The sequence below is a fragment of the Chlorocebus sabaeus genome, chromosome 10 (assembly GCF_047675955.1).
Source record: "Chlorocebus sabaeus isolate Y175 chromosome 10, mChlSab1.0.hap1, whole genome shotgun sequence".
Taxonomy (NCBI): Eukaryota; Metazoa; Chordata; class Mammalia; order Primates; family Cercopithecidae; genus Chlorocebus; species Chlorocebus sabaeus.
In genome coordinates this window covers 127,452,195-127,594,995 of record NC_132913.1, presented here as the reverse complement: position 1 = coordinate 127,594,995, position 142,801 = coordinate 127,452,195, and the positions used below count along the sequence as shown (strand labels likewise).

The window sequence follows — 142,801 nt, the reverse complement described above, 5'->3', positions numbered from 1 at the left end:
TTTTGTTTTTCACCATGATTTCTTTTACCTGTCTTTATCTTTCTTGAGAACATTTATTTTTCTGGAACACACCATGTACAACTGTCTCATTGTTTATTTGATAAAGGGGATGGACCAGAATCTTGTCTTGTGACATCTTTGCCACCCATCTGGGGATATACCTCTCTCCGCCTCCAGTTCCTGCAAAGCATCACTCTTCAAACCTGTGGACAGGCACCTTCCCATATGCTATTGGAAAACTGGGGAGGAGCTGGCTGATCTAGACTGGTCCAAAAGTAGCGCCCAAGAGCATCACCTGGTGGATGGCCCGGAGTCTCTTCCTGTGTCCTGCATCTGTTCATACAGCCCAGCCATGCCTATCCCTTAGCAATCTTCTGTATATGTTTGGGGCTTTGTACTGTATTACTTATTCCAGAGATTTTTTTTTCTTTCTGAAGAATTCTTCAAAGTGCCTTCTTGCTGATTACATTCTTTCTTGATTTTCCAAATTATTATGGATTTATTACATTCAGAAACTATCTTTTGTATTATCTACTGGGATCTGGTGTGGGAGAGAGAAAAGAAAATATGCATATTCAGCCATCTTGATACAATACAGCATTAATTTGTATAATGACATAATCAATGACACTATGTCAGCCAATGTCAGTCAAGTATTTTGATTTTTATTATGAATTTTTTATTACCTTTCAAATTAATTAAAGCTGTCCTTTGCTATCTGGTCTCTATTCTAGCCCTATCAGAAGTGAGTCAGCCATCACTTTGAACTGTTTACTAAGAATCCCAGAACTTATTTGTTGCAACCCGAAAGTAACATACTCCCCCGGGGTTCTACCTTCAAACTAACTCTGCTGCTAACAGGCTTGAAACTCTTGCCTCATTAAAGAGTTTCTAATGAGCTAATCAAACATGGATAGAGTTTGGCCAAAGAAAGGCCCTTGGAGAATCTGGATTCTGAGACAGAAAGGAGAGGGAAGTAAACCCTGGAGACCTCAGCCTAGACAACATGAGGATCCTAATAAGCTGGGCCTGGCTGGCAGCCAGTTCAGTGAGTACCTGCAGTCAGACAGCAGATCGTAATGAGCCTGGACTTTTGGCCCTAGCCTCTAGTGAACTAGCTTGGGACCAGCTGCATCTTCTAAGGGATTCAAGTTGCCAAACCACCCACATCTGCAAAGGCAGTTTTCACCATCCATAGGCCCAGATGAGCAACCCATCCCCACGCAAAGCTCCTCCTTTGTCTAAACCATCAAAACACTGGGGTCCACATAGCTCAATATCTCATGGGACTAGAATCAGAGAACCTGGAAATATTCAAAAGTTCACTTATTCCAATCCTGTCATAAAATGAAGCCTAGACAAACCAAAATTTTACAAGCTGTGTGCATTTTACAAGCCACATAAATTCCAATGTTAATCATAAACAGAAAAGGTGTAAAAATGGCAAAAGTTAGAAAAAGAACAATGAGGTGGGATTTTTTTTTCAACCAGATGTTGACATTTATTTTAAAAGCAGTGATTTCTGGCACTGTTGGCTGCCTAGAAAGTCAACCATTTCGTCTGTTATCAAGTAATTAGCATCACCACCCTTCCATGACAGAGACCAGACATGCTGATGCTAACACTCCATCCCCCTTGCAGCTGGAGTACCCATATTTGATGCAGTTGTGATTCATCATTTGGAAATCATCTGGGAAATACTTTCCTCGTGACTGAAAGAGACCGTAGGGCAAGATAGACTCTGTAGAAGAGATTAATGGCTGTCCTTTAACACTGATTTCCTTGTGTGCTGTTGTAATAGAATCCTTGTTGATAGCTGTTCCATATTCACCCAGAATAAAGACAGGAGCTTTCATCCTCCTGCAAAACACTGTGGACGTGTAACCAAGTTGTGGTTAAAGTAGTATAGCCAAAGTGTCACACAACAGTGTCCCAGAACCTTCCTAAGACACAGCGTGATATGTCTGCTGCCCTCTCATTTTTCTCTTCCTTTATCCTGCTATTTATTAGGCAGATGTCACCATGTCATTAAGTTTAACATTGGTGGAGCAAAAAGGCAGAAGGAATGTGAGTTACCATCATGCACCAGTGCTGCACCACCTGCCAGGAACTTCACATAAAAATAAACGACCCAGGCCGGGCGTGTTGGCTCACATCTGTAATCGCAGCACTTTGGGAAGCTGAGGCGGGCGGATCATGAGGTCAAGAGATTGAGACAATTCTGGCCAACATGATGAAACCCTGTCTCTACTAAAAATACAAAAATTAGCTGGGTGTGGTGTCACATCCCAGCTACTCGGGAGGCTGAGGCGAGAGAATCACTTGAACCCGGGAGATGGAGGTTGCAGTGAGCCGAGATTGCGCCACTGCACTCTAGCCTGGGCAACAGATTGAGAATCCATCTCAAAAAAAAAAAGAAAAAAGAAAATGACCCTTTCTTTTATTTAAGCCACAGTTGTTTGGGTTTTCCATCACTCACAGCTACTTGAACTGTAAGTAACAGGACTTTTCTCCATGTGCCCTTCCTTTCTGTCTGTGGCTATGTGGGAGTGAAGTATAATGTCCGGAGCTACAGTAGCCATCTTCTGCCATGAGTCAACCACCCTAAGCGTGAAAGTCAACACTCTGAGGGGCGGCGAGGAGGAGGAAGGAAGAAACCTGCACCTCTGAGCACTTGAAGCAACCTTCAGACCAACTAGTCCTGGGCTTGTTATGCATGGTAATAACACTATTAATTTTAAACTACTTTTAGTCAAATATTGGTTACTTTAAGCCAAAAACATCCTAAATGAGTCAGATATGTTAATTGAAACTGAATTGTTAGTGGAGAAATAGACAAACAGACCAGTAGAATAACCTCTAGAGTCCAAAACAGATGTTTATAAACATGGTATTTCAAACCAGTGGAGTTTGGGGCAATAGGCTTTTTACTTGTGGGGAAAAGTTAGAATCCTACCTCACATAATACAAAGATTAAACTCCAGAGGGATAGAAATCAAAATATAAAAGTAATATAAATAAATAGAAGAATATTTTTATGGTCTTGGAATAGAGAAGTTTTTTTTATAAAATTACAAATCTTAAAGGCAATAAAAAAAAATTTAAGCTTCTCTATAGTGAAGGACACCAGAGATGAAGTTGGTAGATAAATAGAAAACCTGGAAACAATATCCAAAACATGCCAGGCAAGTGAAGAATAATTATTGGGATATATCGAGAGTTCCTACACATCAATAAGAAAAAGGTTTTTAAAAAACTAACTGGAAGCTGGGCACAGTGGCTCACACCTGTAATCCCATCACTTTGGGAGGCCGAGCAGGGTGGATTATGTCAGGAGATCGAGACCATCCTGGCCAACATGGTGAAACTCCATCTCTACTAAAATACCAAAAATTAGCTGGGTGTAGTGGTGGGCAACTGTAGTCCCATATACTTGGGAGGCTGAGGCAGGAGAATTGCTTGAACCCAGGAGGCAGAGGTTGCAGTGAGCCGAGATCGCACTACTGCACTCCAGCCTAGTGACAGAGTGACTCCATCTCAAAACAAAACCAAAAGCAAAACTAAACTAACTAGAGAAACGCACAAATACAAGAGAGAAAATACAAATGAATGATCAACATGAAAAGATTGTAAGTCTCAATGATAAACGTCAATTATCTGGGAACAAACTATGAGGTTAAATATGCTTAACCTCAATGAAGAGACGTTAAATTCCAATGATTGAGGAAAATAAAACCCGAAATAGTTACGTTTGGTTCATAAGTTTGTTAAACATTAAAAGGATCCCTGGCACCTGGTTTTTGATAAGAATGTCATCTTCACTTGGCTATCTCAGAGATCTCTCAAAATGGACCTATCCAAAAAATCCTCTATTAATCTTTTCTTCTCAATCTCTTATTTCATTTCTGGATCTTCCATTCATCACTCAAGCCAAAAACCTGAAATTCTTAAAAATTTATTTTTCTTTCTCTTATGATATCTAACTTATTTCTAGTCTTAACCTGCATCATTAAGACATTTAAAGGTGGAAACAAAGCCCAGCACAGTAGCTCCTGCCTGTAATCTCAGCACTTTGGGAGGCCGAGGTGGGTGGATTGCTTGAGCTTAGGAGTTCGAGACCAGCCTGGGCAACATGGCAAAACCCCACCTCTACAAAAAAATACAAAAATTAGCTGGGCATGGTGGTGCACATCTGTGGTGCACATCTTGGGAGATTGAGGTGGGAGGATCGCTTGAGCCCAGGAGGTTGAGGCTGCAGTGAACTGTGATCATGCCACTGCACTTTGGCCTGGGCAGCAGAGTGAGACCCTAACTCAAAAAAGAAAAGAAAAGAAAAGTGGAAACAATAACACAAGTTTTAACATCTGTAGGATAACTTCATTCATGTTAGAAACATTCAATACATACCCATGTGAAAATCAATGTATATAAATGCAAAGGGAAAGAACTGGGTGATGTAAGTCTATTTACAGCACTTACCTCTGACAAGCATAATGGGGAAGGAGAAGGTAGATTGGAAAGTAAGAGGGTGCTTCAGTGTCTCATTTCTTATTCTTATATATTTATAGACTTCTTTCCACGTGACTGTGTTCCCAAGAAATAAGATAGCTGAATCAATAAACTTATTATTTTAAAAAATATGAACTACACAGAAGGCTATAGCTATTATGACAATTCCCCATAAATACCCAAACCCATTTTCCATTTTTACTTATCTGTTCTAAACACTTTGTTGCATATTCTTCCAGATTTTTATATTTCTGGGTGCCTATCTCTGTGTCTGTGTGTTATTTTCTCCCACTCTTTTTCTGATAGATTCACAGTTTTTCTCTGTATGGGTGGACTACAGTTTATATGCTTTATTTAACCAATGTCCTATTGAAAGATTTTTTTTTTTTTTTTTTGGCAGGGTCTCACTCTGTCACCCAGACTGGAGTGCAGTGGCCTGATCTTGATTCATTGCAACCTCTGCCTCCCGGGTTCAAGTGATTCTCCTGCATCAGCCTCCCGAGTAGCTGGGGTTATAGGTGCATATCCCTATGCCTGGCTAATTTTTGTATTTTTAGTAGACATGGGGTTTCACCATGCTGGCCAAGCTGGTCTCAAACTCCTGACCTCAGGTGATCTGCCTGCCTCAGCCTCCCGAAGTGCTGGGATTCCAGGCGTGAGCCTCCATGCCCGGCCCCTATTGAAAGATTTATAAGTTGTTTCTTATATACTTATAATTTGTTTCTTTATTTCCATTGTTTCCTAAGGGACTGTAACAAAACTCTGTCTGCACCAGAACAATGATTTTTGGAAGTGAGAGTCATAATAATAGATGAAAAGTGTCAGAAGATAGGTTCCTTTTTCATGGACTGATAAATTATCCTCCAAACATGAGTGCTAATTAACACTTCAAAGTGCTGAGTTGGCCTATTTCCCCTATGATTTCCTATGATTAAATTTAATTTGTATTTTTGAATTTCAGCTACTCTGACAGGCCCGAAGAAAAAATGATACTTCAGTGTTATTTGTCAAACCATATTCACTTTTGAGTGATGTCAATCATATTTTCTTGCATTTCTTGGCCACTGATAATTCTTTTTTTGAAGTTTTAATTCATATTCAGTGTTTATCTTGGAACACAGACGCTGTTGGAAAGTTTACCTCTCATAAATCCATTTTTTTTAATTACTAGAAATTTGACCAAATGAAGCTTGACTTGGGATAAAACATCCATTTAAGGAAAATAAATGTTCAAGAAACACAGCAGTGAATAATGAATTCAGAGGCAGAACTTCCAAAATAGTGGCATGAGGGTTTCTATGAATCTGATCCTCCAGGCCGGGCGCGGTGGCTCACGCCTGTAACCCCAGCATTCGGGGGGCCGAGGCCGGCGGATCACTTGAGGTCAGGAGTCTGGCCTGGCCAACGTGGTGAAACCCCCATCTCTACAAAATATACAAAAAATTAGCTGGGCGTGGTGACAAACGCCTGTAATTCCAGCTACTTGGGAGGCTGAGGCAGGAGAATTGCTTGAATCCAGGAGGTAGAGGTTTCAGTGAGCCGAGATTGTGCCATTATACTCCAGCCTGGGGGACAGAGACAGACTCTGTCTCCAAAAAAAAAAAAAAAAAAAAAACCCAAAACAAACTTCCATTAAAATAACCAGAATACTGGCAAAATTATCAAAGTCAACTTTTTCAAAATTCCAGAAGTTAGCCAAAGTTTATGATACTCTGAAAAGTGTTTACTAAAGAAAAAAATGACTGAAACTTGGTTAGAATAGCAAGGGCTATGGCGTTTTAACTTGATATCTCTCATCTCATCTTTCCTACCACCATGATGTGGTAGCCTTGAAAACCAGCAGCCTTACAGCCACCAAAAGGGGAAGGTTGGTTTTGAAACTTCTCAAGAATCCTCAACCCTAGAGCATTGCCACTGTGACCTACAGTTCCCTGAGAAATCCATATTTATGTCATGGCTATTGGATCTGACCCAGAGAGCTAAGCTGTACCCACAGGACATTGTTGATGAGTCAGTAGCAATTGTTTACCTCTGCAATTGCCTAATGCTGCAATATCATTATCTCTAGGGCAAAAAATTTAAAGGAAAGATATGGGGTGTAAGATATCCAGAGACTTTGAAAAGCTCCTATGTATTCCTGGGGATCTCTAAGACTGCATACAAGCATATGTCTGCATACCTGCCCAGGAAAGACTAGAGCAGCCCCGTCAGTCACCTCTGACTGACCTTGAGGCCCTGTATAAGCAGAAAGTAAAGGTTAAGACAGATTTGAAGGAGTGACCCCAAACACACACAGATATCCTTAGGAAAGGGTGGAAGACCTACTGGCTGATGGCATTTAAGAAAATCTAAATGAACGTTGACTGACAAATAAGTCAAGGTGAGTCAAGGGTGACTCTTAGAAAGCCAAGCTTAAAAATAAAAACCAGAATTCAAAAAATATCCAGAGGTTTCAGTGGCCATAAACTGTAGAGAAAACAGACTCTATAGAATAATCTGAGGAAGGTCATCAAAAAAACAAACAGCAACAAAACCACCTACAACAAACCAAGAGTGGGCTTATTCCAGAGTTGTCACATTATATTATCTAAAATGTCAATGTATCAATGAAAAATGATGAGACACAAAGAAACAGGATAGTATGTCTCACACAGAAAAATAAAGCAGTCAGTTAAAACTGTTCTTAATGGGACCTAGACGGTGGTTTGTCTAAAACTTACTAGACAAACACATGAAATCAGCCATTGCAAACATGTTCAAAGAACTGAGGAAATTCATGTTTAAAGAATTAAAGGAAAGTATGTACAATGATGTCTTATCAAGTAGAAAATACCAATACAGAGATAGAAATTACACATCATATTATTATATATAATACACATTATATATAAAGATATATATGTATATGTACATTCACAAATATAAATTTTGGGGACAAAAAGTACAATAACTGAAATAAAATAATTTACTAGAGATGCTCAACTATAGAAAAAAGAATCAGCAGACTTGAAGATAGGTCAACAGAGATTATTCAGATTAAGAAACAGAAAGACTAGAGAATGATTCAAAATAATCAGAGCTTCAGAGACTTATAGGACACCATCAAGTGTACCAACCCATGCATACTAGGAGACCCAGAAGGAGAGGCGCAAATTAAGCATAAAAAAGATTTGAAGAAATAATGGTGGAAAACATCCCAAACTTGATGAAAAACATTAATCTATAAATAGAAGAAGCTGAATGAATTTCAATTACAATAAATCCAAAGAGATCCACTCCTAAACATATCATAGTCAAACTTTCAAAAATAAGAGAAAGCAGCAAGACAAAAAATGACTTCATATATCTAATACTCAATCAGATTAATGTCTAACATCATCAGAAATGATGAAACCAGAAGGTAGTGGAATAACATATTCAAGCTACTGAAAGAAAAAATATATAATGCTGGAATAACCTAATCTAACACTGGAATAACATGAAAAATGGCATCTGACTTTTCCTTGTACACAATGGAGGTTAGAAAACAATGGAACAACATTTTTAAGGTATTGAAAGGAAAACACTGTCAACATAGAATTCTATGCCCAGCAAAAATGTTCTTCAAAATGAATGCTAAATGAAGACATTATTAGGCACAGAGAAGCTGAGATCATTTGGAACCTTCAGACCTGCACTAAGAGAAATTCTAGAGGAAGATCTCCCAGCATAAAGAAAATGATATTAATTGGAGCCCTGAATCTTCAAAGGAGGAATAAAGAGAGACTTGAAAGGGTAAGAGTGAACATATGAACAAAGATAAAAGAATTTTTTTAGAAAGCATAAGACAAAAAAAGCAAAAAGTTCAGGAGGGGAGTAAATGAAATTATAGAAATGTAACATTTCCATATAGTTCATCTTATAGCATAATACTAATTGGAGATAGACTGTAATATGGTAAAGGTGCATATTTCAACTTCTGGAATAACCCCTGAAACTAACTGTATTAACTTCCTATTGCTGCTATAACAAACTCTATTATCTTACAATTCTAGAGGTCATAAAGTCTAAAACAGGTCTTATGGAGCTAAAATCAAGGTGTGAAAAGAGCTGTATTTCTTCTGGAGTCAATTCAGAAGAGTCTGGGTTTTCCTGCATCGAGAGGCTGCCCACATACCTTGGCTCTTGGTTGCATCACACTGGCTTGGGTTTCCACCATTACATCTCCTTCTGTGATTCTTGCCTCCCCCTTCCATATTTTAAGGGTCCCATGATCACATTGAACCCACCAAGGTAATCCAGGGTAATTTTCCTATCTAAGGATCCTTGTCTTAGTCACATCTGCAAAGTCTTTTTGCCATGTAGGGTAACTTTAGCAGATTCTGGAGATTAAAATGTGGACATCATAATCTGGAGATTAAAAAGTGAACATCATTAGGGGATTATTATTCTGTCTACCACACTAACAAAATAAATGTAGCTAAAATATCAATATGGAATATAAAGCAGAACATTTTTAAAGTGCATAATTTATCCAAAAGAGGAGAGTAAAAGAGAAACAAAGAAACAATGAACAAAGGAAATAGAAAGACATTAAAATGGGAAACTTAAAACATGTCATTTATTATATTAAGTATAAATTGAGTAAATACTTTAAACAAAAGAGTTAACTTTATTATTAAAAGCATTTTATAATTTTAAAATACGTAACTTTGCTTTGAAGAAGCAAATTGTTTTGAAACAATGAAGTTGAGTGCTGTTGACTAAACTTCTCTGCTGAATTCAAAGAGGCCTGTCTCATTTCCTTAGTGGTTTCCTGAGTTCTAATAGGAACAAGCATCTTTCTCCTCAAATATCCATTGCAAAGGCTGAAGAGTATTAAATTAGCATTTTCCCTTTCCCAGGAAGAATGGGGGATGTAGGCCAAGCAAAGCAGAGGAATTTTCCAGAAATGCTTGACTGTTGACAGGTTGACCAGTCAAAATAATTTTCATCCTATAATTAGCTCTAAAACTCAAAGACTAAACAGACAAACTAAAGTAATCCTTATGGTTAATATTGGTATTGTATTGCTTAGAAGGAAAGTTGTTCCAATAGAATTCTCTCTTTTTCTGAGAGCAGGAACCTCACAGAGATCCAAGGAATATTTAAATTTAGCAAAAGATTATTTCAGAAAGGTAGCAGAAAGGATAGTGGAAAACAAATCACCTCAGACATTTTGTGGTGCTTATCCATATATTTGCCAGCATGGAATGTCTTACCTTTCTGAAAAATGCCTTCCTGCAACACTATGTGGTTTGGATGGATGCTGCCATCTTCTGACACGTTTGGAATCTTTGTCACTTGTGTTTTGCCAGAAGAAGGTACCTAACAGCAAGTGGGACCTAGAGGACTTCCTTGAAATTTTTTGAAGCTGATAACCAGACGAGCAACCCACAACCCCCTGAGGAGGTGAAGCAGGATAAACAAAGTATGGAAACCGTTGGCAACTTTTTTGCTGTGTAGAGAAAGACCTCTGGGACAAAAAAGGCCAACTGATTAACAGACTGTATGAAATTCGAGCATCCCTTGAGCCTTGTACCCAGGTACCCTTGAGGCCAGCTGATCACCTGCTCTGCCTGCCCTTCCAGAAACCTTCCAGCAAATTCCTATTCTTCAATGTCTTAGTTGCAGTTGGAATCCCTTCCTTTCCAAGGTAGAATATATGATATTTTTCTCATGAGCGACTCTTCCCCAAGACAGCAAATATTTCTGTCCACCTCAGAGGTGACTCTTTTCCAAGTAGTTAGTAGTCATTCCAATTAGAGCTGAAGACCTCATATTATGATTTGCCTTTCTGATCTGATGTTTACTTTCTAGCTTCTGAGCTCGTAATTGACAATCACATTACTTTTATTTGCAGCAGGATTTCTCAATGCTGCAAAAATCATTAATGAGTTTCTTTGATTTAGGCAGTTATAAAAAGTGAAAAAAATTAAAATGGCCTTTTTTTTGTCTGTGTCAAGGGCAACCAATATTGAAGATGACTGGAATTGTAATAATAGTATGCCAATAAATTCAAGAACTTATTATTTTTAAAATAGAGCCAGTGTCTCCATCACCTAGGCTGCAGTGACACAATCATTACTCGCTGCCACTTTGAACTCCTGGGCTCAAGCAATCCTCCTGCCTCAGCCTCCTGAGTAGCTGGGACTACAGGCACGTGCCACCAGGCCCAACCGAAATTCAAAAACTTCAGTGAAAAGTGCAAATATCTAATCAAAACTGAAACAAGCACAATAGAAAACCTGAAAAAGCCATGCATCTATTAAATAAATGGAATTTGTAAACAAAACCTTCTTACCAAGAAAATGCCAGGACCATGTGGTTTCACTGAAATCGTTAGCAAAAAAATTAATGAGAAATAACATGAATCTTTCAGAAACCGTTTCGGAAAATAAACGAGGTGCTGTTTGCCAACTCGTGGTTGAAGCTAGTAAAACCCTGCTATCGAAACATAAAGAAGACGCTACAAGAGAAGACTTCAGACCAAGCCTTCATTCACATAGGCATAGACACAAGAGTCTCTAAAAATATTAGCAAACAAATCCAGCAATCCAAAACAGGGCATCTCATCATGACCAAGTAGGGTTTCTCCATGAATTCACCATTCAAATACCCATAACTTACCGTGTCAACAGAATACAAGAGAAACACCGTATGATCATCTCAATAAATTCAGAAGAAAAAAGACCTTTGGCAAAAATTCAACACACGTTCGAAGTAAATATTTCAGAAAATAGGAACAGAAAAATTGAATAAAACTGTCTCAAGCCCGAAAAAGAGTATTGGCAAAAACTTAAAGCTGACATCATGCATGATGTTGAAAAACTGAATGTTTTTCCCCTAAGATCAGCAATAAGGCAAAGATATCTGCTTTTACTACTTGTAGTTAACATTCTGCTGAAGGTTTCAGCAAATGCATAAGGCAAGGGGAAAAAACCACCTAGAGACTGGACCAAAAAAAAGAATTATATGTTGTTTATTCACAAATAACACAATTTTCTACATATAAAATACTCAAGAATCTATAATTCAACTATTAAATCTAATAAATAAATTTAGTAAGGCCACAGGACATGATTATACAAAAATGAACCCTTTTTCTGTCTATTAGCAACAAACAAATAGGAAAAATAAAAATTTTAAAAGGTATGGAAGATGCCTACACTAAGAATGCAAAACTTTGGTAAGAGAAATTAAAGAAGTCCTAAATAGAGAAATGTATAATGTTTATATTATCTAAATGTGAATTCCCCCTAGTGATCCCAGATGGAACCATCAAAATATAAATAATAAAGAGTAATTGAAGTATTAATAAGTAGGTAAACAATTATCAGTTGTTTGAACAATAAGAGTAAGGATACATATTTTAAGATTTATGTAGAATTTTGCAAAAGTTGAGAAAGATGAAATGAAATTTAACTAATTTAAAATATCTAACATTATCTTAGTGGTTATAAATGTAATCATTCTTAATAGATTGTAATAAGAGAATAATGCATGTTGTCTTTTATAGGATAGCCAGAAAATAATAAAGAATATATAAAAATTTAATAAAGGAAAAATGGAAATACAGAAAAAGTTAATTCAATTGAAAGTAGATAAAAGTAAAAATGGGGGTATAAAAGAGAGGTCAATTTTTTTAAAATATGCAAAAGATGCCAAGAAAATTATGTCAGCATTTACATTAAATTATTTAAATATTCTGCTTAAAAGACTGAGATTATCAGGTTGGCTAAGACATACCTTAAATATAAGGACACAGAAAAGATGGAAGCAGAAGTAAGGGGAAAATCTATGTCATAAAGTTAACCAAAAGAAATCTTGGACAGGTATACCAATATCAGATGATTCTACCTTAAAGCGAGAAGCCATTCAAGAAATCAAGAGAAATGTTACAATGATAGAGGTGGGTTTGTATGTTGTGCAACCTAGGCAGGTTGTCTTACAGCCCTTTATGAGCTCAGAATTTCTTGGCAGTGATGGAAACTCACCTGGTGCAGTATCCACTTGAACCACTTAACATTATCCTTGTGGCACCTGGGAATAGGTAAGGGGAAATGATGCAAGCGTGAAGTTTATACTTTCTCCCATGTCATGAGTAGTAAACTCTGTTGTCTCTACGTTCTGTCGGCATCCATGAAAGTGTGGCAGACTTAATTGGTAGCTCATAATTAGGTAAAATTTCAAATTCTTCACAATTCCTGACATATATGGATGGCCAATAAACCCATGAAAACACACTCAACGTTGTTAGTAGAGAAAAGGAAATTAAAATCACAATAAAAGACCTGGCACATTCACTTGAAGAGCTAAAGAATGGCATTACTAAATCTAGATTAGGATGCAGAGCAACTATAACTCTCATATATTGTTGAGAATGTAAAATGGTACAGCCCATGAAAATTTGTAAGTTTCTTATATAGCTCAAAATACAATTTCTACATAACCCAGAAATTGCATGCCTTATTTATCCAACAGAAATAAATCTCTGTACACACAGATATATAAACAAATATTCATAACAACTTTATTCATAATAGCCAAAATATAGAAACAACTCAAATATCAATCAACAGGTAAGGAGATTAAAGTATATTCGTATGCTGGGGATACTGTTCAACAATAAAAAAGGAACAAATTATCCACCCAACAATATGGATGAACCTCAGAAACATATTGAGTAAATGAAGCCATACTGTATGATTCCACTTACACAAAGTTCTAGAAAAGGCAAACATAACCTATAGTGACCAAAAGCAGATCGATAGTTCCTTGAGACAGTAGGCAGAGATCATTTGCTGCAAATAGACATAAATGAACTTGTTTGGGATGACTGAATGTTCTATCTTGATTGTGGTAGTATTACACAATTGTATACATTTGACAAAATTCATAAAACTTTACAGTTAAAATAGAGTATTTTAATACACTATAGCTCATAAAGTTGTATCAAAAGGAACATTCCAATAAGAAAAATCTACAGCAATTCGATACTTGGTCAAATATTATAAGTTCCCCTACCACACACACACATACACACACCCCACACACAAAAACATTCAGGTTAATTTATTCTTATATCCATTGTTTCAAGATAATTTGTTGAAGAGGCTATCTTTCCCCGTCAAACTATCTTAGTACTTTTACCAAAAATCAATTTACCATTTATATGTGGTCAATTTCTGAATCACAGCATATTCTATACCACTGGACTACATATCTGTCATCATGCCAACCTCACACTGACTTAATGACTGTAACTTTATACGAGGTGTTGAAATCAGGCAGTAGATATCCTCCAATGTTTTTCTTTTTTTCAAAATGGTTTGAATTCTTCAAAGTCCTTTCCTTTCTATACAAATCTAGAGTCAGATTTTCAATTTGTAAAGCCTGCTAGTATTTTTATTGGGAGTGCATTAATCTATGGACCATTTGGGAAGAATTAATATCTTAACAATATTGAAATTTTTAATCGATGAACATGGTATATCTTAGTTTAGTATGGTATATTTTATTTTAGGCCTTTGTCATTTTCTTTCGACAGTTTGTTTTAGTTTTTGGTGTTTTGCTTATCAATATTTTGCAGTACTCAGGCTGAGAATTGACAAATCAGTAGGGTCTTCTGGTTCAACAACTGGTTGGAGACCCAAAGTCATATGTACATGTGTGGGTAAAACGGCTGAAAGGTGAGACTAATTTTTCTGGGACCCCTTGGCACAGGAGTCCAATGCACTGTGGCTTCAAACCTGTTGGTAAAGTCCAAAGGGGAGCTACAGTTAGATTGAGTATATTGGACACACTAAATGAGACTCCATAGAATTGCCTGAACTCATAGAGGTTATTAATTTGAAACAATATAGAACACCTGGTAGACTAAAAGAGATTACCATTTTAATTGACAACAGAAGCTGGAATGGTTATAAACAGATTGTTCGTTCTATAGCTTTGTGGGGCCTGTGAAAATGTAGACGGATCATGGACACTATCAGTAGATAATCAACCCTTAAATAAAGTGGTGAAGCCAATAACTTCATCAGTTCTTAATATGGTTCCAATAATGCAAAAAAATACAACAAGCAAAAGGAGATTGTGCTCAGTGACTTGTCTTGGAGGTGCTTTTTTTCTCAATCTCAATCTCAGAAAAGAGCCAACTGCTTTATCTTTCATGTAGAAAGGATCTCAATTTACATTTATTGTACTGCTACAGGTTGTTTGAATTTACCAGCTTACTGTTACAATTTAGTTAAAAGAGATTTCAAATTGATGCAGGTGTTGAGTGTAACAAAACATACAAAAATTGATATCGCAGTAATATCAGAAACTGAAAAGCAAGCTAGAACTGACCTAAGGAGGATGCTGATACAGATGACTAACAGAGGCTGGTTGATAAATCCAGCAACAATAGAAGGGCCTGTCCAAAGGGTGAAATTCTTAGGAATAACATGGACAGAAGTCACCCTTGACACTCCACAGGCAACTAAAAATTTGCTGTCATTGCCTACACAGTGCATGATTGGGGCATTTGGATTTTCAAGGATGCATATTCCGCAGCTAGGAATATTGGTAGCTCCAATCCATGAGACTGCCTGAAGGAGGCCACATTTGAAAAGGGACCTGAACAAAAAGCAGTAGCTCTATCAATGTTCTTGAGCCCTAATGAGACACACTCAGACATAATTCTGGAAATATCTGCCACTCACACTGCATGCAGGCAGGAGCTTATGGCTAAAGCCTAGGAGTGCCACCCAGTGGCAAACACAGGGATTTTGAACCAGAATATTTCCAGATGTATCAATATGACATAGACCATCTGAGAGATAGTAACTAGTTTGCTATTGGGCATTCATTGACATTGCCTCTGTGATTGAATGACAGGAAACAATCTTGAAACCTGAAATGCCCTTGATGTCTTGGTCATCAGGAGAGCAACTCCCAGAAGAGTTCCAGAATAAAATGGAAATGGTTTACACAAGAGCATGCTACAAGGGGATGCCTGGAATGTACTCGTTGTATTCACAAAACAGCAGCCTCTTTTCGTCCGTGGCTGACTTTAGGACCACCTGAGGGACTGCTAGATCCCACTGCCACATGGGAGGTGCCCTATGAGCAGCTCTGAATTGGCCAAGGATAAGCTGCTTGGTTTAGGGACAGTGGTTCCCAGGAGGATGGGCAGCATCCTGTTTGGAAAGCTGCCACCCTATGACCAACTGATGGAAAAACTACTTGAAGAAGTTAAGAATAAACCAGCTCAGTGGGCGGAAGTGCATGCTGTTTTCCTTGTGGTATTGGAAGAATTGAACTACAATAAGAGCCCTTGTGTTCGGGTGTTTACCGACTCATGGGTGGTGGCCAATGACCCGGGTATGTGGGCAGGCAGGTGGGCCATGGAAACTGCACTATTAAAGAATTGGGTAATTCTTTAAAACTGGGAATTTCAGGGGATGCATTGAAGGACATATCAATGTCTGTCAGAAGAACCCCCTTCCAGGATCGGAACGTGATTGGAACCAGCAAATGGAAAACCTGGTGCACTCACTTGAGGTGGCTACCAGGGTCCATGGAATGAGTGGACGTGGGGGCTGGAGCTGTGCAAGGAGGGAGTGCACCTGGATATGTGCCCCCTGCACCCTCTGAGGCACAAGATGCCAGCAACAACTGTCCTGTCTTCAAATAAGAGGGACGGAGACTGCATACAGTGTGAAGCGGACTCCCTGGGTGGGCAGGGGAAGGCCCCACACATAGCCAAGCAGTAGACTGTCACAGCACTACAGGTCACTCCAGGACATTATACATTAAATTGGCCATGCAGGAAGAGACACTTGCTCTGGACTGGGCATTGCATACCCAGTGATAAATGCAAATGCTCAAAATACGATGAAAGGATTGGAACAGAAGATGCTACACTAGTTTTCTCCATGGAGTTACATTTCCTTAAGCAAAAGCCTAGGAGAGCCAGAGTGACATCATTTTAAAATCTACTCCATCTTAAAACTAGCAAGGAACACTCCTTGCCAGTCACAACCCAGTCCTAAGATGTTCACAGCTAAGGAGGCAGCTTGGTACTACCTGCAAAAGCACACTCCTCCAACAACAGAAAGTCCAGACGTGCCAAAGCCCATAACAATATAGGCTTTCTAGATAATTCTAGCTATGCTTTGATGGATTCACACATGAAAATGTCAAGGACAGTTTTCTTTAAATCAATAGAATAATGCATTTTGTCATGCTGTCAGCTCACCCGCACACAGACACAGCTTATCTTAGTCATTGCATAGACGAGACCCTCATATAAGAAAAATTTAAAACAAAGCTGAGGTGCTCCCCATCTTTTTTTTTTTTTTTTTTTTTTTTTTTTTTTTTTTTTTTTTTTTTTGAGACAAGAGTCTTGCTCTGTCAACCAGGCTGCAGTGTAGTGGTGCAATCTTGGCTCACTGCAACCTCCACCTCCCGGGTTCAAGCAATTCTCCTGCCTCAGCTTCCTGAGTAGCTGGCACTACAGGTGCACACCACCACACCCAACTGATTTTTGTATTTTTAGTAGAGATAGGGTTTCACCATGTTGGTCAGGCTGTTCTCGAACTCCTGACCTCAGGTGATCCACCCACCTCTGCCTCCCAAAATGTTGGGATTACAGGTGTGAGCCACTGTGTCCAGCCTCCGTCTTGCATTCTGAGGATACCCTGCTCTGTAACAGAGCAGCTTTCAATGAACTCTGTTCTCACTGCACTCTGTGACTGACCTTGAATTCCTTCCTGCGTGAGACCCAAGTCCTCTCATGGGGTCCGGATCAGGACCCCTTTTTCTTCCAGTAACAGACACAACTAAAACCAGGTGAAAAGCTTGAGCAGGCACATCAGGGAAGGAACCAACTGGCCAAGCAGCACGTGAGCAGGTGCCAGTGTTATTAGCAATGAGGGGAATGCACACTGGAAACACAGGCAGGTGCCCAGATGGACAATAAAGATAGAAAATGTGAGATGGTCCATGTTGTGTGGATCGATATTCATTTGTTCTGATTGCAAAACAGGACCCCAGCATACAGATGCCCTCCGATGTGCTTATCCATTGACCTGCCGCAGGGCAGCAGGACCATTGCCAGCTTTGGGAGATGATGGATGGGGCTGCTATAAACATTCGTGTGCAGGCTTTTGTGTGAATATACGTTTAATTCAGTAACTGTGTGAGAAGCTGTGAGACCATTTTCCAGAGCAGCAGTAACGTTCTCTGCATCCACACCAGCAGCGTGCGAGGCCCCAGCTTCCCTGCCTTCCAGACAGGACGTAGTGCTGTCCCTGTGTTTTACTTCAGCCACTCTAATGGGTATGCAGTGGTGTCTCATGATGGCTTTGATTTGCATTTCCCTCGTGGCTAATGGTGATACACATCTTATAAATCCTCTTTGATGAAGTGTCTGTTCCAGTCGTCTGCCCATTTCTTTTATTCTTTCTTTTTTTTCTTGAGACAGAGTCTCGCTCTGTCGCCCAGGCTGGAGTGCAGTGGCTGGATCTCAGCTCACTGCAAGCTCCGCCTCCCGGGTTTATGCCATTCTCCTGCCTCAGCCTCCCGAGTAGCTGGAACTACAGGTGCCCGCCACCTCGCCTGGCTACTTTCTTGTTTTTTTAGTAGAGACAGGGTTTCACCGTGTTAGCCAAGGTGGTCTCCATCTCCTGACCTCGTGATCCGCCCGTCTCGGCCTCCCAAAGTGCTGGGATTACAGGCTTGAGCCACCGCGCCCGGCCGGCTTCTATTTCTTAATTGAGCCCTCCTTTGCTCTGTCTACTAGCCTTCCTGAGAGGCAGAAAGACTTTGGCAAGTTGGAGTATTTCTTTACAGGAATGCCAACCCTCCCCCACTGCATTCTCCTCTCTTGGGTTGGGCTTCTCTCCAAACAATGTAGCTCCCAGACTTCCTGGGCAGGGACAGGCCTCTGGGTGCTCCCATTTCTTCTGCCACCAGAAAACTCTCTTTCGGAAATATTTGTAAGGCAGGCCTGTTTGGGTTAAGACTGATACAATGGTGTCTATGTTGGTTGTCTATTTGAGAAAAGAAATTATTATCTTATGTCAGCAACTCAAATTTCCCTGTCCCCTTGAGAGTGACAACATTCCTGGATTCTGGAATAGAGTAGGGTCCCTCCCAGTCCATGTTCCCTGGACCAGGCCATGGCCACTGAGTCTAGAAAACGCCTCTGTCCCCAAGCAGAAGTCACAGTCCTCTCTGACCCCAAAGAGAGAGGGTAGCAGAAGTCGTGGTGGAGACAGGGCTGTATGGGTGGACTCTGAATGGACAGGGGAGGAAGGTTGGTCAAAAGGCCTGAATGTCTGGACAGGGCACCAAGGATGGTCCGCAGTAAATGGAGTGAGTTTCTTCCATCCAGGGTTGGGGCTGCTCCTCAGCCAGGCACCACCCCACACATGAGATTCCAAGCTAATTGGCAGTGTGGGGCAGTGACTTCTCCATGGCAGGATAATTGGACCCTGGAGTCCCCACATCTGTGCACAACGGGGAAGGAAGACACATCCCCTTCTTCCCTGGTGCCATCTACAAACCAACTGGCTCTCAGGACTGGCCGGGCTGCATCAGAGGCCAATGGGTCCGGGGTGCCAGTGGGCAGGACAGAGGGAAGTGCTGGGCTGCGTCAGGCTGAGGACAACCACCGTGACTCCGACAGCTCTCCAGGGTAGGTTCCTTCTGCCAGCGAAGTGACTGGTCTGTGGGTCAGCCCTGGGATCTTGTCCCTCAAGGGCAGTGGTCGGGGTTGGGATCCTGCCCCATGACTGGCTGGGATGTGACTACACAATGTGGGACTCCCCCTCACAGGGCCCCACCTCCCACCCCAGCTTCCTCTCCCTCTGCAGCCTGGAATCTTCACCCAGGGGCACAGGCACGATTCCTATTCCCATGTGCCCCCCCCCGGTTTGCCTGCCTGACCCCCAATGTAGAAAGATGGGAGAAGTCACTGCAGGTCTGCTCACCCTGCATCTGTGCCAAGCGTGGCATGTGGGTGGCACCTGCTCTGCCCTCATGCCCGTCCTGCCTGTCCACTGCACACCGCCTCTCCCTCCCTCCCTCCTGCATGCTGAAAGGACGCTGGCAGGCACATTTCCGAAAGGCCACATTGGCTGGGTCTCATGCCAGTGACTAGTTCCCTGCCGGCTGCAGGCCCTGAGCAGCCAGGGCTGTGCTGGGGGGCGGGCATGGGAGGTGGGGGGCTAGAGCTGCTGCCAGAACACCCACCTGTGCCTGTGCCCTCCCCTTGGGACACGGAGGGACCAGAACTCAGGGGATCAGGACCACCTCTCGCCTGCTCCACCTCCTCTTCTCTACTCTTCCTGCTCATTCTCTGTCTTCTTCTCTCCTCTTCTGCCTCCCTCATTCGAACTTCCTCTTACCCCATCTTTGATGAGGCTGAATATGAAAGGAGGTTTTCCTTGCAATTGTGAGGTTTGAGGACTGCGAGAAAAGCAAACAGACTCAAAAAAGCCCTGGGCATCGCTTCCCACAAACAAGCTGCTCCAGCTGAGTGGATCAAGGTGCCAGGGAGGTGTCCGTTTCCCGGACCCTGATCCAGCCACGGGTCTGACCAGTCCCCCTGCCTGACTCCCACAGGGAAGGATGGTCCTGAACCATCACACGAGGCCCCAAACTCAAACCTGTATCCAATCCCAGGCTCACCCCAAACTCCATCGCCAACTAGCAGCTGGGGGGCTCCCCTCATCCTCTCACAATGGGCCTGGGCCAGACTTCACCGTCTTGGTGATCTTGGGGACAGGCGTGATAAGGGATGGGCAGGAAGACATAGGTTTCTAAGCCCCTCCAACCCCCAGACCTTGCTGCTGCAACCCCTCCAGCCAGCACACTCATCTCCACTGCAGCTCAGAAGCATGCGCTCCAGGCATCGTCCCTGGGGACGGATCTTCCCCAAAAACATTCTGGAGGACTCTTGTTCGGTGTTTATACTTTCCATTGTGATATTAACTCCACAGAACTGGATTCAGAAAAGCGTTCAAGTAAAATACCTACTTACACTTCAAGATACCAGAAGTAAAAGGATGAAATGTTTTGGGAAATGGTAAATTGCAAAAGTACACTAAATTGTATCATTGTTTTCCTTCATCCTGAGAGGCGTCTGTTCCTGCTAGCTCTGTGCCACTTCCTTTCCAATTCTGCCTGCCCCGTTAACATTGAGCTTCTGCTCCCAAACCCTCCCTGATACATTTTCCCTCTGCGGTTACCAATGGCCTCCTACCTGCCAATCAGGCTTCTGCCTCTTGGAGGAGCCCGCGTGTCCTGGCTTGGGCCACACGTCCCCGAGTGTCGCCCCACCTCTCCCACCACCTTCACCAGCTCCTCTTCCTCCTCCTCTTCCTGCTTCTAGAGGGGGAGGCTTCCCAACCTTTATTCTTTGCCCTCTTCGTCTTCACACTTTCCTTGGTCAATCTCATCCACATTCCCGCAGTCAACACAGATTGACTTGCTGGTGTCACTTTGATTCTCAGGGACCCAACCGGGAAGCCTTGTTGAGGCTGCCTTCAGGACACACCAGAGAGGTTTGCTTTTACCACGCCTCCTGCCCTGGCCTGCGCTCCTGCAGCCTCTTGCCTTGATGACCTCAGGGTCTCTGCACGGGCTCCCCCTCCTTACCTGACCCCTCCAGCCTGATCTCAATGCAGTGATCAGAGTCAGCCATTTACAGTGTGGGTGGTGTCATGCCACTGCCGTCAGAGTGAAAGCCAACGTCCTCACCATGGCCAGGAGGCTCTGAGTGGGCTCCTCCCGCTCTTGGTTGACACTGTCTCCATCCACTCCCTATCACCCTGCTGCAGCCAGCCTTGCTCCAGCCCCGTAACCCCTTTCTTGCACTCCCCAGCCTTCAGCCTTTGCAGCTCGTCTTCTTTCCACCTAGGTGTGTTCAACAGACAGACACAGGCTAACTCACATCTTCTTCAAGACTCTGCCCTGGTATCACCTCTTCTCTGGCATGTTCCCCCATCCCCCGGCCGCCCAGTCATGCCCACCCTGACCTCTTCCCATCTGCTCACCACCTCTCACACTCTAAATAATTTCCTTACATGTCATGGGTATTATTTATTTTTCGGACCTTTCCTGGCTTCACTAGAATTTACATTTCATGCAGGCAAGAGTTTGGGACTGTTTTTTTCCTCCTGATTTATCTCAATTGCCTGAAACAATGACTGGCACATATTAGACACTTACTACACCTTGGACAGAACACCCCTCCCGCCCCCGATCTTGACATCTGACCTCAGTCTCTGGTGGGCGTTCTGGGTGTCAGGGATACTCCTGCAGCTCTCTACAGGGTTTTCCGTGGGCGCTGCAAACCCAGCATGCCCCAAACTAAGCGCCTCATCTTCCTCTCTCTCCACAAATGCACTTTTCCCCTCTACAGGGAAACCCTAATGCAAGCAGAAGCCTGGAGGCCCTGAAATTCCCCATGTCTGGGAGCATCTAACAGTAGCATCGGGAGCTCAGGTGAGCCTATCGGGAGGAAGCGACGCCTGGGGCAAGTCCTGAAGGGCAGCTGGCAGCAGTGGGGACGGAATCTCATGGCACTGAAGAGGGGCCTCCTGCAGCAGCCAGGGGTTCCAGGAGGGGCAGGAGCAAGACAGGCAGTGAGGCCACAGAGAGGCTGACTCGGGAGCAAGGGGTTTATGCTAAGAACATGTGATGGGCGTGGCCAGGAGACAGGGCTGCATGTCATTCCCTGTCACTCAGATGATGGATCAGACAGTCAGGAGAGACTGGAGGAAGACCAGTGAGAGAGCGGTGACAATAATCCAGCCTGGGAGGGACGGAACTGAACAAGGACAGGGTGGACGGCAGCCCGTGAGCGTGAAGACAGCAGACCTGATTCTGGAGGCATTTAAGATGTGGGGGAGAAGGACTCAGCGCCTGCTCAGGTGTGGAGGAAGGAGAGGGGAGGATGATGGAGCTCAGTGGGGCATCCGGGCAGAGTGGAGGCCGCACCACTCCCTGAGAGGAAGAGCACGGGAGTAGGGGCTGGACACAGGAGTTGGTTCTGCAGAGGGGTCAGCTGGAGGTGACCACAGGAACCACAGGGTGGGTACATTGCTCTGAGTATAGACAGTGGGGACGGAAGGCTGGGGCCACAGCGCCAGACACTGAAGGAAAAGGGAGCAGAACAAGAGCCAAAATGTGGGCCCAGAAATGACCAAAACATCACTGGCATCTGGGGACAGCCAGTCCCTGAGGTACGCGGTGACAGAAGCCGCATGGCAGTGGGAGGAGGGAGTATGACTGCCAGTAGTCTTCATGTATAGGAGGAAGCGGGGCACGTCAGAGGCATTCATGGGAATGTGCACCCCAAGAAGACAGGAGACATGGGGACCCAGGGGTATCTGAGCAGGAGCAGAGACACATCATTGCCTGACTCGTGCCCTGCTCTGCAGCTGCAATCAGGTAACTGGTGCGCAGACGGGGCAGGTGCTCCCAGAGAGATGGGCCATGCTGGGAGCAGGGTGCATCGTGCACTGTCCACAGGACCGTGAACAGGGTTGCCTCAGATCTCCCAACTTTTCAAAAGAAGCCAGATGTCGGTGCCTCTGTGTGAAATGTTCTGATTTTCAAAAACAAAGGTCAAAGTGAAAGTTTTAGTGAATTGTCCTGAAACGTGCAGAATAAATGACATCCCAATATACCCAATATACAGGCATGTGAGGAATGGGCTTGAAGGGTGCTCAGAAGCCACTGGAATTCTCGCTGTGCCCCCATAAAATCTGTCTCCCTATTTATGTTTAAGAAGTGGTTGCTCATGCCCGTAATCCCAGCACTTTGGGAGGCTGAGGTGGGTGGATCCCCTGAAGTCAGGAGTTCGAGACCAGCTGGCCAACATGGTGAAATTCTGTCTCTACTAAAACAAATACAAAAATTAGCTGGGCGCCTTTAATCCCAGCTACTCGGGAGGCTGAGGCGGGAGAATCACTTGAATCCGGCAGACAGAGGTTGCAGTGAGCCGAGATCATGCCACTGCACTCCAGCCTGGACAGAGTGAGGCTCTGTCTCAAAAAAAAAAAAAAAAAAAAAAAAGTCACAAATAATCTTTAATTGGATTATTCTTTAAAAATCAGTGCTGAAAGGAAACCAACGAGCAGGCTATGCGTGTCAGGCCCACAGGCTTCCAGCTGGGGCTCTACCCTGTCTCGTCCACAGAACAGCAGCTTAGGAGAGGCTGGGGGACCTGCAGGCATAAAATAAATATCTTTAATATTTATTTTATTAAGTTATTATCTTTATTTTCATTGTAGTTTTTCTATCCAAAATAGAAACTCCTCTTCATTAATCTGCTTCTCTTTTCTTCTTCCTGAATTATTTTAGCTGTTCTCATCTGTTTATATTTCCAGATGATTTCAAGAACTATTTCATCCTGTTTCAAGAAAAATAAAATTTGGTGAGATTTCAAATAGAATTAAATTAAATTTCAAAATTGATTTGGAGATGTTGACATTGTTACAATATACTGTTTTTAACCTAAGAATATTCTAATTAGTAATTGTTGGTATATGGGAAGACTACATTTTAAATATTCATTTTGAAATCCTTTAATTCTAATAGTGCAGCAGATTTTTCGGGTTAAAAATCCTGTCATCTGGAAACAATGATAATTTTGTGTACTTCTCTGTTGTGTTCTGGGGTAGCCAGTGCAGTGGCACATTGTCACATAGCAGTAGTTACAACCAAGAGCCCTGTCTTCATCTGACCTTGGCGGAGCGGGAATGATCCCGGTATTTAGCTGTGGGGATGCTGCAGGCTGTTGCTTGAGGCTAGTATTATTTATCATATGAGGAAAAATCACTTATTTGGGGATGACAAATGCATGAAAGCCTGGGGAGAGTTTTTAATCAAAGCCTTTTAGCATCAGCTAGACTTGAAATGTGATTCTTTCAGCAGATTTGCTGACCTCGAAGTCTCTTTGCACTGCTGAAATAATCATGCCAGTGCGACATGAGCTCTTTTAATATGCTGCTGGGTCCTGACTGCTGACATTTTATTTGAGTTTTGTAACGATAGTTAAAAAAAAAAATCATTGATGCATAGTTTTTCTTCCCTGCAATCTTCATCAGCCTTTTGTATCAGGAGTTTGCTATTTTGTAAAATGAATGGAGACTTTTCCATGCTCTCTAAGGGTTTACCTAAGGTAGGAAAGATCTACTCCTGGCATAGCTAGAAGCTGGGCACAGGTAAAGTATCTGGGCCTGTCGGTTTTCTTTGAAGCAATTTTAACATCATGATGCTGTTGAGCTGTCTTCACTTCACTCTGTTTTCTCAAAAATAGACCTTTTTCTTGACTTTAACATTCACTCTTACATGATTGCTTTTTTTTTTTTTTTTTTTTTTTTTTTTTTTTTTTTTGAGGCGGAGTTTCGCTCTGTCGCCCAGGCTGGAGTGCAGTGGCTGGATCTCAGCTCACTGCAAGCTCCGCCTCCCGGGTTCCCACCATTCTCCTGCCTCAGCCTCCGGAGTAGCTGGGACTACAGGCGCCCGCCACCTCGCCCGGCTAGTTTTTTGTACTTTTTAGTAGAGACGGGGTTTCACCGTGTTAGCCAGGATGGTCTCGATCTCCTGACCTCGTGATCCGCCCGTCTCGGCCTCCCAAAGTGCTGGGATTACAGGCTTGAGCCACCGCGCCCGGCCACATGATTGCTTTTAATAATCGTCTAAGCCCCCAGTCTTTCTTGTCATCTGTAAACTGAAGCTGTAAGAGGACCACTGAATAGAACACATATGAGGTGCTTAGTAAATAGCGCCAACCCTTCCCGTCATTTGGTGCACCTCCATCTGCAGTTTACTTTTTATAGTCTCTGAAATTGGGTTGCATGCTCATATTCTCCTGCTCGTTAAACTAGCTAGAGTTCCATCATCTTACTGTCCTCAACTCAGCCTACTTCAGAACAAGTTTTTGCTGCTATCAATCAATTCTATAATTTTTTCTAATTCATGAAAAATGATTTTTATGCCATTGTTTTTAGGAAAATGTGTTATCTGTGATTCTGCTTTAGAGAGAGATTGAACATTTTTTGATGCTATTGCAGATGATTTCTCCACGTTTTCTAAACAAAGGTGTATGTTTTCTCAGGGCTGTGAGTTTATTATCCCTCAAATCAACATTTCAAAAATTATATTATTCTAATTCTAATACTTGGCATTCTAATTTGCTTTTACCTTTGAGATCTGTCAAGTAGTGAGAGGCATGTACTAGAGTCTGCTGCTGCTACTTTATTTCTGTCTATTTCTTCTTCTTCTTCTTCTTCTTTTTTTTTTGGTCTCTTTCAGATGGAGTCTTGCTCTGTCACCCAGCCTAGAGTGCAGTGGTGCAGTCTCCGTCCACTGCAACCTCCGTCTCCAGGGTTCAAGTGATTCTCATACCTCAGCCTTTGGAGTAGCTGGAATTACAGGTGCCCACCATGACGCCAGGCTAAGTTTTGTATTTTTAGTAGAGATGGATTTCACCATGTTGGCCAGGCTAGTCTCGAACTACTGACCTCAAGTGATCTGCCTGCCTCGGCCTCCCAAAGTGCTGGGGATTATAGGCGTGAGCCACTGCGCCCAGCCCTATTTCTTCTGACACTAAAGTCAGGTTTTTGCTGACTCTGTGTTGAGGATGTATTATTCACTAAAAGGTTTATAAATAAAACAGACCATTTGGGGTCTGAAATTTTACTTGATCAAATGTTAATTCTGCAATCATGCTTTCTTTTTGTTTGATTATACATCTGAATCTATGGTTGTCATTTCAACCCGAGTTGAAGTTTTTTGTTGTGTATCTTGGCATATTACCACAACTACGTTTGCACCAACCTAATAAAATAGATTCTTTTTCTATGACTTGGGCGTTTTTTCCTTTTACTAGGTGAGTTTATCCTACTTACATTTATTGTCACAACTGATTTTTTTCTTACTCCAGTCATTGTTGTAGTTAGTTTTAGGTGCTTTCTTATGATTTCCTTTATTTCTATATTTTTTTGTTCTTTCAAGATTTATAGGATCTATATCCTTAAGGACTCATATTACTCTAACAATAAACTCCAGGAATAAAACATAGCCTTTTGATTATCTCATCTGAAAATGAAGCAAAACACACTTTTTTTTCTTATTACAATCTTATCCTCTCCCAAGTTTTTCCTCATGGAAAAACAATTAGATAATCAGTAATTGTTTGGAAAAAGAAGAGAAACTGGTTTAAATATAGTTACTGGCTTTAACTGTATTTAAGTCCGTTTCTCTTTTTTTTTTCCCCCAAACAATTACTATTTTTCATTATATATTATCTCAATAAACAGGGACAGACCTTTGCATTTTGTTTTGTAGCTATCTGGACACATTTGCTGGAATTGCATACGCTGTGTCTGAATGTGTTTTTCTTCAGACGCTGTGTTTGAATGTGTTTTTCTTCACTGCCCGTGTTTTTATGCCGTGAAAGTCTTGGTCAAGGATTGTTATTATGTCTCAAGTTAATACCTGTGACATTTTGAGTTTCATATTGAGGAAGAGTTTAAAACTCCTACGTTCAAATCAGGTGCTTGTGCAGGCTGCCTCTCTGTTACCCTCAGGCATGAATACTTCCAGGTCTGGACACAATATTCGAGTTTCGTACCCTCCAGCCCTCTCTAGAGGTTTCTCTGCTGTTTTCTGGACTCTTAAGTTTTTGATGAAAACTAAAGCTAACTCAACGGATATTCTATTTTATATACAAAATTATATATATTTTATTCTGGCTGGATGCCTTTAGGGTTCTTTTTCCTTGAAGTTCCAAAACTAGCCATGATCTCCCTGGTACCTGCTGATAATGCTGCTATCCTTACTCTGTTTACAGCCACCAAGCTGCCCAGCCAGTTGCCTCCGCCCTTCTTAAATTTTGCTGGTTTGGAGCCACAAAAGGACTTCCAAATACAACTTCCATCAGCCATACACCCCACTCACACCCAGGCCTCAGCCCTCCTCCCCGCTGACCCAGAGAACTGTGAGATCCGGACTCCCACCATCCATGTCCCCTGGGCCACAGAGCTCTCTGGGCACCCTGATGAGGCTTTCTGGACGCCACCTTCCCTCCCATGGGCAGGAGGGTGGTGACATCCTCAAAGACTCTTGGCTCTGGGCCGGCTTTCTTCACTAGCTTTTGTGTCATGAGGATAGCCCTCTAGTTTTACATTTTATATGGAATTTCTCTTTTTCTTTAAAGATCTGGGATTTGAAGACTAAGAGGAGAGAGAAGGGGGGCAGGTGGTTGTGGTGGTGAAAATAAACACGTGCCACCACCCACTCTGCCAGCTTTTGCTGTACCATGTTAGTTTGGGCAGACCCTTGTCACTCCTTTAACCTTCCCATCGACATTCATTCCTCTACGGCTTGTGGAGTTTCTACTGCGTGGTGGGAAGTGCTCTTGGTGCCTTGGTCCATGGTGAGAGAGGCATAGCTCCCGTCCTCCGAAGCATGCAGCCCAGTGGGTGGGCAGCAAGAGGCACTTCATGAGCACCTTCCAAACAGAGAGTTTCCATGAGTCGTACAGCCCGGTTGCACCCAACCCACATCCCTCCTCCCTCATGAACACAGCAAGTGCAATCAGGAGAGACAGGGCAGAGAGGGGGGTAGGTGTGGGGTGATGGGAGCCCAGAGGACGGCCACAGCAGAAGCAGCCAGAGCGGGGACGGGGCTGGGGGGCATTCCAGGTGCAAGAAAGGATGTCAGCAAAGGGCCAGGGACTCCACTTCATGCAGTTCTACGACACACACTACTGTGGTTTAAGTTCATTTTGTGTTTAATCGGTATATTTAAAAGAAAGCTGTTTTATTAGATTTCATTCATATAACTTCTATGCACAATCTTGCTACCATTTATGGAATGACTACTGCATGCCAACATGAATCAGGCGTTTTAGCAACTCCCTACATTTCCTATGTGTTTTCTTTAAGGATCTGTTAAATTCATATTACTTATTTATATTCTTAATAATTTACCTACTTATTCATGCTCTAATAGATGCCATCAATATAGTTCTACTTCATCTTTATTTTCAGTTTTCTTTTCTGTATTTCAATTTCTGTACTATTTGGGGAAGAAAATTGCTGTTGATATTATTCTGCAGTTTCTGATCCATCCTCTATTTTCATTACTCTGTGCAATATCATAACTGAAACCATTGTCATTTTAAAGGCACATGATATACTGCACAATACACTTTATGCTCATTCAGCCATTTAATCTACGTATATTTTTCAGTATAGATTCAGAACTATGGTCTGGGAAAGTGTTGACTTAGTGAATTGCTAATCCAGTGTGTAACCTTTTCTTTTTAAAGGAGAATGTAGTATTTGCAAATAAGTAATGGTTCACTATTTTGAATAAATAATACACTCACGTGAAGCAAAATTCGAAAGACAGAAAAAGGGTTGCCATAAAAACATTTCCCTGCCATCTGTGTTCCCGTATCCTGCTCTCCCCCTCAGGGACGGTAAGTGTCCCCACCGCCTTGTGTGACCGTCACAGGTCTTCTGCCCTATTTACATACTTTTACTTGTATGAGCAGAGGCATACGATCCGTGCTGTTTCGAACATTTAAAACTGTAACTACAGACCTTGGAAACCATTCCATATCGACAGACAAACCTGCCCCTTCTTCAATGACCACATAGTGTTCATAATATGGATGTGACAAAACTTACTTAGCCCACCTCCTATTCATGAAAAATATGGTTGCTTCCAAGTCTTTTGCTTATTAATTCAAATATTGACTTTAGGTTCGTTAAACCAACCTATGCCCTATATCCCCGTATTTCCTTCTGAAGGGGTCTTCTCTGCCTTTTTTTCTGAATAAAACTATTTGTTTTGTGACTTTTTGTTTTCATTGCCTGTTAGTGTCACAGGGCAACCAACAACTGTATCTACACATCTTTATAATTCAAGTGTTCTAACCCACATCCACATGAGTTCACTGCTTCTGTTGTGGAAACCACATTGAAAGGGCAGTGGCCCTGGTGTTAGAAGATTCCAGTCTGTGTCCTGGTGCTGCTCCGACCCTGGGTAAGTCCATGAACCTTTCTTTTTGAGTCTTAGACTTTCCATCTCAACATAGAGATGTAAGCCTTGTTTTTCCCACGACTGTAGTGAGGATTAACAGTTGTGATTTATGTTAAAATACACACTCAGGTGTGGGTGGACAGCTCCTCCCTCAGCGACAGGCCCCTTGAAAATGTTCTAGACTTCCTCCTCTCTGCTGCTATCTGTTTTCTCTCTTCTGGGATTGCGTTGCAATCTCTCCCTCGCTGATATTCCCCTCAGATCTACGGGGATAAGGATGTGGCCACTTTCCCTTCTTGGCCTGGGAGGCTCCGGCTGCCGCTGTGGGTGTGCCTGGGTCTGGGGTCTGGCTAACTTGGACCTGGGCCTTACCCCTGCTATGGTGTCTCTTCCTCCTGTAAAATCAACCCTAAAACCAGGTGACAGGTCATACATATATCTAACAATTTAGAAAGAACACATCAGACTCAAACAATACACTCAGAAGCCTGGGGCAGTCTGGGCTCATCACCTGGAGGACACCAGACACCCTGTGGACCCCCTTCATGGTTATTAGGTCCCTTGCAGAAGTCCAGATGGTGAAAAATAGGACACAGTTTTGAGACGGATGAGGGAGACTGGTGGTGGCAGACTCAGGATGGTATTCCAGACCCAGTGTTAGAGGTTCTGAGACCTAGAATCTATACCATCAGAGGTTAATGCTTAACACACATCAGGGTGGGGAGCTGCTTTTGTTCCCCACTGGTGCTCTGGGGAGCCGTGTGGTCTCTCTTTGCACCCAAACTCCCCATCCAAGTCCAGCTCCATTCTCTCTGTGCCCCAGCTGCCCTGCAGCCCTTTCCTCTTGCTCGTTGATGTTTTGCAGGCCCACAGCTCCCAAGCACAGAGGCATGAGCGGGGAGAATGTCACCAAGGTCAGCACCTTCATCCTGGTGGGCTTCCCCACGGCCCTGGGGCTGCAGTACCTGCTCTTCCTCCTCTTCCTGCTCACTTACCTCTTTGTCCTGGTGGAGAACCTGGCCATCGTCCTGACTGTCTGGAGCAGCGCCTCCCTCCACAGGCCCATGTACTACTTTCTGAGCTCCATGTCTTTCCTGGAGATCTGGTACGTGTCTGACATCACCCCCAAGATGCTGGAGGGTTTCCTCCTCCAGCGGACACGCATCTCTTTCGTGGGGTGCATGACGCAGCTCTACTTCTTCAGCTCCCTGGTGTGCACCGAGTGTGTGCTTCTGGCCTCCATGGCCTACGACCGCTACGTGGCCATCTGCCACCCGCTGCGCTACCACGTCCTCGTGACCCCGGGGCTGTGCCTCCAGCTGGTGGGCTTCTCCTTCGTGAGCGGCTTCACCATCTCCATGATCAAGGTCTATTTTATCTCCAACGTCACGTTCTGTGGCTCCAACGTCTTGAACCACTTCGTTTGTGACATTTCCCCTATCCTCAAGCTGGCCTGCACGGACTTCTCCACTGCGGAGCTGGTGGATTTCATCCTGGCCTTCATCATCCTGGTGTTTCCGCTCCTGGCCACCGTGCTGTCATATGGGCACATCACCCTGGCTGTCCTGCGCATCCCCTTGGCCACTGGCCGCTGGAGAGCCTTCTCCACCTGCGCCTCTCACCTCACCGTGGTCACCATCTTCTACACAGCCTTGCTTTTCATGTATGTCCGGCCCCAGGCCATTGACTCCCGGAGCTCCAACAAGCTCATCTCTGTTTTGTACACAGTTGTCACCCCCATCTTGAACCCCTTGATATACTGCCTGAGGAATAAGGAATTTAAGAATGCCTTGAAAAAAGCCTCCGGCTTGGCTTGAGCTGTGCCATAGAGGGCAGGCTTTCTGCCTTTCTGGAACTTCATCTCGGAATACACAGCCAGCCTCTCTGTGGAGGCCATTTGACTGTCTGCATTATTGTAGTACCGCATTCATTTAAAAATTACTTCCACATCCATTTTTCTCTTTCCAGAAAAAAACTGAGGTTGAGGTTAATATCATAGGTATTGTTGTTGGTGTTGTAATACCAGTGCTTTCTTCTTTTTATAGATGCGCATATAAGCCGTACTTAGTAAAGCTTAATAAATTTTCCTCGCCTTTAAAATGACCATGCACATTTCAGAAAGCAGCAAAACATGCCAGGTCATCTGAGATCGTAAAGTCCCCAATAAATTGCAGTGTGTTAAAGCACTGAAATGTTTAACCATGTGGCAAAATGAGCTCCACATGTCCTCAAAGCAAAATGTGTCTGGGAAGAGTAAGGACACATAGCCTTCTGTTTTATACCCAAGGAATGTTCTCTGATTGTCCTGGATGGACGCCCCCTCTGCCTTTTTCCTACATAAACCCCTACTCCGTGCCCAGTCAGCTGCTGAGAAAATAAAAAGTGTTTTATTATTGCATGAGTTGATTCTGATTGAACCTAAATACACGCAGATGCCCAGGCAGGCAGGGCCACCTCTGTCCTGTTCGCTGTTGGACCTGGCAGCCCAGCACAGCGTCTAGTGCCCAATGGGCATGCAGGAGACAGAGGCTGGGTATGGGCTGGGTGGACGTGTAGGGGATCCACAGTGCAAGGAGAGATAAAGCAAACCCAAATGGGGGCTGCAGGGAGGGGTAGAAGAGGGTCACCTGGATGGCATGATATTTACACCTTAAAACAAGAATAGAGGTTATCCAATTTAAAGGGTGGAAAAGAGGAAGGGTGTTCAATTTCGATGATAGCAAAGCCTCAGAGGCAGGAAGCAGCATGGAGCTGTGCAGAGCTCAAAGATGCAGCATCACGGGAGCCTGGTGTTCACCAAGGGGGAGACCTGAGACGAGAAGAGGACAGAGCCCCAAGAGCTCACACATATGGTGGGTAGCATCAGAGCCCTGAGAGCTCCCAGGTGTGGCGGGCAGATCAGGACCCGAGAGCTCACAAGTGTGGCGGGCAGATCAGGACCCTGAGAGCTCCCAGGTGTGGCAGGCAGATCAGGACCCGAGAGCTCACAAGTGTGGCGGCCGGATCAGGACCCCGAGAGCTCCCAGGTGTGGCAGGCAGATCAGGACCCGAGAGCTCACAAGTGTGGCGGGCGGATCAGGACCCCGAGAGCTCCCAGGTGTGGCAGGCAGATCAGGACCCGAGAGCTCACAAGTGTGGCGGGCGGATCAGGACCCTGAGAGCTCCCAGGTGTGGCAGGCAGATCAGGACCCCGAGAGCTCCCCGCGTGTCAGGCAGATCAAAGCCCCAAGAGCTCCCAGGCGTGGCGGGCAGATCAGGACACAAGAGCTCCCAGGTGTGGCGGGCAGATCAGAACCCCGAGAGCTCCCAGGCATGGCGGGCTGATCAGGACCCTGAGAGCTCCCGGGTGTGGCAGGCAGCATGGACTCGTCTGGCAATTAAGGTGGGGGCAGAGGTACGTTCAGTTTCCTGCCTTGGACAGGCTACTTGGCAGGTGTGTGAGAGATGTAGAGGGGACCCCGTGGGAGGCAAGGAGGCTGTGGAGGAGGCTGCCGGGATTGTCCACGTGAGGGATGAGCACTACCCTGAGTTGAGCAATGGATGCAGGAGCTGGATGCAGTGGCCAGGCCCATTTGAGAACCATGTAAGTGTTCAAATCAGCATTTGGGGTTAGAGCGGGAACACAAGGAACTGAGGAGTGCATCCAGATATCTGCTGGGGACCCAGTGGATGCCAGAGCTGAAGGAGGACGTGCAGACGAGCGAAGGCTGTTGGGGGCTGAGGGAGCGGGTTTGGGCTGTAACTGCCACAGAGGGCCTCAGGGAGTCAGAACTGGTCGCACCTGATCTTACAGTAGGCAAACGGGTAATTCCTATCAAATGGGTAGAAATCAGATCCAGGTGAAGACTTGTTCCAAGGCCAAGGGAGATGTAGGATTTCATGGGAGGGCAGGATGGGGTAGCAGAGGGCTTCATGGGGTCTGATTTAAGGGATCAGGCTGACTTGGGGTCAGGAATTTAGAGCCTGCCTCTCAGCGGGTGTGAGCAGGAGAGGGCGTCGGGCTTGGGTTTTGCTTGCTCCCAGTGAAGGCTGGTGGTGCCTTGGCCACATGCACACCTGTTCATCCACGGCTCTTCATCCACAGCCCTTCATCCATGGCTTTTCGTTCATAACTTTTCATCAACAGCTCTTCACCCATGGCTCATCCACGGCTCTTCATCCACAGTCCTTCATCCATGGCTTTTCGTTCATAACTTTTCATCAACAGCTCTTCACCCATGGCTCATCCACAGCTCTTCATCCACAGTCCTTCATCCATGGCTTTTCATTCATAACTTTTCATCTTCACCCACGGCCCCTCATCCACAGTTCTTCACCTATGGCCCTTCATCCATGTCTCTTAATCCACGGCTCTCATCCACAGCCCTTCATCCACGGCTTTTTGTTCATAACTTTTCATCAACAGCTCTTCACCCATGGCTCATCCACGGCTCTTCACCCACGGCCCCTCATCCACAGCTCTTCACCTATGGCCCTTCATCCATCTCTCTTAATCCACGGCTCTTTGTCCACGTTCCTTCATCCACATCTCTTCATCCACGGTCCTTTATCCACGCCTCTTCATCCACGGCCCTTCATCCACGTCTCTCCATCCACGGCCCTTCATCCATGCCTCTTCATCCACGTCTCTTCATCCATGCTTCTTCAGCCACAGCTCTTGCCTGGTGGGCTGCTCACAGCAGGGCGATGTCTTCCTACCATCCCTCTCCTTGCTGCTGTCTGCCAGGGCCACCTTCAACACCTGTCTTCTTGTTTCAAACACGTACTTTCTAATAAGCTCTTACTAAATCTATCTTAATCAACTCTGGCATCCATCCAGTCCTCTGCACATTTTTGAGCCAGAGACAACCAAGAAAACCTTCTTCAGCTCATACTGTAAGTTTCATCCCACTCTAGAATTGACCTTGTGAGTCTGGTTTTAATACAGAAACTGTTTCACAGTTGATCGCAGCATCCTCAGACTGCACAGAACCCTGAAGCCCATCCTCGTCTGTACCAGCCAGTTCCCTGCCGGCTCCCAGGTGGCCAGGTTTGTTCTTATCCTCTGGGAGGAGGGCCACTCAGACCCCTGGGAACCCAGCTGGCTTGGAGCAGCTGTCTGGGCAGGAAGGTTGCACAGTGGTGCTTCAACCACCACTGTACGTCCACCACCGGGAAATGATGAAGGTCTAAAATCTGCCTGTATCTGTATCTGAGTTATGGAAAAGTTGCTTTTCCTCCTCTGTACTCATTCTGACTGAGTTTGGATCTGTTTGCAGAGCTCGTGTCCACCCCATTAAAACCCATTTGTCACTTTCACATCTGCCAACCCCATGCTTGACACCCATGTTGTTGTACAGAAGCACCACTGTCCACTGACTGTCTACCTCCAGCTCATGTCCTTTCCAGAGTCCACTGTCCTTCTCTGGCCCCCTCTAAGTTGGTACAGAGTGAGTGCCGAGACTTCCTGCCACCCACAGTCAGGACCTCCCTCCTGGGCCTCCTGGGTGTCATGACCTTGAGTTTGCCTCCTTTGTGTGCAATTGATCATCTGGGTCTCCACCCCTACTTGGCCGGCTGGGTCACAGCCCATGTCCCTGCCTTGTTTGGAGGAAGGGCACTAGGCTGGGTAGCCAGCCAAACAGGCTCAGAGCGATGCTACTGGTGCCGTTCTCGGGGCTGTGGAGAGCCGATTTTCCATCCCAGGCAGCTGGGTCAGGACATGGTTTGTCTCCAGTTAAATTACTCCATATCCTCTGTCCACACCCTTCTCTGGTCACAACTAACTGAGTCATTCATTCATTTACTCATTTATTCATCCAAGCACCTACTATGTGCCAGACACTCAAGGTAAACGATGAACAACATTGACAAAAATCTCAGCCCTCATACACTTTACATTCTATTAGATGACAGAGAAATACACAAAATAAATAGGTAAAATACTCGAATGGTATTCAGGGATACATGCTAAGGAAAAAAAAAATACATCAGCTCTAGTCAGCTGAAAAATGGCCCCAAAATATAGGTCTATGTCAAATCTCTGGAACCTGTGAATATAACTTTATTTGGAAAAAGGGTCTTTGCAGATGTAACTAAATTAAGGATCTGGAGATAGGGAGATCAGTGTGGATTAACCAGGTGGGCCCTGAATGCAGTGACAAGTGTCCTCATAAGAGCCTGCGTGACAGGCAGATCAGAGCCCCAGGAGCTCCCAGGCATGGCAGGCGGATCAGGACCCAAGAGTTCCCAGGCATGGCAGGCATACCACCTGACTTCCAATTATACTACAAAGCTACAGTAACCAAACCAGCATGTTACTAGCATAGAAACAGACACATAGACCAATGGAACAGGACAGAGAACCCAGATATAATCCACACATTTACAGTGAACTCATTTTCAACAAAGGTGCCAAGGACATATGATGAGGAAAGGATAGATTCGTCAATAAATGGTGCTGGGAAAACTGGATATCCATGTGCAGAAGAATGAAACTAGACCCCCATCTCTCACCACATAAGAAAATTCAATCCAAATGGATTAAATACTTAAATATAAGACTCAAAACTATAAAATCACTAGAAGAAAACATTGCAGAAACACTCCAGGACATTGATCTGGGCAAAGAATGATTTTGTGTAAGACCTCAAAAGAACAGGCAACCAAAGCAAAAACAGACAAACAGGATTACATCAAACTAAAAAGTTTCTACACAACAAAGGAAACAAGCAACAGAGTGAAAAGGCAACCCACAGAAAATAATTACAAACTACCTATCTGACAAGGGATTAATAACCAGAATATATAAGGAACTCAAATAACTCAATGGCAAAAAAAAAAAAAAAAAAAAAGCAAAAAACCCAAATGATCTCATTTAAAAATGGGTAAAATATCTGAATAGATATTTCTCAAAAGCATACATACAAATGGCAAACAGGTATGTAAAAAAAATGCTCAACATCACTAATAATCACAGAAATGTGAATCAAAACCACAGTGAGATGCCATCTCATCCCATTTAAAATGGCTTTTATTTTTTAAAAAGACAGGGAATAATAGTTTTTGGTGAGAATGTAGAGAAAGGAGAACCCTCATTCATTGTTGATGAGAATGTAAATTAGTACAGCCATTGTAGGCAACAGTATGGAGGTTTCTCAACAAACTAAAAACAGAACTACCATATAATCCAACATTTCCACTACTGTACATATATCCAAAAGAAAGGAAATCAATACACTGAAGAAATATCTGCACTCCCATGTTTACTGCAGCACTATTCACAATAACCAAAATATGGAATCAACCTAAGTGTCCATCTGAATGAATGAATGGATAAAAAGTGGTACTATATGTAGTGGAATATTATTCAGCCATAAAAAAGAATGAAATCTTGTTAGTTGCAGGAACTGGATGTCATTATGTTAAGTGACATAAGCCAGGCACAAAGACACATATCGCATGTTCTCACTCATATGTGGGAGCTTAAAAAGTGGATCTCATGGAAATAGTAGATCGGTAGTTATGAGAGGCTAGGAAGGGTACGGGGGACTGGGGTGAAGCGAGGTTGATTAATGGATGCAGATATATAGTTTGATAGAAGAAATAAGACTGAGGTTAGAGATCAGTAAGGCGACTATAGTTTTCAGTAATCTATTGCATATATCAAAATAGCCATAATTTGAATGTTTCTGGTATAAAGAAAAGACAAATATTTAAGGTGATGAATAGCCCATTTATACTGATTTGATATTTACAAATTATAATTGCATTCAATCGTATGTACTCCAAAAATATGCATCTATTATGCATAAATTTGAAAATAAACACACACACTCAAGGAGACACACAGAAGAGATCTGACACACAGACCATGGGGAGGTGACATGACCTGAGATGCAGAGATCGAAGTGTTGGTGCCACAGACCCTGAAGCCAGGAGCCCCCAGAAGCTGGGAGAGGCCGGCAGGGTTTCTCCCCTGGCAGCCCAAGCTGACTCATCTGGCAGGAGAGGAAAAAGGAATGTCCTGGCTGGGTGTGGGATCGTAGGAAGTGAGGCAGGGGGCGGGCTGATGCAGAGGGAGAATATTCCAGAGGGCACAGTAAGTCCCAAAGCCCCAAGTGGGGTGGCAGGAGCCAGCCTACTTGAGGAGCGCCTGGGGCCATGGAATTAGAGTGGAGAGAACAGGGGAGGTCAGAAGAACTGGACCAGAGAAGAAACAGAAGTCAGGTGGGACAAATCCTTCTCTCAGAGGGTGCAGGCTGCACAGGAACAAGGGTGACCCATGGACAGCAGCGCCTTCAGTAGGGAGTGTGGGAGATAGCCACTGGGAGGGTGAAGGGCCCAAACGGGGGCCAGGAGCAGCTCAACAGCCTCTGCTTGGATGCCCTCAGTCAAGCAGGGCCAGCCTGGCCCCAGAGGCACCGGCTCACCTAATTGGCAGTGTGGGCCTTTCCATCAGCAGGGGGATAATTGGACCCTGGAGTCCCTGTGCTCATCAGAAAAAGCCACAGTGGTGTCTCCCCAGTGCCTCAGGCAGCCCACTTCTCAAGAGCACGTTCAAGGCTTGTCTGGTCACTGTGGCCAGCCTGGGAGTTGCTGGACACAGGCAGAAGCCACTCTTCACTCCTGCAGGCAGCTGCAGCCATTTGCGGTAAGGCTTCCCGACAGGCCAGGTAGGATCCAGCAGTTTCCAAGTTGCTGATGGGCTCATTTTGCTGTGATTTTAGGGTACGATGTATTCCTTGCTTGGGGAGAGAGCTCTTCGTTTTTGTGTGTGATTGACACTCCCCACTCCACATGCCCCCCACATACAATCTGGGGCAGGGACTCTCCTCTGCAGTCTCATGGCCAGCACCAAGAAGGATGGCTCATGGATGCTCCATAAGTGGCCCTTGCATTTTTGAGTACTGTGCTGAGCACATATTCATAGGCATCGGGTTATGCCCTGATGTCTAACATCTCACCCAGAATTAGCCAGCAGCCTCAGGTGGCTGAATGGGGCAGAGAGCATCTGCTCACTCATCGTTGATGAGGATTGGTTCTAGGTGGCTCTGCCAGGCATCAGGGAAGGCATCAGAGTAAATGGCTGCAGGCTGATGGTAGGTGCAGCCGGGAGGAGCTACCGCAGTACCTGTCTCATGGACCACCCCAAAATACGTCTGCTCTGTGGCATGGATAGCTTCACTTTCCTCTCTCAGATTGGAGACCTAGGTTTGAATTTGTGACTGGGCAAAAACAGTCTTTGTAACACATTGGAGAACTTTGTTTACGATGAGAGGATGCCAGCCTCCCTCAGCAGCATCCGCTTGGCCTTTCAGTCTGTCTACAGAAACCAGGGAGGCACAGCCAAGTTAAAAAGGCAGCCATGCCCGTAGCCATGGGGGACCCTGGAACAGAAATGGGCATTTGAGGAAAAAAAGATGAACGCCAAAGTCTGGAGTTCAGTCCACTGTAATATCAATGTCAATCCCTTACTTTGATGAACAAACCCTCCTCATGTAGGAGGAAGCCGAATGCAGGGGCTCCCGGGGCTCTCTGCACTCTCTTTGTAACTTTTCTGAAAATCTGAAATGATTCCAAAATAAAAAGTTTATTTAAAACCAAATGCAGCCATTGTCTAAAATTCAGGGGATGGAGAGAGTGTGTTGTAAAGGGCCCTGAATTTGTCAAGTAACACAGTTTCGATTTAACGAATCAATCTGGTATTAACTAGCCAACCCATTAAAGATCAGTTACCACTATCCAAATCAAGAGAAATCTATAGGGGCCTCCACTGTCCTGGGTTAAAAGCATAAGAACCAAAGCTCGCTACCCCCACCGCCAGCTCTCCCCAGCAAACCCATTTGACAGGTGGGGGCCGCTGGCCTTCCAAGGAGCTTCTGTGGCCCCCAACTTTCCTCCTTGTGGACTTTAAAGCCCTCTGTGGCCACTTAGCTGGGAAAAGCACACAGTCACCACCCTGGATGGGGTCTAAAGAGGCAGCATTCAGACTCATATCTGGAGATCCCTTTAACAGCAGGGGTTCTTATTGCTTTTGTTTTGGGGAGATAGTAGGCAGTGACTGGAGTGAGTAGCAAATGCTTGTGAAATTGATCCTAAACTCTGGACTGCATGCTGGCATTTTAAGGCAGGGAATGGCCATGACGCCCCAGTGGGTGATCTTGGGTTCCCATAGAATGCTCACCCTAGACAGCAGGAGTACGGGCGCGTTTCCGAGTATAAACCTGTCCCTGGGCAATTCCTTTCTAGAATTTCGTTTTTCAGCCTGGAACTCATCCATGAACTCCAGACTCGTATAGCCAACCCCCTACATGTCACCGTGAGGCTCTCCAGGAAGTGCTGCGCACCACACTTCCCCAGCACAGCCTCCCGATTATTCGGTACCCACCTGGCCCTCTCCTAGTCTTCTTATCAATTTTCAGCATTCTGGGCCAGAAACCTGGGGTCACTCTCCCCAGCTGTGAGCTGGTGGAAGTCTGCCATTCAACTACCTAGACTGCCAGTGAAGCAACCACCAGGTGCCCTGTGGGGCAAGGGGCTGCGGCTACCCTCTCTCTCCCTCGCCTGTGGACCAGGTCCCCGAGAGCCAGGCAGCCCTCTCCTGGGAGCCCTCCCTGCATTCCTCTGGCTGGTTAGCCCAGTTTGGGGTCCTGCCCTGGTAGGCTGATAGCCCCTCACCTCGGTCCAAGGTTGCTGCTGTGACTTGCAGGAACCCTCAGGTGAAGGACCCTAAGGAGGGTCAGCTCTGTGTCCATGCCCACTTGGATTCTGAGAGCTGTCCCGAGCATGTGTGGACTGGTAGTGCCCCTAGACGCAGAGGTTTGGGTTTCACCCACCCAGGAGCTGCCCGGCTCTGTTCCTCAGCATATTCTCTTCCTCATTCCTACTTCATGGTTATATCTAAATGCAAGCACACAGAAGTTTTCTACTTTAAAACTCAGAGGCTCAGCAGATCACTGCTCTCCCCTGGTGTTCTCAGGAACCGTGTGGCCTCTCTTTGTACCCAAACTCCCCATCCAAGTCCAGCTCCATTCTCTCTGTGCCCCAGCTGCCCTGCAGCCCTTTCCTCTTGCTCTTTGCTGTTTTGCAGGCCCACAGCTCCCAAGCACAGAGGCATGAGCGGGGAGAATGTCACCAAGGTCAGCACCTTCATCCTGGTGGGCTTCCCCACGGCCCTGGGGCTGCAGTACCTGCTCTTCCTCCTCTTCCTGCTCACTTACCTCTTTGTCCTGGTGGAGAACCTGGCCATCGTCCTGACTGTCTGGAGCAGCGCCTCCCTCCACAGGCCCATGTACTACTTTCTGAGCTCCATGTCTTTCCTGGAGATCTGGTACGTGTCTGACATCACCCCCAAGATGCTGGAGGGTTTCCTCCTCCAGCGGACACGCATCTCTTTCGTGGGGTGCATGACGCAGCTCTACTTCTTCAGCTCCCTGGTGTGCACCGAGTGTGTGCTTCTGGCCTCCATGGCCTATGACCGCTACGTGGCCATCTGCCACCCGCTGCACTACCACGTCCTCGTGACCCCGGGGCTGTGCCTCCAGCTGGTGGGCTTCTCCTTCGTGAGCGGCTTCACCATCTCCATGATCAAGGTCTATTTTATCTCCAGCGTCACGTTCTGTGGCTCCAACATCTTGAACCACTTCTTTTGTGACATTTCCCCTATCCTCAAGCTGGCCTGCACGGACTTCTCCACTGCGGAGCTGGTGGATTTCATCCTGGCCTTCATCATCCTGGTGTTTCCGCTCCTGGCCACCGTGCTGTCATATGGGCACATCACCCTGGCTGTCCTGCGCATCACCTCGGCCACCGGCCGCTGGAGAGCCTTCTCCACCTGCGCCTCTCACCTCACCGTGGTCACCATCTTCTACATGGCTATGATTTTCACGTATGTCCGGCCCCAAGCCATTGATTCCCGGAGCTCCAACAAGCTCATCTCTGCCGTGTACACTGTTGTCACGCCAATAATTAACCCGTTGATCTACTGCCTGAGGAACAAGGAATTTAAGGACGAATTGAAAAAGGCCTTGGGCTTGGGTCAAACTTCATACTAAGACAACTAAATGTCCTAGGGTAAAAATCTGTACTGATGAAACAACATTGTATACGGCACTTTGTGCTCTTTGAATTAATTTTTAAGTGAAATTTAACAAACCTACAGAACTGTGCACAAGTAATAAGCCTTCGTCTACATATGTTATCACAAAAGGACCGTGCTCATGGAACCAGCTCCCAGATCAAGAATTAGATCAAGAACTAGAAGCTGCCTTCATGCCCTCTCCCAGTCATTATCCCTCCTCCACGAGAAGCACTATCCTGACTTCCAAAACCGGATGCTAGCATTGGTGTTTTTGAAGGGTTTATGCATAAAGTATGCACCCTGTTATGTTCAGCTTCTTTCATTCACTGTGCTGCCTGCCCGAATCCTTGATGTTTTTGCATGTAACAGTAATTCATGCATTCTCATGGCTGTCCAATATTCATAATTCACAATACATTTATACTGCATAGTACATAAAGCATAATACATTTATACTGGATCATACATATACTGGAATAATGCATATACTGTATTATGTATTATGTATACATAATACATTATGCTGGGAGAAACCCTGTCCTGCCTTTCCCAGCAAGCATGCGCCACTGTGCTTGGCCACAATTTATGTATCTAAATATAGAAAAGGTAAGTAAAAATATAGTATCATAATCTTATGGGACCACCATCTTATATGCTGTTGGGTTCATCATTCACCAAATGTCGTTATGTGGTGCGCTACTGTGTCAGTTGAGAATATTTGTGCTGGCTTATTTCTGGATCCTCTGTTCTGTTAAATTGATCTCTGTATCTATCAATGTCACACCCTCCGTCCACACTACACAGTCTTGATTGATATGATTATGTAGTAAATCTTAACACTGGAAGAATGACTCCTTCCACTTTGTTACTCTGTTTCAAAATTCTTGTGACAATTGTAGGGCCTTTACATTTTTATATAAATTTTATAGTAAGCCAGTCTATGTCTACAAGAAAACCTTGCTGAGATTTTGCTAGAAATTCCATTAAACCTAAAAATCAATTTGGGAAGAACTGACTTCATGACTCTGTTGAGTCTTTCAATCCGTGAACATCGTAAGCCCCTCCAATCACTGAGGTCTTCTTCATTGTTTTAATCCGTGTTTTGTACTTTTTAGTATGCAGATTCTGTGTATGTGTTGCTGGATTTAGACCTAAATATTATATTTTCTTTGAAGCAACTGCAAATGGTATTCCATCTTTTATTTCAGTTTCCGTCTGTTCGTTCTTAGTATATAGGATGCAGTTGATTTTCACATGTTGACGTTTCAGTCTGCAAACTTGCTGCGCTCACTCGTTAGTTCTAGGAATTGTTTGTAGATTCCTTTGGGTTTTCTATGTGAACAGTCATGTCAACTAAAAGTAGAGTTTTATTTCTTCCTTTCTGATCTGTATGAATTTTATTTCTTGCCTTATTGCATGGCCTATTACCAGAACTTCCAGTGCTCTGTTGAATAAGAGTGGGCAGAGCAGAAATCCTTGCCTTGTTTCCTACTTAGAAGGCAAGCACTCAGTCTTTCATGATTACGTACAATGATGCAGTTTTCGTGCATGTGCTTATCAAGCTGAAGCAGTTTGCTGAGAGCAGTTTTTGTTTTTACCACAAATGAGTATTTAGTTTTGTCCTTATTTGCTGACGGCAGTTTTATTTGCTGAGAGCAGTTTTTGTTTTTACCATAAATATTTAGTTTTGTCCTTATTTGCTGAGAGCAGTTTTATTTGCTGAGAGCAGTTTTTGTTTTTACCATAAATGAGTATTTAGTTTCGTCAAGTGATGCAAAAAACTGCATCAGGCAATCTGGTCATAGATTTTTTCTTTCACCTGATGATAAGGTGTATTACATTGATTGATTTTCAAATACCAGATTAGCCTTGCATCTTTTGAATAAATCACCTTGGGTTGTGGTGTATTATTCATTTCATATAGTGTTAGATTCAATTTGCTAACATTTTGTTAACGATTTTTGTGTCTATGTTTGTGAGAGATAGTAGTCTATTGGGGTTTGAAGTTATTTTTATCCTGTCTTTGTATGGTTTTGGTATCATAAAACAAGTTGAAAAGCCTCTTCTGTTTTCTGGAGAAGATTGTATAAAGTTGTTTAAACATTTGCTACAATTCTCCAGTGAGATTATCTGGAACCGGGAATCTTCTCTGGCGGGGGGTGGGAAGTGGGTTGTGTGTTAAAATTACAGATTCAGCTTCTTTAATGGGTACAGGACTGTTCAGGTTATCAAATAATTAACAGATTAGGGCTCATGTCTGCTGTGTTTTGTCTTGTTTCCTTTGCCTTTTTTTTTTTTTTTTAACCTTCCAATGAATACAGTACATTTTTTTAGAATTCAATCTTGATTTACTGATAATGTCTTGGGAAATATCATTAGGTATAGTTTTTGTAGTGGTTGCTCTAGGTATCACAGCACGCAGATGTAACTTCTCACAACCTATTTGCGTGGATGTTTTACTGCTTCAAGGGGAGTATCACAGAATTCTTTCATGTAGGTGCTTTTACCCTCCCCATTTTTTATATAGTGATGGTCGTATTTCCTGTATGTGCAGTAAGCACTACATCGACGATGTTATGATTTTTGTTTTAACCACCAAATATAATTTTAAAAACTCAGTGAGGGATCGTTTACTATATTTTTCTGTTTTACCTATTCTGTTGTTCTTCTTTTCTTCTGAAGGCCCCAGCGTTCTTGTGTTATTTTCTGTTTGAAAGCTTCCTTTAGCCAAACTTTAAAGGGGGGAAGAGTTCACTGGAAACAAAGTCTCTTAGATTTTTCATCACCTGAGAATGCCTTCGTTTCTCTCATCCCCCTACCCACCAAAGAATGGTTTTGCTGGGTGTAGGATTTGCTGCCCAGCGGGGCTCCTTGTTCCTCTGGATTGACGAGCCCTCCACCACCACCAGGTGAGTCAGGCACCATCAATCAGAAGCCCCGCCTCCATGGATTTTATCTCCTTCAGTCCTGAGGCCCTGGAATCCAGCTCCCGATGAGTATGTCCAGCGAGAAGGCAGTGTGAGAAGTGCCTGACACGGGGAGACAATTTCCAAAATATAATGGTAGGTAATAAATAATACCAAATGTTCAAAAGAAGCTTTAGGACAGCGACGTCCGGTAATTATTTACTTTTATATTGTTTCCTATGGTGATCTCTCTCCTTTTCTTATACCATCAGTAAAAGGTGAAACACTAGAATCTTGCCTTAGAAAATAAGATAAAGGCGTGTCTTCACCTGGGGTAAAGCTGGGAAAGACAACTGGACCACCGGAGGCGAGATGTGGCTAGGACGGACAATGATCGAGATGAGAAAAATCTGAAAACGCCCCCCCATCCCCCATTCATTTCCCAGAATTCTCAGAAACACCGAAAAAGATGCTGGGCTTTCTAGAGATATGGAGATGTGGAGGGAGGCCTTGAGTCCTTCTATTTGAAGATTATAAGCTGTGACTCAGTGGGGCTGGAGGATTCAGGGCTGTCTGGTTACACCCTTCAGTTGTATGTGTGTTCATACAACTTTCTTTGTGGCATATGTGATGTGTCAGGAGCTTTGCATGGGGCTGGGGGCACAGCGAAGGATGTGGACGTCGTCCCTGCTCACGGAAAACATAGTCTAGACCAGTATTTCTCTCATGTGGACTATTTGCATCAGAATTAGTTGGAAGATTGTTAAATGGATTTCAGGGTCCCTCCAGGATCTGAAAACCAGGCCCCCCTGCATTGGGGACGGGGAATCCGTATTTCTGACAAAAAGCAATTCTTCAATTATGGAAACATCCATGGAACCGGTCTTAGTTTACACAGCCGCATTCCCACTGTTTTACAATCGCATGATCATTTCTGAAAAGTTGAAAACAAAGTTAAAGAATATTTAAGGGGTTAAGAACAAAAAGTCCGAGGAACACAAAAGATCATAAAAACCCTTCCAAACAGGAGGCGTACTTGGAAGGAAACCTCACACGCAAGGTTCCTACGTGGAGCCCAGAGCCCAGGTCCTGACGGGAGCACAGGTTTAAGAGATGGACTTGGAGCGTGTGCTTTTCCGTTTGTTTTCTACTCTATTCAATGTGTTCACAGCGGGTCCCCTGGATGAGACCACTTAGCCTTCAGCTCCAGAGGCGACCCAGGCCGTCCTTGCCAGGTCCCCGTCCCGGACTGGCGCCCCGCGGCAGAGGTTCCACCCCGTCCCTCCGCTCCTCGACCCCCTTTCCCCTTTTCCCTCCGCAGCTAGAACGTTCTGAGGGCTAGGAACGTTCTCTAGGAGGTCGCTTTGACGTCCACACCGCGCCTGGAGGATTCTGGGACGCGGGGAGCACAGGACCCTGGGACGAGACGCAGAGGTCGCTCCACGCCCGGGGCTGCCTCAGCTCTCCCGACACTGCAGCAACTCAGAACCTAGGCAGGGGCCGGGCAGCGAGCTTGCTGCCCCCACCCTCACCTCCAACCCCCGCCTCTCAGCTCTCAGCCCAACCCGCAGCACCCTGGCAGCGCGCTGGCGATCTCCGCGGAAGCCCCCGAGGGCCTCGGCGCAGCACCGCCCCGACGCGCCGCTAGAAGGTTCCCGACAGGCGCCGCGGGCACCCCAGCCGTGACGTCACGGCAGCGCGCCTGCCGCGGGAAAGGGCCCCGTCGCGACCGCGTCCCCTTGGGTCCTTGAGCCTGAGCTGACGGGGTAGCCATGGCCTTCCGGCTCCTGAAACTGGCCCCGACGTCCGCGTCCGCCCGGGTCCTGGCGGCGGGCGCCCAGCGCGTGGTGAGCGGGCGGCGGCCGGCGGGGTGGAGGAGGGGGGCAGTTCCACATCTCACCCGGCCTCTGGCGGCGGCTCCCAGGGTCGCTCTCGGGGTGGGTTTGGGGGACCCCTCCGGCCTCCGGAATTGTTTGGTCTTTGGTCGTGGACAGACCTCAGGGGAGCCACGAGCTTCTGCAGGCCATTTTATCTCAGCTTTAAGCAAAACGCTGGAGCGCGGAGGTGATCCGCCCGGAGGCTGCCCTGATGCGGGAGGCCAGTGTGCAGGTGGCAGGCCGGGGGCACGCGCGCTTGTCATTCGATAATTCACGTAGCAGCCCTGTCAAGAGCCATTTAAAGGTCGGGCCCTGCTAGGTGCTGGGGTGATGCGATGTTGAGCAGAAACGGAGTCCAGTGCTTGTGTTCTCTTCCTTCTGCCTTCACTCTTACTGACTACTCATTGCTTAGCACTTTGCCCCCGCCTTCTTCAGTGAAATTGTTTCATACATTTGTAACACAGTTGGATTGCTTTGTCGTATTCTGCTTTACATCCTGGGATTCTTCTACCTAATGAGTTTTCAAAAATGTGCATACATTGCATACATTCTTTGTGCTATAAGGTTCTATGGATTTTTTCTTTGTGCTGTAAGGTTCTATGGGTTGTGACAAGTGTATGATGGCTTGTCTCCACCGTTATAGGTTCATACAGAGTAGCTTCCCTGCCTTAAAACATTCGCCTCTGCTTTACCTGTTAAACCCTTCTTTTCCTCGAACCCCTGACAACCACAGATACCATTACCATTTCCATAGTTGCCTTTTGTGGAATGTCATATAATTAGAATTATACAATATATTGCCTTTTCAGACGCCTTGTATACTTGGAAGTATCTGTGTAAGATTCACTTACATCCTCGTGGCTTGATAACTCATTTCTTTTTAATCACTGAATAATATCTCATGGCATGGATGTACTTCAGTTAATCCATTCCACAATTGAAGGGCATCTTGGTTGCTTCAAGTTTTTGGCAATTATGAATAAAGCTGCTGTAATCATGTATGTGCAGATTGTTTTTGGAAATAGATTTGTATATCAGTTGGGTAATACCTGGAAGAGTGATTACCGGATCATGTAGCAAGATGAGTTTTCTAAGCAGGTGCCAAGCCATCTTCCAGTGTGACTGTGCCATTTGACTCCCACCAGCAGTGAAGGCTCTCCTTGTTGCTCTGCATGCTCGCCAGCATGCAGGGCCGTCGGTTACTTTGGATTGCTATCCATTCTGATAGATGCGTAGTGGTATCTTGTTTTAACTTTGGAGTATCTCATGACATACAGTGTTCAGCATCTTTTCATATGCTAGTTTGCTATCTGAGTTAATTTCATTTGCGAGAGGTGTTCACATCTTTTGCCCATTTTTAAATTGGGTTGTCTGCTCTGCGTTGTTTTGTAACTTGTTTCTTCCTTACTCTTCAGTTATCAGATAAATCAAGATCGAAAAATATCTTGATATTTTATATTCTCCTGTTTTATTTAAATTTCACAAAGAAGTATTTTAATATTTTTATATTTTCTTGAGTACTTAGTATTCCATAATATGGATATGCCTTAAATTTTTTTAACTATTCCTCCGTTGTCGGACATTTAAGGGTTTCTATTTGCATTTTTGATGTTCCATATCATACTTCATTGAGCATCCTTATAGGTCAGTCTTATGTATATAGCCTTTTAATGGATTCCTAATGCTGTAGACCCAGTGTCCTCTAGGTTTCATTACCATTAGCAGTTTAGGATGGTACTCATTGTCTTGTCCTAACTCTGTAATCATTTTAAAAATTATTTCTCATTTTGATACATGAAAAACTAATGTCTCTTGTTGATAGTCTTTTGTTTTTTCTGTAGCAAGATTGACCACTTTTTCATGTGGTTTTTAGCTGTATTTTGTAATTTTAAAATAAGCTATGTGTTTTTATTCTTTGTTTTGCTTATTGTGCCGTACAATCTCTGTATATAGTAAGGCTATTATCCCATCATACATGTTGAACTCTTTCAGTTTGTTTGACTTTTGGTTATGTTTCTTTTCTTTTTTTGGAAGGATTGTTTTGGCTTTAGCGTGGAGAATAAATTGGGATGCTGGAGACAGGAGTTGAAGCAGGCCTTTGCCTTATAGATGAGAGGTGTGAGGATGTCTACAGAGTCAGCACATAGCATAGGGAGGTGATACAGTGTCCAGAGAGTTTGAAGAGTTAGGATTATGTGTGTAATTCTGCAGTTGAAGGAAGGAGAAAGGTGTCGCTCAAATTTGTTCTCTTTTGCTTGTTAGGTAGTGGGTATTCCCTGCTGTGAGGGAAAGCAGATTTGGGGGCTTTTCACCTTAGCTCTGTTACCTTCAGGTGCCTTCAGGACATCTAGGTGGAGCTGTTTAATAGGCAGTGGGGTAACTAGGTCAGGAGCTGGGGACAGAAGTTTGTATTAGAGAAATGTTTTTTATTCCCTTCCCTTCATTCCCGAGCTCCCCTCCATCCCTGTCTTTCTTCCTTCCATCCGTCTGTCCGTCTGTCTGTCCATCCATCCACGCATCCATCCATCCACCCTTCCCTCCCTCCCTCCAATTTTTATTGAACATAGTAAACATATTTAATAAAAATTTCAGACACTGTTCCAGGGCCTGAGGATTTAGCAGTGAACAAACAGACAATATATCTGCCCTTAATGAAACTTGCATGTACAGAGTGGTGGGGGATAGACAGCTAATTAAACAAATTAATAGGCAATAAAGATGTAGATGTTGGCATTTTTATCACCAAGAGATTTCTCAGTATTTTTACCTAATAATTGCTAATGCCTACAGGAACCAGAGTGGTCACAACGTGCTGCTGTGTGATTTTGTGTTTTTCAGAGAGGAATTCATAGCAGTGTGCAGTGCAAGCTGCGCTATGGAATGTGGCATTTCCTATTTGGGGTGAAAACAAGCCCAAGACTGACAGAGCACAGCAGGGTGATAACTGTAGATGGCAATATATGTAGCGGAAAAGGCAGACTTGCGAAAGAAGTAGCAGAGAAACTAGGTATGATTTTATGTTATACGGAATGATACGTTTTTCTCAGATATATGGTTGCTTATTTCACTGGTGTTTCTTCAATAATAATATTAAATAATATTAAATGTTTAATAATTGGACCTAAGATGGGTATTTCACATTTTTGTTTATTAAAAAAGCTGTTTTATAAAACCAAACAAGAAAAAGCTGTTTTTAATCTTTTGTGTTTGGAAAATTTGTAAAAATCCATGCTGGTTGTCAGTTTGAATTGGAATTTTATGTGGACAGTATAAGCAGGGCACTTCCACGTAAACTGTTGTGTTTGAACTTTGCGACAGCCTCTGAAATAGAGCTGAGGATGGTACTCACTCACAAATGGGTATACTCCTAAGTGAGCGGCTACCACATAGCTGGGTCCCACAGCCAAGGTTAGAGCCCCTTCCCGACTCCTGGTGCAGCTGTGTGTCCCTTGTACCTTTCTGTAGCACCTGCATGACAGCAGCTGCCCGCTAGAGGGGGCTCCTGTGGTTACAGGGAGCAGTGCTTTCAGGAGGAACCTGGATAAGGGCATGGTGCAAGCTCCTTTGCTCACATGCTTGCTCGTATATGTTGTGTGTTCCCTTCATACATGATGAAACTCAGGCATGAAGGTGACTTTCTCTAGGTCTTTGGCGCCATCCCTGGTGGTGATAATCGGGCGGGCTGTGTGTTTTGGCTAGGCCACACTCCTCCCTTCGGGAAGTGAGTGATGTACATGAGACTGCATCGATTGTTTCTCTTTTCAGGCTTCAAGCACTTTCCTGAAGCGGGGATTCATTATGCAGACAGTACCACAGGAGATGGGAAGCCCCTCGCCTTAGACTATAGTGGCAATCTTAGTTTGGAGAAATTTTATGATGATCCGAGAAGCAATGATGGCCACAGTTACCGCCTGCAGTCCTGGTTGTACAGCAGTCGCCTCCTGCAGTACTCGGATGCCTTGGAGCACTTGCTGACCACAGGTGCAGTATTTCTGGACAGTTAGACTTGTTCTGTACTTGAATGCTATTCTAGAATTCAGCCACGTTAAATTGCCACTGAGTCGAGCTTTCCTTTAAGGGTGTTTGATGAGGTAAGCTCTGTCTTTCCAACAAGATCATGAATTTCTTGAGATTGTGTTATTTTTGCTTCAGAATTAATTTAATGCTATTTCACTGTGGATACTGGAGTGAGATTTATGGATTGTATAGAATTCTCAAGGCACTGCTTTAAGCTTCTATACTTACATATTCATTTATATATGAAATGTGTCAAAACAAAGGGGAAAAGAGAGCATAGAAGTGTCCAGGAGGAAATGGGATCACACTTATGAAGATTGTGTATGTGCCATACACACAGAGATGTGGATGCCAACAAAATAGGGTTGTTCTGGAGGGCCCAGAGATAGGCTGGAATTCACCATGAAGCCACAAGGTAGACGTTAACCTTGATAAGATGACGGGGGTAGGGAGAACACGCAGAGTCCCATAGGCCAGTGCAGGAGGAGAGGTTGCTTCCCTTGAAGATGTCCAAACAGGAAGGAAGTGGGCAGGAGCTGTGTACTGGGGAGCCTGGGAGATGGAGACGGGGATCAGAAAGTAGAGCTGTGTACTGGGGAGCCGGGGAGATGGAGACAGGGACCAGAAAGTGGAGCTGTGTACTGGGCAGTTGGGGAGATGGAGAACAGGGATCAGAAAGTATAGTTAGGAGAGGAAGGGAATGTGGATGAAAGGGCAGGAACATGGACTACTTGTGTGCAGAACAAGGTTAGGGTCCAGCCAGGGGCGATTGTAATCATCCTGGGAAACAGCAGTGCATGCTAGACATTCTGAGAACTGGACCACAGATGCGCTGCCGAGTTGTGGTCAAAGCTACCATGCCACGGCAGTCCTGAATTCACAGGTGGCAGCAAAGGGCACATCTGTGTGCAGAGAGAGGGAGCTGGGTGGGTTCTTGGGGCCTGTGTGTCTGTTTTATATTGCAGTGCTTGCCACGCTCATCGATTGGCAGTGCCTCTGATGAGCTTCTCACACACAAGCTCAGCTCCCACTAGGGTTGGCTTCATGGGGTCTGAGCTGTGAGAACAAGAATGTGGTTTTCACCAAGAGTGGCCGGCTGACAGGGCTCCTTCCCGGAGCTGTGCTCAGGAGCCGCTGCCTGTGCTCCTTCAGGTCTCCACGGATGCAGTGTGTGTCCATGACACGTATCTACACAGTTGTACAGTGGTGGGGTTATTGTCTTGCTTTTTCAAGATTTTATTAGTGATTCTTTTTTTCTTATATGAACGTAAGCCCTGATCTTAGTTAGTGTTACTCCTAAGAAAACAATGTGGTCTGCTGTTTCTGTTTTGAGGTGCTTTACCAGGAGCCAATCCAGAAGCTGATGTCGTAGTGTGGACTTATACTGACATCCAGGCTTACTCCACCTTCTTTTTGGAGCATTCTTCAACCCTGTCTTCTGACTATTCATTTCTTAAAATGAAAAAGAAACATTTTACTTGTTAAATAAAACCTTGCTTTTTTGTGTGCTATAGTAACCTATTTCCCGTTTAGAAAAAAAAGGTGCAGCTTGCTCCCATCTCAGTGTTCTTGGGGCACATTGGCACTGGGTTAATGTATTCATTAAATATTTAGTGCATGACTGCTGTGTGCCAGACACATTCTGGGAGCTAAGGGTGCCACAGGGAGGGAAGCCTGTGTTTTAGTAGGGGGATCAAGACTCGATGTGGAAACAAGAATGTCTTGTCCCAAGTGAGCGGTGGGTGCTCTGAGGAAGGAGGCCACGGGGAGAGGCTGGGTAGGAAGATTAGGGGAAGCCTCTGCCCAGACCCAGCAGGGTTGACCACAGGGAGGCTGGCTGGGAACCGGGGACTAGTGCTCTGAGCTGCGCCAGCGTCCGACGGGGCTGCTGTGATAGTAACACAGCCAGTGAGGCTGGGAGTGGACGGAGGTTAGGTTGAGAATTAGCCCAGCATTGGTAGACCTGACTGGAATGGTGGGGGCAGGAGCAGGATGGGGGTGGACACTGTAGGATGGAATATATTATTTAAAAAGAAAGCACTTTTTGTATTAACTGAATGCTTTCTGTTATAGCTGACTGAATGAAACAATGTTATATTGCTCAAAACTGAAAAGACAATTTCAGTTTTTAAAAATGACTTTCCGCTTTTAAATATGTATATGTTCTTTTCAGTATTTTGGTGTGGAAATGGAATTGTAAATGACTGTTATTTTCTTTTTTCTGAAATGCAGTGATCAGTTGACAGTGCTATGCTCTGTGTCTGATTTTCAGTTTCTGTTTGCTTGTTTTTAAACAGGACAAGGTGTTGTATTGGAGCGCTCCATCTTCAGTGACTTTGTGTTCCTGGAGGCGATGTACAACCAGGGATTCATCCGAAAGCAGTGTGAGTCAGGGTTGCAGACAGGCTTCTGGGTGTGTGGTGTGACTTTGCAAAGGCTGTAATAGACTCACCTTGCACTTACTGTGTTTATGAATGTCTGTTGATGAATAAATGCTATTACTTAATAGGTCTCCACTGGAAAAAGGGACTTCCTAAGGTGTCTTCCACCTTTTCTCCCTCCTAAAATAGGTGTCTTTTGTGCTATCATGTCTCCCTGTGAAAGCAGATTGGAGCCCTGGACCTCAAACACACACAGCTTAAACTGCAGTCCCCACAGCCTCCCGTTAGAACCTGCCCTGCTCTCAGCCTGCCCTGGCAATACCTAGGCTGTAGCTCTAATTGTAATAAACGCTCCAGTTTCTAGTGTATGATTTTGATGAATTGGGATATTGGCCCTGCCAGTTGCCAGCATCATCACAGTCCTTCCCTCTGACACGTTGCCATTTTTCAGGACAGTAGCTTTGTGTTGCTGTATTGGGGAAGGTCTGACAAGTGGCAAATGGAAAGGAACAAAGACCACGTGGTTTGAAGCAGGCTGACCTTGAGGAGTCAGGGTGGGGTTGGGGTGTCTGTGACTAGGACTCTGTTGGGTGGTGTGTTGAACAGGCCTCGTGGACAGTCTGACTGATGGCGCTTTCATCTGTAGACTGAGGTGGCTGGAGCTGGTGGAAGCTGGAATCTGGGAGCTCAGAGGAAGTACTATTGGTTAGTGAGTGAAAGTGGAGGCCAAAGCAAGCCAGGTGGCGATTCTGCGGAGGAGACGCCTGCTCCTGGCTGCTCGTGTGTCCTGGTGTTGCGGGTACTCCACCTGTGAGCTTGCCACCCACAAGAGCACTGCAAGCCCTTGCATCTGATGGGGCTGATCCTCCCTGGGTATGCTGAGCAGCAGGTCAGGTCACCAGCAGGTGTTTCTGGAGAGCCTGTGGTGGGCCAGGCTCTCTTAGGTGCTCGGGATATGAATACGAAGAAACGTAAGACAAGGCTCCCACAGGCCCGGGGTTGGGGGCTGTTGAACCAGCGGAAATGGTTAATTGCAATCAGGTGTACTTAGCAGCTCCTGAGCATTACTCCTGGCTGCTCTGGGGACACGTAGGAGAAATGTGTAACCAGCTGGGAGATGGGATAGTGTCAGGGACAGCTGTTTTGACGAACGGCCTGTCATCTGTAGCGCAGCAGGAGTGAGGGAGGTGTGGGGATGGTGGAGAAGCCTGCGTGTGCCGCAGGCTGGTGGTGGTGTCCTGTAGTGAGGGCTGGGTGCTGGGGGAGAATGATGCTGGCTGAGGCTGCACGAGGAAGGAGCTGTGCCTTGGCGAGGATGCTGGCTTCTGTCCTGAAACTAGTGAGGGACCACTGGAGGGTCTTTAGCATAGCAGAGGTGGTTAGATGTGAGTTTAAAATGGTTGCAGGCCTTCGTCTGAAGGATGCATTTGGTGAGGAGAGACGGAAGTGGAAGGAGCCTATCTGGGAGGAAATTGGGGTGGGACGGGCATGCCCAGCAGGGAGACTGTGCTGGGCAATGGGAGTTGCTGCTCAGGAGGGACACTGGGCAGGCCTGGGTGGGTGGCTTCCTGCGTGCACAGTGGGGAGTGGCGTGGACCTGCCCTGGCTGGTGGGCCGCTAGGGGGGAAGGACACACAGGGGCAGTGGACCCAGGTGGCTTCATGTTTGGGTAGGTCGGATTCCTGAGTGTGAGGTTCCCATGGCAAGGTGGCAGGAGATACCTGTTGGCATCTGCTGAGTGTCTGCTGAAGTCTGAGGACTGCCCTGGGCTAGAGGTAGTCTGCAGGCATTGGGGGTCCAGCACTGACCATGGGCATGCTTATGTTGGGAAAGCCCAAGTAGTGATGGGGGAGGGCTGAGACCAGATCCTTGGGGGATCGTTTCTGGGGAGATGAGACCCCCCCTGACGGATTGAAGCTGAATGATCAGAGGTGCACAGGAGGAAGCAGAGGGGATGTGGGGAGGGTTGGTTGTCGGTGTCACATGTGCTGTAACTGATGAGAACTGAGAAGTGACTGTCACGTTTCACCTTGTGGGGGCTGGTGACGTTAGCCAGAGTCGTTTCAGTGCTGGGCTGGGGGAAAGCAGATCATGTTGGCTAAAGGATAAGTGGCATAGAGCAAGGTGGGAACCACCTGAGAAGTGAGTGTATCAACAGGAGTAAGGGTGAGGGCGGGAAGGAAGGTGAGACCAGAGACTCGATGAAGGAAGGTTTCGCCTCAGCAGCAGGAGAGCCCAGCCTGCTACCGGCCCAGCAGTCAGGGAGCAGCCTTGAGGCCCCGTGTGCTCTGCCTGGCTGTGGGTTTGTGTTTCTGTGCTCAGGTGAACGGTACTCCCCTGGCAGCCTCCGTCCTTCGCTTTGTCACACCTCCTCCTGGGTGGTCTTTTTCTTTAGCTCAAGCCGTCCCTGACCATGAGCCAAGGCCCATCCCGTGATCACCTCTAGAGTAGGTTATTAGGAATACTCACTGGAACTTTTTTTTAAATTTAATTTTAATTTAACTTTTTAAATTTTTATTTATTTATTTTGAGACTAGGTTAGGAGACTGGCTAATGTTTGCATTTTTGGTAGAGATGGGATTTCACCATGCTGCTCAGGCTGGTCCTGAACTCCTGGGCTCCCGCGATCTGTGCCCACCTCGGCCTCCCAAAGTGCCAGGATGACAGGCGTGAGCCACTGTGCCCAGCCCATTTCCTCAAAATAACTGTCTTTCTGTGGACCCTAGCGTGGCTGTCTGTCACTTCTGGAAGGTTCCACACGTGAAAAGCTGCAGAGGGGATGGCTTCTCACCATGGCCTCTCCACATGCACTGGTGTGCTCTCTCTGCTGGCTTCCTCTGCTGGGAGGTCAGGTGTGCGCGAGCACATGCGGGTGTAGAGTGTTCTGAGGAGCGGCAGGGTTCCCTTGGGTGGCAGGGGCCCTGCGGGTGCCGTCTGGATTATGCATTCTGGGTAGTGATCACTTTAGGAAAATTATTCCTCAGCCTTAGCTGCTTTCAATTTCATTTTGTCACTAAATCAGACTCAGTAGATACTTCTGTGCGACTGATTATGCTCACTGAACCGGGATAAATGTAGCTTGGTTTTCAGCTGAGTTATCTGAAAAACAAAGTGTTTAAAGCTGTTTTTTACTCTCTAGAGAAGACCAGACTCTTGTATTTATTGTCACTATGAAGAAACATGTAGCAGGTGTGCACTGCAGGTGTATGGAGTATGTTTCAGTTCAGAGATCACTGAACTGTGACCTCCATCTTGCGTGAACTAAAAGTGACCCCTTAAATGTGGCTAAGATGTGCTAAAGATCTGTCTTTTAGGATGATTAAGGTCACAGTTTAAAGACTGATATTTTACTTGTGTAAGTAGCTTAATTTCTCTGGTCCTCAGACCTTTGGTTTGTAAATACAGTAGAGGCGAGAAACCCTGTTTGCAGGGTTGTGGGCACCACAGCTGCTGTCTGCACATGCCCTGTGGCACCGGGAGCACAGTCACATGCCGTGTGTGGTCAGTGCTTAGAACTGTGACCGAGCTAGGGTCTGTAGATTGCTGCTTTCTCTGAGAATTGCACGTATGGTTGCCCTTTTATTCGGCGGGGAGCGTGTTTTAGAAACCTGTGTGGGGACTGGTAGGTGACGGCGCCCGTTTCTCTTGTGTGCCAGGTGTGGACCACTACAACGAGGTGAAGAAGGTCACCGCCTGCGAGTACCCGCCCCCACACCTGGTGATCTACATCGACGTGCCCGTTCCAGAGGCCCAGAGCAGGATTCAGAAGAAAGGAGATGTAATGCAGTTTGAAACCAAAGGCCAGGCGTCTCCGTTTTTCATGTCGATCAGCACTGAAAGCCCTGTGTTAATAGCACACTAATTCCCACCAGTCCTCACTAGGAGGGGCGACACACACCCTGGTCCCACCCGAGAGAGGGCATCTGCAGGGGTGGAGGGGAGACCCCAGGGCTTGGCCTGGTGCCACCGCCTGAGGACCTGCTGCCCACCAGTGCTCTGCGGTCCCACTGTGGTCCCCGAGTCCCCTCAGCTGTTTAAACTTTGGAGACTGGGGAGGGCCTCCTGGCAGAGCATCCTCCATCCCTCTGTCACGTGCCTTTCTGTTCTGTGATGAGGTTTTTGTGTCCTATCGTTTTCTTTCACATTGAAAGCAATTTCTAATATCCCTCATCACTTCAATCTATTTAACACAAATCGTGCCTCTCCCCCTTTTTCTTACTGATTCCAGAACAGTAGAGCGGTGATCTCCACACACATCCATTTACTCTTTGTAGTTTTCGTTGGATCTTAATTAGGTGGCCTGGAAACAGTGCCTTTCGAAGTGACCCTGAGGCTGTGGGTAGCTCTGTTGGCGGCTTGATGGAGGATCCAGAGATGAAACAAGGACTGTCTTTGCCCTGTGGCGAGTTCTTGTTTAATACTGTGTTATTTTTTCCTGGTGGAGAATATGGTCTCCTTTTTGATACTGTGATGAAAATGCAGGACTTCCTGCCTGTTCCTCGCTCTGGTGCCCATCCTGACTGCCGGAATTCTTGTAGGTGCTCAGGAAATACCTTTCTGGATGGTGTAAGGGCAACAGTAAAGCTCTGGGTATTTTTTGCTGCTCCTGAAAGATCCATGAGACTAACTTTCCTTCTCTCTGTTGCAACAGTAGAAACAGCAAGACATCTGTGTATGTCTTTCTATTGCCGCTCTGGACCTGTTATTGTTTAAGCATATGCTTTTAAGTATGTTGTATAGTTAGACTTCCAAGAACCTTCCATCAAGTGGCAAAAGGAGGGAACTGCAAGTTCAAAATGTTTGTTTCTCAATGGAATAACTGGACACCTTTGCTTATTATGCTGATATTTATTGAGAAAAACAAAGTCATATATTTAACATTCTCTAGGTAATTATTTTGTTATCTGGGAAAACAGTATTTCAGAAATAAATCTGAGGTCTAAAGTAGAGCTGTCAACTTTTTAATTTTTCCAAGTAAAGTCTTTAATACTGTCACCAGCTAAAATTACCCCATTTTATAAAAGACGTCACATTATCAGTAAGTCTGTGTTCTTATTTTGATTTTTATTTCAATGCAGTCTGTGTCTCAGTATTGCAGCTTTTGGGAATAACTGATGGGAATATCCGAAAACCATTTCTAGATTCTAAGAAAACAGTCAAACTGATCAATAACTACGTGTTTTATCAATTAACTTCAGGTCAGATTTCTGAGATGGTTGTGTTATGTTACATGTTATGGGCTTGTATTACACTAGAATTTCTTTTATAATCAGTAAACATTTAATCTTATTCTACTTGGAACATAGCTAATGATAGAGATTTAGAATCATATCACTTCTTTTATACTTTTGTTAATTTCACTCACTCCTCTAATACAGAGCACCTCCTTCCTATATGCAAGGCACCTGTGCCAGGCACCTTGGAGGCTGCAAAGGTGAACAAAGATGGTCTCTGCTCAGACACCAAGTTCTTATTGGAAAACAGAACTCCCAATTACAGTCTTTCCCCCTTTTGACAGAGCAATGAAGTTCAACATTGCCTTTATCATCCTTTCCCTGTACCCCGTCTCATTACTGGAATTAATTACGTGTTCAGTAAATATTCTTTGAATGATGGTGTTTTTCTTACTTTGAACAGCTTTAGTAAGGTATAATTCATGCTTCATAAAATTCACCCATTTTAAGGGTACGATGGAATGATTTTTGGTAAATTTACCAAGTTGTTGCCACTCTTGCCATAATCCAGTTTTAGAATGTTTTCATCATTTTGTAAGTTGAAACAGCAGGCTTGTTCATTTCTTCCTTCCTCTCTCCTGTAAATGTTGATTGAGCATCCACTCTGTACCGGACCCTGGTGGTGCTGGGGACATATCAGTGAGCAGGGTGGGTGAGGTCCTCCCCGTGAGCTCGTGTGCTGGTGGGGAGACCTACAGCAAACAAGGAGATACATTATTATATGTCAAATAGAGGAAAATGACGTGAAGAAAATGAAACAGGCTGAGAAAATAGTGTGAAACTGTAAGGAGTTTTACATTTTAAAACTTGCTACTTGTAATTGGATTTTCAGGTTTCTGAAACTGGCATAGCGCATTTCAGATGATGAGGGAGGTGAGAGCTGTAGAAAGTGGGAGGAGTGGTTGCGGGGAGATGGGTGAGCGATGAAGGTGGAGAGCAAGTTGGAGAGATGCAGGGAGAGTCAGGGGACAAGAAGAGGGTGTGCCGAGGACAGGTGGCGGACAGACAGGCCGCTGCCCCCAGTTTTTGGTGCTCTTTCTTTGCTACACTCAGGCATGAGGCAGACAGGAAAGACAGGCAGTGCTGCTTGATAACAGGCTTCTTTCTTGCCCTAAATACACATCTTAGAATGTGTGGAGAAAGTCACGCTGTGGGAGCACATGGGCAGGCTCAGGTGTTCACTCTTGTAGATGGAGAATGATTCTAGCTGACGTTGGGGCCCTTTGCTGTCACCCCACAGTCCCCACAGTGCCCGACGTGAGTGGTGAGAAAATAGTGCTCAGTGATTTGCATTTTATATATGCACAGGTCAAAGAAAATGAACTCTAAATGTTCCCATTTGATTTTTCTGCTTTTGTTTAGCCACATGAAATGAAGATCACCTCTGCCTATCTGCAGGACATTGAGAATGCCTATAAGAAAACCTTCCTCCCTGAGATGAGGTGAGCCAAACGCACGACCGATTTACGGGACTAAAACTTCTTCGCCAGTCGTTTCTCAGGCTCCAGCAGCCCGGGCAGTGTTCTGTCTTACTGCAGTGGATATCGTCTGAGATGTTTAATCTGATGTTTATAAATAAGAAAAACAGGAGACATTTCAGTTTGATTTTTGTGGGGTTTATTGGTTTGTTTTGGTTTTCTTATCAATACTTTTGCTCTGCTATATTTCCGAAGTTTTTTGATGCTAGAAGTAAACCGAGCTCTATTCCGTGACAGGTTTTACCATAGAGAACTTACGTATTTTTCCTTCAGGTGTCAACTAAACATTCGTGTTTACCTAGAAGGATTGATTGGGAGTGTATTCATGGAGAAAATTCGTGAAAGATAACATTTTCTCTAGACATTCTTCATTGATGTCCTTGAGAGGTGTTTGGATTAGATGAAGGAAACACCACCAGACTGTCTTTCTTCCTTTTCCCCCTTCCTTTCTTTGTTGAAAGCACACGGAAAATGTGGTTTCGCTCGTCCTATGGCTTGTCATTCTGTGCTTCTGGGGTATATTCGTGTGTAAGGAGTGTCTGCCACACTCATTCAAGTCCAGTTAAACTCAGATTGTTTGAATAATGCTTGAATTGAAGACTTTTATACGATTTCTCATACATTTTAAAAACCTAAGCCTCTTTTGGTGCCTAAAAATCTCATGTTCTTGTTGTTTAAATTTCAAAGTAACTGTGAAATTGGAAATAAAGAAAGATACAGTAATTTTAGAAAAAAGTTTTATTTTTAAATTTATTTTAGTTAAATACTGAATATTTACAATGAACAACCTCAGAAGATAATATTGTTAGACCGTAGGTAATTAATAAACAATAAAAAGTGAGTAAGAGAAATGTTTTATTTAGCAAGTTTTTTCTGTACCATAAGTATTAACGTTTATGTTATCTCTGCTTGTTTGTGGTGAGCGTTTCTTTCTTAGGTGGTAAGAAGACAGGGTGGCCTCTGGCTTCCTTTTAACCTGTTGTACTACCCTATTTCCAAGGCCACAATACCAAGGGAAGTATCTAGCATACTAGATACTTGAATAACAGCATAAACAGAGATAGTTGAATAAACAGCATAAACAGAGATAGTTGACCCTAGAGTTTCAGGCTCAAAAATTACTCTTGGAGATTTTCTGGCTTCAAAAACATCACTGAGAATGAGCTTTCTCATAAGTTCATAATTCAAATGGAATTTCTAGCTACAGCATCAGCAAAATAATGGCTGGTTTCAGCCTGCACACGGGGCGAGAGTTTCTTTTGCTTTGCCACCCTCATAGACTCGTTAAGCCTCAGGCGTTTATTTCTTACCACTTGGGCTTGCTGTGCTTTTTAGCTCTTGTTTTAGGAACAGATATAGTCTCTGTTCATTGTTAAAGTAGATCTTACCTGACAGCTCAAGCCTACGGATTGATGGGAGCCAGTGGATGTAGGGGTCGTTTGTCACACATTGAAGAATGAGTACCAGATGTCCTCTGTGCAGTGTGCATTGTTTTAAGTGTTGAATTGTAGACCAAGATCAAACTGCAGCTTTGGGATGGACTTGGATCTTAGAAGTTTTGTCTTAGAAATTCACCATGAAATTTGGCTGAAACTATTTTATGTAAAATTTCAAGAAACCTATAACGAGTTATATTTTAAAATTTATTGGCCATTAGTGTTTTAGAATTCAGGAGTTTCCCGACAGAAACAATATTAGGTTTCCTGGGCTTGTATATTTAAACCATTGTTTAAACACTGAATATTTTTATTGTTAGATCTTAGGTTAGACCTTAGAAGACAATATTGTTAGATCATAGGTAATTAATGAACAGCAAAATCAGAACTAAATAAGAGAACTGTTTTGTTTAGTTTTAATACTAGTGTTTGAAATAAAGCAGATCAACCTGACAAGATGATGGCTCCGTTGAAGTTCTGTGTCTCCTGTCTTCCTCTGAGCAGTTCTTCCTGTGTTAGCTCTTCTCTCTGTCACATGCTGATACATGGTGATGCTTCGCTGTTTTTGTATGTGTTGCTTATGAATGCCTAAAGAGCATTGCAGCCTTTCCAAAATATTTGTATTGTGGGATTTTAAGAGGCACAGTGAGCTAACTCTCATAGGAATGTGTGTTTTCTGCCTGTGTCAATATTTATGACCCAGATCTTAGGCGTATATGTCTTTATCCTCATTACCTTAATTATGAATGTGTTAATGAGTATGAGTATCACTTAGTTTCACAAACATTTGGCCATTCCCTTGTTCAACATGTGTTTATTTACTCAGCTCCAACATTGCTAGCTCCCAATGCCAGTGTTAGCTGAGACACAGAGGTACTCAAGACAGGGTAGGGAAGGCCTTTCTGAAAAAGAATCATCTCCTCTGAGATTTCAGAGACAAGAAGAGAAGCACTGAATGGCCAGCCTGACATGTAACGAGTTTTGTAACTGTCCGTTGTTTCAGATTGTTCTAAGGTGGGTGAGGAGCTGGGGAGGCTCTGGAAGTGTTGAAGTAACTTGCGGGTTCAGGAATACAGCTTATGGCTCTCCTCAGCCCTGAGCGACCTGTAGGAATAACCACCATTGAGGTGGCACGTGAACTGCCGGCCCAGTCCTTTGTGGGATTTCCTCCAGATCCCTGACTCTGCTCTTGATGTCTTCTTATTTTAGGCCGCCTTTCACGAGGCAGTGGGAATGAGAAGCAGGTGTGACTGGACAGAGGCGGTTTTATTTGTCTGTTGCCGAGATTGTCAGCATGCTGAATCGAGGCACGCAGAAGATAGAAAATGGGCTCTCTAGGTTGCTCTCAGCAGGTAGTTTGGGGTCTGGAGTTCATTGAGGGCAGGAGCCCTGTCTTCCCCACCTTCTGTACCTCACACAGCACCTAGCTCCCGGTGGGGCTTCAGCTAATGTCTGTTCAGTTGTGTGTGTGTAATGTACCTGTCACATCATCCTGTTCTCTCATGTCCACTCTCGTGCAAGTATGTCAAATAGTTTGTGACCTTGCATACTGCTGTGTGAGAACAAATAATGTTTCTGTACCAGCCCTGTTCATCAGGGATGCTTAAGACCTCTGTCTCCTGTACGCTTCAGTTGAATATTCTCTTAGGTGACTTGCAGAGGGAATTACTCTCCTTTGTCACTTCGTGCCTTTCTCTTCGTAATAACAATGAGTAGCTGTAGACGGTTCAGGAAGCAATACAGCAAGTCCTGTATTTAACGTGACCTTTTCCTTGCCAGCCCTAATGGCAAATGCAGTAAGTTACTTTCCTCACTATGGATTTATGGTTCACTCTGCTTACAGCTTCTGACCATTTATGTTGATCTTAAGAGCGCTGTGAGGGATGCAGTGATCTTGTTGCAGTAAGAATCTGTTATCCAGTTGTATGACTCTATGAATTGTGTGTTACAGACTTGTGTGGAACAGATGTGTTACTGAGTGATTGTAGAGCCTGAAGACTTTTTTCTTTTTCCTACACTTTGGAAGTGATATGAGTCAGTAACGATGAGACTTAATAAGATACAAGCTCTTTACCTATACCATGGAATGTGACTCACCAGTGGTCTGTTGAAGATGATCAGCGGGGTAGGTGAAGTTTGGTTGGTACCATTGTAGGGGTCAGATGCTGATTTCAGTATGAGAATAAATAGCTTGTACATTCTTGGGAGTATTTATTTACCCTGTATGTTTACATCCTAAATGTGTGGAGGGTACTCCAATATGAGGATGCCCTCTGCCTGTGCTCGGTTAGGCCCTGGGCTTTGTTGTCCTTTCCTGCAACCGGCACCTAAATGAGATGTCCCTTGTTTATACTGGGCAGATGATGCGTGGGACACAGTAGCCCCTTGACATTATGCTGGAAGGGGCTTCCAGCGTTTCTGCCGTGGTCCGCACTCCATTGAGCCTCCTGTTCCGGCCTGTCGGCTGGCCTCTCTGGCCGGGATTGGGACTGCATAGGCTCCCTCTGGGTGGCCTGGAGATGATGGCAGGGGCAGCTTCTTCATTTGGTGAGGTATGGACATGCTAACCTGCTGCTTTTCAGTCACCCCCGGGCTGGACAGCCAGGTCTCTGAATGGTCTGTGTAGGCATGGGGGAAGCAGGCTTGGTGAACTGCTGCTCCCTTCCTTCTGGGACCTGGTGCTAAATTCTCAGTGGCCGGACTAAAGACCAAGGATGAAGATAACTGAGTTGCTGCTACCCTGTTGTATAGTTTGGCTGAAACAGATTACTTTGAGGGTTTCGTTTGTCTCGTAAATTCTAAATCCTAGTAGCTCAATTAACCTGTGTCTCACTTTGCCAGTTTTGTGCCCTCTGTGCCTGTCCTCGGTTAGGCCCTGGGCTTCGTTGTCCTTCCCTGCAGCGGGCACTGCATTTGGCGATGGTATTTGGAGCTGCTGACGTGGCTCATGTACCTTGTTCCTGTGGACAGTGGTGGCTGTGGTCTGTCATGCCCTTGGCGTGGGGCAGTGTAGTCAGGAGAAGGGAAACGAGGAAACGGACCTGCTGTTGTCACTGTCAAGCCAGCCATGAGAACATTCTGGCTTCTTTCAACATGTCCTCCTGAACCAGTCAAGCTCTGATGCGCCCTCACATGCCCAGCGTGGTGCCCAGTGCAGAGAATGTGAGGTTTTAAATTCGAGCAGGAGACTTGAGCGGTTTGTATTCATTAGCACATTCAACTTCAGCTTGGAAAAGTCTACATTGAATTTCATCTTGTTTTTTCTTACAGTGAAAAATGTGAGATTCTACAGTATTCTGCAAGGGAAGCTGAAGATACAACAAGGGTAAGAAAATGGTTGAAAAGTTGAAAGTTATTCCTACATTTGATTCATGTGTAAGGTTCTTGCAAATCAGATCGTCAGTTAGATTCCCAGTGGTCTTAACAAACATCAGTATTTTATCACCTCAAAGCAGTGCCAGTCAAATCCGTCACCATAGTCCCCTGGCCATGAGGTTTTGATATTCTTTTAAGTAATTCAGTCTCTATGATCTGAAGATTATAGAGGCCACGGAATCGTGGGCCATCCACTCCACCATTTTTATTAAAGAGCTGGAGAATTGAAGGTTGGATTAGTTAATGGGAAAGGTTTACATGTAAAGATAACAGTTTTCCCTAAATTAGTGTATTTTGTGAAAGTCTAGTAAATCTTGGTGTAGTTTTCAGGGAACTTTTTGAATAATAGCCAGACAAACATTAAAACATCTGAAGAAGAGTTTCATCTTAACGAAAGAACATTTGCCCTCTCACGTACAAAAACAAACTATATGATTATAGTAAGGAGAGCATTGTGGTGTTAATGCAAGAATTAATAAAGCGCCTAATGGAACAAAACAAGAGTCCAGAAACACGTATGCACCTGTGTGTATCTTCAGTTTGGCAAAGTTCCTTAAAGGATAATTACAAAAATGGAAGTAGAGGAAAATTGTTTCTTAAATGGTACTGAGGCAATTGAACATCCATTTGTTAAAAAACAAGTTTTTTATTTTGTGTTTTATATATTAAGCATAAATTACTAAAAACAAAACAAGGTATAACAATTCTAGAAGAAAATACACATTTTAGGATCTGGTCTTGAAGTGTGAGTGGTGTCCGTGTAACAGAGAAGCTTTGCATAGTTGGCTGCTGGGATGACAAGCACGCTTCATTTGCCTCTCAGCATTGGGAGGATGAAAAGAGGGAGGTTAACTGCTTTTCTGCACAGAGAGGAGCATTCTCCTTGCAGAGGGAAGCCCTGCATTCTCGCCCAGGCTCTCCTACTACCAGTTGTAAAGTTCTTTTGAGACCTTGGTTTATTCTACTCAGACTGATTAAATTACATTTCATTTTCTCCTCGGCCTTCTGTTTCTGTTTTTAGAGTATTTATATACCTTTGAGAGACTGTTTAGGTGGCATGTATCTTATCAGAAGAATAGTACATTTTGTCTCTTACACTATATTATTTGAGTTTGTTTTTGAATCTACTCAAATTCTCGAAACTGAAGAGGGTTCCTGAGTTTGGCCTGTTTTGAGGAAAGAATGCTTATGGAAGGATTACTCCTCTGGAAGGTCAGACTGTGCAGCCAGCCAGCCTTGGGGCCGGGCACCTGGATCATTAGGTCTCTCTAGGAAATGGGTTTATATCTTATTCTTTTGTCATTTTGAGAGGCTGGGTTTTACCTTTTAGAATGAACTTACTTGGGAAGAAATGAGTAGCCTGTCCTGAAGGCTGATCTTTCTCCCTAGTCCTGATTGTTCTCGCCTGTCCTTTTTCTCCCAGCCTGCAGGGTAGTGTCTGCACTACTTCCTGATCCCTGAGTGTTAGCTAGGCAAAGCCATGTTGCCATGCAACACTCAACCCCACCATCTCATTAAAGGTCAGCCAGCTCACTTCCATTCTGACTGTTACGGTGTGATTCTTCCTGCTAGATATTCATAGCTTACAGTGTATTAAAATGTTACCTCTTGGCCAGGCATGGTGGCTCATGTCTGTAATCCCAGCACTTTGGGAGGCTGAGGCAGGAGGATTGCTTGAGCCCAGGAGTTAGAGACCAACCTGGGCAACATGGCGAGACCCCATCTCTACTAAGAATACAAACATTAGCCAGGTGTGGTGGCGGGCGCCTGTAGTCCCAGCAACTCGGGGGGTGGAGGTGCTCAGGTGGGAGGATTGCTTGAGCCCAGGAGTTAGAGACCAACCTGGGCAACATGGCGAGACCCCATCTCTACTAAGAATACAAACATTAGCCAGGTGTGGTGGCGGGTGCCTGTAGTCCCAGCGACTCGGGGGGTGGAGGTGCTCAGGTGGGAGGATTGCTTGAGCCCAGGAGTTAGAGACCAACCTGGGCAACATGGCGAGACCCCATCTCTACTAAGAATACAAACATTAGCCAGGTGTGGTGGCGGGTGCCTGTAGTCCCAGCGACTCGGGAGGCGGAGGTGCTCAGGTGGGAGGCTTGCTTGAGCCCAGGAGGCCAAGGCTGCAGTCCATTGCTTTCCAGCCTGGATGACAGAGCCAGACCCTGTCTCAAAAACAAGCCACTTCATTTACATCTCTAAAATGGGGTTATCTGTTTAACCTGAATTTTTCCTGTCTTAGGTGGTAGATGACATTGAATACCTTAAGTTCGAGAAAGGGCCGTGGCCCCAGCAGGACGATCGCTCTTTACACCACCTGCGATTACTGTAAGTGCGTCTGTGTGGGGGCTGCACGTGTGGGGTCTAACTGCATAATGGGGAAACTTAGGGAAGTTTGAAATAATTACGTTTCAAGTTAGGTGTTAGCACGACCAACCAATACTTAGATGCATTTTCTCTTCCAAACAGCTCCTGAACCCCCTGGTCTGATACTTAATTTATTGAGTGCCATTATGAATTTAACAGGCATTTTGCTTCCACTATGTGCAATACCGTTCCAGATTTAAGTGTCAGATAAAATTCTTGATGTCTTTGAAAATGTGTTTTAGTGGGGGAGACAGAGTAAACAAATAAATGAAACTGTCAGGTCACAAAGGCCAGGGAGAGAAGTAACCCGGAGTAACAGGGTGGTGAGTAGCTAGGGGTGACAAAGGGCCCCTCTCGGGACAAGGCCTAAGTGAGGCCAGGATTGGGTCCTGTGGGCTGTGGGGTGAGCAAAGGGCAGGGGCTCGGCAGGTGCAGAGGGTCTGAGGCAGGAGTGTAGTGGGAAGGTGCACCCAGCAGCCAAGCCAGTGTGGCTGGAACAAGTTGGGGGAGGGGAGGCCACGGCAGAAGGCGGGTAGGTCATGGTGCATTTGGTGGGTTTTTATCTGATGAGATGAGATGCCATTTGGGGGTTTGAAGCAGAGGAGTAACACGGTGTGACTTATATCCATTCAGCTATTGTGTGGATTCTTTGGTATCTATTAAATGAAAAACAAAAACCGTACCAATTCGGTAAGTTGAAAAAAAAGCTGTCTTCATCTACATCACTCTATCGAAACTGCTCCTGCCAAGAAGACGGCCTCGCAGTTCCAGATGCAGCAGACCCTTGTCTGTCTTCATGCTGCTCCCTGGCCCTGGAAGCAGCGCTGCTGCCCCTCTTCTCCAGTCCCTTCTCCTGGTTCCATGCCCCCCCGACTCCCCCAGTCAGTCAGTCCTCCACCAGCCACTGCCCTCTGGGGCCGGGCTCTCCTTTTGCGGTTCCTTCTGCCTGCCACTGGGCTCTGGCAGGCACAGTGACCCGGGCAGGGTCTTGTCCGTTGACTTTGATTTCTTGAGGACGTACCTAGTAACACAGCTGTGGATAGCATGGATACCACCGTAGGTCCTAGCCCAGACCTTTCCCCTGCACACCCCGCAAATGTCCCCCGGGTGCCTCTTGCAGTGTCTCTGTGCGCTGGCCTTCCCACCAGTGATCCCCAGCTCTGCCTTTTCTGTCCTGGCTGGTGCTGGCTGCCTGGGAATCTCACCCTGCTTAGGTCTCTCCTCTACCACCCGCCCCAGCTGCTGCTCATCACTGCAATGCCCAGTGCCTGGCACAGGCCTCATATCCAGCGTGCACTCAGGAGATGCATCTGGAACGAGTGACTTTGATTTCTGTGTTATTGGCCCTATGAAGCTGGTGTTCTTAGGCCACTGGTGCTTACCTTCTTTTTCTGCCTGATGGGATGTGAGTGATACAGTAGTCTCCTAGGATGACCAGAGGGATAGCTGGCTCATTGTACATGTCACTAAAAGTTCACTGATCAAAATGTAAACAGAATGTGTAATAAGTCTACTTCTGGCCAGGCAGGGTTCACGTCTGTAAATCCAGCACGTTGGGAAGCTCAAGCGGGAAGATTGCTAGAGCCCTGGAGTTCGAGACCAGCCCAGGCAATATAGCGAGACCCCATTTCTACAAACAATTTAAAAATTACCTGGGTATGGTGGCGCATACCTGTGGTCCCAACTACTTGGGAGGCTAAGGTGGGAGGGTCACTTGAACCGGGGAGGTTGAGGCTGTGATGAGCTGTGTTCACGCCACTGTGCTCCAGCCTGGGCGACAGAGACCTTGTCTCTCAAAAGAAGTTTACTTCTGTTTGATGTTTTTAGTACAGCATTAATAAGCAAAAAATGGATTTACATTAAAAAAAACACTAGTCATTCTACTTAGTTTGTTAATTCCTGCCACACTGTTAAAATAGTATTTGCAAAATCAGTTTTCTAGTTAGTGGAATGGATACTGAAGGGTGAGTGAAGTAGGCATACTGTGGGGTCCTCATGTCAGACTGAGGAGACAGGAAGGGTCAGGTCAGCCCTTAACTGGCTGTGTGACTTGGGACAAGTTACTTTATCTGCCTGTGCCTCCATATGTAAGATTATGGCAGTGAACTAGAGTGCTAGGCTGTATGTATTGAAGGAAAAAACAAATATAAATTTCATATATGATATTCCATATATTCACTACTGTATAAAATGGTATTAATCTAAAAGTAGCTTACTGAAATGATTGGCTCTAGAAAGTCTTTTTAAAGGAATCTAGCAAATCTTCCATTAGAAAGTAAAACAACAAAACCTGCTTTCTTTGTCTTTCTTTTTTTTTGAGTTGGAGTTTTGCTCTTGTTGTCCAGACTGGAGTGCGGTGGTGCAATCTCAGCTCACTGCAACCTCTGCCTCCTGGGTTCAAGCGATTCTTCTGCCTCAGCCTCCTGAATAGATGGGATTATAGGCATGTGCCACCACACCTGGCTAATTTTTTAGTAGAGACGGGGTTTCGCCATGTTGGGCAGACTGGTCTCAAACTCTTGACCTCAGGTGATCCGCCCACCTTGGCCTCCGAAAGTGCTGGGGTTACAGGCGTGAGCCACTGCACCGGCCTTCCTTGTCTTTCTGAGCCATTACTAGGAGACGGAATTAAAGCACAAAGCACTGCTTTTGGCCTCTGAATCAATATTCTGCCTCCTGGAGACAATGGCCAGAGGTTACAGTGCCTGCTCCACATGGACAACACATCTCAGCCTGAGGGCCGTGAGTCCGCTGATTGATGGGGCGACTGACCAGAAATGAGAGGGGTCCTCTGAGATGTCTGAATGTAGAAGTTTCTCCGAGTCATTAAAGTCAGCTGATCATTCCCTGTGCAGTCATTTTTGTTGCAAAGTCAGTGTGTGCTTTGCTGTGAACTGTGGCAAGGGCCATCAAACATTGGTTCATTCCGAGTAATTTTAACTTTAGGACAGAGTTACGTAGGTGATGGAGACCAAGAGGGGAAAATAAAAGTATATTTCTGAAAAGAAAATGATTGTTGTAATACCAGAGACTCACCATTTCATAACCAGGTCAGACGGATCCCTTGAGAGGGACTCAGCCAGTCACCTGTCGCTGTGCCCCTGGGCAAGGGGCCTGACCTCTCTGAGCCTCTGTCTGCTTCTTGTAAAGCGGGGAGAAAATAGAAGCTACCTCATAGGACTGTTGTGGGGATTCAATGTGCGAATAATTTGAAAGGCTCAGAGCAGTGTATGTCATAAGCACTAAAGTTGTAGAGACTATGTTATACTGTTTGTGGTATATTACACTCTGATTGTAGATTCATTATGTGCTTACATTTCTCCGTTAATATTTTTGTTCTTTAATCCTCAACTTTTTTTTTTTTTTAAACTTTTTAAGTAGTGTTTTTCTGATCTCAGAAATAGTTTATATTATCCTCAATTCACATATTATGGAAATCTACAGTGAAGTTGAAACCATATGCTAAGAACAACCGTGATGAAGATGCTATTCGTATTTTTTTCTGTGCATGCGCCAGTGCAGTTTACTGTCTTATTGTTGTAATCCAGATTCCCAGTGCGCCCTGCCCCTTGGTGGGAGAGCAGACCTGAGTGATGTGCCCCCCAACCTTGCAGGGTTGAGCGCCACGGGGCTTAGCACTGCCTTGTATATGTAGTTCTGTGTTGCTTAACAACAGGGATATGTTCTAAGAAAGGCGTCGTTAGGCGATTTCATCGTTGTGAAAACATTGTAGTGTGTACTTACACAAGCCTAGGTGCTGTAGCCTGCACACCTAGGTGGTATGGTGGAGCTTGTTACTCCTAGACTACAAACCTGTGCAGCATGGTACCGTACTGAACACCGTCACCAGTTGTGACACAGTGGTAAGTGTTTGTGTATCTAAACATAAAAAATAAAATAGTATAAAAAATAAAAATGGTCCACCTGCCTAGGGCAGGCACCGTGAGTGGAGCTGGCGGGACTGGCAGTTGCTCTGGGTGAGTCAGTGAATGAGTGGTGGGTGAATGTGAAGGTCTAGGACATGACCGTACACTACGGTAGACTTTGTAAACGATGTACAATTAGGCTACATTAAATTTATATAAAAAGTGTTTTTCTTCAGTAAGAGATTAACCTTCGCTTACTATAACTTTCTTTATAAACTTAAATTTTTTTTCTTTCTTTCTATCCTTATTCTAGAAGTATTTTCTGAGTTTTAAAATTACTTATTTTTACTTTTTAAACTTTTGTTGTTGTTGTTGTTGTTTATTAAGATACAAACACAGTGGCCTAGGCCTGCACGGGGTTGGGAGCATCCACACCTGTCTCACTGGAAGGCCTTCACGGGCAGTAACACACATGGAGCTGTCACCTCCTGTGACAATGATGCCTTCTTCTGGATGCCTCCTGAAGGACCTGCCTGAGGCTGTTTTACAGTTACTTTTTTAAATAAGTAAGATGAGTACTTTAAAAATCACGATAAAATGTCTAGTATAGTAAATAACCTAAACCAGTAACGTGGTCACTGATGAGAATATCAGGTATTCTGTACTCTGCATAATTGTGTGTGCTGAATTCTTCCACGACTGGCGGTGCAGCAGGTTTGTTTATAACACATCACTGCAAATATGGGAGTCACACGTTGAGCCATGGCACTGTGACAGCTGCTGTGATAGGAAGTGTTCAGCTCCGTTAGAGTCTTGTAGGACCACGTTGTGTATGTGACCTGTCGTGTACTGAAACGCCATGCTGTGCGTGACTGGAAACCGGCAGGAACCTGCCGCACTGTACAAACAACGTGGGTTTCACAGGAAAGCCACAGGAGGGCTCTGTCGTTCACTGTCCGTCGTATGACTTTGTGAATTTGCCATCACGTTTCCATTTTCCCAATATTCAGCTTTAGCTGCAGCTGTCAGGTTCCTCGTAGGAAACAGAAGGCACATTTGACCAGAGAACAGAAGAGGGTTTAGTAAAGGAGCCATTGATGAAGAGCAGGGCAGGGTTGAGGGAAGCCGGGATGGTGAGACACCCCGGCCATCCACAGTGGGAAACTGGCGGGTGAGGGCAAGGGCACTGGGCTTTGGAGTCCAGAGCTGCTGGGGCTGCTGTGGAAGAGGCTGTCCAGCATCAGATGGAGCCCGAGGGGAATGGGGAACCCACATGCAGGGAACCAGCAGAACAGTCATCCACCCAACTGTACTTCATTGAAGTCAGAGGGCAGTAGAGCCCCTCTGATGCAAGGAGCCAGCCTCTGGGCACAGAGCACCTTGGAGGAAGGGTGGAGAGGAGATCTGAAGGGTTAGATGGACAACAGCCCCAGACTGTCCACCCAGGGAATGCAGAAGATGGTCAGCATTCACTGTTGTCCTCTGGCCAGAATGAAAATGTGCGTCCCTATGTGGGACAGGGGCAGCCACCATGTCATTGTGCAGTGATGACCATTCATAGTCTTGAGTTGGTCACCGTGGGTGTTTTTCATATAGAGGGAGAGAGAAACAACCTGCCACAGTCCCCACTTCTGTGGCAAATTTGGAGACCCGAGTTCACTTTGGTGGCTTCCTTGGTTCCCACAGCCTCCTTCCCTCTGCAGGCAGCTCAGCTCCATGTGGGCCTTACCTGGTGCAGCATCCTGATCCTGTGTGCTGTGGGTTGGAGCCTTGGGGGCTGCCCTCTGTGGTAGCTGCCTGTCTCCTCTGTTCAGAATAAGATTCATCACTGTGAATGAGGACAGGTACACAGATCAGTACAAAAAAAGACTTGTTGGACTCGGGAGAAATCCATGCATAGGCTCCTCAGGCTCTCTTCCTCTTGTGAGGGATACAGAGACTGACACATGGATAGAGCTACTTTCTCTAGCAGCGAAAAATACAGTAACATATGGGCAGTATTTCTGCCTGGAAAGCCCTTTAGCTACTAAGTGCCCATAATTTTTATTGGGGGCTGGTCATGTAGGAATCCTCCGCTTCACAACTATTCAGGTTCCAGACTCCCAGAAAGAAGGCAGGTCTTCTCTGTAACTCCTGTCGTACCCTGGTAGGGCTGAGGTTGCTGCCTAGCCTCACCATCGTAGGGCACTTTTTAGAAGCTGAGTTTCCAGAAGCCAACCAAGGGCCAGCCTCGCAAGGAGGCCCTGGCAGAGACGGCAGCGTAGGCCTGCTCTGTGTGTGGCGAGGGAAAGGCTTTCTGAGAGTGCAAGAGCCGTGCTTCTGGCAGAAGAACTTCAGGCAGGGGAGGCAAATCCGCACCCAGGAAATGTGTTTTTTCACCGTGGCCAGAGCCTGGGATTTTAACAAGACCGGGGTTTTGTAAGAGAGGGGCAAGGGAACCGAGCACAGACAAAATCACATGTGAGTAGTGGTGAACCATGACACTTAGTCTAGGTAAGGAGGGAAGTGAAGGAGGGAGGGGTGAGGGGACTGTAATGACAAAATGGTTGAGAGGCCAAAGGCATACCGTCTTGGAAGAGAAAGTCGGGAACAAAGGTTGAATATAGAATCAAATCACCTGTGGTTCTGCCGTCACAGTGCCAGGAGTGACAGTCGAATGCAGGCTCTTCCAGTTAAATGTGTGTGTGTGCGTGTATTTCTAAATATATCTTGCATGTGTTTTTGTATTCTACTTCCAATATATTGAGCATGTTCCTGTTTTGTTAAACATTTTAAAATTTGATTTTTTCATGGCTCCCCATATAAGGTGCACTTACCATTGATTGAGATGCAAGTCAGGGCCTGGCAAACTGTTTGGCCTGTGGGCCAGATCTAGCCTTCAGCTGCTAAGAAGATCCTTACATTTTTAAAGGATTGGAAGGAAAAGAAAGGATTATGTGATGGCAACTGTATATAGCTCTCAAAGCCTGATATTTGCTATCCAGCCGTTTACAGAAAAAGTTTTGACCGCAGACACAGCATAATCCATTTACCGTTGCTTTAAAATAAATCTCTTGGGTTATTTCAGTTTCTTTATGTTCCTAATACAGTAAAGAGCATGTTGTACCCCTTTTTGTTCAATTTCAGGTTACTTAAGGTATAAAAGTGGTCAGAGTATATGAACACATTTTACAGCTATTATGTTTTTGCAAAATGATTCTCCAGAATATGTGTACCAGTATTCATACTTGTACCTGGTCCTCTGAATTTCCCTATACAGACAATATAATTAGATAAAATGCAAACAAAAACTTTCAATTTTGATACCAAAACAAGTATTTGTTTTACTTTGCATTTTATAAACACTGAACTTAAGTTTATATTTTTATTGGCTATTTATTTGCTCTTTGTGAATTTTCCCTTCATATTTAAGTTTTTCAGATAACTAGGTTTTTGTTTTGATGATTTATGCAGTTGTTTTCCATTTTATTGATGTATACCCTAGTTTTATTATTTTCTCCCTGCTTTCTTTAGGCTTTTCTTACTCTTCATTTTCTATCGATTCCTAAGCTTTTTGATTTTAGATCTTTTTTCTTTTCCAATATAGTCAGCCCTTTGTATCCCTGGGTCCACATCCTTGGATTCAACCAATCTTGGATCAGAAATATTTGGGGGGGAAAAAAGCCAATAAAAATAATACAGCAATAAAAAATAATAAAAATGTAAAAATGCAGTATAACAACTATTTACATAGCATTTACATTATATTAGATATTATAATACTTATAACCATTATATTATTGTATTACATTGTTTTGGATATTGTACATACTCTAGAGATGATTTAAAGCAGGGGTGTCCAATCTTTTGGCTTCCCTGGGCCACATTGGAAGAAGAAGAATTGTCTTGGACCACACATAGAATACACTAACACTGACAATAGCTGATGAGTTTAAAAAAAAAAGGCAAAAAAATTTCATAATGTTTTAAGAAAGTTTATGAATTTATGTCGGGCTGCATTCAAAGCTGCCCTGGGCGGTATACAGCCGTGGGTTGGACAGGCTTCATTTAAAGTGTATTGTGGGTGGATGTGTGCATAGTTCATATGCAAATACTATGTCATTTTATGTAAGGGGCTTGAGCATTCTCAGATTTTGGTATTAGTGGGGTCTTGGAAGGAAGCCCTGGAGAACAGAAGAATAGTTGCATATGCATTCAGTGCTGCCACTTTCCCTCTAGGTACTGCTCTTGCTGTATCACACAAATGTGGATAAATTGTATTTTTATTTTCATTCAAAATGTTTAAATTATTTTGAGACTTTTTCTTTGAACTATGTGTTATTTAGAAGTGTGTTGTTTAATCTCCAGGTGTTCAGGGATTTTCTAGGTATTTTTCTGTTGTTGATTTCTAGTTTAATTCTCTTGTGGTCTGAGAATACGCTGTGTATGGTTTCTCTCCATTTACATTGATTAAGGTTTTATATGGCCAGTGTTTCATATCTTGATTAGTGTTCCAATTCACCTTGAGAAGAGTGTAGATTCTGCTGTTGCTGGAGTGTTGTATAAATGTCAGATTGAGCGGATTGATAGTGGTATTCAAGTCGTTGGTATCCTTACTGATTTTCTCTCTGCTGGGTCTGTTGGTTACTGAGAGTTGGGTTTACATTTCCAACAGCACTGGATTTGTCTGTTTCTCCCTTGAGTTCTGTCAGGTTTTGCATGATATATTTTGAGGTACTGTTGTTAGGTACATAGTGTATTATCTTAGGTTATTATCTTCTTGAAGAACTGGCCGCTTTATCGTTACGCAATGCCCCTCTTTTTCCCTGATGTTTGTCCTTGTTTGAAGTCAGCTCTATCTGAGTTTAATGTAGCCACTCCAGCTTTCAATTAGTGTGGGCATGGTGTGTCTTTCTTCCTCTTCTATCTCGAGTCTTTAGTTTTCTCATAGGTAGTAAGTAGTGGTTGGGGCCTGTGTTTTAATCTACTCTGACAGTCCCTGTCTTTTGATTGCTGTTTGGACCATTTGCGTTAGAAGTGAGCGTGAGGATAATCAAGTTCCATTTTACCATTGCTTTTCCCTGTTTTCTGTTTGCTGCCTGGGTTATTTCTCCCTGCCTCTTTTTCTGCCTTCTCTGGATTTCATTGAGCATTTTATATGATTCTCTTTTATCTTTTCTCTTAACATATTGATTGTACTTTTTAAAAATGTTTGTAGTGGTTGCTGTGGAGTTTCCAGTATACATTTACAGCCCATCGAGGTCCGCTCTGCGATGGCACTGCTGCTCCAATTGGGGGGCTGGAGGTACCGATGGCACAGTCTTCTAGGCTCCTCCTGCTGTCACTGTGACATGGCTGCCATTCCTTCCACTTTTTTTTTTTTTCTTTGAGACAGAGTCTCACTCTGTTGCCTATCGCCCAGGCTGCAGTGGCATGATCTTGGCTCACAGCAACGTCCCCCTCCTGGGTTCAAGCAATTCTTCTGTCTCAGCCTCCCAAGTAGCTGATACTACAGGCGTGCACCACCATACCTGGCTCATTTTTGTATTTTTTTTTTTTTTTTTTTTTTTTTTTGAGACAGAGTCTCGCTCTGTCGCCCAGGCTGGAGTGCAGTGGCCAGATCTCAGCTCACTGCAAGCTCCGCCTCCCGGGTTCATGCCATTCTCCTGCCTCAGCCTCCTGAGTAGCTGGGACTACAGGCGCCCGCCACCTCGCCCGGCTAGTTTTTTTGTAGTTTTAGTAGAGACGGGGTTTCACCGTGTTAGCCAGGATGGTCTCCATCTCCTGACCTCGTGATCCGCCCGCCTCGGCCTCCCAAAGTGCTGGGATTACAGGCTTGAGCCACCGCGCCCGGCCTTCATTTTTGTATTTTTAGTAGGGATGGGGTTTTGCCATTTTGGCCAGCTGGTCACAAACTCCTAACCTCAAGTGATCCGCCTGCCTCAGCTTCCCAAAGTGCTGGGATTACAGACGTGAGTCACTGCACTCGGACTCTTCCACTTTTTGTAAGCTGTAAAATCACTCAATTCGTTGTTGTTGTTAGTCCAAGAAAGGCCATTGATTTTCAGTTTTTTCTTATTGGAAGGATGGAAGTTACAGCTTCCAGCCTTCACCCTTTGGAGCTGAAGCTGGAAGTTCTGTCTTTGTTTTAATTTTAAAACTGGTAACATTTTGGACTAGATGCCTATATTTGTATGTGTGTTTATAAATTTGCCTAAATGATATACTCTATTATTCAAAACTTTGCTTTAAAAAAACTCCATCTTCTCTTTTAACTGCTCTATTGCAGCAGTTCCCAACCTTTTTGGCACCAGGGACCAGTTTCATTTCATGGAAGACAGTTTTTTCAGACTGGAGCAGGGGTGGGGGGATGGTTTCAGGATGATTCAGGTGCACTACATTTATTGTGCACTTTATTTCTCTTATTATTACATTGTTATATATAATGAAATAATTATACAACTCACCATGATGTAGAATCAGTGGGAGCCCGAGCTTGTTTTCCTACAACCAGACGGTCCCATCTGGGGGTGATGGGAGACAGTGAGAGATCATCAGGCATTGGATTCTCATAAGGAGCGCACAACTTAGATCCTTTGTATGCACAGTTCACAATAGGGTTTGTGCTCCCGTGAGAATCTCATGGCACACTGGTCTGGCAGTAGGCAGAGCTCAGGCAGTAATGCGAGGGAGGGGAATCGGCTATAAATACCGATGAAGCTTCGCTGGCTTGCTCACTCAGCCGCCACTCACCTCCTGCTGCGTGGCCAGGTTCCTTACAGGCAGAGGTTTGTGGCCCGGAGGTTGGGGATGGGACCAGGCTGAACCGTGTTCTGCTGTTACATCTGAAATCTCATAGTTAACAGTAGATGTCAACACAGCGTCTGGAAGGTGTTTTGGAAATAATTTGTCCCACAGCACTCCTGTGGGGCGGGGCTCCCTCATTTTACAAGGAGGAGACCACAGCTCGGAGAGCTTGAGCCTTCCAAGGTTGCATGACTGTGTGTGGGACGTCTGACCTCTCGGGCTGCAGGAGCTGGAGCTGCTGCTCTCTGCATCCTCTGTGCAGTCCTGTGCCCTGGGCCGCCTTGCCTTCCCTCCTGCCGTCTGGTCAGGCTTGAATCCTGGTGGAAGCTTCGACTCCTCCGTCAACCATAATCCTAGCTTGAAGCCTCCTTTTTCCCTGCTGACCCCCTTATCCTAATCCTCCCCTAAGTCACACCCTGCAGGTCAGTGTGCCACTTTCAGTGATTTCTCTCTCATGTCTCTAACACTTCTGCTCCCCTTGGGGTGTAATCCCCTGGTTCTTGGTCTCTGTTCCTCTGCCTCTTTATTTCTTCATCCCACTCCCACCAGGTTCATTTTTTTAAAAAGTCACAGTGACCCCGTTTTCTCTTTACTTGAATCTTTGCGTGGCCTGTCTTCGTTTAGTCATAGATCCGAATTTCCTTTCCCAGAATTAATTCAGAATCCCAGTCTGCCCTGGTTCTGCATCTTCCACCAGGATACCAGGTAATCTCCCAGGCTTTTCTTCCACCACCACCTGCCCAGTAATTACCTGGAAATCCTAACGGTCTTTAAAGCTTGACCGTAATTACTGTGTTTTCTCCCTGACACCTTCCCTTAACTCTTGTAGACTGTTACTTATATGAATGTATATGGTATCCTTGTTTGTTAGTATTAGCTACTGCTGGGCATCATATGACATCTCACAAACTTACCGAGACAAGGGATTTTGTCTGACTTGACCTCTCTGTGGTAACAGTGTCATTTTCTAAACTTGGTGTGAAATGTGTGTTGATTCGATTCTGCACCGTTTGTGTAGTTATTTAGTTATGCACTTATCAGAGCATAGAGAAGGATCCTGTAATTCCCCCGTAGTGTATCAATTACAGCATTCAGTTGTTTTCATCTAGCTCACTATGAATGGTTTTGTCCTTTTTTCTCCTGATATTTTGCCTTTCTTCCTCCCCAAAGATGTTTCGTAAGTTTACAATATCAATTGTGTTTATTTTCATTTGAGTACCATTTGTCAATTGAGGGACTCAAGTGATAATTATGACCAATTTTCTAACATAATTATTGTAAACATGCCATTTACCAGTGACATTCATTTTATCCAGAACCTGACCAAATTATTGGTTTAGAACATTTCTGCACCATCTCAGTTACGTGTTGCCAGTGTCTAATTATGTGTATGTGTATAGCTATGCTTGTGCTGAGAGGCAGTAATTGTGTTTTTCAGTCTTATTCATATCCACATCCCTAACTGACTGGCGCCTGCCTGGGCTGGTTTCGGTCCAGTCAGGACCTCCGACGACACGTCAGGCCTCCAGCTGTGCGGGCTCCTCTCAGACCATCGCTGCCTCTCCAGAGGCCAGAGCTTCACACCCACCCTCTTTTGTTTGATTGCTAAGAATTTTACATGACTCCTGGAGCACATCTTTTTAACATGAAATTTCAGTGCTACAGAAACTGTAGCATGTGAGTTTGGTATCAGAAGTACAGTGTTTCAGATAGAACTTTGCAATTCAGGAGAAACTGAAAAATAGGGTTTGGAAATGTTATAGGACAAAGTGCTGATATTCTGTTAATTGGGAAACAGCTTGAGTCATAAAACACAATTCACAATTTTATTCCTTTTTGTGTCTTCCTGCCTTACTCTTTCGTTTTAAAATATGTGACAGAACACCTCATATCGTAACCAAGCTCTAGTATATTTTATCTTCTTATTTAGACACTGACTTATGATATTAAAAGGATGCATTATCCTCAATCAGTTTTGAATTCTTCATAATGAAACTAAGTGCTTTGTGAAGAGAATATTTTCTTTCACTGCCTTTTGCTTCCTGAGTCATAAAATGATTCCTTGTGTCTTTATTACTTAAATCTAGAAGTTTACTGGAGATATACCATAGACTCTTTCTAGTAGTCGTCATTAAGCTCATAGCAATAAATTGAAAGGGCAGTTTGGTTAGGTATAAATAAATTGTAGAATCATTGCAGCATTCTTTTTTTAATCTTCAAAAATAGTTGAAGCGTACTTGTTAAAAGATTTTCTGGGGCTACATGTAATGTTGCCAAACTAAGCATAGATGGCGCTGTTGCTTTCTCTACTACACATGCTCCAGGCCACTGATTGCTTTCATATTTTCTAGCATTTTCTTAGGTTTTTCAAACTGTAAAGAAAACCATGTCACCTCCCTGCATTGATATTTGTTGACATTTAAAATATGAACTTCATTTTTAGTTGGAATTTCTTATTGTGAGATCACTTCAAAAGTTATCCTTATATTTGAGTTAACAGTAGGAAGATATGTAGTTGTAGATTATTGACACATGCATGGAAGTGTTTAGATAGAATGCATAAGGAAAGCTAGCAGCAGTTTCCTCTGGAGAGGGAACTTGTAGTCTTACAATTTATGCAGTTTTACAAAATATGGCGTCTTTATGCCCTTCACACTCTTTCTGTTTCGCTTGCTTTTTTAAAAAAAATATTTGAATATCTTTTGGCAAGTAAAACCAACTTAATAGTAAAACTAAGAAAATGATCTTATCTGTAAGTGTGTACATTACAGCCATGTGCCTACCCATGTGGAAACGCACATAAATACGCTTAGGAAAGCAAACGATCGTTGTTATCCTGGCAGCAGTTTCTTGGCGGGGGGCGTTTACATTATTGGATCACCAACCGTGTACGAGCGACACAGTTTTTACTAGGATGCTGCTGATGCTATACCTACCGTCCACTCATCTTCAGCTTGCCACAGATCCGCAGCTCTGGGGCTGTCTGTGGAAGCATGGTTCATGGCTCCTGTGAGCCTTGGGTTCTGGTCAGGTTGTTCTGTTTGTGGGAGACCCTACCTGGGTACCGTGGGGAACAGGCCTTGGGTTTGCTTAGTGGACCTGGACTGTCTCACAAAGTCTGGCCGAGAGCCAGATACACTCACATAATTTCCATTTGAACCATTACAAATGAGAAACGTCTCCTGCTTTTATAACTCAGTAATGGGAATGTGGCTGTTGAAAATAATTATTTTCTTTGTTTTGAGCCCTTAAGAAAAGAGACTTTATTTTAATTTTTTTTTTTTTTTTTTTCCCGAAAGCTCAAGAAATGCTTTTTATCTTTAAGTATAGTGGTTATATTCGGACTATATTTAATTTAAAATAAGCAAATTGTAACAAAGTATAAATATTTTAACATTCAGCACAATGAAATGATAAAGCTAAGAGACTATCCTATGATTTGTGTATTTATTGGTGCCAAGAAAAGTGGAGAATTAAACCTTTTACAAGCCGTGGTACGACAGACCATCCTATGTCGGCCTCAGCGTACAGAACAGATCTGTAAGACACTGGCTGCAACTGCAGAGAGACTGAAGCTACTCACCGTTCCTGCCCCAAGATCCACTCATCTGGAAAATTGTTAATGGGGGCATGCTTTGTGTGTAGCACTGTCATATAACCATTTGCTTCTAGCTTTTGATTCCTGCTATTCCTGTGTTTAAAGCATACTTTGTCTCCTTTTTCTATGTCTTTTTCTACGGCATCCGTTCCCAGAAGGTCATCATTTGTAGGTACTGAGGCTTTTAAAAGATGCTACCACAGGTTCTGAGAGTAATTTTAAAAAGCAGCTCCAGATCGACCACGTGGTCTTTGGGAGGAAGGCTTTGCTTCTGGGATGACTGCTTGGCAACGAACAGCATTTATTGGAATGTGTAGATTTTTTATATGGATGTTTAAAAAAAAATCAGACTTAAGCTGCTTTTATTGTATTTATTTTGATGGTTTGATGTGATCCACATGTGTCTTATTTTTTTAGGGTTCAGGATAAGTGTGAGGTGCTGAATTACACAAGCATTCCTGTCTATCTCCCGGAAATCACCATTGGAGCTTATCAGGCTGAGCGTGTCTTGCGTCAATTCAGAGCGGTAAGACTGTGGAAATGGAGAAAGCTGGCTGGGGGTTGAGTCTGCAGCACCTGGGGACACTGTAGTCACTTCTCCAGAAAGGAGTTTTTGTTGTTGTTGTTGTGTTTTGTTTGTTTCAGTGAAGGAGCCTCTTTTTCGTTGAAATAATTCTCCCTTTTCCCCGTGTTTCTGTATGGGAAGCTGGTGAAGTCCTCAGATGGCAGCCCCGGAGCAGAGATGTTCTTCATCAGGCATATTATCTTGATAGGGGAACACTCTGTTCATCAGCTATTATGTCACTTTCTTAACTGTCAGGCATTACTTTTGGTCTTGTCTTACTCTTTGTCTGTAAATAATGAGGGTTCCATTCCTGCAGAAGGCCCTTAGGCCATATGGGAGGGCATAGGGAGGTCAGGCAGAGCTTGGGACAGACAGCGAGGGTGGAAGTTGGTAGGGGCAACTGTGTCATTGATCTTCTTATCCAATTGCCATACCTTCTTAGTGAGTTATTTGTTGTGGCAAGATTCCATTGGTTAGAGGCGTGTGTAAGTTTTGTTGGGAACCGGCGGGTGAGTTGCAGCCTGCGCTGCGAATCCCGATGTCAGTGGACTAGGAAGAGCACGATCCTTATCTGTGGCAGTGGTGGCTGTGGTTTGTTATGGGTAAATGTGAAATAGTTGTATTAAATCAGAACTCCAGGCTATGCCTTCAACATGTAGATGAGTTGAAATCTAAATTTTTTTGCATTCCTCTGATTGTCCGAGTTGATACCAGCAAATTGCCTGGAGAACCCACTGAAAGTCTGAGTAGATCCCCTTGCTTTCTTTCTTACTCGAGGTACTTGGCATTTTCTTTTAAGTAAATTTTTTGGATTGTTTTGGAAGTGATTTTATTCAGTGTGAGGATTTGGGGAAAACACATAAAACCATAAATATATCTCTCAGAGGCACTGGCGGTTAATAATCTGTGCACAACTCCTTCTGTCCTTGTATACGTGTGAGTGCGTGTGCCATTTCTCCCTCTTTGAGTGGGACTCTGTGGATTTGCGTCCCTGGCATCATTGCTGTAACTGGTGCCTTGCTTGCTGCTCTTATGTAGGCCAGAAAACCCACACTTGGTGTTGGTTCCCCGTGTCTGCTTTTGTGCGTGGCCAGGTCCTGTTGAGTCTGTTTCACAAGTGGCTTCACTTCTTCCTGTTGACATCCAGGCTGCCATCATTCCCACCTGAGCTTGTACGGCGGCTTCCCCTCCGGTCTCCTTGGGTTTAGTCTCTGCCCTCAGTCCTTCTCCAGTAAGGCAGAAGCAGCCACGATCTCAGTGCAGAACACACGATCTCAGTCCTGTGCCTGAAGTCCTTCCTCTCCTGTGGGAGGTGTGTTAAAGTCTGCCACTCTGTAGATTTGTGCCTCCTTTCCGTTCTGTCTCCTTTCCGTTCTGTCAGATTTTGTTTCTTTTTTGTTTTAGGGCCGTATTATTAGATGCATACAAATTTAGAATTGCATTGTTAGTAGAGTCACCCTTTTCATTATGATATTTTCCTCTTTACCTTTAGTAGTGGTTCTTATTGTAAAGTTTATTCAATATTTATGTAGCATCTGAAACTTTTTTTTGGTTAGTATATGCATGATGTAACTTTTCCTATGTCCTTTAATTTCAACCTTTCTATGTCTTTATATTCAATGTGGTTACCTTGTAATTTGCAGTTATTTAAAAAAATTTTATTAGTCTGAATATTTGGGATATTTATCTATTCACATTTAATGCAATTACTATTTGTAAATAGCTTATCTTACTGTTATATATTTTTTCTACCTGTTCTATGTTTTTTTTTCTTTTTTGATTAAGTTTTTTTCTTTATTCCATTTACCCCCACCTATTTCCCTACTAGTTATCATTTTAATAGCTTTTTGTGACTAACCTGATAATTAAAATATTTATCTTTGGTTTAATGATGTTGAAGATCAATTAGCTTTCCAGTTCCAGAGCAGAATTACCCACTCTCGTGTTTTGCATGATCTCTGTCATCTTAATTCTCCATACATGTTAGCCCCACAGACGTTTGCGACTGTTCTGAGCTGTGCTCGGCAGCTCTGCCTGTGCATTTGCCCCACGGCCACCCACCCCTTCCCTGGGCGCTGCGTCTGTATGTAGCATCCTTGGTCTTCCGCCTGAAGAATTTTTTGCGAATAATAAATTCTCACACTTACTATTTAAAATGGTCTTTATTTGATCATCATTTTTACCTATTTTATTTATTTTTTTAAGTTTGGAATGTTCCAAACTTAAAAATTCCTCAATTGGAATGTTCCAAACTTAAAAAAAAAAAGGAAAAATAACTTTTCCTGAATCATTTAAGGTAAATTATTAACATGATGCTCTGTTATCTTCAAACACCTGAATGTGACGGTTCACAGAAGGTGGTGTCTGCATCAGGATCGTTTGTGCTGCTGTTGGGAATGCAAGTTCTCAGGTTTCAGTCCAGGCCTCCTGGATTAGACACACAGGGGATGGGGCCCAGAAATGTGTTTGAGTGAGTCCTCCTGTCAATATATAGTGTCCGGTTTGAGAATCATGGCTTGAATGTGTGATTCTCACAAACGAGGATGTTCTCCACAACCCCAGTACAGCTGTCAGAGTCAGGAAATGAGCGTCACGCGCCACTGCTGTCTGATCCACAGGCCCTCTTCAGGAGCAGTCATTTATCCTAGCCGTGTTCTTCTGAGCAAGAATAGCCAATCCAGGGTGATGGCTTGCATTGAATGGTTTCCTCTGCTAGTCTCTGTGAATCTGGTTCAGTTCCTCAGGCTTTCCTTGGCATTCAAGACCTTGACATTTTTGAAGACTACAGAACGGTTACCTTGCTGAATATCCCTCAATTTGGTTTTGAGGGATATTTGGCATATGGTTCCCATTTGTCCCACCACTGTTTTTGTTACTTGTTAAGGTGGTGTCTTCGCTATAAAGTTATCTTTTACTCTTATTATTTAGTATTTTGAGGGGAAGTACTTTGAGAATATGTAAATGTCCTCTTACTCATCAAACTTTCACTCAGTAGTTTTAGCATCCGTTGATTTTTCTTGGCTAAATTATTACTATGATGATTGTCAAATTATAATTTTCTGTTTCTGTCGTTCTTTCTACATGACCAGGTAGTGTCCTGCTAGAAGCAAATATTTTCCCTTCTCCCCATTTATTTATTCACTGATCTCCATATATCACTATGGACTCGCAGATTCCTGTTTATTCAGATACATCTATACTTGTTTCTGTGTTTCTCTCTATTTGTTGAAAACCGTGAATACACACCAGTGTCTCCAGTTCCAGTGCAACACAACAAGGTTCATTTTAGTGCTCTCCTCATCCATATCCTTCTCAGATGATGAGAAACCCGGCCCCCGTGATCTCAGTGTATTTACCTGCCGGAATTCCGCAGGGCGTAACTTAGTCTCCTGTCTCTGCTACCATGGCGTCCCTAATCCCTGCCACCCAGGCAGGTGCAAGTATTCTCCAGTCCTGCAGAACAGCTTTCCATTTGAACTTGAAGGAAGAAAGGCTGTCTTCATTCCTGCAGGTTGGTTTCATTGGGTATTGAGTTTTAAATTGCCAATATTTTCTTTCAGTGCTTCCAAACTTTGCTATTTTATACTTCTGGCTTTTGTGTTTCTAATGATAGTTCCTCTTCAGAAGATATTTCTTATTTCTTTGACAGCTTTTTTCTCCTTTTTTAAAGAGATTTTTCTGACTTGGTTTCATGCATGTATACTCTCTGGGGTGTGTGTTGTGTGAGTAGGTGTGTATGTGCATCTGTGCTCACTTGGCCTGAGGTTCATATGCGTTTATACTCTCTGGGGTGTGTGTTGTGTGAGTAGGTGTGCATGTGCATCTGTGCTCACTTGGCCTGAGGTTTGTATCTATAACTCTTTGAGCCTTTGGCTGGTGTTCATTGTCTGTATCACTTATTTTTTTTTTTTTTTGAGACAGAATCTCACTCTGTCACCCAGGCTGGAGTGCAGTGGCGCGATCTCAGCTCATTGCAGCCTCTACCTTCCACGTTCAAGCGATTCTGCTGCCTCAGCCTCCTGACTACAGGCATGCGCCACTATGTCCAGCTAATTTTTTGGGTTTTTAGTAGAGACAAGTTTGCATCATGTTGGCCAGGCTAGTCTCAAGAACTCCTGACCTGAGGTGATCTGCCCGCCTCAGCCTCCCAAAGTGTGTCTGTATCGCTCTTGCAGCATTTTCTGTCTGCCTTTGCCTCCCACAGTGTGTCTGTATTCCTCTTGCCATGTTTTCTCTCGGCTCTTTCTGGTTCCAGTCGGTCATATATTGGTCCTTTTCACCATGCACCATGTTCTTCATGCATCTGCTCCTTTCTGTATTTCTCATCCTGTTTTTTTTCTGTTTTGTTTTTGTTTTTTTGTTCTTGAGTGTGCATCAGCCTAGATGTGTTCTTCTAAACTGCCTTTCAAGTTACTAATCATCCTTTCAGCTCTTCCTAATCTGTTGTTAGACCTGTATTTCTTATATTTGAGTTTCGAATTTTCATCCTAGTTTGTTTTGGATTCTAGAGTTTTCATTCTTTTATAATTTCAAGTTTACTGCTGAAATTATTTTGTCATCTAATTTCTTTTTTTTTTTTTTTTGAGACGGAGTCTCGCTCTGTCGCCCAGGCTGGAGTGCAGTGGCCGGATCTCAGCTCACTGCAAGCTCCGCTTCCCGGGTTTACGCCATTCTCCTGCCTCAGCCTCCCGAGTAGCTGGGATTACAGGCGCCCGCCACATCGCCCGGCCAGTTTTTTGTATTTTTAGTAGAGACAGGGTTTCACCGTATTAGCCAGGATGGTCTCGATCTCCTGACCTCGTGATCCACCCGTCTCGGCCTCCCAAAGTGCTGGGATTACAGGCTTGAGCCACCGCGCCCGGCCTGTCATCTAATTTCTTAAACATATTCATCACAAAGTTACACAGAATTATGTGATAATTGCAGTATCTGTGTCTTTTGTAGGTCTGTGTGAGTGGTCTGGTCCCTCACGTTTGGTTTGGGGTTGTTTAGTCTTGTTGTTTGGTGGCCTCATCATTGATGTTTTGTTGTTTTCCAGTGGCAGTCATTTTTTGTGGAGACTTTGCCTGGAGTTGTCTCACTCTGGAGAGGATGTGCTTTACCATCTTCTGGCAGGCATGGAAGTCAGGGCAGGTCCCCTGAGAACATTCAGGAAGCAAGCTGATGACACTGAGCTTCCGTTTTGTGGGGCCTGGGTGTTTCCAGCTTGCCCTTAACTGAGAGGCCGTTTTTGCCGGGGTCCTTTCTTTTTGGTGGGTCCTGAACTGCATGTTTGGCCCCACAGTGCACTCCTGCTGCTGAAAGCTCTGCCGGACTTCTTAGCCCCTCAGCTCTGCTGGTGGGACCGGGGAGCACCTCAGGGAGGGGAACGATGCCACCTGTACAGCCCAGCTGTTTTTGTTTCTTCTCTGGACATTGGCATCCAGGGCCCTCCCTGCCCTGTTGCCTTTACAGCCTGATGTTGCCTTTGTAGAGTCCTTTTCTACATTGTCCCCTGTTTGGTTGTTCAGGAGGGGAGGGTTGGTCTGCATGACTAGTCCACCAGCTAGATGTGTTAGCCGTTTTAACCAGTTACATGGAGAGTTCACCTAGCAGTTTTTCATCACTGTGTTTTATGTGGTTTTGTCTGCTTTTCAGTTTGTGAGCATTGAAGAGAATCTAAGAGAATCTATGATATTGGGCTTGTGGTTTGAATTAAATGTTTAGAAACGTTAAAATTTTGAATCGTATTTACATGACTGGGGAAATCCGATTTTTAAATTTCTAACCATTTAAAAAAATAAACGAATGTTTAGAACAGTTTTAGATTTACAGAAAAATCGTGAAGGTAATAGTGAGCTCTCATATCTCACATCCAGTTTCCATTTTATTAACTTCTTCTGTTAGTGTGGTACATTTGTTATAATTAATGAATTAATAATACTTACTGGGTTTTTTTGTTTGTTTGTTTTTTGTTCTTTTTTTGGAAACCGAGGCTCACTCTGTTGCCCAGGCTGGAGTGCAGTGGCATGATCTCGACTCACTGCAACCTCCACCTCCCGGGTTTAAACGATTCTTGTGCCTCAGCCTCTCAAGTAGCTGGTATTATAGGCGCCTGCTACCGTGCCCAGCTAATTTTTGTATTTTTAGTAGAGATGGGGTTGCACCATCATGGCCAGGCTGGTCTCAAACTCCTGACCTCAAGTGATCTGTCCGCCTCGGCCTCCCAAAGTGTTGGGATTACAGGTGCGAGCCATCACATTCGGCCCTTATTGTTAACGAAAGCCCACACTTTGAGTCATTCAGATTACCTTAGTTTTTCCTTAATATCCTTTTTCTGTTCTAGTATCCCATCTAGAATATCACACGACATTGGATCCTCATGTCTCCTTAGGTACCTCTTGGCTGTAACATTTTCTCAGACTTTGTTTTTAATAAGGAGCGCTGGTGAGGTATTTTGTAGACTCTCCCTCAACTGAGGGTTGTCTGATGGTTTTCTAGTGATTAGACTGGGCTGTGTGTTTTGGGGAGGAATCTATAGAGATGAAGCATCAGGAGCGCTTGCTGTCAGTGTGACCTGGCACCCTGGCCCTGACCGTGGGCTCCTGGCTGAGGTCGTGCTTGCTGGGTCTCCACTGGAAGCTGCTCTTCCTCTTTCCAGAAAGCCTCATGCACACCACAGCCTTTATGTTCCTCTGTTGAGTAAGAATTGCCTGACTATTTAGAGAGTTTTGTTTAAGGAAATTCAGTTGCTTGATATTAAAAAATGATCAGTTGAATTTAAATAGTAATAAATAGTAATGACCATTTCTGTAAATTCATAAAATTCCTTTTGTCCATCAGAGACATCAGCAACAGGTCTCATTGCATTTCCTTCTGGAGACAGCATTGTGGGGACACCTGGAGGTGAATGAACAAAGCTCCTCTGGGTTTCACGTGCAGCTGTTTCAGATCTGGGAAGGTTCGTGGCTTCTCACAAAAGGCTCTCTGCACGGGTTGCAGAGCTGCTGTCTAGATTGGCTTCTCTGGGCACTAGGGAAGCCTCCCTCCCTTGTGGTAGTCCCCTCCCTCCTGAGCCTGTGCTCAGGGGGCCCCTCAGGGAGCTTCATTCTGACCTGAGTGACTTCGGTAGAGCCCTTAGCAGACAAGGAATCGAATACCGAAATGTCTTGTGTGAAGCCCTCTGTAACTGTGTCTCCTTGCACACACCCCTGAGAGTGCAGGCTATCCCCTGGAGCAGGAGGAGATGGAGGGTTTTTATTACTAACAAAAGGCCCCACCCTGGCGAGAGTGGCTTCCTTTTATCTGGCCATCTGACAGACAGCTTGTGCTAGCAGCGATTTCCGTCAGATGCTGAGGGGAAAAAACAACTGTTGCACAAAAAACACATTAAAAATCAAACCCTAACTATAAAACCCATTTTCTCCAACTCTTTTCCTTCCTTTGGAAACAAATACTCATGGTGTACTAGGAAGGCAAATGTTCATGAAAATGGAGTTTCTTTTGAATCATTTGTGTTTCAGGTTGCCTTCATCTCATTCCTGTCTAGTTCAGCTGAAGACAACAGGCATAGCTAGAAAAATGGAAAGTGTGTAAGAAGAGAGAGGGGCCGGAGACAGGAATGTGTGCAGGTGGAGGTGTGTCTGATCTCATCAGAACAGACAGAGAACATACCAGAGCCAGGAGCCTTCAGTCTCTGACACCTCAACTCGCAGAGGCCACCGGGCAAGGACAGCTGAAGTTGTTTTTAGTTGGGTCACAGTTAGAGGTTCTGAGGTTTAGCAAGAATTATTGTGAAGTTCGAATTGCTAACAAAATTAAATGCTGTTTTCCATAATTACACATTGGAAGAAGAAACCGTAAATACAATCAAGACAAGAATCAAGTTTTTTAGAAAAGAGTTCAGGTTTTGCTTTATGAAAATTGCAACAGACAAGTAACTGAAGGAAAGTAAAGTCGGCCTTTGTCAGAGACGAGGTGAACAGAATTGTCTCTCCTCACCTTGCAGCTGGGGATCCCCTACCCACAGTGGGCTGCGCGGAGTGAAAGAAAGGGTCCTGAAATGCTTCTCACTGGTCTTTGGAGGTGAGGAGACCTTCTTATCAGTCTTCAGGTACACGCGTCAGGTCACTGGTTTGCTGCAGGGGAGCAAACAGCATTCGAGGACATTCCACAGAGAACGTGTAAATATTAGAGCAGAAGGTATTTGGCGGCCAGTTATTTCCGGGAGCAAGTGGAGGCCATGGATGCCTTTTCATGTCAGTGGTTCCTAGAAGCCCATTACCTTGGTAGGCAGTTTCTCGCTTTCTGGGAGCTTTTTTTTTTTTTTTTTTTTATGTTAAAAATACATGTTTTAGCCAAATTCTGTCACCAACATGAGAATTTCTATAATCCCAATTAATGTTACAAAAATAATAAAATTACTAAAACTATGTCTTATACTTTCTTTTTTTTTTTTGAGACGGAGTCTGGCTCTGTCACCCAAGCTGGGGTGCAGTGGCCGGATCTCAGCTCACTGCAAGCTCCGCCTCCCGGGTTTACGCCATTCTCCTGCCTCAGCCTCCGGAGTAGCTGGGACTACAGGCGCCCGCCGCCTCGCCCGGCTAGTTTTTTTTTGTATGTTTTTAGTAGAGACGGGGTTTCACCGTGTTAGCCAGGATGGTCTCGATCTCCTGACCTCGTGATCCGCCCGTCTCGGCCTCCCAAAGTGCTGGGATTACAGGCTTGAGCCACCGCGCCCGGCCCCCTGTCTTATACTTTCATGAGAAACTTAAAATATACTTGCACTGTGCTTCTATAAATAGGTGATCTGTGTGTTGTAACACGCCCGGGACGTTGCATGCATATTTTATGGTGGGTATTGTCCTTGTTGATACTTGGAGGTTAGGAGTTATTAGGTAGCACTTCTGATTCTTGGGAAAGGAGTAATGCTTTGACCTTTATTCTTTAGAGTAAGGATTATAGTCTTCGTTTTTCTTCCAGGATTTTCATGATTTTTCTGACTTTAGTGTTTTTGCAGTTTTGCAAGATGGGTCTAGATTTGAATTTTTCTTTATGTGCTATTTGCATCTTGTTGGTAGGGTCTTATTCCTTGCTGGTAATTCCCACTTGCTTCTCTTTCTGTGGACATTGTAAACCTAGTTACTTTATGCTTTGTCTCTGGAGTGCTACTCTGGACACTGTTTGATCTTGTTCGTTGTTTCTTCTTCTCACCCATGGTGACTTCTTTTCTTCTCTGTGTTGGAGACTTTGGGTGCTGAGCTTCTGCCCTGTGGGGCTCCATCCGTGGGCATTTGGTGAGAGTGGGTCCCTCCTGAGTCAGGCTGCCAGATGAAGTACAGGATGCCAAGGTAAGCTTGAATTGAGAGCCGCTAGTATTTTAGTATAAGTATGTCCCAAGGATTTTAACCGGGTATCCTATATGATTCCCAGTCCTGGCAGCCTACTCCTGAAAGGACCCTTTGCTGCTGCCAGGCCTCAGATTCCTGAGGAGCAGGGAGGGATTGATGGCACCTTTGTTGCTTGTGGTATTCCAGGCCCTGGAAGTCATGTGAATTTCCACCCTCGAACCTGTGTGGGGACAAGCTCTGGTTACGAATTCCCAATGGAGGGTGGTTTCACCACTGGGTGCCAGCTGGGGTCTCCTTGCTGTCAGGGGGCCTTCTCCCCGCACTGAGGGCGTGGCCCTTCAGGAGTCCCCTCACAGGGACGCCAGGCCGTGTCTTCTGGCTCTCAGCAACTCTTAGGCGTCCCCAGGGCTCTGCGGCTTCAGCTCACCACTCTGGCTTTTCCACTTGCTCTTCGTTCTCAGCCCCTTGTGATTTCTTGCGCAGCTCAGCAATACATGTAGAAGCATTTCCAGAGGTTTTTATATCAAGAGGTTTTTCAGCATATTAGGGCTGCTGTTTTGCTAGAAATGGAAGCCTCCCCTATTTTTCTTTATATTTGGAAAGCCTGTTTTGGTGCTGGTTCTTTCTGTAGCCATTCTGTGGAGGGCCTGTCTGAATTAGAAAGTCTACATTTTATATACTCAATAGGTATTTACCCAGTGAACAATCCCCCAGAATGCAGAATTGATTAAATCCCCAAACCCGAAGGCACAGAAGGGAAACCTGGCTGATCAAAGAATTCTTGCCTTTTAATTTAATCAGAGTTCTATCCTGGGGATAGAGTCAGGCATCTTGGGAGCGCTAAGGTAGTAGGAATGACAGTTTACCCCAATACCTGCTGCCAAGCCTGCCATTTCAGACCCCCTGCCCGACAGTGTCATCTCAGTGTCCTACCACTTCTGCACTTAGCCCTGAGCAGATCTTTATCGTGCCAGGCACTGTTGCAAGCATTGGGGCCACACCTGAGAGTGAAGCCAAGCCCTGCCCTCGTGGAGCTCACCTCCTAGTGGGCAGGGAGAGCAGATGATAGACGGACAGGTAACAGGGTGCCAGGGTCTTGGAGAAAGCACAGCCGAGGAGGCTGCCCTGGAGAGAGGTCTCAGGCACCTGACACAGGGGACTGAGGGATGTGGGGGTGTAGGGGAGCAGGCGCTGCAGGGGAGTGAGGGATGTGAGGGTGTAGGGGCAGGCGCCCCCCGGAAGGTAGGAACAGGTGGACACATTCTGGAGCTAGAGAAGAGCCCATCATGGTGAGGTGTGATGCAGGTGGGGTGAGCTTGAGCAGGGAGTGAGGTGAAAAGGCAACAGGCCAAGGTCAGCCGGGGTCCGCAGCTGCCACGGGGACCTCAGTTCAGCTGTACTCCTGGTGAGGTGGTGGCGTTGGCATGCTGGAGAGTGGCAGCATCTGGGTTTCAGGTTCAAAGGGTTGCTCTGCTTGCCATCTTGAGTTTCAACTGTGGGGCAAAGGCAGAGGGCCAAGGCGGTCAGGGAGGATCCTGGTGGTGCAGGTGAGAGTGCTGGTGCCATGGGCTGGGGCCCTGAGAGTAGGCATCATCTCTTTTCCCGAGAGCCCTGACTTACCAGAGGCATTGTCGCTCCTCGTTGCCCAGCCAAGTTGCTTCTTTGCTGTTTAGGTTTTCAGAATTAAGCAGACTGTTGCTGAAGGATTCCAGCAGAGGGAGTCAGGGAGGAGGTGCAGGGTGGGGAGCGGGCTCTGAGGGCCTGGTGGTGGTCTTTCCTCACCGGGTGGTGGAGCGCTGGGCCTCTGCCGTGTTGCCTCTCCTGCAGAGTTGTTTGTGTGACTGGAGGAAAGGGGTGGAGCGAGTTCCCCCAACTCTGGGGTCTTGCTATAAAGCGCATTAGAGACAGGTAGGGGCAGCTGGGTGGGGTGGGGCTGTGGGTTGGAGTTCTAAGATAGGAATTTGCCATTTGTAGCAACAGGACTTTGGTATAAAGGCTTTAGTTTGGGAATCCCAGGCATACTTCCTCATGGATCTTTTCCTGACCCTTATGTTTAATTTACTGATGGATGGATGAGCCCAGAAAGGGTTACTCAGGAGAGCACTTCTCAGGGAGTGGTGTGATGCTGGGGAAGCTCGCCCACCCTGTGTCTGAGCAAATTTCTGAAATCTGTTTGGAGCTTATACATTGAAACAAAGCCGTTATTCTAACTTTCATATGAAAAGAGTTCCATGTCTTTTAAGACACTTTTTATTAGAGCTCAAATTCTTTTATAAGCAGAAACTCCTTTTTTAGGTTTCTAAAAAGCATACAAACAGTGGGAAGACAGAATTCTTCCCCACATCACCTACAGGTGGTTCGCCCACACCTATTTCAATAGACCTTATTTTAGCGACTCACCTTTATCAAATGGTTCCAAAGTGTTTCAGCCTAATTTTAACAGAACAGCAGCTCTTCCTTTTCAGACTCATAGTTTTCATAACATTTAATTAAATTTTGTAATTGCAGTGACAAGTACAACTGGCATCGCTGCTGGGAAACAGACCACTGACTCATACCACTTGGTGGGAGGGATGGAAGTGCCTGTGGTCCAGCGGGAGCAGATCCTGCCACTTGGTGTGCTGTGTAAGCTGGCCTGTGAGTGGTCCAGTCGGGGTTGGTCCAGGGGAGCTTTCTGCTGAAAGGAGGAGGAGCTGGTGAAGAGGACTAAGCTTGTCAGAGTGTTAGGAGGCAGGCCAGACCGCATGGGCCCTGGGTACCAGCAGAGGAGCCTGTAGAGGGGCCTCAGTGCCTTTCAGAGGCTGCAGGAAGGTCAGGGGTGGTGAAGGCTGACCACGCCCAGGATACTGCGTTGATGACCAGGTCATAGGTGAACCTTGAGAAAAGTGTCAGGAGACTGGTGGGAATTAGAGATTCCATCTTCTATAGCTTGTTATTTTGTCTTGTTTTTAAGGGCTAAGGCATTCTCAGTGTGTTTATAGACAAAAGGGTAAGTGCTTGTGGAAAGAGAGAAAAAACGCAAGAGAGGAATGGGACCGTTGATGGAGCAAGGATCCCAGAGGCGGCGGGGGAGCCTCTCGGCTCATCAGAGATCCGAGTTCACCAAGCAGGCATGGCCAGGCCAGATCACTGCTCGTTTCATAGGACCCCAACCTAGTCTGCTGAGGGGAGGTGGAGGGATGGGTGAGGGCTCTTTCCTCCCACGGGGAGACACTCTGTTGGATTGGCCATGTGTGGAGTGGAGGCACAGAACCTACATCCAGGGTGCTGGGAGGGTAGGTGAGAAAGTCAGCTGACCCATGCTGGGTGGTTGACCAGGCCCAGTGACCACGCTGGCCATTGTCATTGAAGAATCTCATTCCTTGATTAAAATCCACTGGTGCTCTTCACATCACAGGGCCAGTTCCAAACAGTAGATTACAGCCATTTGATGTGTTACATTTATGTTCTCCTAGCGTGAAAGCAGCAGTTTGTGTGCTTAACATAATAAATATGCAGGGTTGAACATCCTGGATGTGATGGCTCATGAGTCTTTCTGGAACAGATTGATCTTGGAGATGTCTTAACTGGCCTGTAAGGGGCACGCTCGTCCAGCTGTGGAGCACGCAGTGGGTCAGATCTCCACACAGTGGTTCTTGTCCATGTGAATCATCTCACCTGCATGAAGGGTCTGGCTGCCTTTTCTAGGTGTCTGGGAAGCCTGCTGTTTCCCATCAACTGCACCCTTGAATGGGGACTCCAGAAACAGGAGCAGCATCAGGGACGAGTTAGAGGGCCTAGCATGCCACACTCAGGGACGGTGGCGGGACACTGGCAGGAACAATGGCAGCTCGTGGCGCTCCGGATCCCAGGTTCCTGTGCCCGCCCACCTGTACCTGCCAATGGATGGGTGACTTTGAACTAAGCGAGAAGATGGCAGTTGGGGTCCAGTGGCATTCGTTAGTTAGGAAGAAGCTCCAGCTACCCATTCTAGACTTCCTGTCTCTCTCGTCTGTCTTTCCTTATCCCTGAACCTGGCTTCCAGTCTGAGTCTGGGGAATCTCCTCGAGGGGAAGGTTTCCCAGCTCTTCCTGTGACTGGATGGAGTCAAAGGCACCAAGACCTGAGTCTAGGAAGGGTCCAGCCAACTCATTTTTCTTCTTGGGGTTCTGTAATTTTTGCTTTGTTTGCCCTTGTGTAATTAAGAGGTGCACAGCTGCTGTTTGGGATGCAGTTGTCTAAATCAGTGATGCCCCAGAAGTTGCTAGTGTTCTCGGAGCTGCTCTTACTGAGGGAATCATGTCTTTTTACTGGAACTCCTTCCTAGAGCCACTCTGAGCTCTCACAGCCTCTGCCGCAGCTCATAGTTTCTGGCTTCGCATGGTGGAGTCGCCTCGCCTTCTGCTGTGGCTCCTGCTTGTCACTCTGCAGTGCTCTCAAGGCCATTCAGCCTGTCGGCGGGAGCTCCACCTTCCCTGTGCATTCATCTGGCCCCCATTTCATTGCACTCGGTGCCAGACACTGCACCAGGGCTAGAGACATAGCCCAGTTTCCACACCCTGGAGACTCGGCAGAGGCACGTGCGCAGAGGGTGCGATGGAATCGCAGAGGCTGTGGGGACCCGTGAGAGGATAGGGATGTGCAGTAGGCTGCTGTGTCTGTGGTCTGAAGGCTCGCATCTCACAGGATGGGTATGAGTTTGCCAAGTAGAAAAAGAATCGTCTTGGGGGGGCAGTTGAGGGAGGAGGAGGATGGCTGTGAAGGCTGGAGGCTGCAGGGCATGGCTGGCAAGGGCCATGATGTGAGGGGAAAGGAGATAGTGGCCCTGGGACGAGCATGATCTGAAGGGAAAGGAGACAGAGCAGGTGGGAGGGTGACGAGTGGGGCGAGATCGCACAGGGTCTTGGGGTGGACTGTGGAGCTTAGTTTTCATCCTAAGCCACGTGGGATTACAGCAGGCATGAGATGAACCCAAGGAGTTCCATATAATCGAATTAGCCTTGCACATTGTTATATAACCAAGTCTTGAATTACAGTATAAAGAACTTCTTATCAGCATTGATGGGATAATTAAGAAAGGTTGTCAGAAGTGTTGGAATTTGAACCAGAATTTAAGATTCATAGATCCTGAGGCTTTATGGGCTTTATTTAGAGTAACTTCTTGACTATTAGAAACCCTATCAGATAAATTTTAAGGGATTGGAAAACAGATCCAGAGAAGTTAGCTCAAGGTAAGACTACTAAATGGATGACGTGGAGTGATGGTTAAGATGACATTTTTCTGGCTGGTGCCGTGGCTTTGGTTGGAAACAGCAAGAGATACAGAACCGATGGGCTGGGTTCTGGGAGGGTGGTTGGCAATAGGAAGTGTCGACGCTTGAGCCAGGAGGCTCTTAGGATTAATCTGGCAGCCGTGGCCTGTGAGGTGGGGAGAGGCTGGTGGAAGGAAGGATTATGGGCTGGGGAATGGAGTGTCATGGGCTGAATAGGACCTGACAGGAAGGGGAAAGAGCAGAGAGACGGAGGCTGAAGGGGCACCACTTCTGCTGCTGATCACAGTGGTAACAATGCCAGGTCACCCCGAGCACCTACTGTGTGCTGGGCACCATGCTGTTGCCACAAGAAGGCACTATTATTCTTATTCCCATTTGCAAATGAGCAGTTGGACACAGTGGCTTTTTGAGGTCCTGCAGCTTCTGGGAGGGCAGGACTCATATTTGGGCAAGTGTGATCGGGTGGCTGTGCTGCTTCCCATTCCACTGCTTCTTGCAGGGCCCCTGGGGTGAGCACCGTGCACAGACTAAGGCATGGGGGTTGTATTAGGCTGTTCTCATGTTGCTATAAAGAAATATCTGAGACTGGATAATTTACTTAAAAGGGTTTTATTGGCTCAGAGTTCTGCGGGCTGTACGGGAAGCATAGCAACTTCTGCTTCTGGGGAGGCCTCAAGAAACTTAAAATCATGGCAGACGGTAAAGGGGAAGCAGGTACATCCTAACATGGCAGGAGCAAGAGAATGGGGTGGCAGAGTGTCACGTTTTTAAATGACCAGGTCTTCGGTGGCGGAGCGTCACAGTTTTAAATGACCGGGTCTTTGGTGGTGGAGTGTCACATTTTTAACTGACCGGATCTTTGGTGGCGGAGTGTCACATATTTTTAAATGACCAGGTCTTGTGTGAACTCAGAGTAAGAGCTCACTCATCACCAAGGAGATGGCCTAGGCCATTCATGAGGGATCCGCCCCCGCGATCCAGACACTTCCCACCAGGCCCCACCTCTGACACTGGGAATTACATTTCAGCATGAGATTTGGAGGGGACATCCAAACTCTCATTTGATGAACATGCTGGTGACACGGGTACACAGACTAGTAAAGAAAGACCTTTTCACAATAGAGTGGATCTTAGATTTTCATATGAATAGAAGGGTTTATGATTTTTGGTGGTGTTGGTCCTGTGACCTTGGAGTTTTTGACCAGTCCTGTCGCTGGTCTGGCTAGTGTCCTGGTGGCTCTCAGGCGCCTGTCCACACTCTAGGCGACACCCCACGCTAGGGCACTGATGCCTCAGGAATCCAAGTTTTCATCTAAAACAGTGTTTTCATGGGGTGCGGTGCTCACGCCTGTAATCCCAGCACTTTGGGAGGCCGAGGCGGGCAGATCACTCGAGGTCAGGAGTTGGAGATCAGCCTGGCCAACGTGGAGAAACCCTGCCTCTACTAAAAAACACAAGAATTAGCTGGGCATGGTGGCGAGCGCCTGTAATCCCACCTACTCGGGAGGCTGAGGCATGAGAATCGCTTGAACCTGGGAGGCGGAGGATGCAGTGAGCCAGAATTGCCAGTGTATTCTAGCCTGGGCAACAGAGTGAGGCTCCATCTCAGAAAAACTAAAATTAAATAAAAGTAAATAAATAAGTAAAGCAGCACTTTCAGAGGGGCATGTTTACCTGGGGTCTGAGCAATATTTATGAACACCTTTTTTATTGGCGACCCTCATTGTGTGCTTGGAATTGACCCTGTATACGTTCATGAAAATACTGAATGTGTGCAGGACAGGCTGCTAATTCTTTAAAGTCACGTTTTAAACATTGTATCAGGTCACTTTTTATTTCTGTGCAGCCCTGCCTTGGATTAGACAAACTGTGATTTGGTTTCTACTTTACCGATTCAGTCTCTTTTCAATGGAAGGAGGCCAGATGCCGTTAAGATACTGCACTTCCTCCTCGAAGCTGATCGTGTCCAAGATAGTTGCTAGGACAACAGAATCTTCTGTTTTCTCTCCTGCTATTTTTATTTCTTTTACTATCTCAAGTTGTTTTCATTTTCAGTATTGAGTTGTCCCTTACCGTTTTTTAAAATAGAGATGTTTTTAATAACTTTAATGTTAATACTGTATGTTCTTGCCTTTATGAAATTCACCTTACAGAAAAGCACTAGGATCAGTTTACCTAAACATGCTGGAGACGGAAGGCAGGACGTGATTGCTTTAGATTCCTCATGACATTCAGACCTTACTTGGAACTCAGTTTGGTATCTAGTTGTGTTAAAATACAAATTTTCAGTTTAGAAGTTACTTAATTGGGTTTGAAAGTAAATGCATAATGCCTTCAGTGTTCTCTCCACTTTGTGCCCTGCCACGTGCACTGTGAAAATTAATCATTGAAACTCAGCATTAATCTGTATGCCCCCGTTATTTACATCTCTGTATATAGAAAATTATCAGCATGTGTCACTCGAAGAAGACGACTGGCCTGAAGGGTGCTCTTTACCAGGTACATTGGTTTGTATGTGATTGCTGCTGGTATGTGGTATCTGCCTGTCTACTGATGGAAAGTGATAAGATAATGTCTTCCCTGCAATCTGGAAAACCAAGTGCCCTGACTTTACTGTATGTTGACATATTATTTTATTTATTTGATAATTTTTAGAAAGCATACCATTTTCAGGTTTAAAACAAGCGCTTAGGTTAGGAACTTTTCTGTTATTCAGAGCTAATAAGAGTTAAGGAGGATTAAGACATTTGAACTGTTGTTAATACTCATTGCAACAAATTTGACAGCTAAATAATGATATATTTGTAGGAAGCTATAGTTTTATGTGCTAAAAAATAGAACACACATTTTCAAAACAAAAATATGGTTTTTGAAAGTTGACTGATAAAAGATTTTTTGAAAATTGATGCCAATTTTGTTATACTGGATTTGTGTTCTACAGTAACGGAAATTAAGGGAAATTGTGTATCAGAGAAATGTCTTTAATAACTATAATCCTCTTCTTTAAAATTAATGAAAAACTCTAAGCAGAATCCATTAGCATTTACATGTTATAATGGAAAATAGGAGTTGGAAACTGGAATTTCCAAATCACCCCGAAACTGTGCAGTAGTTCGGAGCTCCTTAGTGCATCTAGAGAGAGGGGAGCCAGTCATGCCTGGCATAACCCATTTCTTGCTCCAGCGGAGTGAAGCTGACCCAGTAGACAGGCCGCCCTCACTCAGTCCTTTTTTTTGTTTAATTTATATTTACAGTAGTACAATAAAGGATTTGTTGCTGGAATATACATGTATTTATTTATAAGTATGTTTAATATTTATCAATATATTTACAAATATATGTATACATGTACACACACACACACACACACACACGTCCTTCATGAAAACTCTTTCAACTGGGAAACTGTGAGCATCCTTGAATGTCCCTGAGGTGACTACTAGGATACAAACATCCGCCAAGGGAAGTTCTTTGAGTTACTTACGAAAGGAGCTACAGAAAGATTGGAGTCACCTTTGTCGGGGTGGAGTGGATTGTGGATCATAACCTAACAGACACCCAAGAAATCTCATAGCTGAGACCTTGAGCAACATACGTTTACTATGTGCTGATTGACAGATAAATGGAAAATTGGAGGGAATGAGGGGATTTCAGTAAAACCTCATATAAGTAGTATATGATTGAGGAAAGAGCTTATTATGTTATTTTTAAGAGTTAGCACACTAAAAGTCACAGTTTAATTCAACGAATATTTACATGGTATAGTGGGAAAAAGATCCTGGACTTGATCATTAAAAGGCCTGGGCTTCTCTTTCAGCCTGCCACCAGCTAGCCACGTGTCTTTGGGCAAGTCAAGTCTCTGAACACCCGTGTCTCTTTTAAAATAGAGACTGTGCCTGCCTTTACCTCACGCTGTCAGGGTCACATGAAATAACACTAGCGAAAGGGTTTCTACTTAGAGGCTGCCCGCTAGTATCAGTAAGCATATCAGTGATTGCATTGGACATAACTTTTTGATGAGTACTAAAGGAAAAGTCGAAGGATGAAGGGAGCTCTGAGAAGGAAGGGGCATTATTTCATGGCGTGATTCGAGGAGGCAGAGGTGGCTCAGGATAGCACTTCACAAGAAGAGTGAGCGGCATAGGCATTCAATAGAGAAAAGCCATGGCCTTGGCCAGGAATAGCAAGTCAGCTGCCGCGCTCAAGGAAGGTCTTCTTGGAGACCTTTGTGATGTACCTGGACGGGGAGATGCTTGTTCAGGAGTTTTCTTTGGCTTTCTCCTGAATGACATTTCCTGAGATAGATCTATCAAGTTAATCACACTCACTCACCAAATAAGTTCTTTTCTACTTCCTTTTTACAAAGTTGCTTTTGAGAATGTTTTTATGTGGTACTTCTTTCATTACCATGGTTCTTCGATAAGTAACTGCATAGAGCAGTAGGTAGGACTGTTAAGTGTTAGAGGCTGTCTTTGCAAAAACTGAAATAATGACACAGAGAAGTTTGTCCGTACAAATGAATGATTCAGTGACATCTGTTGTCATTGGCCAAACCTTGGATAGGAACTTTCTTAGAGGGAGGTGAGGTGCCCTCTCTGGCTGAATTACCTACTCCTTCTTACCTTACATTTCAACTATGTATAATCACAGATGAGATGTACATTTACATCTTTTCCTGGGTTCTTTTTAGACCGGTTATGTACTGTAGTTCCATCGTATTTCCTTTGTGGACTTACGAGCTATCCCTCTTTATTTCATTTCTGATGATTGCCATAGGGTTTCACCATGGGCATCTCTAACTTGTCACAGTCAACCCACACATTGTCAGCATTTAACTGCCTCACACAGAATGCAGGTATCTGGCCCGAGGCCACAGCTGTTCCTGCCCTCTGTGTTCTTTGTGCTGTTATTCTCATACACTTTGCCGGAAACCACACAATGGACTGTTGTGATTTTGGCTTTAAACAGTAACTTTTAAAGAGATTGAAACAGAATTTTTTAGTCTTTTATCCTTCCCTCCACCATTTCTGATGTGCTTTATTCCTTTGTGTGGATCTGAGTTTCCACCCAGCATCATCTTTCTCCTGTGTGAATAACTTCCTTTAGCAGTTGTTACAGAACAGATCTGGGAGCAGTGAATTCTCTTAGCTGTTGCTTTTCTGAAAATACATAGTTCAGCTTCATTTTGCTGGGTATTTTCATTTGATATACAATTCTAGGTTGACAGTGTTTTCCCCCCTCCAACACATAAAAGATATTCCATTGCCTCTTGGCTTGCACAGTTCCTGAGAAGTGCAAGAGTTCTTCCTCACTTTGGTTCTTGTGCCTCACGAACCTTTTTTCCCTTCGGTTGTTTGTAAGATTTTCTTGTGATCTTTTTCTCACTAGTTTTTCATAATTTAATTATGGCGTGCCTCTGCGTGGTTTTCTTGGTATTTATCCTGCCTGGGCTTCATTGAGTGTCTTGGGTGGCAGGATTATCATTTTCAGAACACATGGAAAATGTTTGGTTAATATTCAGATTTTTTTCTGTCCTCCCCCTTTTGGGGACTCTTATGTATCCATGCATTAGGTGACTTGCTGTTTTCCACAGGTCCCTGTGACTCTGCCCATTTGTTTTTGGCCTTTTTCTTTCTGTCCCTAATTTTGGATAGTTGCTGCTGCACTGCCTTCAAGCTCACTTACGTTTTCTTCTGTGGTTGTATGATATGCTGTTAATTGCATTGTGTTGGTTTAGGTCTTCCAAGAATCAGAAGCCAAGGGATTAGATGTTGAAGAGGTCCATTGGAAGAAAACACCTTTGAAGGATCAGGGAGAGGAAGCCTGAGATGGCAGGAGAGACTTTGCTCTTCCTTGCCGGACTGTGACAGGAGACAGGAAGAAAGAATCCAGGAAAGATTTGGCCAGACTGACGAGTGTCCTAGAGCCAAAGATGCCTGTCAGGGAGTCCCATGTCCACAGGAACAGCTGGCACCAGAAGCTCCTCTGTGCTCCATCACTGACCAGGCATGTTCTATAACGTGCGTGGCCGTGGCATGAGCAGGCAGCGGGTCCTGAGGGTCGGCAGATGCAGGGTCAGGAGCAGCAGGAGCGTTGCAGAGGAGCACACTTTCCTCCCTGCGGCAGGAGCTCTGCAGAGCACATTTTCATGGCCACCACACTTATCCAGTAGAATTGTGTTTCAGGAATCCTGTTTTTTAGCTCTAGAAATTGTTTGGTGCTTTTTATGTTATCCAATTCTCTCCTTATTATGTTTTTCATTTAATTCTTAGAGCGTACTGAACATTTTTATAACAGCTGTTGTAATGTCTTTGTTTCCTGATTCATCGTCTTTGTCAGTTCTGAGTTGGCTTGATATTTTCCCCTTGTTATGGGTTACATTTTCCTGTTTCATATGCAGAGAGATGTCTCATTGCTTGCCATCCGTTGCATATTTTGTGTTTTTGAGTGCTAGATCTTGTTCTATTCCTTTGAACTGTGTTAGAACTTTTTTCTGACAGCAGTTATGGTTCTTGCAAGTCAGTGTAAACCTTTTCAGGCTTGATGTATCAGCTTTCTGGTGAGCCTGCAATGGGCTTTCTTCAGGAAGGGCTTAGCCTGGTGCTAAGGCATGGCCATGGGGTCCCTGTTGAATGGTGCATGTGTGCAGCAAGAGGCCCCTCTGCTCTGGCCAGTGGGAGCTTGCCGACTCAGCCCTAAGTGAGCTCTGGGAGTCATCTGCTTGCAACTCCCCAGAAACTGTTCTTTCCCTGAAGTTAACTTTGTCCAGCTTTATGGAGTTTTACCCCCTGCACACACTAATTGGTACTCAGCCAAAGACCAAGTGGGTCCTCTGTGCAGATTTCTGGAGCTCTTTTTCTGCCTAGGCCTCACCCCTTTAGTGCTGTACTCCCTAAAATCTAGTAATTGTGTCCTGCCCAGAGTCAGATGCAACCATCAGACTCAGTTTCTCCAGCTTCTAAATGCATCTGGCTGGGAGGCAAGTTCAGACCCTGTTACTGCCTCATGGAAGGAAACTGTTGACTGTTACTTGGCCTGATACCTCTCATATAGGCCCTAACGGTATAACTGATTGCCCAGGAGCTGCATAGTTCACGTCGACTGGAGTCTGGGGTATATTTCGGGAGGAGGCATTTTTCCATGTTGGGGCTTCTTTAAGACCATAGGGCTCAGGTCTGCGCTTGCTACTCCCCGGAGGCCGTGCTTTGTGCATTGTGTGCATTTGCTGCCTCCCTGCTCCTAAATGGCCGCCTCTTCCCTACTGATCCGCACCCTGTCCGCACCTGAAGCCTCTGTCGGCCTCTGAAGCCTCTGTCCGCGCCTGAAGCCTCTGTCCGCCCCTGAAGCCTCTGTCCGCGCCTGAAGCCTCTGTCCGCCCCTGAAGCCTCTGTCCGCGCCTGAAGCCTCTGTCCGTGTGGGTCGGGTGGGATTTCTCCACCCTTTTCACCCTCCATCACCTTCCGTCTTCTACTTTGGGTTTCCCTCACATTCCAACTTGTTTCTAGGTTTTATGAAGCCAGAGAAGAGAGGATTGCCTTCGTTCATCTCTCTCAAAGCAGTTAGGACCCAGTGTTCATGAGTACAAGGAGTTTCCTGCGTTAGAATGAGTGTGTGTATGTATATGTGTGTGTGTGTGTGTGTATGTGTATGTGTATATATATATTTCCTTGACTGATTTCTGTGCGAACAGCTGGCATTTGAAGCACTAATGTAGGGCATGTCTAAATTGTGCACCCAAGAGAAGCACCTGGGAGAAGCCTCAGTGTGCGGCCTTAGCCTTCAGTATGAGGCCTTGGCCTCTATTGCACAGATCCTAGGTTGGCTGTAGCATTTAGAAGTGGGCACCTTTCTAACATCAGAACTCAATATAGTCCTCACGTTGAATCACACAAACTCAGTGGAGTCACTTTGAATAAAAAAACAGCATGTTTCATCTTCCTCTGCAACCCCACCTGAAGCTAGGGAATCACCCTGTTTCCTGCTGTTGCCCGGCACAGGACCTGGCACCTGTGGGTACTTACGAAGTAATTGTGGACTAAGTGAACTTAAACCATGTCGTGGACTCAGCTTTACTGTCTTGTTACCTTCCTGTCTTTCTTAGGCCAGTGATGAGCAAAGGTTTCCATTAAAGAGCCAGAGAGTAAAGATTCCTAGCTCTGTGGGCCACACAGCCTCTCACAGCCGCTCAGCTCTGCACTGTGCAAAAGCACCACCAGCCAGTGTGTAAATGCATGGACCAGGCTGTGCCAGTGAGGCCTCATTTACAGAAGCAGTCAGTGGCCAGATTTGATCTGTGGACTATAGTTTGCCAACCCGTGCATGAGGCACTAAAAGGCCAAGAGCCTGGTATAAATTCCTAACGAGAAACCCAGGCTCTGAATCAGCCCCGAAGTGTAAGCAGCAGCATAATGATCTGAAGCAGCGTCTTGGCATTATTAAATTAAACCCATTCTGGTGGCTGCGTCAGCATCTATGGCTCTGTTTATTGTTTTTCCTTAAGCAAGCAGTTCCATTTCTAGAAATTTATCTTAAGCACATAAATCTAGAGGGGGCACATCAGTGTTATGATGGGAAAACTGGGAAAGGACACGACCATAGGCTGGAAGAGGCACAGCCTGACGTACAATGTGGGCCAGTGGTTAGGAGCAGACTCAGGAGGCAGCAGGACATGGCTCCAATTCTAGCTCTGTGAACAGACTGGCCATGTGCCACCCTTAGCAAGTTACTTCATCTCTCTCTCTTTAGGGGAAAAACAAAAAAGAAAAAGGAAATCCTTGCACATGCTGTAAAATTGGAAAGATACATCAGAGTGTACAGATGAGAGTAATGCTCCTCCTTTGTTCCCCAGCCGCCCAGCGCCTCCCTCAGGCAGCCCTGTTCAGGTTTCTTTGTGTGCAGCCTTCGGGTTGGTGGGGGAGAGGGTAGCAGTACCCACCTGGGTGTGTGTGCCATTCACCCCGTTAACTGTGAGGGTCAGGAAAATCATCATGTTGGTTTACATTAAGCGTGGACTTCTGACACACAGATTTGCACACAGATATTTGGGAGAAATCGGGAGTGGGTTTGATGAGAGTGTCTGATACTCTCTTTTCCTGTCTTTCCTGTATGTGAATCAGGATGCGTGGGTAGGAAGAAGTCCAGTCTTGCGGGGTTTTCCGGGAGAAGAAAGCCCAGATCCACATCCCCAAACAGGCTGGGCTGCAGTGCGTACACACCCCTCATAGGTTGTTTTGTATTTGCTGATACAAATGTGCACACCCTCTGCAGCCTGGGATGGAAGCCCACCCTGCTCGTCCTCCGTGTCTGGGCTCCATCAGGGGGCCGAAGGGAGTTGTCATTTCCAGCCCAGCCCCCTCGTGACCAGCAGCTCTCAGGGAAAGGAACTCATTTTCTACACTGAGTCAGCCCAGGTTGCCGAGGTGACTGGGCAGGGAGCCTCCCAGTGTGCTGTCTGAAATCCCTTCCCGGCTCCAAGCCTCGCCCTGGAACACTCTGGGTGGGCCACCAGGGACTGACGCATGCCAGGGTCACGGGTGGAGGGCAGCTTAGCTGCTGGGCTGTGGAATAGGACTTGGAATGTTTGGCTTTGTAGTTTATTGAGGGTTTTTTCCCTTTCTTTAGTAAACTTTACTTTTGATTTCTAATGGAAAATGGAATGCAGGGAAAGAGCCTCCTGAAAGTGTTAAACTTGCCAGATCACCGTGAATCTAATGAATCCAAAAGGCCTTGAATTCAGAGATCCAGCGAGGGAAACTGTTCACATTGTGCAGTAGAGGGGATTGCAGAGGATGAGCATTGGAGGGGTTGATTCCTCTTTCTGTTAGGCGCTCTTTCTTCTTTTGCTCCTTAAGGATTCTTGGTTTGCTCACCCGGTATGCACTCAGCAGAAGCCCCAACTTCTGACAGGAGGAAAATGATTTTCTTTTCATTTTAAAGTAGGTGTACGGCCCGCGCCTGAGATAGTTCACCACATGCCCTTTCCATCTCGGCCTTCGGACGCACAGCCACACACGTGTGTCACGCACCCAGGCACCGTGAACGAGCAGATCCGGGAAAGCGTGGCCCAGGAGGAAGGTCTGGCGAGGCCTAGTGCAGGTCCCGGAGTGGGGCTGCCCCGTGAGGGAACGGGCTGTGCTGCTTTCCTCCCCGAGGCATTACCGTGCGCTTTTCCTCGAGTGATGAATGAGCACTGGGTTTGGGGGTTGAGGCTTATTTTAACTTACCAGATACAGACATGAAGTAGTAAAATGTAAACGGGATGGTTTTGCATTTTCCTGGTGTGAGATGCTCCAGATGAACCTCTCCCCACTGCATGGGTCTCTGTTGGCCTAAAACACTGAAAAGAGACCCCCAGGATCTGAGAACCCTCCTGGGTATCAAAGGCCAGAGAAGTCTAGAGACAAATTTTCCAAGACAATTAATGGCCACTGGCTGGACTTAGCAGGTTTGGTATTCTGCGAGTTTCTATTATCTGCTCTGATTTAAAATTCTATTTGCAAAGATGAAAATGGAGCCAGACTATCCCAAACCCAGCCCTTCCTCCGTCAGTACTGCTGTGAAGAAACCTGCATGGCCGGTCCTGTGTTTGGGTAGAACATTAAATGACAACTTTAATTGAAAAACCCTGGGGAAGCTGACCTAGGGCGTCTTAAGAGAGGGGCCCACTGGCCGTTGTGTGGGTTTGCAGCAGGTTGGTTAAACGGGAAAACCTTTCAGGTAATCTTTTGTTCAGATGTCAACTTTCTGTTCTTTGGACATAATTCTGCAGTTGGGCCTTTAGGGAAAAAGAAATGAATTTCTGGCAGGACCACCTCTTGGATGTGGAACCAACTACAAACACTGTTACTGTTTCCTGGCTGCCGCAGTCGTGTTTGAGTGCGGTTCTACTGGAGGCGTCCTGGCCTCCAGCGTGCCTGGAGGGCCTTGCTGCTTTCGCAGCTCTCTGGCCTGCCCCTTCCTTGTGTTGTGTCTTGGGGGTGACCCACCCTCTCCTGCATCCTCGGCCTGTTCCCCTGCACAATTTTCTTCTTCCTGTTGTACAGACGTGCCCCGGTGTCTCCCATCATAAAAAGCAGACACCCCGCAGGAGTCACCTGTTGCTGCTGCTGCCAGCTACTACTCTCTAGTGGCTTAAAACAGTACACATGCATCCTCCTAAAGTTCTGGAGGCAGAGGTTCCAAAATTAGGGTGTGGGCGGGGCTGCCTCCTTCTGGGGGCTTAAGGGGAGATCCATGTCCTTTCCCTTTCCAGTTGCTAGAGGCCGCCCATGTTCCTCAGCCCCTGGCCCCACATCACTGTGGCCGTTGCTTCCATTGCACATCTCCTCCTCTGATTTCTGAGGACCCTAGTGATGGTCTGGGGCCCCTCAGATGATCTCCCAGTCCCTGCTGCAGAGGCCCTTTTGCCAGGTGAGACCATGTGTTCACAGGCTCTGGGGGCTGGGCATCTTGAGATGGAGATCTCCACCTCTCCTTGATGCGGAGACCCCGCCCACCAGGCCCCTGCACGTACATGGGCATGCAGGCGCAGACACACGTGCCATTACCTGGCGTGTGAAAGGCAGCCCGGGCGTTGTGTCCCCTTCCTCAGCTGCTGACTGCTTCCCCACTAGTGTGGTCTCCTTCCACCCCGCTCCTCGTGTCCTCGTGCAGAGCTCGTGGCCATCTGGTGACCATGACACGAGGCGGCGTGTGTCACGTGTGGTCACGCCCAGCTCCTCCTGTGGCCTACGCGCCTCACTCCTCAGTCCCTCTGCAGCCTCAGGCCTCAGCCGTGCGGTGCTGCTCTTCAGCCTCTGCTCTTCGCCCTCACCCTGGGTGGCCGGCTCATGTGGCGCTGGCTCCCTCAGTAATGGGAGGTGGCTGCACAGCCCTGTCTTCTAAGCCACAGACGCAGTTTTCCAACTGCCCACGGGTCATCTCTGTGGGGCAGCCTGCCGTGGAGCCCCCACACCCTGCACCCATTCTGTAAGCAGACCTGACACTCACCTTCCCTGGGGTCGACCAGCTCTTTCTCTCTGTCACCCAGGCCTTCCTGACCCCATCAGGCCCTTTGAGGCCAGCCCCAGGTGCCCATCACTGCTCCCCAGTCCAGGAACAGCACCTGCAGCCCGTCTGACACAGGTCACACCTTATGCCAAAGGCCTCGTCAGACCGTGAAGCCAGAAAGTCACGGCCCTCTCCTGCGGTCTTCCTGCCGCCTGTAGACACCCGTAGTTCCAGCAGCAGTGTTGGGGGATCCCCCTGACCCTGGAGGGTCCCTCACTCTCCAGACACCTCCCTGGACTCTGCCAGACCAGCTGCCTGCGCTCCCTGCTGGGATCCCACAATAGCAAACCCCCTGGGCTGTCTTGGCGTCACTGGCTGAATGACCTGTGCTTTCATGTCAGTCTTTTTTCAGATTTCAAACTCCTGAAGGAACTGGGCTTTTCTTTTTTCTTCTGTGTCCCAGAATTCTCCTGGTACCCAGACAAAATCGTCTGTATCCACACTGTATCCTGGGCCAGAGGGCTGGAGTCTGGCTGTGCCACCCACCCCTGCCTGCCTTTAGATGAGCACTGATGTAGTTAGGATGTCTGTCCCCTCCAGATCCCGTTGGAGGTGGGGTCTGGTGGGAGGTGTTTGGGTCATGGGAGTAGATCCCCCATGAATGGCTTGGTGCCCTCCTTGAGGTAATGAGTATGTTCTCACAGAGTTCACATGAGACCTGCTCATTTTAAAGTGTGTGGCAGCTTCCACCCCCCCACCCCTCACGCTCTTGCTCTTGTTCCTGCATCCGCCATGTGGCATGCCTGCCCCCGCTTTGCCTTCCGCTGTGATTGGAAGCTTCCTGAGGCCTTCCCAGAAGCAGATGCTGGCACCATGCTTCCCACACAGCCTGCAGAACTGTGAGCCAATTAGACCTCTTTTCTCTCTGTGTTACTCAGCCCCAGGTATGTCTTTATAGCAGTGCAAGAACGGACTAACACAGCACCAGCCCCTCCACTTCCAGGGCCCATTTCACAGCTGCACGCCGAGGAGAGGAGAGGCTTTCTGGGGAGGAAGGAGGGTGGCTCCCGGGCCTTGAAGATCCTCAGAGCTCTGCCTGTCCTGTGTCTGAGATGGCTGGTCTTGGGGCGACCTCTCTGCTGCTCCGTAGGATATGTTGTGTGTTCGTCTGTCACTGTGTGGCCACCGTGGCAGAGGCCGAGCAGGCACATTTCAGTGGCGTGGTCCAGGCAGCCTTGGCCGTGTGGCTGGCTGCAAATGCCTGCTGCTGGTTAGGATAGAGGAAAAGTTTATTCTTTTAAAAATGGTTTTAGTACCCGCTCTTAAGGGCAGAATTTGGAAGGGGTGTGTGTGTGTGTGTACACAAATTGGCTGTGCGCCCATGCTGATTGGAAAATAGGAAAAAACTCATTTTCCCACCTGCCATCGCTGGGCGACGCACCGTGGTGGGCGCTTTCCTCCCGGCTCCACAGTGAGGTGGTCCTGCGGAGCAGCACTCCTCCTTCCGCCTCAGCCAGCCCTTTGCTGGCCACCTACCCTCATGAACAGGCGTCTTTGTGCTGGCGGGGGCTCTTGTTGCCCCCTAGATCTCCCTGTGCCCTGTGAGGTTGGCCTCTGTGGATCGCCACCTGGGTCCCTGACCTCTCCCAGATGGTGGGAGAAGTGGGAGCTGTAACATCCCTCCTGCAGCTCCGTCACTGCCCAGCTCAGTCCCTGCTGGCCTCTCCGGCAGCATCTGCTCCTCCTGGGCTCTGTGGTCCCTTCCTCCTGTTGCTCCTGGAGCTGTTCAGTGGCTCCCACTAGGGTCAGTCCTGCAGTGCTTCCCCCTCCTTTGCTGGTTTTCCTCAACCCTGCCCACGTCTACTTAAAAGGCCTGGATGAAACTTATTTTCCCACTCCGCCAAGGCCCTTCCAGCCAGCGGCCCAGCCCTGCAGACTCTCTTCAGAGGGGATTTCACCCGGGGGGTGTTCAGAGATAACTTGGTGTTTCCGTTGGTGAACCGTGGTTTCTGGGCCCCAGCCCTATCCCTGTGTCTGCGCGGCTGTCCCTGTCCCCCTCCCGTGGTGCTTTTTGCCCTCCCGACATTAATGAGGACACTCAGGTGGTTCGTTTCCATTTGTGGCTCCCAGCCCTGGAACGGAAGCTCCTGGCAGGCAGGGCTGGGTTGTGGTTTGTGTACCTGTGGCATCCTTGCACTCACAGGAGAGACCTGCCACAGATAGGTGCTCACCAGCATTGTTGAATGAACTCGTGAATTACAGGCATCTGCTGGGTAAACATTGAACTAGGAGCTGGGAAAACGTTCTTTCACTTTAAACAGAGTGCACCAATGCCTGTTTCCCCCCAACAGCTGCCAGGCCGCAAGTACAGCCCTGGGTACAACGCCGAGGTGGGAGACAAGTGGATCTGGCTGAAGTGAACGGGTCGCCTTCTGCTCCAGCTGCGTCACAGCGACAGCGACGGCCAAGCTGCACCAGCCACACTCTCCTGGACGCCATATGGCTTTAAGATCGGGGGAGGGTAAATAATGCAAAAATTGCACAGTGGAAGAAGCGGTCTCACAAAAAGCAATCCATCCTGTAGTGTAAGTAATGGAGTCGGGGAAGCAGCGTCCATTCTGGATGTTTGGAACCCTCTAGCTTTGTTTTGGAATGGCCCACCACTCTCACTGGAAAACAGTGGTCTGCTGTGAACGGCCGGCTCTTGGCGGCCCCTGTGGTTTCAGTACTGCCCCTCTGTGCCATGCAGGTTGTGTATGTTGTTTTTCTTCCGACTTCCAGAAATAAAAGCGTTTCCATGGGACTTTCCCCATTGTGCATCTGTGTGCGTGTGGTCATGTCGAAGCTGCACACGTGCACACGCTGCTCTGTGCCCTGTTTGGTGTGGTGTGGTTTAATTGAGACTTACATTATGCTGAAGAGATTTTCTAAAGGCCTACTGTATTTATTTTAGTAATGTGCTACATTAGAGTAGAAAAAAATAAAGTGGGCCAGGCGCGGTGACTCACGCCTGTAATCCCAGCACTTCGGGAGGCCGAGGCAGGCGGATCACAAGGTCAGGAGATCGAGACCATCCTGGCTAACACGGTGAAACCCCATCTCTACTAAAAATACAAAAAATTAGCCGGGTGTGGTGGCAGGCGCCTGTAGTCCCAGCTACTCAGGAGGCTGAGGCAGGAGAATGGCGTGAACCCGGGAGGCGGAGCTTGCAGTGAGTGGAGATCCGGCCACTGTACTCCAGCCTGGGCGACAGAGCCAGACTCCGTCTCAAAAGAAAGAAAGAAAGAGAGAGAGAGAGAGAGAGAGAAAAGGTAAGCAAGTGAAGAAGAAATAGCAAAAGGAGAAAATTGCTATAGATTTACAGAACAATATGTTTTAAGAGAGACATTGAAAAAGGTTCACGTGGTGGCTGTCCTCAGCGTCTCAAACTCCTTCCTCCGAAGGAGATTTGAGCTTAGACTGCTAATGGCATAAAATGCAAAAGCAAAATAATATACTCTCTTTATTACCCAGAAAATCAAGTTGCCAGTCAAAACTGAGAAATGAGAAAGAAAATCACATTTCTTTATTCACCTCTGTCAAAACCTAGAAAACCAAAACAAGCTGGTTGTGGTTCAGCATCATTGTTTAGGAATTGAGCTGTCAGTTGTGAGTCCTGTTGAACTGTGAGTTTTCCACTGTAAAGCTCCACTGTGTCCAATATGGTAGCTCCTAACCACATGTGGCTATTGAAATTTAAATGAGCTAAAATGTAATACAGTTTAAAACTGGGTTCCTTGGTTGCACTGGCCATAGTTCAGGTGCTCCGTAGCCGCCATGGGCAGCAGTTCCAGTGCTGGTGCAGGGGACGATGCTCTGCTCCCCACGGAAGCTCTACCAGGCCTCGCTGCCACGGAGCATGCGAAGAAGATGCACACTCCTTCTCTCCTTCCCCCCTCACATCCGCCTGCCTTTTCCCCTCCCTCCTCCTTTCCTCCTCCTTCGCTTCCTTCCTTCCGTCTGTCCTTGTTTTCCTCCCTTCCCTTCCTCCCTCCCTCCTTCCTTCCCTCCTCCTTCCCTTCCTTCCTTCCGTCTGTCCTTGTTTTCCTCCCTTCCCTTCTTCCTTGCCTCCTTCCTTCCCTCCTTCCCTCCCCCTCCCCTCCCCTTCCTTTCCATCTGTCCTTGTTTTCCTCCCTTCCCTTTGTCCTTGTTTTCCTCCCTTCCCTTCCTCCCTGCCTCCTTCCTTCCCTCCTCCCTCCCTCCTTTCCTTCTTTCTTTCCTTCCCTTCCTCCTTCCCTCCTTCCGTCTGTCCTCATTTTCCTCCCTTCCCTTCCTCCTTGCCCCTTCCCTCCCTCCTCCTTCCCTCTTTTCCTTTTCCTTCCTTCCTTCCTTCCTTCCTTCCTTCCTTCCTTCCTTCCTTCCTTCCTTCCTTCCTTCCATCTGTCCTTGCCTTCCTCCCTTCCCTTCCTCCTTCCCTCCTTCCATCTTTCCTTGTTTTCCTCTCTTCCCTTTCTCCCTGCCTTCTTTGTTTTAAGAATTGAAAATAAAGTTTCCCAGGAGATTTGAATTGGAGTCCAGATTTAAGTGGCTGAAGTTTTGCATTTCACTAAGAAACCAACAGCTTTAATCATGAAATGAAAGCACAGCTGGGCATTGGGCCAGTCACGGAGTATCTTTTGCTCTAAGCACCTCACAAACCCATTGCGGAGGGGAGGAAAGATAAAGAAAACCATCTTTAATTATCTTAACTGTTCCTAATGTCTTTGGCTGCAAAGAGCTAGCTGTTTCCTTCAACCTTGGTGGTTGCATGGGTAGTGTCCTCAGCAGTGAGAGGGCAGGTCTGCCATGTGGTCAGGATTGCCCTTGCAAGGGACAGAGCTGTCCAACCACACAGGGCTCAGTGTCGGCATGGTGTGGACTCGGGTGCTCTGATTGCCCCTTGTGTTTGTGTCGGACCCTGTGTGGTTGCAGTCCCTGGCTGGAATGGGAAGTGTGTAATTTGTAGTGCTGAGGACCTTCATCTGTTTCATTTTCTGGTGTTTTCAGTGATATGCGTGTTCAGCAGAGAAAGACGAATAAACACTGTCCAAGTCTTCTCTCCACATTTAAGCCTCAAGAAGAGGTGAGGAGATGCCCTGATTTCCTTATTTCAGAGCAGTACACGAGTTCATCTCACGAAAGTTCTTACAACTAAAACAGCAACAGAACAAACCACGATCAAAATAATCATGCATTTTCCAAGATTCCATGTTGGACTTCTCAGTGCTTTAGAGATCAGGAAATAATCACATTGCAGCAGTGTGGTTTTGTGTCTGGATTTTATTCACACAGGTATGTGTTTACAGGTGTGAGAATTTTGAAGAGAAAGTCCTTGTTTTTTTCTAACGTATCTTTCTGTTCCATCAACTGTTATAACCAATCAACTGTTATAACCAATCTCTCCTAAAAAGCATTGAGCTTCTCAGGAGAGATGACATGCAGCTACTTAGGACCACTTCAGCAAGATGGGGTTGCCTGGGTAGGCAGCAGCAGCAGCTCACCAGCCCCTCGCTGCCAGGCTGCCTGGCGGCCATGGAGCCTCCGTGTTCTGCCCAGGTGTTGCGGCAAGAACAGCAGGGAAAGAGGCGGCCACCTCCAGGCCACAGGCGGACCCAGGGACCTTCAGTTATGCTGCTTCAATTGAATTCGTGTTGGTTTCTCTACTACAGCAGAAGTGAAAGAAGCTCTTGTCTTGCTTGACATTTGTCCCATTTTTTGGCCATTAATTGACTTTGAATCTTTCTGTGTCCTGCTTACCAGTTAATAGCTTTCTGGATTGACTGTTCTCAGCAGTGCGCATGTCAACGCAAAGAAGCAAGCAGGGGCTAGTTTCTGGGAATAGGCACAGTCCGTGCTCACACTGGATGTAAATCTGCAAGATTTGGGGGTTTGGCAAAATAGGGGTGGAGGGAAGGCTGTGATGAGGGAAGCTTTTTCGAAGAAAAGCTTATGTAGGCAGCAGCCACTGGCTGGCCAGAATTCCATGAATGGAAGCAGGTGCCCGAGTGATCTGGGGCATTACATCTGGATGTAAATAGAAGCTGGGAGCCTGAGGCTTTGCTTCAGGACAATCACGAGCCAGAAAACAGAGGAGGTAATTCTCAGTAGTCACCTCTCGTGGCTAGGATTTTCTAATACTCTCTCGAGTTGTACAAAGCAAAGTACCTTTTAACTGCAACCCATCTGTGACTGGAAACCGCGAGCTGCCCTCGGGGAGAGGAGCCTCTTCTCAGCAGAGGATCCCAGCCGTTCCGTCCTCCCCCATTGAAGTGCTGGGCTCTGTTAGTTCGGATGTTGGACATTGCCACCTGACTTCCAGGAGCCCGGGGAGCTCCAGTTATGGACTTGTCCCCAAAAGAGTGGTGCTGTTCTCAGAGTGATAGATGTTCCGCCGAAAGTGTCTGTCCCCTGGCTCAGCCTGGCCGCACTTGCTTGGAGGAGGCTGCTTTAAGGGTTCCAGTAGGAAGCCAGATGAAACTATCACATTTTGTGTTGAAGCATGTGAGTAAGTTTGCTCCTTTGCTTTCACTATTAATGTATAGTTTTAAAATTCTTAATTTAAAAATTATTTTAATAATAGTAAATTTTTCACAAGTGAACACTTTATATCTTTCAATTAAAATTCTGAAGCTCCCTAGTTAGATCCAATTGCTGGTTACATTTTGGGAAGCACTCGTTTTAGTGCTGTGTAGTTTCATTGAATAAGCATTTTTTAATGAGACTATACCTGGTGATGATATTAAAAATCCCAGCTTTTAATTTTTACAAAGCCGTTTCCTCTGGCACGTCCCATGTGGTAGCGTGGGTTTTCTTACAGTGAATGTCCATGGGGCCTCCTACATCCCAGGCAGCATCTCAGCGCTGGACACGTGGCAGTGAGAGCAGAAATGTGAGCGGTGGCTCAGGGGCGAGGCCCGGGTGGAAGCCCCTGATGCAGGGCCATGCATGTGCGGAATTGGAAAGCTGTGCCACTTGGCAAGCCCACAGTGGAGGGGGTGTCTGAGCTGTGAGGAGGGTCTGGCCTGAACTGCAGGGCACCCACCAGAGCCCACTGTAGGTATTGGAGAGCTGAGGAGAGTGCAGAGGGCCTGGGAGGCGAGGGGAGGAGTGAGGCGGCTGGGCTGGGTCAGGCGCTCCACGTGCCTCAGGGAGAGGAGGGCGGCTGCAGTGACTATCCACGTGACTTCGGCAAGCTCTGTGTCTGCAGAGCGGGGCTGAGCTGGCTGGTGCAGGGGTCAGTGTGGGAATTAAGGAAAGAGCAAGCACATAGGGTAGAGAGCCGGACTACCATCAAAGCACGAGTTTTCTAGTTGCCCAGCTCCGCCGTGACGCCGCTCCTCCCACCAGAATGAGTGCGTTTGTCTCCGCGCTCTCCCCGCCTTGTCATGGAGCTTTGTTCTGTTTAGGAAGCACGAACAGAAAGGTGGCTGTGATTGGCAGCGGGCTGGAAAGTGCGTTTCCACTGGTCTGCCCTCTCCTGCAACAAGGCGAGCTTGGTGCGGAGCGCTCGACTGTCCCGACGGCTGGACAATGCCGGGGCTCCGAGTGCGGGAGGCCTTTCCTCCTCTCAGTATTGCAGCAGGCAGCGCACAGCCCTTCTGTCCAACTCTGGGGACCCGAAAGCCGTCAGAATCCTGCTGTTGTAGACATGGTAAGAGGAGCGGGTAGGACCCCACATGCTCGGGCCCCATGCCTTGGATCTACCGCCTCTGCAGCCAGAGGGACAAGCAGCTGCTGTGCTTGTCATGGCCGGTGGTCCTGTGTGTGACGATGGCCACTCACGTCTTCTCATTCTACAGAAGTTAGCACCATGAGTCAGACTCTATATTTGGATTTTGTGTGTCTTGCATGTATAGTGGGGATGACCGACCTCACCTCTGAGTGCAGGTGCTGGAGCCCCTGGGGTCGCAGCGCTGCTCGTTCCTGACAGGTGCGTTGCACCTGTGGGAAGGGTCCAGGCGCATCTTTCTCTTGGGAACCAGTGATGGGTGTACCAGGAATGGCCTGGCGTGCGTTTCCATTCGGAAACTCCCGGTCCCTGCCTGGAACCTGGCTCCTTTTGCTGGTTTTTGCCCCCTTCCCTGTCCCTTTCCTGGGCAGCTGGTCCCTGCTGTCGTCCCTGTCTCCCTGGCTGCAGAGCTTTCCTCTGGAGGACTTGTCACAGCCTGCGCCGTCTCCCACTCTGGGCTCTGCTGCCCTGCCCTGCTTTGGTCTCTCAGGTTGGAGTCGAGGTTGCATCTGCCGAGAGCCATGCCCACAGGCGAGGCAGCATCAGGGTCCCGAGCCAGAGTCCATCGTCCCCTGGCCCTGGGTTTAGAGCTGCCGGCCACCCCTCTCTGAGAACCCAGCCTATGACTCGGCTCCCCTTGGGCTTGCCCCCAGCTTTCCCTCCTGCCCTGGTCTGTCCTTCGGCGGCCCCGTCAGTCCTCATGGCTGAGTCAGCCAACAGCAGCCCACACACAGAGGCCACTTCTGGACGGGTGTCTGGCAAGGTGTGGGTCTGAATTCAACCTTTTGCCTCGCGTGCCTACCCCCATGTCCTGGGTTCTCCAAGAGCCACCTTAGGAAGATGGGGAGTGGGTCTGGACCACTGGGCAGCTGGTTGTTCTGCAGCAGGTCCTGAAAGTCCTTGTGGACCGGGACCCTGATGAGGACAAGCTCTCAGCTCAGAACAACACAGAATCCAGCGCTGGCCGTAGGACGACTGTCTAATGGTCCTTCTCTAGAAACCTCTCCGTGCCGTCCTGAGAGTGGAAAATGCCGGCATTGGTCATGCGAACTTGCACGGCTATTTTCATGGTCTCTCACCCACTCTGACCCCTTCGTGTTTTGTGGCGGGAATAGCAGACCTCGCCCCCCGCCTGTGTTTTGAGGTGGTTTAGATACCCTCAACCTGGGGAAGTTTTCACATATTTTCTGTCTGTAGTATTTGTATACTTCACACGAAGCCTTATTAGTGGATAAATATAATGAACTCCTTCCTATTGAAATAAAATTTGAGAAGAACATGGTATGTGCCAGCCAAAGCCCATATTAAAATGAACCCTTCTGTGAAGGGGAAAAATCAGTCTTGTTGAGAGAATGTAATTTAGATGCAGAAAGAATCCCAGCTGCGTAGAAATCCCCATTGCCAAAAGCAGGTGAAAGGAACCCCTCGTGTGAGGAAACGTTGCTGTCCGGGACAGTTCGGGTGGCGGCACAGCAGCCATGAGAACGTGGGACTCTCACATCTGGGCGTGTCGCCAACATGGCCAACCAGTCATCACCTGTCAACAGTGCCACCCAGTTGGGGGAGCATAGATGGTCTTGCTCTGGTTCTATCCAGCTGTTTGTTAGCAGTGAGTACAAACAAGACAAAACAAAAAAACATGATATTTTTTAGCTGGTCAGAAATGACTTGAAAGACCTCAGACTGTTGAGTTAACATAAAACAACCCCCCGCCCCCGCTGTTTTTGGCATCTAACAAAGTACTTGTGTGTGTTCATCTAATGGGTTAAATGTGCAGCCTCTGCTGTTTAAAGGAAAGTGAAAGGTTCAGCAGTGTGTGTTATCTTGCCCTCCTTAAGGCGTGCTTTTCCTCTGAATGTCCTTGGCTCAGAAAGCTGCTTGTCAGGGAGCTTCACTGGGGTCTCTCTGGTGAAGGAGCACGTGAGGACACAGGAGAGCGGCATCTCTGGCTGGCACTCTGCTGGCCGGGGAGGTGGAGCCCACTCTTACACCCCTGAGGCGGTCACAGCCCGACTGTCAGATGGAACCCACTCTCACAGTCCTGGGGTGGTCACTCAGCTGGCCTGGCAGGTAGAACTCAGTTTCACAGCCCCGAGGCGGTCACAGCCCAACCATCGGGGGAACCCACTCTCACAGTCCTGGGGTGGTCACTCAGCTGGCCTGGCAGGTAGAACCCAGTTTCACAGCCCCGAGGTGGTCACTCAGTCCAGCCTGCGGGTGGAACCCACTCTCACAGCTCCGAGGTGGTCGGTCACTCAGCCCAGCCCAGCCCAGCAGGTGGAACCCACTCCCCACTGTTGCAGCCCTGAGGCGGCGGGGGCGTCCTCCACCTCGCTCTTCCTGGAGAGACGCCAGTGTGTGGGTTTGGAAGTGGAGTCTATTTTAAGTTTGCAGTTCCTGAAGAAGCCTGTGTTTGCCGTGCTGTCTCCACGTGGTCACAGCCTTGAAGCCTCCAGCCTTTTAAGGGCAAGCCTCTGCCGGCTACCTGTGGTCCAGGCAAGCCGCTGCTTACGTTCGCGGTGCCTGTTTCATTTTCCAACCTAAGAGGGCACAGGAGGAGGTGGAAGGGGACTTGAGAGCAGATAGTGAGTGTCCAGAGCTATAGGAGTTCTGAGAAGACACCGAGGGCTCCTCCTGCAGGCCAAGAAACAGGCCTTGGCGGGTTGAGAAACCCACCTGTTTCTGATTGCCTCCTGCACCACCATGCTCAGGTCACCTGTCAGGCACCCCTCCCTGGGGCTGAGCAGTTTCCTAGGGCTGCGGTAAGCAGCTGCCTTGCACTTCGTGGCTAAAGCAGCACAGATCTATTCTCCTAAGTTCTGGAGGCCAGGAGGCCTCCAATCAAGGTGTCAGCAGGGCTGGTCCCTCCTGCAGGCTCTGCAAGGAAACAGTTGCCTGGCCTTCCCAGCTTTTAGGAGCCACCCGCGTATATGGTCTTGTGACCCCTCCTCTCGTCTCCTCTCTCTGCTGACCCCTGCTGCCTCCCTCGTACAAGGACCCCTGTGATGGCATTGGGCCACTCAGTCCAGGAAACCCCCCATCAATATCTTCAACCCCATTTGCTCAGCCTCTTTGCCACCCGAGGTCCCACGTCCCAGGAGCTGGGGATCAGGATGAGGCTGTCCTTGGGGCACTCTTCTATCTACCATAGTCCCCACCTCGGGCCGACAAGAAGGCCCCATGGAGACTGGCAGCCACAGGCCCTGCTCTGGGTGGCCCTTCAGCTTCTTCTCACCTCCCAGGCGGCTGGAGAGGAGGGTCTCACCCACTGCAGAGATGGGCCTTCTGCCTCAGAGAAGGTGTGGAGCGGCGGGGCTGGCGTTGGCAGCTGTGCCCCGTGTTTTCTGGCAGCTGTGAGCAGCCTCGCCTTGCCAGCTTGGTCAGCAGAGCCTTGCGTCTGCCGTGGGCTGGCTGCACCCCTCTGGGGCCCTGGCCCAGGCTCATCCCTGTCCCCATGCGGTGCGCACTGTGGGGAGAGGTGGATATAGGTTGTCCCATGTGTGGTGACAGGTGGTCTCCATAGCCACGTCTGGCATAGGGGTTGCCCATCTGGGGGAGGGAGGCCTCTGAGAGGAAGAGAGGGGAGGCTGCTTTGCCCATCATGGAAGTTCAAGAAAACCAGCAAAAGCCCTGCAGGGGTACCTGGAAGCTGTTGGTGCTCAGAAGCTCTTCCCACCTACAGATCTCGTGATGGGGCCTGCAGCTGAGTGCCCACCGGCTGCCAAGAGGAGCCCCAAGCCACATAGCTGGGGCCCTGTGGGCCAGTGGGGGTGGGTTTGCTGTGGGCTGCACAGCGCTGGCTTCCTGAACCCTTCACCTTCCACAGACAACAGTGTCCTCATCTCTGCCCAGTAGGTCTGCTCTTTTGTCCTGGGGCCCCCCACTCTGCCTGCAGAGTCCTTTGTGCTTTGGCCCCTACCCTGCCAGCCCGCTCCCTGCATCCCCCTCCCCACCGCCCAGCCCTTCATGCAGCCTCTCCTCTCCCTGGGCCTGCAGGTCTGCCCCACCAAGCCCCCATCCCAGGACGCAGCCAGGCTCTCCGCCCTCTGTGAGCAGGTGTGGCACACATGTTGCTGGTTCATCCTGTGGACTCACAGGGTGGCTCCTGTGCAGACCTCTAGTGGATGTGGGACTGCAGGCAGCTGCCTTTAGCCCCCGCTGGCCCACGCCCCAGGACCCATGCCACAGCGCTGGCCGAGGGAAGGAGACCAAGGGGCATGCCCCATCTCAGGTCTCGAGAGGGACAGAGCCAGGCAGGAGCCCGGGCAGACGTCAGCAGGGCCCCCATGTGTCGGTGGGTCCCATTGTCCTTCCTGCTGCACAGGGGATGGCCAGGCTGGAGGCCTCAGTGTGCAATGGGGACAGGCGTGGGAACCCCTCTGGCCTGTTCCCCCTTTTTTAGTTACACAAATACTTTATGATCACTTCTTAAAATTTAGGAATTTTAGGAAGGAACAAGGAAGAGAACTTTAGCGTTATATACATTTTCTTTGACTTGCCATTAGAGTCTTTCTAGACCCTGTTTCTTAAAGATGCCTAACCCTCCACGCCCGGATGTGACCACGCCTGCCACCCTCCATCGTTGCTGCTTCTCAGTGTCCGGCACGTCCTGTCCTGGGTGCTGAGGGGACCCAGGGAGGGTGTGGTGAGAGGAGGACCCTGACCAGGCATCCATGGGACACGGCTGCCCAGCACGGTCTGCACTGTGGAGCCGGGGGTGGTGAAGGGGTTCCAGCGGCACAGGAGCGTGTGGCCCTCCCGAGGCCCCTCCCGCACACCCTGTGGGCACCCCGAGTCCCATCGGTCATCCTCGCTGCAGGGTTTCCTCTCTCAATAGCAGCCTCCCAAGACCCCTCCACACACCTCACAGGCACCCCGAGTCCCATCAGTCACCCTCGCTGCAGGGTTTCCTCTCTCAATAGCAGCCTCTCCTTCTGATGACTCGTGGTCAGATGTTTGCAGGAAAGGGCCACAGAGCCCCAGCGAAAATCCAGACTCAAAGATGAGACTGAAACGGGAAGTGTCAGCATTGTTTTAGGATTTTTCACTTCAAAAGCCAATAATCCTCTGAAGCAGGGCCCTTCTGCACTCCTTCCAAGCTCAGCAACTACCTGACAAAGGAACCAGGGGCTGAAGCGGAACGTACTGGAAGCCCTGGCCAGCAGGTGGCCAGTGGGACGCTGACTCGAAGCCTCTTTGAAGCAGTCGTGGGAGCAGTGGGAACAATTGCCCCGTAATTGTTGGACAGTGTCACACAACTAGACAGGCACCTACTTGAATCACAGAACGGAGCTGTGTGGCGTTTCTGTGACACCGGGATGAAGCTGCAGGCACGAGCAGGGGTCTGCACAGCCGACCACGGGGACAGAGACAGGCACGCGGCTGTCACTCACCTGCACATGGTGACCGTGTGACGTGCACAGGCCTTGCCTGTGTGGGGCCCCTGCACTGAGGGCACCAGGTCTAAACACAGGTGGGAAAGGTCAGTGTTTACATCTACACTTCAGATGCCTAAAAACAGAGTCTTTAGGGAACAGGGAGGAACCATTCCCCAGATTTCCAAAGGGCGTGCTCTGAGGGGGCAGCTTGGTGGACTGGAGCTGTGTGAAGAAGGTGGTGGGCCGGGAGCCCTGAGCCTCCCGCTTGGGCCAAGGCATGCCCACAGCAGACCTCTTGTCCACTCACGGACTGGGGGGCCTGAGGGATCCCTGAGGAATCTGTGAGTGGTGGGCAGCTGTCTGGCTGGCAGGAGGTGCATCATCTCAGCTTCTTTAGAACAGGGCCAGCCTGTGCTGCTGAGGAATGACCAGAGCCACACAGCGTGGGGCAGAGGAGCTACTGGAAACCTTTCTAAATCTCTGCCACCGCCTCGTGAGCCCACTCTGAGGTGTGCCCCCTCCCTAGATTCTCACAGCAAGCCTGGCTGCAGGTGGGGACAGCCTGATTTTTCTGCCATCATGTACATAAGAAAATGGGTTCTGAGGGTGGGACCTCTCCAGTCTCCCAGATGGAATGTGGTGGGTCCAGGTTCAGGCTCAGTCAGGGCTCTCCTGAGAACCAGACCCACAGGAGGTAGAGATATGGAGACAGTTATGATAAGGATTCTGGAAGCTCAGAAGCCCCAAGATCTGCTGTGTGCAAGCTGGAGACCCAGGAGAGCCAGTGGTGCAAGTTCCAGTCCAAGGGAAGACCAATGTCCCACCTCAACAGGCCAGTGTCAGGTATGGTAGTTCACGCCTGTAATCCCAGTGCTCTGGGAGGCTGAGGTGGGAGGATCGCTTGAGGCTGAGTTGGATCCCAGCTTGGACAACATAGGTGAGGCCTTGTCTCTTCAAAAAGTGAAAAAATGTGTGGTGGCACACGCCTGTTGTCCCAGCTACGTGGGAGGCTGAGGTGGGAGGATCGCTTGAGCCCAGGAGTTTGCACTCCAGCCTGGGCAACAGAGAAGACCTTGTTTCTAAAAAAACCAAAAACCAAAAGCAAAAGCAAAAGCAAAAAACAGGCAGAGAGTGGGAATTCTTTCTTCCACCACCTTCTGTTCTTTCTGGACCCTCAGCGGATTGGAGGATGCCTGCCCACGCTGGGGAGGGCCGCCTGCCTTCCCAAATCCACCAGGTCACATGCTGATCTCATCCCCCACAGATACACCCCAAAAATCATGTTCGACCAAATACCTGGGCAGCTGCAGTCCAGTCAGGTTGGACGTCTGAAGCTGATCTGTACAATTTCTAACTGGCTTTGCTCTCTGAGCCATGCATCTTGCTCCTCAGACACAAATGATCTGTACAATTTCTAACTGGCTTCGCCCTCCGAGCCGTGCGTCTTTCTCCTCAGACGCAAATGCTGGTGCTCGTTCCTGCCCAGGCTTCTGTCTGCACCAGTGTTGGAAGAATCCACTCAATCAGCAGTTGGTTTGCTTTGATTTTATCTTAAAATCCTAACGCTATTGTGGTCATGATGAGCTCTCATACATCCATCCCAAAGAAAGACATGTGTCCTTGCATTTGTGGGGTTTAAGCAATGAGAAAGGCTGCCCAAGGCTGGAAGCCTACTTGCTTTATCTTTGTATGAACCGTTCCCTGCAAAATAAATACACAGGCCTCTGCTGGCTCCTGCCTAGGCCAGGGTGGCGCGAGGCTCAGTGAAGTCCCCAAGGAGGGAAGGCCACTTCAGCTGGCTCTAGTTTTTTCTGTCCCAGACCCACTGGAGGCCTGGCTTTGTGGAAGATGAAGGGACACACCGAGTTGCATTGTCAGGCTGGCATCCGAGCCGCCTTTGCAAGCCCTAGTTTGTCCTTGTATTTGGAATGCTGGAGGCTCGAGTTGGGATCCAGGTCCCACCAACGTGTATTCGTGCTTTCAAGATGGCTGGGGCTTTTAGCCTTGGCAGCTTTGCTTGGGCAGTCCTGCTGCTTTTTACATTTGGTTTTCCAGCGACTCCACTTACAGCTGCGAAATGGAGAGTGGGCTGTAGACCCTGAACAAGGTCAAGTTAGTGCAGTGTTTCGAACGCCTGTTACTTTTCCATCGCCACTCGTGGAGCAGAGGCTGTGGAGATGTCCCAGTTGTCTTCTGTCCTGTGGGGGCTCAGGACCCAGCTGCAGAACCAGCCTTGAATGAGACCACAGGGAGCCTCTGAACAGGGCCTTGAGGGGCCAAAAGGAGAAGAGCAGCCTGGAGGCCATTGTCCTGAGCACAGCCTGGCTTCGTCTCTGGAGTGCGTGACTGAGGCTGAGAAGAAGGACGTGTGGGCAGGGCCCAGGAGGTTCCAGCTCTTAGGTGTTGGTGGAAATGAGCCGCTGTTTCCCTAAGAATTGTGCACAATCCTGAGCCTTGCTGTTAATGGAACCTCTGGGCTTTTGCTCAAACAGCTGTAGTGACGGCAGAGCTTGTACCCCCACCTCACCTCCCCCACCTTATCACCTGAGGATGTAAATTGGCTAACTTGGACTTGGAGGGCCAGCTTGAAGGGCAGGCACACCTATGCACATGGTCACCCAGTGCCCACACTCAGGAAGGGCCCACACTTGGTTTAATGTGCAGCTGTGGCCGTCCTGAAAGTTTCGACAAGTTTTGGACAAGAGCCTCCCGTTTTTGTCTTGCACTGGGCCCTGCAGGTTGTATGGCTGCTGTGGGCGTGCTGAGGCACCCCCCAGTGCTTCCTGGAGCCCTTGCCGCTCTTGCCATCTGGCAACAAGAACTGGACTGGCCTGTTGCATAGTCCTTGAGGCCTTCAGTGGATGGAGCAGGAGCTTATGGCACCAGGAAGGCCGGAGTGAGAGAGGAGCCCCGGGGAGGAGCCCCACGGGGATCCTGGGCCTGGAGGCCTGAGGCTCGGCAGGGAGGGCAGGGCTTGCTCTGGGCCCCAGAGAGTCAGGGGCGGTCCCTGTCTGTCTGGTAGGCAGAGAGGGCGGGGCTTGGTGGGCCCTGGAGAGGCAGGGACCATGCCTGTCTGTGTCTGGTGGCAGGGGCCTCCCAGTCGTTGTCCAGCTTCTTCCTTAGGCCAAGCATTTGGCCCAGTGGGGCGTGGAGAAGGCAGGCGCACAGGACAGTCGCCGAGCCGTTTTCCTCTGTGGTCCCTGGGAGCTCTGTCCCTGGGGACTCTGGGAGTTGGTGTGGGATGCAGGCCTCAGGCACCTGCATAGGTACAGGGCTGTTCTGGTATGACTTCTTGGTACTCCCAGGCACGGATGCCTGCTGCCAGATAATGTCCCTGGCCGTGGTCCAAGTGGTGTGAGCAGGCCGGACGGCCCCAGGTGGCCTGGTCTAGGTCTCCAGGGATTCTGGCCCCAAGAGGAAGGGGCTGCACTGCAGCCTGGATCCCAGTTCCTTACTCAGGATCCCACCCTCACTCCCTGCTGAGCACTGGGCTGTGGGACTGAGGAGTCCCATGGGAGGCACAGCACCCACTGCCATGGGCTGGGTGTCCCTCTCCTGGGCACTGCCCTGGTAGTTCATACAGGGCTCCCTCTCTCCTTCCACCACCCCTGTGAGGCCATGGCCTTATCCTCATTTCACCAAAGGTAGCCTGAGGTTCAGTGAAGTTAGGCAGGGCATCAGAGACACACAGCAGGCATTGCCAGCATGAGGACCTCGGGCCCCAGAGCTTGTGCTTGTAGCCTTCTCTCTGCCTGCAGGAGCCTCACTCCGACTTTCCCCAAAATTGGACTCAAGGGAGTGAGTGCATTTAGCACGGCTGGGCACACGTTCATGTCAGGTGTGCCTGACAGAACCTCGGTCCCGCCTCCTTCAGGGAGGTCCTGCACCGGCGTCAGGAGCTGTTGAACTCAAAGCTTTTATGTGGACAGCAAAGGGATTCATTGAGATGAGCTGGAGCTGGGCTGGAGAAGGTGTAGCGTCCATCAGCGTTGACCTTGATCCCTGGACAAAGTAGGGGTGTTTGTGATTGCAATGAGGCCCTTGGGCTTGAGGCTCACTCCATGGCCCTGAGTGCAGTGCCTGCGGGGAGGGCCCTTGGAGGCATGGCTGAGGGATTTGCAGGCCCAGAACCTCACAGAGCATGCGGGTTAATGAGCTAATTCCATAGTTGGTGGTAAGGGACGTCTTCCCCCAGTAACGCCCTACCCTTCGGAAGCCCTCCCAGCTCATCACTGTACCCGTCTCCCCGTCTGCTGGGGCCGGAGCTGCAGTATGGGGTGCAGGGCTCATGACCACCTGGGATTTGAGGGACTCGAGTGGCTGGGTGCCTGCCTGGGAGGGTAAGAGGAGCAGGTGGGAGGAGCATGCAGCCATCCTTCCTCGACTTCGAGAAGTCACTGGAGCAGGGGCCGAACACACACAGCTGCCAAGGTGTGGCCCCTCTCTCTGGAAATCTGCAAGGGACACGTCTGCCCTGGAACCCTGGGCTCCCTGTTCAGAACAGAATCCCTGGGGCCCTCCTCTCCTGTCCTGGTCTTGGGGTGCAGCTCATTATGTGAGGCTCTGGGTTGCTTTCTGTCCGCAAGCGGATCCCATTCTCAGCGCAGTCTCCTCTCCCATCCTCCTGCTCCAGGCACCTGGGTTGCACACAGGGCGCTTCTGGCTTGCAGTCCCAGAGCCCTGTGGGCCCTGCAGCCTGGGGACAGCCTTCAGGGGGGTCTGGAGTGGTCCACTCTGCACTTTTGACCATGATGTGTGGTTGAGTTGCAGCACTTCTGCTGTGTGCATTCACTGTGTATTTAAAAAGCACAAAGTAACTGGGTGGAAGCTCTGGAGATGCCTCTGCTCTGACATGCTGGCTTTCATCCCAGGGCCAACTGGTCCATTCCATGAGAAAACTGTTCATGAAGGACCAGTGTGTGGCCAAGTACTCCGTGGAGGGAGCCTTAGCCCCCAGGATCCTCCCAGCCTGGCCATAGCGAGCAGACTGCAGCCCTGACCGGCTCGGTGGGGCGCAGGGAGCCTCGCGGTGCAGCCTGCGCTCCGGTCAGAGGGTGTCCACTCGTCCCCCGAGGGGCATCCCAGAGTCTTTGGAGCGATGCTCAGAGGTGAGCAGCTTGGTCTTGGTAGTGAGGAGGCTCTGGTTTCCAGTCTCCACCCAGCAGCAGCGTGACTTTGGGCAAATTGCTGATCTGTGAGCTCGTGTCTTCCTGGCTTCGAAGCGGAGGAATGATGGCGCTGCGGCCGCGGTTGTGAGAATGAAGGAGGCCAGCGTTTGCAGAGCCGCCTGCTCAGCGCCTGCCATTGACCTGGGAAGTAGCTTATCATTTCCTCCCCAGTCAGGCCCTCCTGTGGGAGGGGTGCCGGGGCTCTGACGGCTGCACACATGCCTGGGTTTCTGTAGAGGATAGAGAAAGAGGAGAGGCAGGGAGGTTTGCCGGGGAGGCTGCTACCAAAACCATGGAATTCTGTCTCGGGAGGGACCTTGCAATAAAAAGCAGCCTCTACAGGCTCCCTGGGAAGTCACCCCCATGGCTGTGAATGGAGATGAGCTCTGGGTGGGGCGCAACCTAGGGTGGTCCTGCAGCCTCTGCCTTCTGTTGCTGATGGCAGTGGGTTGGCTGAGCTTTGGGGACAAGTTCACTCCCAAGTTACTATGGCCCCAAGGCTCTGGGGACAGGGGCAGGTGGCTCTCGGCATGGACAGAGCTTGCTCCTTGAACTGGAAACCCTGGCTAATTAGCGAGCAGAGGCCCTGGGGCCATCAGGGGCTGCCGAGCTGGGCTCTCCAGGCCGCCAGAGGCTTCCATTAGGCACATTGGTGTTTGATTTTGTTTCCTTGGAATACCTGGGGTTTTTGTCGGCTGCGAGTCATTTTTCTTGATCCGGGCTGCCAGTTCCTTGAAGAAAATCACCTCCAAACAGGTGTGGAGGAAACTGTACCTCCTAGCTTGTCCACATCCAGCCTGAATTCACACAGAAAGGAAATCATTTCCCCCATGAGTTCACTGAGAATCTGACAGCACTGTGAGGGGAGGTGGCCAGCCAGGCACCCAGCCTGACCTGTGGCCAGAGGTCAGAGCCAGAGGCGCAGCCTTGGGATCACAGCCTGCAGCGCTGGGCCTGGGGCCACACTCAGCATGCGGGACGCCAGGCTGGAGCGGAGGCCAGGCCCAAACAGCCGCTTTGCCCCCGGGGGACCTTGGCAAGCCTGCTGCCTATGTGAAATGATGGAAAGGTCTAGGCTGGCCCCAGGTCCTTTCTGGCATGGCCTCAGGATCTTGGCAGGAGGACAGCCATGCCAGGAGGGGGTGTGCTGAGTCATGTGCCTCCTCTCAGGGGCAGGGTGGCTCATTGTGCGGGCACTGGTGCCCTGCACCTGGGGGAGGACCAGCAACCGGACTAGCCAGGCGGCCGCAGGCTCTCAGGACACAGGGAGGCCCAGGATGTACAGGAAGGAAGGAGCAGAGCACCTGAGTCTGGGGACATTTGGGAACATGCACTGCCCCCAGCAGCCTCAGCTTCCCCCCATAAAAGGGACAGACGCTGCCCCATGCTCTTGACTTCATCACTGTCCAGGGACAGGGACCGACCCTAGACCCTTCACCCCCAAGGAGTCTTGGGCTGCAGGTCCAGCTCTGCAGAGGGGCCGCAGGGAGTATCCAGTGCTCACACCCATCTGCTCATCTCTTAGCCACTGTGCTTACTGAACACCGGGGGGTGCCAGTGCTGTGCCACGAGGAGCAGTCGGTGCTGAGCAAGGCCTGCTCCCCAAATCAGACACATTCTTATGAGACTAAGATTTGTCCCTGCTCATGGACATTCAAACAAATGTCAAAGACAGCAGGATTAAGCAGAATCACCGTGCCCTGCCCCCAGTCCCTAACAGAATAGAAAGGAAAAACTAGAAAAATAATCCCAGCAGAAAACAAACAAGGCCATACGCTTTGAAAATTTGTAGCCAAAGGCCAGGTGTGGTGGCTCACACCTGGAATCCGAGCACTTTGGGAGGCTGAGGTGGGAGGATCACTTGAGCCCAGGAAATTGAGGCTGCAGTGAGCTCTGATTGTGCCACTGCACTCCATCCAGCCTGTGTGGCACAATGAGACCCCACCTCAAAAAAAAAACAAAAAAAAAACCAAATTAGTAGCCAAGAAAAGCAGCAGCAGATTTCAGAGTAGAGCAGAAGTTCGAGCTGAGCTGCCGCCAAGTTCGAGTCCCACTGGTACACAAGCGGAGCCCAGGCCACCTCTGTGCTTCAGATCTGGAGACGGGAGTCTTGCAATGCCTCTGGCAGACGTGGGAAGACAGCAGTGAGTTGAAACTCTCCGTAAGAAGTGGCGGCTCCAGGGATGCGTTGGCCTGTGGGCGTGGCCTGCGACCGGGACTGGACGCACCACCCCCCCGTCATGAGGTGAAGCCAGCTCTGGTCCGGGCCATTTCACAGGATTCCAGAACAGCAGCAGAGCCTCAGCATTTGAACAAACTTTCTCCCACTTCAGCTGAGCTCCTCCTGCCACCACCATCCTTGCAGGCTTCCTGAAGGTGGCCTGAACACAAACTGCCTGGGTTTCCCGTGTCTAAGAGGGGAAGACGAGCCTTTGCCAGGTTTTGTGGAAAGAGTTAAAACGCCTTCAGGGCTGTGTTAAAGCATATGAAGACCCGGTCAGAGCTGCTCAGGCTTGAATAGGATGGAAAGGCGGGGAAGGGGAGGGCAAGCGACAGGCCAGCGTCCCACAGAGAAACCCGTGACTCAGTGCTGGAGAAGGGACCACAGTGTGCGCAAGATAAACATGCGGAGGGCAGAGGACACACAGCTTGTGAACAGAAAAAACCATTCCTGTGCTTTGCCTAAGAGAACAGTTTGATAAGAACATGAATTCAGTAAAATAAATGTTAAAAATATATAAGACTTAAGAAATGAAAATCAGATGTCAGACCTCAGGAAGCAAACTGAAAACCAAAACAGTGTCAATACCGAACCAATACATTTCAAACAGCAACGAAAAACATAGCAAGGCTGAAATTGCTATTGACAGAAATCAGTCATTCTCCACGTGTGGCTCCTGGACCAGTGGCCCCAGCCTCCATCTGGGAGCTTGTGGGAAATGCAGGTGTCTAGGTCGCACCCAGGCCTGCTGGCTCAGGCGCCCTGGCGGGTGGGCCTCAGCGGCATCTGCGTTTAGCAAAGTGATTCCAGCGCACACTGCAGCGTGAACACCGCTGCCCTAGAAGAAAGGCTGAAGACGGCCACAGTAAGTAAAGGTAAACGTGGTAGAGGGATGAAAACTGTTATGCACTTTGTATATGTAAATCTAATTTATAGGACGATGGACAAAGGCAGTCGGCAGAAGAATCGTCGGTGTTTAGACCGAAGGGATTCCAAGTGAAATAGTTTGTACACACGTCGCGTGATCTTTCAATATGCAGAATCCATTTGTTTTTCTCATTTCAGGGGATTTTTCAGGGGATTTTAAAATCTAAGGTCCATACGGTTTTGGTGCAGAAAATTCTCTAGTTTTACTTTCATTTGCATATGTTGAAAACTGATATTAAATGTAATTTAAAATAGCATCGATAGATCCCATTTCATGAAATCATACCTGTCTTTCTGTTGGTATACAGGCGTAAAAGTATCAGGACGTTGTTCACTGATGTAGATGGTTTTCCTGAAGAGAGGAATGTGGAATTTTTTTTCCTTTCTTCCTTGAACTTTTTTTTTTTTTTTTTTTTTTTTGAGACGGAGTCTTACTCTGTCGCCCAGACTGGAGTGCAGTGGTGCGATCTTGGCTCCCTGCAAGCTCTGCCTCTCAGATTCAAGCATTCTCCCACCTCAGCCTCCTGAGAAGCTGGGATTACAAACATGTGCCATCATGCCCGGCTAATTTTTGTATTTTTAGTAGAGATGGGGTTTTACCATATTGGCCAGGCTGGTCTCGAACTCCTGATCTCGGGGGATCTCCTGCCTCGGGCTTCCAAAGTGCTAGGATTACAGGTGTGAGCCACCACGTCCTTGAACTTTGTCGTTTTGATGGAGAGGAAGGAACCTCTGACAGCGAGGTTGGAATAGCCACAGTTCTACGCCCCCGGTGCGTTCTCATCATCGGTGTGGGAAGTGCCCATCCCTGTTTGTGATGATATTTATTTTTACCCTACGCGCCACTCCTATTGCCCTTGTCTCGGGAGGCTGGCATCCCCTGTGCTTGATAGATCTTTTTGTGTGTTCTGACATAATACGTTGTTTCATGTGTTTGCATTTTTAAGGAATGTAAATGGTTATGGGTCATATGTCTGTTGCCTGTGTGTTTTTTTGTTCGTTTGTTTGTTTGTTTTTGAGACGGAGTCTGGCTCTGTCGCTCAGGCTGGAGTGCAGTGGTGTGATCTCAGCTCACTGCAAGCTCCACCTCCAGGGTTCACGCCATTCTCCTGCCTCAGCCTCCCGTATAGCTGGGACTACAGGCACCACGCCCGGCTAATTTTTTGTATTTTTTAGTAGAGATAGGGTTTCACCGTGTTAGCCAGGATGGTCTCGATCTCCTGATCTCGTGATCCGCCCGCCTTGGCCTCCCAAAGTGCTGGGATTACAGGCGTGAGCCACCGCGCCCGGCCTACCTGTTCGCGGGTCTGAGGATCCTCCCCATGCCTGGGCGCTCAGGGCCACCAGCTTCCTCAGAGGCACTGAACACTGCCTCTGTAAGCTCCGTCTTCCTTGCTGTGGGTGCATCTGGCTTGCCTGTTTCTGCACCTTGTAGTGTCCTTGCTGCTGTCCAATTTCACTTACCCTTCCTGGGTGGTGGGTACCCAGACTGCCTTCCAGTGCTGCAGGAAGAACCTCACATGTGGAGAAAAATATCTGTAGTTCACAGAAAACTGTGCATTGCCTAGAGAACACTCTTCAAGGTTATTTGATTCTACTCAGTCATTATTTAGAACTATCTTATAACTCTGTTCCTTGTAAGTCACCGGTAGCAATACAAAAGAATTCAGATAGACAGGAATGTTCTGTGCTATGTAGTGGAAATCCAGTTCATACCTCCTGTCCCTAGGGGAGAGCCCAGTTTGCCTTCACTTGCATATTGATTTAAATATCTCTGATCTCTAAGTGTGGCTATTCTTTGGATTCTGTTTTGAACTGGTGATAACATCTGTCTCATCCCTTCCTTGATAAGTGAATAGACTAAATTTCAAACGTGTGTTCCTTTTTATATTTCTATGAGAGTCATGGTTTTACTTTTTTTCTGAAAATTACCTTTTAACACACACATCTCCTTATGGATCTGTGTAAAAATTTACTTGGAGAAATTTATCAAAGAATAGCATTGCTGGATGTGCAAGGCATTACCTGTGTTCATCAATATTCAATCCTTGCCTCCTTCTGGAAACTCAGACTGTACTTCCAGCAGTGTGGCTCATTCTGTCCCCAGGCTGGGAATAGCCGTGACAGTGCCATTTCGGGGCCAAAGCAATGACAAGCCGTGGTGAGATCCTTATGCCACACACTGTCTTCCCTTGCCACGGTGACTGCCAGTGTTTTAGCTCAGGACTGGCAAACTTGCCCAGGGGCCGCATCCCACTCACCACCTGTTTTTGTAAATAAAGCTTTATTGGAACACAGCCACGACATGTCATCTGTGGCTGGTTTTGCCTGGAGTTGCGTGTTTGTAACAGAGGCTGTATGGCCTGCAAAGCCGGATGTGACGTCTTCACCTTCCACCCCTTACAGAAGGTTTGCCAGCTCCTGTTGTGGAAGGCGGAGCTTTCAGCCCCCTGGGTTCCTCAGAGGCGGTGGGAAGCAGAGCCTACCCCCAAGTCATACCAGACACCTGAGCAAGACATGACCCTTCCCCGGGCTGAGCTGCCAAGCCTGGGCAGACTTGTTGCCAGGCCTCTCCTGGTCAGCCCTGACTGAGGAGGGCTGGCTGCCCCGTGGAATCGCAGCTTGGCCTGCACTGCAGCCGTTTTGAGGAGGGGCCACGTGGCCCTCGTCTCCCACACCTGGGATTATCAGCTTCCCGACTGTCCCCAGGGCCAGTGCTTCCAGTGGATGGTGCCCTGTTTCCGTGTGCCTGGCAGTCCCTGGATTTCTTCTTTCCATTGCCCATTTGCATCCTTTGCTCCTCTTTGGCTAGGTTAGCCGTCCCTTCCTTGCCGATGTGGAAAAATTCCTTTCCGATCTGGAAACTTTAGACATTACAAATACCTCTCACCATTTCTTGAATGTTCTGCATGGCTCAAATCCTTCAGAATGAACTTGTATAATCTTTGTCCCCCCAAAATGATTCACCTTAAAAATACAAAAGCAAACAAAAAGTGTGGCAAGAGCAGAAACGCCTTCAGCAATGGCAGAAATATTGGAGTAAGCGGGTGGCCCCCCAGGAAGCTGTTTCAGCATCACTTCCTGGGACAGATGTGGGCTTTGCTCCTTTGTGGTTCTACCACTCTCTTTCCCGAGTTCCACTCACCCTCTCCACAAACCCAGGAGCATTTCAGCAGATGCCCTGCTGGGGCTGGTTTGGATAAATCACCTCTTTGGAAAGTGTCCAGAAGACACTGGCTGGTATGTTGGGGCTCGCCAAGGCAGAAACCCGACAGACCCTAAGGCCTTCCTTTCCACTCAGTGAGTCTCATGGGGATGAAACGTGGGCAGCTGGATCCTGACTGTTTGCGGGTCCGAGGATCCTCCCCATGCCTGGGCGCTCAGTGCCACCAGCTTACATCTGCCCAAGCCCTGCAAAAGCAGAGCATTGCGGGGCCTCGGGAGGCAGCGTCTTTCCGCTGAGCACTGTTTCCTCCAACCCAACGGCTGAACAGGAACCAAGCCATCCGCGGGGGCTGCCGACCCTCTGGCTCTGCTGAGTGTGTGTTGTTCAGCTCATGCACTTGTGCACCGATGCTCGCTGGATGGTGCATTCACCGCGCGTCTTCTCTGTGAAACTTTCTCACTCCTGCCAGGATCTGCACCCTCCCCAGCCTCGCTTCCTAGCCGCCCCCGTTAAACTGATCCATAGGTCTCCTGTGCTGGCATCTGGGCGAGTTCACCCTGCAGCCCCCCCAGGGCAGCTCATGGGAAGACAGACCTCAGAGAGGAGACTGAGATCCAGAGATCACAGCAGTGGACTAACCACAGCTGCCGGGAGCAGACCGCACTGGACAGGAAGAGACGCTGCCCTGGAAGTAGCCACCTCCCAGGGCATCCTGGAAGAGACATCCTGAAGCCCACACACACACAGAAGGGCTTCTCCATTGATCATACAGCCTCTGACAAACCAGGAAGCAACTGACCTGTTGTACAAGTTAGAGAGAAAAGGTATAAACCCCGTGTGCATCAGTGACTGCCGGGGCCAGCAGCCGCCTCAGTGCAGGTGAGGGCTGTCCTCGGGGGGTGTCTGTGCAGTGCGGGGAGTGGCGCAGGGTCGGGGCAGCCAGCCTGGACGGCCAGTGTCTGTAATGGGCAGAGTACTGCCATCACCACGCTTCGGGTGTGCGTGGCCCGTCTGGCTCTCCAAGCTCCTCCTGCCCCTTAACCTGTTTATTCCACATGACGGTGCTGTGAGCTGCATGCTATTATCACCCCTTTTCGCAGATGGGGAAACTGAGGCCCTGAGAGATGGAGGAGCTGTCCAAGAAGTGGGGGCTGCTGGGGAGTGGGATGCTGGGATTGCGGCCGAGCACTGGGCTCCCTTCTCTCATCCCCTAGGCTGTCTTGGCGTCAGGGATCCGGGGAAAAGGCCACCAGCCAAACAGAGCCACAGAAGCACGGCAGTGAGTATTTGTGGCTGCTCTCTAAGAATGTAAACCATGGCTCCGTGGCCCCAGCCAGTGACAGTGAGGCACATTAGGGTGCTGTGAGCAGTCATGATCAACTGTGAGGTGTGTTACAAATAATTTGGTACAGTAAAAGTCGGGCTTCCCCCAGAATGGCTGTAATAAAAAGGCAGACGGTAACCGGCACTGACGAGGATGTGGAGAAACTGGAATTCCCCTTGTGTGTTGTCAGTGGGTGTAAAATGGCCCTGCTGCTTTGGAAAACAGCCTGGTGGTTCCTCAAAAAATAAATGAGGAGAATCAGTATCAACTGAAGAACATGGAACGCACACGTCCTCACAGAGTCTTGTCCATGGATGTTCAGAGCACATGATTCACAATAGCCAAAAAGTGGGGGCAGCCCACATACCGGTTAGCTGATGGTTGGGTGAGGAGACTGTGGTGCATACACGTGGCAGACGCATTAGGCCATAAAATGAATGAAGCTGGGGTCCAGGCCACCGCGTGCATGAACCTTGACAACAGCCACTAAAAGCACATAGTGTATGATGCCACTTATTTGAAATGTCCAGAATTGACAAATGGAAAACAGAAAGTAGATGAGTGGTTGCCAGGGGCTGGGAGGAAGGAGAACGGGCTATGACTGCCCATGGGCATGGGGCATCTTTTTCAGAGATGGAAATGTTCTAAAAAACGTACCGCAGTGCCGGTTATGCAGTTCTGTAAATTTCCTAAAAACGTCATTGAGTTGCACACTCCAAATGGGTGCATTTTATGGTATAGAAGCTTTGGTTCAGTCCCGTTGGTTTTAAAAACCGATGGCAAAGTAGAGTGCATGGGCTCATGTTGGCAGGTTCTTGACCTTTTCACAATTACAGCTGTGCGGTGAGTGCCTCTAGGGTGGCCACTGTGGACTGCCCCCAGCCCTCCCCTCTGCTCCTGATTGGTCAAGAGGGGGCATGTGGCCACGGACACACGAGGGGAGGGCAGCTGGGGCTTCCAGAAAAGATGACATCACTTGTATTTATTTCTTTAAGACTTATTTCTTTTTTATTTATTTTTATTTTTATTTTTTTTTGAGACAGGGTCTCACTCTGTCACCTAGACTGGAGTCCAGTGGCACGATCGCGGCTCACTGCAATCTCTGCCTCCTGGGTTCAAGTGATTCTCCTGCCTCAGTCTCCCAAGTAGCTGAGATTACAGGCATGCACCACAATGCCTGGTGCCCAGCTAATTTTTTTAATTATTAGTAGAGATAGGGTTTCGCCATGTTGGCCAGGCTGGTCTCGAACTCCTGACCTCAGGTGATCTGCCCGCCTGGGCCTCCCAAAGTGCTGGGATTACAGGCATGAGTCACCACAACCTGGCCAAGACTTACTTTTTTAAAAGTAGTTTTAGGTTCCCAGCAAACCTGAGCGTAAGGTAGAGATTTTCTGCATGCCCTCTGCCCCACACTTGCATCCTTGTTCCCCCTGTTCCCCACCAGAGGGTCCGTGTCCTGGGAGTCAGCCCTGAGGGAGGGCCAGGAAGGACATGGCAGGTGCTATTTCGGACGAGAGGCGAGAGAGGACTCTCCCAGGAGGAGCACGCAGCGTCCACGCAGAGGAGGCCTCCATTCCAGGGGCGCGAGCCTGCACTGACCCGACGCCATCCCTCAGCCTGCAGTTTACTTTAGGGCCCCCTCGGTGTTGTGCCTTCGATGGGTTTGGGCAAACGCATAATGACACGTATTCACCGTTTCAGTGTCACGCAGAGCAGCCCCCTTCCCTAACATCCTCTGTGCTCTGCCTGTTTATTTCCCTGCCCCCACTTACCTTTAAGGAGATACCAGGAGCGATCCCCATTCTCTGCCTGGGGACACCACCGTCTCTACCATGCCCAGCTGCCCTGCCAGTGGAGACCCTGGCAGATCCTGGGGCCTGGGAGCTGCTTGTGTGAGTCAGTGTGCACAGGGCATCTGCTGCCCACACCTCCGCTTGGCCTGACCGACAGTCACTGTTCACTCTCTTCCTGCGCCCTCATGAGTGCTCTTGAACAGGAGAAGTTCTGGGGCTGGCGCCGCAGCTGCCCTTGTAATAACTGCAGGATCCCAGCACCGGGTTCAAGCTGCCCAGCCCTGGGGGAGCAGGGAGTAACAACAAGGTCTGTATGGAGGAGCACCTTCCAGTTATTGCAACACAGGGAGTTTCTGAAAACAACAATTTCCCCATGTATTAGTCTGTTTTCATGCTGCCAATAAAGACATACCCAAGACTGGGTATTTTATAAAGAAAAAGAGATTTAATAGACTCACAGTTCCACGTGGCTGGGGAGGCCTCACAATCATGGCGGAAGGTGAAAGGCATGTCTTACATGGCGGCAGGCAAGAGAGAATGGGAGCCAAGAGAAAGGAGTTTCCTCTATAAAACCATCAGATCTTGTGAGACTTACTACCATGTGAACAGTATGGGGGAACCACTCTCATGATTTAATGATCTCCTACCAGGTCCCTCCCACAACATGTGGGAATTGTGGGAGCTACAATTCCAGATGAGATTCGGGTGGGGACACAGCCAAGCCCTATCATCCTGATTGGTTATGTCAGTGGGAGTGAGACAGGCAGAGAGTCCCCGTCCTCAACTCTGTGGGGAAATATTCTGCACCATGAGCTGAGCGATGGAGACAAATGCAGAAATGGGAAGTGCAGGCTGCTCCCCGAGTCCCGAGCTCTGACCCCACATGGCCCTGTCGGCCTGCAGGGCCCAGGGAATCCAGCCAGCCATGAATTGTAATTTCCCCATCCAGTGGCACAGGTCACCATCCACATTATGAAAGTGGTTTTTCACTGGATGAACTAAAATCCGTTCACCAAATGTGTCTGAGTGGCCTTTGGGTTGACTCTGACTTTACACTTAACACCACAGGGCAGGCAGGCACTCGGGGAGACGAGGGCCTTCCAGTACTTACCCAGGTCCTGCAGGGCAGAGCTGGCCGCGGAGGGAGGCACCCCTTTTCAGTTTTGCATCCTGGGAGCCAGCCCTGAGGGAGGGCCAGGAAGGACGTGGTAGGTGCTATTTGGGACCAGAGGCGAGAGAGAAGGACTGTCCCAGGAAGAGCAGGCAGCGTCCACGCAGGGGAGGCCTCCATTCCAGGGGTGCGAGGTGGGGCCGAGGCTGTGGGTGAGACAGAGTGGGGAGGCCCAGGTTGGTGGCCACGTGGCAGCCGCTGCCACTACGCTCCTAGGCCCCAGTGGGAGCTTGGATTGAAACCTGGTGAGCGAGAGGGAGTGGGGTTGTCTGAGTTGCAGGCCCATGTGTGGAGAACAGGCAGGAGTGGAGGTGGCTGGTCCATGCGCTGGACGCAGAGAGCCAGAGAAAGGAGCGAAGTGATTCACGCTGCACGGAGGTCCTCAGGTCACAGTGAGGACGGTGCACTGAGACCTGTCAAAGGACAATCCCAGCTGATAGGAGGGATGAGGTCCAGCGCCCTCTACTGCTCTAGGATGACTCTGCACTTACTAACCGCATGCAGCTTCCAATAGCTACAAGGAGGGTGTTGAACGCTCCCAGTACAAAACAGGGATAAATGTTTAAGATGATGGGAAAGCTAATTACCCTGATCTGATCACTATACATTATATGGATCCAAACGTCATGAGTATGTACAATTCATCAATAAAAAAATAAAATGAAATAGTGATGAGAAAAGAAGCCAGACGTCAAGGACCATGTATTGTTAGAATTCCTTTCATGTGAAACGTACAAAGAGTGAGATTTGGTTCGTGGTTCGTCAGGCTGAGGGTGGGGGTGGGGCGGCAGGAGGTGGAGTGGGAACTAGGAGAAGGTTAAGACCCACCTGCCCCCCACTCCCTCCCAACATGGCAGTGACCATGCTGAGAAGTGGCCGGTGTCATCACATGTGGGAGGCAGAGTTCATGGGACAGTGTGGAGACTGGGATCCGGGGCAGGAGATGGTGCCTATTAGTTCAGTTAACATAAATCTGGCTGGGAGTGGTGGCTCACACCTGTAATCCCAGCACTTTGGGAGCCCAAGGCAGGAGAATCGCTTGAGGCCAGCAGGAGGATCGCTTGAGGCCAGGAGCTCAAGACCAGCCTGGGCAACATGGAGAAACCCCACCTCTACAAAAAATAATAAATTATTTCAGCCTGGCAGTGTGCACCTGTAGTCCCAGCTACTCTGGAGGCTAAGGCAGGAGGATTGCTGGAGTCCAGATGTTCAAGGCTGCAATGAGCTGTGATTGTGCTACTCCACTCCAGCCTGGGTGGTGGAGTGAGACCCTATCTCCAAGAAAATTCAAAATACAAAACTAGATCATTCAAACCTATGGTCCAGTCCTTCTATGGAATGGTGTTACCTTGATTAATCTTTCTTCCCTGCAATTTTGGGATGTGTCCCTGTTTCACTGACTTAGTTCCGTACAGAGCCCTACGTATCATTCCTTAGATCCTTGGAGCACTTGATGCCCATCAAAGCATTTTCATGCACAGGGTTTTCCACGACACTCCCTGTAGCCCTGGGAGGAGGCTGCGGGGACTTCCTGCGAACATAGCTGTACATTAAGGTGGAGGCTCTGCGAGATCGCGCCACTGCACTCCAGCCTGGGCGACAGAGTGAGACTCCGACTCAAAAAAAAAAAAAAAAAAAAAAGACGGAGGCTCTGTGCCTTGGCAGTCCCAGCCTACAGTAGTGGTGGCAGGACTGGCAGGACTAGCCGGCTCCAGTTCGCTCCCCCAGGCCTGGCTGCAGCCTTTGTCCTCAGGCATAGACACATCATTGGTGTGGGCCTGGGACGTCCCCAGGAGACAGCAAGACGGGGAACTCCTGGAGGGTAGAAATGGAGGCCTGAGCTTGGAACATCTCTGAGCAGTGTAAGAAGGACCCAAGGTAGATGGGATGGAGGGATATGGCCTGGGTGGGCAGAGTTCCTCTGTTCCTCATCTGCTGTTAGCTTTGAGAAGGGCAAAGGCTCCCGGCATCCAAACTGCTTGCCTCCCCGGGATCTCTCCCCAGCCCCCATCCCTCACCCCGACGTGTCCTGCTACTGCCTGGGACCTGCCTCTGTGCTGGGAGGTGCCAAGATGCCCCCACTCCAGGCCCTGCCACCGGAGACAGACCACAGCCTACACAGGCTGCCGTCACTTGTCACAGCCTGCCTTCCCCATTGAGGGCCGCGTCTAGCGTGTACGGTGGAGTCTCGCTCATAGTGTAGGCTCTTAAAAATGGTTTGTAAATAAATGGATTAATAAAGCCTATTAAATACTTTGACCAGAGAGTTTCACTTTTGGAAAGTTATCCCAGAGGAAGACCTAATTTACAAAAGGGCTTATAGCTTCATTTTCTAAAATAGCAAGAAACATGTAAGCAATCTACACGCCTGCCAACTCGCGAGGGTGCCGTGTCAATCGCAAAGCACAGAAATACTTTACTGCTGTCGAATGGTAACCATGTGGGCTTTGCAGGTGCTTGGAAAGTAGTTTTTTTTTTTTTTTTTTTTTTTTGAGACAGAGTCTCACTCTGTCACCCAGGTTGGAGTGCAGTGGCGCGATCTCGGCTCAGAACAAACTCCGCCTCCTGGGGTTCACGCCATTCTCCTGCCTCAGTCTCCCGAGTGGCTGTGACTACGGGTGCCTGCCACCCCGCCCAGCTAATTTTTTGTATTTTTAGTAGAGACAGGGTTTCACTGTGTTAGCCAGGACGGTCTTGGTCTCCTGACCTCGTTATCCGCGTGCTTTGGCCTCCCAAAGTGTTGGGATTACAGGCGTGAGCCACCGCGCCCGGCCTGGAAAGTAGTTTTTTAAACGGTCAGAAGAAAACCAGAACGCAGAGAAACACAGGTACAACGCTTTTGGCCACACACAAGTGTCAAAATAGGGCTTCTAGCCAAGCAATGAATTAATAGATTCTCGGTGCCAAGTGCCAAAAGGGTCCTTGGGTTTTTGTTTCCCATTTTTTCCCAAACTATAAAGATGTCTATTCAATAAACATGAAAAGGAACCACGTGTGATTAAAGGAGCAGAGGTGCAGATGAAGGGCGGCTCTTTGGAGCCCAGCACTGTGAGTGTAATTTGTCCAGAGGGATGCAGGCTCCTGGGGAGCCCGAGGGCAGCTGTCTTCTCACAAGACATTATGGCCTGGGGGGGGGCAGCTGTGGCCTGTGGGCCAGCCTTCTCATCTAATTGAGCTTGTATTCATTCACTGAGTAAACACTGACTGGGCACCTGCTGTGTGCCAAGCACTTGGAGACCCGGAGGGCACAGTGCAGGTGGAGACCCTGCTTGGTGGGAGGGCACAGTACACGTGGAGACCCTGCTTGGGAGGGCACAGTGCAGGTGGAGACCTGGCTTGGGAGGGCACAGTGAAGGTGGAGACCCGGCTTAGTGGGAGGGCACAGTGCAGGTGGAGACCCTGCTTGGTGGAAAGACGCTGTGGCGAGGCGAATGGTGTCCCCAGAACACGTGTCCACTTGGGACTTGTGAATGTGACTTCATTTGGAAAAGGGATTTTTGCTGGTATATTAGTTAAGGATACTGAGATGAGCTCATCCTGGCTTTCAGGCACACCCTAATCCAATGACATCTAAGGAGAAGGAGAGGGAGGGGGCTGTGTAAGGATGGGCAGGGGCTGGAGCAAGGTGCCTGCATGCCAGGGGCGCTGGGCACCTCCAGAGAGGCCTGGAGCAGCTTCTTTCCTGCAGCCCTGCAGACACCTCGATTTCTGCAGAAGTGAGAGAGACTACATCATGTGGATTAAACTGGTCTGCCCCAAAGAGCTCGTGCCTGTGGCCAGGGTGAAAGGTGCTGTTCAAATGCTCGCAGGGAAAAGCCAGTGGGACCAGAAACAGCCAATTTAGCAAATCAAGTCACTGCTCTGCTCAGAACCCTCCGAGGCTCCCACAGCCCTAAGAAGCTAAACGCCATTCTCCACAGGGCCCTGCTGATCCCCGACCTCCCTCCCTGCCGCCCCCCTCCTGGACCCTGCCCCTCCTCCTGAGCACCACACTGCACCCATCCACTGGGGCCTCCACGCCTGCTGTTCCCCTGCCCAGAACTCTTCTGCACACCCTCTGGTCCGGTTCCTGGTGCATCCTTGCCTTCCACCTCCCTGTTTCCCGCAACTCCGCTCTGTGTACCTTTCCTCCCTGGTGCTCACCACTGATTGGCTGGGTGCCACCTGCGAGTCTGTGGAGCTTTTTGGGGGTGGCAGGCAGGCAGGGTCAGCAGAGGCTGCGGACAGTGTGGGTGCAGAGGGGCTGGAGCCACTGCCCACAGACAGGCAGGACCGTCTTTCTGCTTGGTGTGACTTGGTCATCAGCGAAGTGGCAATCAGGACTGGACCCATGGGGACGGGGTCAGGAAAGGTCTCTGAGGAGGGCATCCTGGGAGATGATCTGCATGCAAGGCTGAAGGAGGAAATTTGCAGGGGGTGTGAAAGTCATGGTGAAGGTCAGAGCAGGGGCAGTGGAGGAGCAGGGCTGGTGGAGGAGCAGGGTCAGTGGAGGAGCAGGGGCAGGGGAGGAGCATGGGCGGCAGAGGAGCAGGGCTGGTGGAGGAGCAGGAGCCGTGGAGGAGCAGGGCTGGTGGAGGAGCAGGGGCGGTGGAGGAACAGGGTCGGTGGAGGAGCAGGGCTGGTGGAGGAGCAGGGGTGGTGGAGGAACAGGGGCGGTGGAGGAGCAGGGCTGGTGGAGGAGCAGGGGCGGTGGAGGAGCAGGGGCAGGGGAGGAGCAGGGCTGGTGGAGGAGCAGGGGTGGTGGACGAGCAGGGGCAGGGGAGGAGCATGGGCGGCGGAGGAGCAGGGGTGGTGGACGAGCAGGGGCAGGGGAGGAGCATGGGCGGCGGAGGAGCAGGGCTGGTGGAGGAGCAGGAGCCATGGAGGAGCAGGGCTGGTGGAGGAGCAGGGGAGGCGGAGGAACAGGGGTGGCGGAGGAGCAGGAGGAGCAGGGGAGGTGGAGGAGCAGGGGCAGCGGAGGAGCAGGAGTTGGTGGAGGAGCAGGGGCGGCGGAGGAGCAGGGGTGGCGGAGAAGCAGGGGTGGTGGAGGAGCAGGGGCAGTGGAGGAGCGGGGTTGGTGGAGGAGCGGGGTTGGTGGAGGAGCGGGGTTGGTGGAGGAGCAGGGGTGGTGGAGGAGCAGGGGCGGCGGTGGAGGAGCAGGGCTGCTGGAGGAGCAGGGGTGGCGGAGGAGCGGGGTTGGTGGAGGAGCGGGGGGCGGCGGAGGAGCAGGGCAGCCGTTGCCAGGGCAGCGAGGGCTGCCACACTTCCGGGGCTTGTGAGATGCACTAGCCTCCAAGGAGAAGGAAAATCACTGATTAAATAACATTGAGAGGTGAGGAAACACTGTCATGGCTTATTTATTTTGCATTCCTTGCAAGAGCTCTTTTTGACTCATTGTTTTCTTTTTATGGAGGCTCAGGAGTGAGGCCTGAGAACACAAGAGAAATGGCCTCATTAGACCCCGGCCCCACCTTCTTGCCATTCTCAACCACCTTCCACAATTTACCGATGTCTGCGTCTCTCCCCTGTACCGTCCTCTGGAACCCGTGGGTGGCTGACGCAGCCGTTGTCCCTGCCTCCAGGGCAGCGGCCAGGCCTCCGGTTGGTGCCAGGCAGGCACATCCCAGCGTCAGGGCCGCGTCTCGGCTGGGTGGCTGCATCCTGGCTGTGGAGACGCCGGGTGGAGATCTTGTGATGATCTCGTTAGCCAGATGCAGCGGTCTCTTTTTCTTCATTTTTAAAGAGCAGTGGGAAGGCACGGGAGGGGTTCAAGCCTGCTTTGGTTCGTGTCTTGAGCTCACCGGGCGCCAGTGCAGAGCACCGGA

At 47.4% G+C, this 142,801-nt stretch overlaps 3 protein-coding genes across 4 annotated transcripts; all 3 read left to right on the top strand.

The window, feature by feature from the left end:
• The first annotated feature begins 25,061 nt into the window (after positions 1–25,061).
• Positions 25,062–31,944, top strand: LOC103218206 (olfactory receptor 6B3). The gene is made up of 2 exons (XM_007966881.3): positions 25,062–29,589; positions 30,452–31,944. Exon 2 carries the CDS (start codon positions 30,477–30,479, stop codon positions 31,401–31,403), a length of 927 nt encoding a protein of 308 aa, XP_007965072.3. The 5' UTR covers positions 25,062–29,589; positions 30,452–30,476; the 3' UTR covers positions 31,404–31,944.
• Positions 31,945–40,588: 8,644 nt separating this feature from the next.
• On the top strand, positions 40,589–41,621 carry OR6B2 (olfactory receptor family 6 subfamily B member 2). The gene has a single exon (XM_007966878.3). It carries the CDS (start codon positions 40,683–40,685, stop codon positions 41,619–41,621), a length of 939 nt encoding a protein of 312 aa, XP_007965069.3. The 5' UTR covers positions 40,589–40,682.
• Positions 41,622–45,957: 4,336 nt separating this feature from the next.
• On the top strand, positions 45,958–110,910 carry NDUFA10 (NADH:ubiquinone oxidoreductase subunit A10). Of its 2 annotated transcripts, XM_007966876.3 has the most exons (10): positions 45,958–46,400; positions 49,269–49,437; positions 50,196–50,411; positions 52,745–52,831; positions 56,485–56,606; positions 59,425–59,504; positions 64,247–64,301; positions 66,594–66,679; positions 81,386–81,494; positions 110,454–110,910. In XM_007966876.3, exons 1-10 carry the CDS (start codon positions 46,326–46,328, stop codon positions 110,520–110,522), a joined length of 1,068 nt encoding a protein of 355 aa, XP_007965067.1. In that variant the 5' UTR covers positions 45,958–46,325; the 3' UTR covers positions 110,523–110,910. The 2 variants fall into 2 exon arrangements, with proteins under 2 accessions (XP_007965067.1, XP_007965068.1); XM_007966877.3 differs by lacking the exon at positions 81,386–81,494 and having other exon boundaries at positions 46,239–46,400.
• Positions 110,911–142,801: the final 31,891 nt, after the last annotated feature.

Bases quoted from the DNA above. Each gene is read 5' to 3' on its own strand.
- LOC103218206 (XM_007966881.3), top strand. From the start codon at position 30,477: ATGAGCGGGGAGAATGTCACCAAGGTCAGCACCTTCATCCTGGTGGGC.
- OR6B2 (XM_007966878.3), top strand. From the start codon at position 40,683: ATGAGCGGGGAGAATGTCACCAAGGTCAGCACCTTCATCCTGGTGGGC.
- NDUFA10 (XM_007966876.3), top strand. From the start codon at position 46,326: ATGGCCTTCCGGCTCCTGAAACTGGCCCCGACGTCCGCGTCCGCCCGG. The intron at 49,438-50,195 runs GTATGATTTTAT...TTCTCTTTTCAG, and splicing joins AGAAGTAGCAGAGAAACTAG to GCTTCAAGCACTTTCCTGAA. The intron at 59,505-64,246 runs GTGAGCCAAACG...TTTTTCTTACAG, and splicing joins ACCTTCCTCCCTGAGATGAG to TGAAAAATGTGAGATTCTAC.